The 116,418-nt window shown below is 38.2% G+C and overlaps 15 protein-coding genes across 21 annotated transcripts; 10 read left to right on the forward strand and 5 right to left on the reverse strand.

Annotated features, from left to right (window-relative positions):
- Positions 1 to 1,848: 1,848 nt before the first annotated feature.
- LOC109179987 (thylakoid membrane protein TERC, chloroplastic) lies at positions 1,849 to 6,180 on the reverse strand. Its single transcript, XM_019329462.1, has 14 exons — positions 5,833 to 6,180; positions 5,664 to 5,747; positions 4,919 to 5,031; positions 4,741 to 4,817; positions 4,438 to 4,525; positions 4,221 to 4,301; positions 4,048 to 4,104; positions 3,828 to 3,909; positions 3,672 to 3,721; positions 3,350 to 3,406; positions 3,183 to 3,261; positions 2,598 to 2,656; positions 2,234 to 2,291; positions 1,849 to 2,150 (listed from the first exon to the last, which is right to left on the reverse strand). Exons 1-14 carry the CDS (start codon positions 5,990 to 5,992, stop codon positions 2,059 to 2,061), a joined length of 1,137 nt encoding a protein of 378 aa, XP_019185007.1. The 5' UTR covers positions 5,993 to 6,180; the 3' UTR covers positions 1,849 to 2,058.
- A 3,144-nt stretch (positions 6,181 to 9,324) lies between these two features.
- On the forward strand, positions 9,325 to 12,764 carry LOC109179993 (protein MODIFIER OF SNC1 11). 2 transcript variants are annotated; one of them, XM_019329476.1, is made up of 6 exons: positions 9,325 to 9,799; positions 10,691 to 10,771; positions 10,866 to 10,991; positions 11,113 to 11,170; positions 11,253 to 11,311; positions 11,469 to 12,764. In XM_019329476.1, the coding sequence occupies exons 1-5, from the start codon at positions 9,507 to 9,509 to the stop codon at positions 11,286 to 11,288; spliced, it is 594 nt and encodes a 197-aa protein (XP_019185021.1). In that variant the 5' UTR covers positions 9,325 to 9,506; the 3' UTR covers positions 11,289 to 11,311; positions 11,469 to 12,764. The 2 variants fall into 2 exon arrangements, with proteins under 2 accessions (XP_019185021.1, XP_019185027.1); XM_019329482.1 differs by having other exon boundaries at positions 12,527 to 12,764.
- Positions 12,765 to 15,075: 2,311 nt separating this feature from the next.
- On the forward strand, positions 15,076 to 18,115 carry LOC109180007 (dirigent protein 17-like). Of its 2 annotated transcripts, none has more exons than XM_019329492.1 (2): positions 15,076 to 15,280; positions 17,359 to 18,115. In XM_019329492.1, exons 1-2 carry the CDS (start codon positions 15,235 to 15,237, stop codon positions 17,841 to 17,843), a joined length of 531 nt encoding a protein of 176 aa, XP_019185037.1. In that variant the 5' UTR covers positions 15,076 to 15,234; the 3' UTR covers positions 17,844 to 18,115. The 2 variants fall into 2 exon arrangements, with proteins under 2 accessions (XP_019185037.1, XP_019185044.1); XM_019329499.1 differs by having other exon boundaries at positions 15,080 to 15,280; positions 17,342 to 18,115.
- A 128-nt stretch (positions 18,116 to 18,243) lies between these two features.
- LOC109179947 (kinesin-like protein KIN-5D) lies at positions 18,244 to 24,698 on the reverse strand. Its single transcript, XM_019329428.1, has 22 exons — positions 24,264 to 24,698; positions 23,698 to 23,827; positions 23,451 to 23,609; positions 22,864 to 23,343; positions 22,687 to 22,784; positions 22,457 to 22,613; positions 22,302 to 22,371; positions 22,127 to 22,203; positions 21,991 to 22,044; positions 21,835 to 21,915; positions 21,638 to 21,749; positions 21,458 to 21,544; positions 21,191 to 21,366; positions 20,946 to 21,107; positions 20,756 to 20,863; positions 20,464 to 20,622; positions 20,290 to 20,373; positions 19,995 to 20,200; positions 19,811 to 19,912; positions 19,624 to 19,733; positions 19,396 to 19,547; positions 18,244 to 18,656 (listed from the first exon to the last, which is right to left on the reverse strand). The coding sequence occupies exons 1-22, from the start codon at positions 24,440 to 24,442 to the stop codon at positions 18,450 to 18,452; spliced, it is 3,150 nt and encodes a 1,049-aa protein (XP_019184973.1). The 5' UTR covers positions 24,443 to 24,698; the 3' UTR covers positions 18,244 to 18,449.
- Positions 24,699 to 30,312: 5,614 nt separating this feature from the next.
- LOC109179959 (pentatricopeptide repeat-containing protein At2g37320) lies at positions 30,313 to 34,286 on the forward strand. Of its 2 annotated transcripts, XM_019329442.1 has the most exons (3): positions 30,313 to 32,492; positions 33,322 to 33,458; positions 33,907 to 34,286. In XM_019329442.1, exon 1 carries the CDS (start codon positions 30,637 to 30,639, stop codon positions 32,110 to 32,112), a length of 1,476 nt encoding a protein of 491 aa, XP_019184987.1. In that variant the 5' UTR covers positions 30,313 to 30,636; the 3' UTR covers positions 32,113 to 32,492; positions 33,322 to 33,458; positions 33,907 to 34,286. The 2 variants fall into 2 exon arrangements, with proteins under 2 accessions (XP_019184987.1, XP_019184981.1); XM_019329436.1 differs by lacking the exon at positions 33,907 to 34,286 and having other exon boundaries at positions 33,322 to 33,851.
- A 17,419-nt stretch (positions 34,287 to 51,705) lies between these two features.
- LOC109180028 (ABC transporter G family member 20-like) lies at positions 51,706 to 54,307 on the forward strand. Its single transcript, XM_019329515.1, has one exon. The coding sequence runs from the start codon at positions 51,758 to 51,760 to the stop codon at positions 54,002 to 54,004; it is 2,247 nt and encodes a 748-aa protein (XP_019185060.1). The 5' UTR covers positions 51,706 to 51,757; the 3' UTR covers positions 54,005 to 54,307.
- A 3,363-nt stretch (positions 54,308 to 57,670) lies between these two features.
- LOC109180046 lies at positions 57,671 to 59,124 on the forward strand. Its single transcript, XM_019329539.1, has 4 exons — positions 57,671 to 58,114; positions 58,500 to 58,578; positions 58,650 to 58,737; positions 58,868 to 59,124. The coding sequence occupies exons 1-4, from the start codon at positions 57,686 to 57,688 to the stop codon at positions 58,956 to 58,958; spliced, it is 687 nt and encodes a 228-aa protein (XP_019185084.1). The 5' UTR covers positions 57,671 to 57,685; the 3' UTR covers positions 58,959 to 59,124.
- LOC109180037 lies at positions 58,978 to 61,889 on the reverse strand. The gene is made up of 4 exons (XM_019329526.1): positions 61,580 to 61,889; positions 61,238 to 61,413; positions 59,559 to 59,757; positions 58,978 to 59,413 (listed from the first exon to the last, which is right to left on the reverse strand). Exons 1-4 carry the CDS (start codon positions 61,659 to 61,661, stop codon positions 59,184 to 59,186), a joined length of 687 nt encoding a protein of 228 aa, XP_019185071.1. The 5' UTR covers positions 61,662 to 61,889; the 3' UTR covers positions 58,978 to 59,183.
- A 2,470-nt stretch (positions 61,890 to 64,359) lies between these two features.
- Positions 64,360 to 67,603, forward strand: LOC109180054. The gene is made up of 6 exons (XM_019329551.1): positions 64,360 to 64,627; positions 65,587 to 65,722; positions 66,519 to 66,606; positions 66,738 to 66,785; positions 66,951 to 67,066; positions 67,184 to 67,603. The coding sequence occupies exons 1-6, from the start codon at positions 64,429 to 64,431 to the stop codon at positions 67,317 to 67,319; spliced, it is 723 nt and encodes a 240-aa protein (XP_019185096.1). The 5' UTR covers positions 64,360 to 64,428; the 3' UTR covers positions 67,320 to 67,603.
- A 1,686-nt stretch (positions 67,604 to 69,289) lies between these two features.
- LOC109180062 (protein GPR107-like) lies at positions 69,290 to 71,026 on the reverse strand. The gene has a single exon (XM_019329562.1). The coding sequence runs from the start codon at positions 70,909 to 70,911 to the stop codon at positions 69,610 to 69,612; it is 1,302 nt and encodes a 433-aa protein (XP_019185107.1). The 5' UTR covers positions 70,912 to 71,026; the 3' UTR covers positions 69,290 to 69,609.
- A 3,101-nt stretch (positions 71,027 to 74,127) lies between these two features.
- Positions 74,128 to 76,368, forward strand: LOC109186196. The gene is made up of 3 exons (XM_019336130.1): positions 74,128 to 74,322; positions 74,425 to 74,512; positions 74,615 to 76,368. The coding sequence occupies exons 1-3, from the start codon at positions 74,128 to 74,130 to the stop codon at positions 76,366 to 76,368; spliced, it is 2,037 nt and encodes a 678-aa protein (XP_019191675.1).
- A 1,654-nt stretch (positions 76,369 to 78,022) lies between these two features.
- On the forward strand, positions 78,023 to 83,122 carry LOC109180070 (phosphatidate phosphatase PAH1-like). Of its 3 annotated transcripts, none has more exons than XM_019329580.1 (11): positions 78,023 to 78,333; positions 78,532 to 80,075; positions 80,180 to 80,778; positions 80,869 to 80,942; positions 81,055 to 81,139; positions 81,291 to 81,377; positions 81,586 to 81,658; positions 81,815 to 81,858; positions 81,936 to 82,064; positions 82,149 to 82,250; positions 82,805 to 83,122. In XM_019329580.1, the coding sequence occupies exons 2-11, from the start codon at positions 78,728 to 78,730 to the stop codon at positions 82,862 to 82,864; spliced, it is 2,601 nt and encodes an 866-aa protein (XP_019185125.1). In that variant the 5' UTR covers positions 78,023 to 78,333; positions 78,532 to 78,727; the 3' UTR covers positions 82,865 to 83,122. The 3 variants fall into 3 exon arrangements, with proteins under 3 accessions (XP_019185125.1, XP_019185134.1, XP_019185118.1); XM_019329589.1 differs by having other exon boundaries at positions 78,708 to 80,075; XM_019329573.1 differs by having other exon boundaries at positions 78,024 to 78,333; positions 78,540 to 80,075.
- A 4,667-nt stretch (positions 83,123 to 87,789) lies between these two features.
- On the forward strand, positions 87,790 to 95,721 carry LOC109180091. 2 transcript variants are annotated; one of them, XM_019329598.1, is made up of 19 exons: positions 87,790 to 88,101; positions 88,753 to 88,974; positions 89,859 to 89,954; positions 90,682 to 90,734; positions 90,937 to 91,033; positions 91,172 to 91,245; positions 91,429 to 91,543; positions 91,825 to 91,935; positions 92,318 to 92,394; positions 93,086 to 93,152; positions 93,324 to 93,389; positions 93,546 to 93,653; positions 93,743 to 93,873; positions 94,108 to 94,174; positions 94,268 to 94,323; positions 94,399 to 94,498; positions 94,651 to 94,721; positions 94,820 to 95,325; positions 95,416 to 95,721. In XM_019329598.1, exons 1-18 carry the CDS (start codon positions 87,964 to 87,966, stop codon positions 95,277 to 95,279), a joined length of 2,109 nt encoding a protein of 702 aa, XP_019185143.1. In that variant the 5' UTR covers positions 87,790 to 87,963; the 3' UTR covers positions 95,280 to 95,325; positions 95,416 to 95,721. The 2 variants fall into 2 exon arrangements, with proteins under 2 accessions (XP_019185143.1, XP_019185146.1); XM_019329601.1 differs by lacking the exons at positions 90,937 to 91,033; positions 91,172 to 91,245.
- Positions 95,722 to 100,156: 4,435 nt separating this feature from the next.
- LOC109180113 (probable membrane-associated kinase regulator 4) lies at positions 100,157 to 101,709 on the forward strand. Its single transcript, XM_019329602.1, has one exon. The coding sequence runs from the start codon at positions 100,379 to 100,381 to the stop codon at positions 101,507 to 101,509; it is 1,131 nt and encodes a 376-aa protein (XP_019185147.1). The 5' UTR covers positions 100,157 to 100,378; the 3' UTR covers positions 101,510 to 101,709.
- A 3,602-nt stretch (positions 101,710 to 105,311) lies between these two features.
- LOC109186986 (ankyrin repeat-containing protein ITN1-like) lies at positions 105,312 to 107,889 on the reverse strand. The gene is made up of 3 exons (XM_019337152.1): positions 107,219 to 107,889; positions 106,592 to 107,001; positions 105,312 to 106,394 (listed from the first exon to the last, which is right to left on the reverse strand). Exons 1-3 carry the CDS (start codon positions 107,775 to 107,777, stop codon positions 105,564 to 105,566), a joined length of 1,800 nt encoding a protein of 599 aa, XP_019192697.1. The 5' UTR covers positions 107,778 to 107,889; the 3' UTR covers positions 105,312 to 105,563.
- Between the last annotated feature and the right edge of the window lie 8,529 nt (positions 107,890 to 116,418).

Genomic DNA, 116,418 nt, shown 5'->3' on the forward strand with positions numbered 1-116,418 from the left:
CTCGCGTTGATCAATCTTCAGTGTTGCCGCCACTCTTTAAGGTTATCTGTTGTATCATACACTTCTTTCATTCTTTCCCACGCTTCATACCTCCTCTTTTTGGAAAAGGTTTCTTTGGCAAGCCAGAGAGTCAAGTCGTTTACCTGGCCGGTATCGCCGGTAGTCTGCTTTTACACTTGAGTGATAAGTTAACAATATGAAACGTAAATTTCTTGTTTTGAATACTACTTCTAGTGTTCAGAAGAAAGAAGGAATGGGGGAATGCCAAAAGAAAGCCCTATTACAGATCGACAAGCCAAAACGAGGAAAGGGAGTACCGATTGAAGAGTGAAAGTACCCCCTAAAGCCTTTTTTCTTTGTCAGATCAGAGCAAGAAAACTCCTGCAACAAAAGCGCAATGGTGAAGGACCAAGAATCCACCGATTCACTGAGTTACTTTTTCTTACCGCTGGGTCCCTATCTCTTAAAGCATATATATATATATATATATATATATATATATATATATATAGAGAGAGAGAGAGAGAGAGAGAGAGAGAAAGAGAGAATTCAAATGTGGTAATAGGCTTCAATTAAAATCTCAGACCTTTATCTAATCAAAATCAACTGCCCAGCTTGAACACAGATTAAAAATTTTTTTAAAAAAATGCGATAACAATTTGGTCTGTTTGCATTTAGCAGGTTAAATTTAGAGTGCGTGGTTTTCTTTCTTAAGGTGCATGATTTTTATGCTTAAGGTGCGTGGTTTTCATGTTGTGTGCTTAAAATACGTCAATTGTTGAAACTTAAGGTGCGTCGATTTAAAGTTTTAGATACGTAGTTTTTCTTCTTAAGGTGAGTGCACGTGATCTGTGTGTTGTGCATCAGCCTAATGACGCACCTTAATATGCCACTAGAGTACTAGACCACAAGGTCATTGGCTAACATGTTGCCTTCTTATCCTTACCCTGATCGGAAGTGTACAAATTATTACCTCGTATTTCTATTTGAAATTATTTTAGAAAACTGTCGATGACCGTCTTCCATGTAGAGATGGCAACGGGGCAAGGCGGGGGCGTGGAATAGGGTCCCCAGGGATCATTTTCTTTATTTTTATTATTATTATTTATTATTATTATTGAAACTGAAATTCTAGAAGTCTGAAATTCAAATGGTGTTTTGGCAGCGAGTGATTCAAAAATCAAAACTAATTATTAATTAATAAATATTATATATATATATATATATATATATAATTCCCCGTCCCCGTCCCCGGCGGGATGAGGAAATTATCCACATTTCCGCTTTCGTTTCCTGAAAAAATTTCCCTTAACCCGCTCCCGTAAAGGCGGAGATCAATTTTTTCCGTCGGAATCGGATTGAATTGTCATCCCTACTCCCATGTTAATAGTCAACTAGTGGTTTCCTCTCATGTTGTACAATTGCAGTTGTCCCTAAACACAACAAAGACAGACATGGTTATCTGGAGACAAATAAGATCCAAATTGGACCTTTTGAGATGAAGATGACCATTATTATCTCAAGACAGCCACGATTGTTTATAAAAGATCTTCCATTAGACATCCATGGCTTTTTTTTGGGTGCAGTCCAAAATTTCCCCTATCGAACACAGTAACTAATCCCCTCGCTGAATTGTAATCATCTCTATTGGGTGATACAATTGACCTGGAGATTTAAAATTGCTCCATACCTAAAGTCAAAGATCGAACCTTTGATTAAGGATGAATGAGTCTCTTGCACTCAACCACACTCCGGGTTATTAGACATCCATGGCTGTCATTTAATAATCAGCTAGTAATGTCATTTAATTCCATTTTTGGTCTGTCAAATAAAGTAACAATACAGAAATTAGTTATCAATTCAACTTTCAACATTGATACTATCTGACAAGTTTCCAATTCATCAATTATGATTATTGAACTATCAAATCACCACACAAGGTCACAAGTTGAAGAAAATGGGTATTTCACATTCTTGACAATAAAATTTGGCAAAAAAAAAAGGCAAAAGTGATGATGGGAGGCAGCCGCCTTTTGGATCGCCAGATGTAATGTACCTCTAGTCGGACTTCTTGGCAAGACTCAACAACACGCCAGCTCCAAGACAGGTAGCCACGACGGCAAGGGACACCTCGGTGGTGACGTGGAAGCCTGCGCAGGAGTTATGAAGACGAGGATTAGAATTCATATGCGCAAGAGAAATGACCGAGCGGGTTGCTTCTGCAGATACTCACCGAAGAAATCCAGGATCATCTTACACCCGATAAAGCCCAGAACAACAGCAATTGCAGGCTGTTCATATCAAAAACACGAGATTTTATTTTATCAAATATAACAATAGAATTGGTGACTTAACATTATCAGTAAGTAATAATGCAACTCCGTTATGTGTAACAAAACCACAAAGATGTAGCTCGATTGAGTAACCGAACCTTGTAAACAAGCCATTGACAAAGTTTATACTGTTCTAGTGTTCCCGTTCATATTATTTATATTGATAGTATGTTGTATACTCATCAAGTATATATCTAATAGAAGTGAGTGTATGACACACTCGTTCTGCAGAAAGTGTAAACCAGAAAAAGAATCAAATATCACCTGTAAATACTCCAACTCTGCCATACTCTCGGAAACGAGCGTGTATAATGACCGTAAACCTGCACAAGCAAGATTTCGTTTTATCAGAATACATTACAAATATCAACTTCTTGCTAGTTGAGCGGTGCTAAAAAAAAATTCAGTCCAGAATCGAGAAAAACACAGCAAGAGATGCTGCCACATCCAAGATTTCAATCAACTTTGGTAAAATAGTTAGCCTATCAGCCAATTTTGGCTTATTTGACCACTATTAGTTGTTTGACTTGGTTAAATAATTAATATGAGTGTTTGATTAATTAGCTTTTTGTAACAATTTTTTGCTCCAAAATGCTAAAATTCAAAAAGCTACTCAAAGTAGCTTGTTCGATTAGCTTTTTGAGAAAGTCATTTGTATGTAATCAGCTAACAACTAACAGCTAATTTACCAAACATTTTTCTACAATCAGCTAATATTATCAACTAGTTTAAACCTATTAACCAAATCAACTAACAGCTATCAGCTAGCCATCCAGTTATAATTGGATTCAGGTGTCACCAAAACCATTTTGAAATTTAAAATGGAAGAGGAATATAGAGCAACAGTACCTAAAATGGCGAAGATATTAGAACTGAAAACAATGAAAGGATCTCTTGTAACACCAAAAACGGCCGGTATAGAATCAACCTGAAAATAAGCATCAAAATCATCATTAACAAAAAAAAAAATCAAGGAATCTAGGAATTAAACCTTGCATAATATGGACAGCACGTACAGCGAATGCAATATCACTGAGTTCAATTACGGCTACTGTGAGGAGTAAAGGTGTAGCCTGCCCAAAATGTGTTACGCCTGTTAGAAATCAAGGAACAATTAATTCGAAACAAAATATCTTGTCTTCAAACTTCTTTAGTTTATTGTGTTGAACTGCAAATGGAGAAAACTTTGTTCTCCATTAAATAGTAGACGTTGAATAGCTTTTGATCAAAGTAGAAATGCGTTATTAACACGTAGTGATGTAGGTAATTGTTATTGAAGTATCATTCCCGAAACGAGAAAAAATATAAACCGGTAAAATAAATTAAAAGAAGACATACTTTCCGAATGCCATCCTGAACTGTTATGAATCTATTGCCATCATACTCGGCTGCAACCGGGAAAAAAAAAAAGTTAGATCTCATTTAAACTTCAATCTGGTGCATTGATGCAATATCATATCACGCAAGATTACAAGGATTAAGAGAGAACAATACAGGTTACAGGAATGAATCTCTGGCAAGTCTTTACTATGAAGTTGTCAGAAAGATCAGTATCTCCATCTTCTTGGGCAAACAGCTGTGATGAATTTTTTTTTTTTTTTTTAATTTAACATTAGCATGGCAAAGAATATTGACGAAGAATATGAAATATAGGCAAGTCAAGGAAAAAAATAGAGTACAAAGTTCGATACAAGAGCCGAGGAAGAAATGGCACCTTGAATGATGAGTAAAGGAGTAGCGCTGCCAATAGTAGGTTAACTGCCTCGAACCTCTAAAAGAACATCGGAATATTTATGAAAAACTAATCCAAGTTACATATTTTGATAATTGGTATGTGTATGTATAAATATTCTTCCCGTATGTATCAGTTGGGAATTAACTGGTAACCTGAAGAGTTGCTGTCCCGAGCAGTATGATAGACAATCGGAAGATTATTGCTCCAGCAATTCCATATGAAAGCACCCGATTCTATAATCCAATGCATGGTAGGTTTTAGCCGTGAACACAATCATAACAGATATCCAAAGAAAAAATAATTAGAATGAGAACAAAAATGTGGCAAGTAGCAAACTTTAGAAGGGACTAAAAATCTAAAATAGAATACCTGATACGCGAGGGGCACTTTAAAGTACTTGAATATCAAAACAAAGACGAACAAATTGTCCACCGACAAGCTCTGCTCTAGTATATACCTGACAATTTAAGCGAAAACAACAAAGGAGTGAAACTCAATATCGATTCCACTAAATATACCATCTCGAGACCAAGTAATAAAGAAAAATCCTCCATAGAATATCGGACAGAAATCACCTTAAAATTAGTTTTAGGCAATAACCTTGATTACACAACAATAAACTATACGATTTGTGGAATTGAAATGCGAGTAAGAAAACGTGCAACTTTTTACCCGGCAAAAAACTCAGATGCCTTTTCGATCCCATCCTTGAAACCCAAACCAACACCAAATGCTACTGCTGACAGCACCTAAAATAATGAAGGGCTATACTCCCCTTAATTAGAATGTTCAATATCATCAGAAATAAATTTGACAACTTGGCATAGCCATGATCAAGGAAAGTACTTACACATAGGGCAACAATCCTAACCGAAGATACGTAATTTTCAGACCTGTCAGTACTGCAAGAGCTATCAATATCGTTAATGCTCTTATGCGATTGAGTACGTGACTTCTCCTTCTCTGCACGACAGTTTTACCAGCCATATTACTTTATAACAGAAAACAAAACTGCAAACCATCAACTATCAACTCTTGTAATTTCTAAAGCACTCCAACAATATTCTAGTTTTTACTCATTCCATTTCATTCAACAATGACCTCAATTCTATTAAGTAATAACCCAAACTCTAGGGGCAGTCCCATCCAAGTTGGTCAGGCAATTGACTTTGGTAAACATAAGGTTACAAGTTCATCCTTATGAGCCTAATTCAAAGATAAATAAGAGTTGCTACAACAATTATATCTTTACAAATATGTACCCAAAAAATCTCCTTTTTTATTTCATACACACAGAAATACTACCTCCGTCCCATTCTACCTGTCTTACTTTCCTTTTTCATTTGTCCCAAAATAGTGTCATCTTTCCAAAATTGAACATAACTATCACTCTACATTTCTCAATTTACCCTTTTGACTTTTCAAATTTGGTAAGTACACTTGTACTTTATACAAATAACACCTGAGGGGCAAAATTGGAAAGTTAGTAACATTTGTTATGTTGTATTAAGAACAGTGTAAAAAGCAAATGAAGACATTCAATTAGGGATGGAGGGAGTAAGAAGTAAGAACAACTCAAAGGTCGAAATTCTTACCTGAAGTAGACGATTGTTCTCCTTGTTCGGTTTTTCTTGAACACACAATCGCAAAACTATGCCTTCGCCCAAAACTACACCCAGCTGAAGGATCAAACGCACAAATAAGCATTCTATCGAGCTCAAAAAACTGATCTTTTTCAGGGACAGAAAAAGTGTAAATCATTACCTGAACATGGTGGTGGAGAGTGAAGTGGAGCCAACCGAATCCGAACCCGTCTTGGGTTCGCATCAAACGGGTAGATTGGGGAATTCCTGAGGGAGGCATAGGTGAAGCCTGAAGGTGGAGCTTGGGTACTGCTATGGTGGACTATAGAAGCCAATTTCATGGCTTCAAACCTGAAGTATTCTCCTTTTTCGAACAAATAAAGAGTGAGTGCAAAGAATCAGAGTGCGTTGTTCTTCGAAATATCAGTCTATGAATATTGTTTGAAGATGAGCGGATGCGGCGTAGCCACAAACAATGGGGGAGGGTATGAGCATCAGTCCGAAAATCAAGAAACATTTCTCTTTCACTCTATCTCAAATATTTATAAATAAAAATAGAGAAAAGGGTCAAATTGACCAAAGGTCAATGAGGCTCCTAAATTTTTGAGTAAATACCTAAAATGATCCCTCGACTATAGCTAAATTTATAAATTGGTTCTTGACTTTTAATTTCAACCAATTAAGTCTTTAATTTTGTAATTTTAACACAATTTGGTCCTTTATCTATTTGACCATTTGTTGATTGCGCTTTTTTAGGATATATATGTCATTTCATAGTCCATCGTCGTTTTTTAAGGTTCCGGTTGCATTTCTAGACAGCACTGTTACATTTGAATCCACTGCCGGCGTTGCACTCTATGCCGGATAGATTATAGCTTTTGATAGATAGATCGCCGAAGTCCCTGGAGTGGCTCTTCGAGAAAGCCGCGACTCCAAGCGATGTAGGCAAGCTGAACCGGCTCGAGATCCCCAAGCAGCAAGCAGAGAAGCACTTCCCCCCTCCGAAACGGCGTTGTCACCTCCAAGAGCGTTCTCTAAGCTGAACCGACTCGTGATTCCCAAGTAGCAAGCGGAGAAGCACTTCCCTCTCCGAAACAACGATGTCACCTCCAAGAGCGTTCTCTTAAGCTTTGCACGTGAAACTACATATATATCCTCAAATATCGCGGTCAACAAACGGTCAAATAGATGGAGGACCAAATCGTGTCAAAATTGCAAAGTTAAGGACTTAATTGGTTGAAATTAAAAGTCGATGATCAATTTGTGAATTTAGCTATAGTCGAGGGACCATTTTGGGTATTTACTCTAAACTTTTCAAAAGTGTAATTAAATTCTTAAATATGTCAAATTAGATCAATGAAGCTCAAAAATCGACCTGTTATTACAAGTCATTTCAATTCCGGCGACGGATTCCGACCACTGGTGAAAAAATCCGACCGTCCAGCCGTCTTCCACTGGAGAAGACGACCCGACGGCCGCCTTCTCCAGTGGAGAAGACGACCAGATCTGGTCGTCTTCTCGATTGGAGAAGGCGGGGCCGTCCGATCGTCTTCTCCAGTGGAAGACGACCGAATTTTGTCGACGGTGACCGGATTTTTTTGCTTGTAGCCGGAATTCGTCGCCCGTCATCGGAATTGAAATGACATGTAATAACATGTCATTTACCGATTTTTGAATTTTATTGACCTAATTTGACATGTTTAAGGGTTTAATTGCACTTTTGTAAAGTTTAGGGACCTAATTGACCCTTAAGGTAAAGTTTAGGGGCCTATTTGATCATTTTCTCTTAAAAATATGAGTAAGGGTCAAATAGGCAATTGAACTGCACACGGTAATACAATTAGACCACTGAACCTAAAAAATCTACAATTGGGTCCCTAAACTAACCATCATATAATTTTCCCAATTTACAGGTTTATAACAATTCAACCCTAATTAAATTATTTAAAAAATTGAAAAATAATTATTAAAAAATAATAATAAGAAAAATAACTTCCCGCCGGAGACGAATAAACTTTCTTGTCTCCATGGCCGGAAGCGAAGAAGGTTTCTTCGTCTCGGGTAGGAAGTTTTTTTTTTTTTCTTTTTTTTTTAAAAAATTTGTTTTAAAACTTTTTTAAAAAAATTATTAAAAAAAATAATAATTTAATTACGATTCACTTGTTGGAAACCTGCCAATTGGATGAATTATATGAAATTCGTTAGTTTATGGACCCAATTATAGTTTTTTTTAGGTTAAATGACCTAATTGTATTATTATGTGCAGTTCGATGCCCTATTTGATCTGTATTCCTTAAAAATATTGTATAATTTACATGTGGTCAATCCGGTCTTGTGACTTTAACCGCAAAGGTATAACTTTTGTGTAATTAGATTATTGGACTTCAAACGTGTTCATTTGAACAACTAAACAAGTAAAATGTGTGCAATTAAAATATTAAACAAGCAAAGTATGTTTAATTTGAATATTTTTTTTTATTTCTTTCAATGCAATTTGAGTTTAAAAATTTTCAAATTTTCATTCCAACAAGCACAACTGAAGAATGATAACACATTACATCATAATACATATTATGTAAGTAATGTGACTAGATTCTATTCAAAAATTTGAAACAAATATTTCAATTGCACAAAATTTTAAGTTTAGTGATTTAGTTATACAAAAGCTATAAGGTCGATGATTCATTTGATACTTTTTTAGGGGCGGGGTTAGGTGTAGAAATTGCACTAGTACAAAAATGTTAATCTCCAACCCTTGTAGTCTTGTATAATGATCGCGTATGACGGAAAGCTTTGAGGTTGAATATAAGTATACATATATTTTTTACAAAATTTTTAAAATTAACACCATTATATTAATAAAGGAAAATGATCAAATAAACCATCACATTTTACACAAAAATACAATTAGGCGGCACATAAACTTTTGAAAGGTGTCGTCAAGCACACATACATGTCGTTTAGTGCACTAAAGCCCAACAAACATGTTGGTGACATGTAATAGCATATTGATAGGACTTCGGGGATGTTCTGACTATCTCCAAGAAAAAATTGACGACCATTGATCAATGAACAATCACTAGTTGTTTCCCTATTATTATTAATGACAATGACAATTGTCAACCACAACTAGTAGCGGTAAAAGACGACATGCATATTGATAACATGTTGGTTAATGAAAAAATTGTCTTATTTGACTTATTATAATAAGTTGACGTGCTTAATTACACTTTTAAAAAATTCATAGGTTTAACTGCACCTATGTACAAAGATCAAAGGTGTATTTGACCAGTCGCCTTCTCTCTGTAGAAGAAGACGACGCCAGCAGGCTACTTCTCCAATGGAGAAGATGACCGGTCTGGTCGTCTTCTCCGATTGAAAAGGTCACCGGAAGTTTTATTTATTTTTATTTTTATTTTTATTTTTAACGATGTTGATCAATGATTAGTGGTGGTCAACAACGGCCAACGTCGATAATGTTACTGGTAACATATTGACTACCAGTAAATCGAACTTATTTGACTCATTTTAATAAATTTAAGTATTTAATTACGTTTTTTTTAAATTTAAAGATCTATTGCACATTTAAGTAAAGTTCAAGGGTATATTCAATTCTTTAAAAAAAAATATATATTTACCAAATCACAATTGAGGGATAAAAATATATGAGTTTCCCAATACCTCAATATCTTAATCGGCTGGGCTAAAAGTACCAAAAACCAGAGGGTCAAGAGCTTACACAAGTCCGGAATCTTAAAGCGCTCTCACGTTTTGTCCGCGGAATTCTCACCCAACGATACCATTGCAGCAGCGCAATCATTCTTCAATCAGTCTACTGCTCCTTCCACCGCACACATGGCGACGACCACCGCAAAGAACACCGAAGTCCCCACGAAAACCCTATCTCAACCGTCAGATCCCAATCCGACGGCGGACGCCGAGGCTTCTCACCTCACAAACCCTAACCCTTCGACCTCACCATCAAAGGGCGAACACAAGGCGGCGGCCACCACCGCCACCACGACGGCGGTCAACAACGTAAGCAGCGACATTTCATTCGACGTTCAAAAGAAGATTAAGCGCGCGGAGAGGTTCGGAATGCCAGTGCAGCTGTCTGAAGAAGAAAAGCGGAATTCGAGAGCTGAAAGGTACGGGTATTTAGTTATTTACTATACTACGTTTTAGGGTTAGGGTTTCAGTTTCGTTTTCTTTTATTTAAAATTCGATTTTTACGTTTCTTTTGTCATCCCTAACAAACACCCCTGGAATTCATTATCGAGCACCGTTTAGGAAATACAGTGAAAAGAGCTTGTTTTCCTATTTCTTTCTTTAAGATGTTGCCAACCCTAAGCTGCTATGCAATTGAAATAGAAATATTTATAATAGTCTGCAATAAGTTCTATACCAGGTGTTTTCTTTGTCCCGAGGGCATTTTTGGTTCAAGTACATGGCTTTGTCAATCTTGTATGATCTTCCTTGCTTTGGGTTTGACTTTGATTTGATTGAAACTAGAATATGCAATGGGTATAAATTCTGAATGTTCATAGTGGTCATTAGGAACTGGAACAAGAGGTGCATGTTCTCCATTTGCTAAATTTCTCACCTCACATCCTTAATATTGTATGGCGTGTCAATGTTTAAGTCTCTTCTTGATTTGTTTATTATGTGAATTATTTTGAATAAATATGGATTAGTTAGATAATTTGGGAAGCTTGTCTTCTTAGGTTAAGACAATCTGCATCTTTACCAGGGTAGTTCTAGGGTATTGCCTCTTTGGCAGTCCAGTGGAGTAAGCTGATGTTGGGGAATACTTAGCTTCCTTGCATCTCTTGCTGTATTTCTTTCTCTGCAAATGGATAATTCAAAGAGCAATAGTATATTGTCCCTGTTACAACTATTTCTATTATGGTGTTGTTTTCCCTGTCCTTGAGATTGCTAGTCAGGTGATGGGCCAATGGCATTCCAAAAAATTTATGAAGTATAAATTGCTCCTCTTGGTTTTTGCTTCAGCCTTTCGTATTGAACCTGTCTTATTTCAGGTTTGGCACTGCATCCTCATTACCTGGATCAGATTCATCAAAGAAATCAGAGGAACTGAAGAGGAAGGCTAGGGCAGAGAGGTCACCTAATCTACCCATTTGGTCTATGATTGCATATGGCACTTGTATTCCTTGTGTGACTGTTTGTTTGTTGACTTTTCTATCATGTGTTTAGGTTTGGGCTTGCTCAAACTACCACTACTGATGAGGATGCAAAGAAGAAGGCAAGGCTTGCTAGGTTTGCACCACTGACAAAGGTTGATCCTGTGGAGGAAGATAAAAGGAAAGCAAGAGCTCTCAGGTTATACTTATACAAATGCAAAGTTTTCACTCCTTTAAACCACTGAACATAATTCAAACATTTTTTGCTAAATATTAGAGGAATCAGGGTATATTGAGTATATTCTTATGTAAATTTTCAGGTTTTCACAATCCGAGTCTGATACTCCATCTCAAGAGAACGGAAAAGGAAGCACTGAGGTGATTTTTTTTGTATGTTCTGCACATGTGCTGTTTAATTTGTATGATTTACTCTTTGCTGATTTTAAGTATTCAATCTCAGGAGGCCCCTGTTTTAGGCAATGTTGGAGGAACCTGAATTGTGTGAGGCCCTGTTCAAACGTAAGCTTTCCTCCAATTCCAAGATTTGGATGTACTGCTATGAACTTACTGTTATGGTTGCTTCTCTTTAGGCATCTATACTTGAGCTGAAAATTAATTGTCCTTACCTGGTTCTCTCCCCCATACTTCTTTTGGGGGATTTTCCTTTCTTTTTCAGGCTAGCACAGGTTATGAGACTGACATCTTGCAACTTCACCAGTAGTTTTAAGTACAACTAGGCGTTCATTTTGGTACTTATCCGTTTCGTAGAAAATTTTTCTTCAAGTACAGAAAACGACTCTTGCTATCCCCGATTACATACATGTGGTTAATTTTTGGTTTCCCCGGTGAGCCCTAGGACTGTTGGAAGCAACCCCCTTAGTATTGACCTATCTGAAATGGCCAGTAAACAATGTCAAAAATGCAAATTGCAGACTGAAAGTTTCATAGTTTAAGCATCTCTCATATAACTACTAACTTTCTTAAGTATTTTCTTTTTTCTTGATATTTATTTACTTAATGTTGGATGTCAAAAATCTGATTCAGAACCATCAAATCAATTCTAGACTTCTAGTGCACGCATAGCTTAACCAAATTTTGCAATATAGTGCCAAATGCCCGTATTCTGTTGATGTTGAATGTGACCAAGGTGTGACAGATGTTTAAAATGGTTTTCAACTAATATTATCTTCAACCTATTTCTTAGGTGTAAGATCATTGCAATCTTGAGGTTTCAGTTCATCAGAAAATATAAATCATAAGTATGTTTTTGTTGCATTTAGAGATCAATTAGGAACCTTCTAACTTCCAGTTGCATCCATAGATCTTTGTTTGTTTCAACATGCTCATAGACATTCTTGGCAATCTTAGGCTTTTTAGGAAAGGTAAGGCTAACATTTTTGGAGTTATGTGGTAAGTAATATCTATGGCAAGTCTTTACAATCATTTACCATGATAACAAGGCTATTCTGCATAAAGTTTAAAACACCATGATTATGTGCCCATGTTTACCTTAGTGTCAATTTCGTACTCTGCATTTGTGTCCCAATCTGATTTTTCTTTCTTAGAAGTAGATGAGGAAGCACAGCATGATGATGAAATAATCTATTGCAGATCTTTCATTACTTGTGTCTTGTGTGTGATGGATGATGATTTTGCTTGTTAGGGGTTTTACCGTCGAATTGTTTTCTAGTCTTTGGTATTCGAATTTGACATTGTGAGATGGCCATTTTGAAGGGGGTTTGATGCTAAGGAAGGTGTTTCTGACTGGTCCTACTGGGTGAACCATTTAGGGTGACTGCAGTGCAGGAATTATTATATCACATGTACTTGGAAGAAATTTATTTGTAATTTTTATTTTGGTTAAAATTTTAAAAACTTTTAGGTGAGTAGAATTTTCAATATGCTTTTTAGTTGTGGTTGTGAAGACAAATCTTTAAACTTAATGCACTCTTCAGTCTTCATTCACTTCCAATTTTGTTTCCTGCCTTATATTTGGTGCTATGTATATGTGCAATGGTATTCCATAACTACATCTCTGCTATTCTAGCTTCAATCTTGAAGATCCATAGCATTGCTTATTTCTTTTCAATGTTGGATTAAAATATTTTTTTCAATGAAAAATAGGAACTTCTAAATTTTAAAAACTACAAATAAAAAAAAAATGAAAATTGGTGCCTTTTGTCCTTCAATTATACTTGGTCGCATTTGTCCTTTAATTGTTTGTGGATGTTTTTTTTTTTTTTTTTTTTTTTGGTCTTTTGAGTTAACAAGTCATTTTTATAGATAATTGAGGAATAAAAAATGATTACATTATAATTGAGGGATAAAATGTGTTATATGATTTTATGTATATAGTTATTTTGTATATTTAAAAATTATATTGAAGATATTATTGAACACAAAAAATTAATTTTAAAAATATTAAAAAAATAAACAAAAAAGAAATAATTTTTTAGTAGATTTTGTTAAATTGTAGTATCTGTTCAATAATAGTTAATTTAATTAATAAATACTCCATAGTAAATAGACAGTTTAAATGCGATTGAGATTTGAGAGAGTATCTTTAGGCACAAAAATGGTTATTCTGCCAAAAAATAAAATAAAATAAAAATTAAAAACTTCCAGTAACAGGTCCTTTAAAAATGGTCACCTAAATAAACTATATACAAAGGAGCCAGATATCATTCTAATAATTTTTTTTTTTGTTTTTTTTTATCATTCTAATATTTTATGAATACACACGTACGTATCGGATACATTTTTAATAAGCACTCGGACTACGGGACTAGTGTAATTTATAATTTAATATTTTGTAATATTTACTACCATATTAGTATATAAAAATAAAAATTATATTAAAAATATTATTAAATATAAAAAAATATGAATTTATAAAATAAAATTTTAACGAAAATAAACAAAGAAAAAAATTGGTGCAACCTATCTATAAATAGTCTATAAATAGTAAATAATAATGAAAATAGAGTAAGAGTAGATTTTGGGATTACGATAAATTAATTTCTACATCGTTTTATCCTTCAACAATCATCAATAATACGGAGTATCACCTTAGAGCACAGAAGTTAGAAATGAGTGATCAAGTAGGTGAAACATGATTCTTATACCAAAAAAATTACATAAAGTTTTTTTCGTACGATTTATCTTTTATGTATAGTTTGAGTGGTTTACCTAGTGCTCATCAACAATAATAATTTGAAGCTCGCTCCATTTCCCCTTAAATTTTGAAGCTTGCTCCATTTCCCCTTAAATTTTGAAGTTCGCTTCAATTCAATATTTAAAATTATAAATAGTAAGCTCAATTACGTAATGTCTTTCTAGTACGATTTATCTCCTATGTGTAGTTTGAGTAGTTTAACTAGTGCTCAACACCAACAACAATAATAATTTGAAGCTCGCTCCAATTGGATTTTAGAAATTATAAATAGTAAGTTCAAACGGTGGGAACAACGCCTTGACAGCAGCAACTTGTCTCCGAACTGGCAAACTATCACAGCAGCATCCGGTCGCCGGCTCCTCAGTGGCTACCCAGTTTCGCTGCTACTTCGACGCGGGATACTTTGCATCAACGGCGTCGGCTACATACAGAGTGGTATTGCTCTCGCCCGATGGTTCGTTCGTGGCAGCGAATAACGGATCACTCCCTTTCTGTGTGGACGCTCTCACGGCGGAATCGTTAGCTTGTAAAGAAGTCCTCTCGTGGTTGTTGGATCGTGGAGTAGCATCGGTTGCACTATTCACTGATTGTTCGGTGCTTCACCACTTTATTACTATTACTTTTGCCAGGCCAAGGTCACATGTTGGGGTCGTGGTCGACGATTGTTTACGTTCTATGTCTTTACTTTCTTCATGTTCTTTGCTTCTAGTTTCTAGACATTTCAATTCAGTTGCTCATGCTTTAGTATCTAAAGCCTCTGCTTAGGCTACTTGAGACTCTGTCCCCCCTGACTTTATTTCAGCACTTCTGCATTAATACAAGCTCATTGCTTTTGCTTTCAAAAAAAAAAAAAAATAGTAAGTTTAAAAATTTGGGAAAAAAAAAAAGGACACAACGATTCAACTAATGACTTTCCTTTAACTATATAACTATTTCTAGTACGATTTATTTCTTATATGTAATTTGAGTAGTTTAATTAGTGCGCAACACCAACAACAATAATAATTTGAAGCTTGCTCCAATTGAGTTTTAGAAATAAATAGTAAGTTTAAAAATCAGAAGAAAAAAAAAAATTTCAAAAAGAAAAAGACACAACGATTCAACTCAGCGAATGACTTTCCTTTATCTACTATATTGACTACTGCGGTCGTTCAGGTAAGATTTTGATGCGCCTTTCTCGGTCTGACTCTCTGTCCGTATTCTTCTTCCATTTAGATTCTCAGGTGAAAACCCTAATGCTTTCTCCCGCCCCTCTGACTCGTGTTCTATGTTGTTGTGGTTGACGGCCTCCGCTCGCTTGACTCAACATCCAGGTACTCATCGCACTTGCATTCATACTAAATCTTCATGTTCCGGAATTTACTCAATTCGGTGGAGATGATCTTTGAGTGTTATGTTTGAGTTTCTGGATTTGATTTTATGTACCTTCCGTTATTCATATAGTTCCGCTTTTCCTTATTTTGTGCCTGTGGAAACTGTTCTGTTTGTGGAGATTTCATTTCTGTGCGGTTGAATTCTGTTATGGCACTGGTGCCCGCTAAAACTCACAACCATAGTAGATCATGTACTTCTTATCTGTATCCAGTTTGATGAATAATAAGATTGTATCTCTATAATTAGGGAAGGGATAGAGGTAATTCTAATACTCTAATAGTCTAATGTGGCAAATCAGGAATGCAAATATGCAATGCATCATCTTCTCAGTTTTTGCTAATCAGTAATTGTTTTAGTATAATCTCCGCAAGAAATGTATGCGAATAAGTCTTACCTTGAGTCTCGAATACTTTTTATGAGTGCATATAAAAGTGTTTCATGTTAACTAAAGAGTGATAGTTGTGCATAACAGCATAAGCCCTTCTTTGTGCTTGGTGACACTTGGATGTTCAGGCCTTAAAGGAAATATGTGTGGTGGGCTGGTGCATTCTCATGAGTTTTCCTTAATGACAGTACAAGGAGTGAATTACTTTTTTAAGGAGTGTTGTTGAAATCCAATACAAACTGCACATTAACTAGATTAAGTACTCGGTATCATTAAAAAAAAATAATAATAATAATTACTACTTACTGTCTTAAGATCATACTACTTGGGAATTGAAACCCTAGCTACATCTTAAGAAAAAAACAGATTGGTTTTGTAAAGTGAACTTGCTACATAATGTGCATTTATTTGTTGTACATGAGCAACTGATTGCGAATGTCTATAGCTCTTGCATTTATTTTACCACATGAGATTCATGTGGCTAAGAGCACCCCATTGAAGGGTTTTTTTTCCCCGGTTTTTTTTGAGGCAAACAGGCGGTCTAGAGAGAGAGAAAAAAAACAAAAAACAAAAAAACTCAAGGTGTCCTGCAAATATAAGTTTTTTCATGGTTTTAAGAATTTGAAAAAAGAAAAGAAAAGAAAAGAAAAATTCAAGAGCGTCTCGTCTGGGCAACAAAGCGTGCCCAGCTGCTGCGTCACCTCTGCTGCGCAAGTTTTTTATTTTGTTCTCCTTTCTCTCTCCACACATCCTGGCCTGACAAAAACTCAAAATGGGTTTTTACCATTGAGCTTGCTCTAATGTTATTGTAGGGGAGACATATATCAAAACTATATCCTAGCCTCTAACTAGACATCTGAAGGTGACTGCCACATTTGACAGATTCATCCTTGAGAAACTCCCATGTGGATAGTCATAGGGACTTCTGGGATACAGACACTTTATTGCCTTAGAATAGTAAAATTTTCCAAGCATCATACTTTCTAGCTTTTATTTGCTTGTGTGTTTGTTACTTTCTATAGAGGATGAACCATTATTAATGTCTCAATTTAATGTACTCGTGTGTGGATTGGTATTTTATCCTTTCTTGATTATGTTGTTTAAATTCGGTCGCGTGAAATTCTTAGGACATCTACTTTTATTTGGAGAAAATAATTACTCCTTTGTCCCATTTATATGACCTACATGTTACTTTTATTTGGAGAAAATAATTACTCCTTTGTCCCATTTATATGACCTACATGTTATTCGACTCAAATTATATATAAATGATTTTTTTGTGATCTTTAATTTAGTAGTAATTAATAAAATTATATATTGAAAATTATATTAAAAGTTCTATCAAACACAGAATGTTGAATTTCAAAATTATAAGAAATTGCTTAAGAAAATTAAAAAAAAAAAAAAAAAAAAAAAAAAAAAAAAAAAAAAAGAGTTGGACCAGTGAGTAGTGAATAGTACACATATAAAATGGGAGTATAGGACAAAGGGAGTAGTATTTTGTGTGGTGTTACTCAATTCCGTGTAAATATGATTCATAAGCCTCTTTTAATTGGTATGTTTTTTAATGCCGTGATCTAACACAATCATTTTTTTTGCATCTTCATTTATCCAGTGTTTAATGAGATTAAGTGAAAATGGATTATACAAGCCAAGAAATGGACTTGGACTCTTTCTCAACTGGGGTCTTTGAGTTACCTGGAGAGCCTGCTGTTGTTGTTAATGGATTGCCTCCCCTTCCTCCGAATGACGGAAACCTTGTCCCCTGCCCTGCAATAACTGATACGGAATTGCATAGAGATGAAGGTTTTGGACAATGGTTGGAAGGAAGAGAAGTTCGGAAGTTCTTTGGGGACCAGTTTTACATTGGCAAAGTTCTCAAATATGATGTGGAAACGCATTGGTATAAAGTGGTGTATGAAGATGGTGATTCTGAAGAACTTGATTGGCAGGAACTAAAAGAGATTCTTCTGCCCTTGGATATAGATATTCCGTTAAAGACACTGGCAATGAAGACCGCAAAGAGTACACAGAAACATGCTCAGAATTCTGGAAAAACTGATATTACATATACAGAAACGGGGCTTCTTGAAAGCGGTCAGATTAACCATTCTTAGTTGGTGCATTAATTGTAGAGTATGCGACTCTTGAAACATACTTACTACTTTTCAGTACAAATCAGGCATTTAGAATACTAAAACATCCTGCTGGTCATCGTCTTTTATTGCAACTCTTCTGTGCACCAAATGTACTCTTCCCGCCCCCCATACCCAATGTTTTATAAATACTGTTGACATCATTTACCAGCAGAATGTTTTGCTTAAAACTCATCTGTACATGCAATTTACTTGGATTAATGCCATATATGGTCACATTGATTTCTTGTGTACATTTTTCTGCAGCAAATTGAATTTTATGGCGTACATAATGCTAGATATCGACATTTGTTACTTTAGCTGAATATAGTGATGTTTTCAAAAGCCTACTCAGAGTCTCAGATAATAATGGGACCAGTCATCAAACATCACCTCTTTATATGCAAATTTAGTAAATGAAGATTTGTTTAACAAGGAAGATCCTAAATAAGCTTTTAATTAGTCTGCACAGATACCTTAGTTGATTTCTATATAGTAGATTGTGGGCAAGAACACAGGATCGCGACTGTGATTTACCCCTTTACAAGAACACAAGATGTGCCTTTGTGGACAAGGGCAAGCTTTACATTATAGAGAGAAAAATCCGGCATCCATCTGGGCTATTTTATGTGATTCTGATTTTATATTTACATCTCCATTAGCGTGGTCTCCAATTCCACCTTCCTGGAATGACTTCAGTAACTCCAATGAGGGAGTTCTCAGGTTCTCTATGAATTCTTTGCTTGGCAAGTTGAACTTTATCCTCCTTGGAGTTGAATCTAAAGTTTCACTCACCTGGTCATCATTAATGGAAGAAATGAACATTTGAAACTCTCATTTTTAGTCAATTAGAGGAAAAATTGCAAAGCAAAGAGAGAGAGAGAGAGATTTACACAGTGAAAATTACTGGGAGGAGGAAAGTTTTACTATGATCTAAAAGACAAGTAATGTTCTACCACATTCAACATGAATATTTATCTTTTATTTTATTTTTATTACTCATGTAGCCCAGCTTTGCCGGACTACATCCTGGATCCCATGAACCAACTCCCAAGGCCCATGAGGAGGTAAATCGAGCTTGCCCAACTTCAAAACCCAACACCAAACTGTATACTGCTGTGCACAAGGAATCCAACCCAACCCTAAAAAGGGGGTTAGAGTAAAGAGTAGGAGTAGATGTAATATTACTCTTTAGAAAATTCTTTAGATATTGTATAGTCAAATCACATGTATGGACCTCTTGCCCCCCAATTGAAGCCAAGAATGTGAGGCATACAACAGTCAGAACAACATTTTTATTCCAACAATATATCACAATTTGAAACTTTGTTAAGGATGTGCAAACTGCAATATATCACAATATATGGACCTTTTTTTTTTTTTGCTTTTCTATTTTTATGGGTGTTGTTGGGAGGGGGAGATCGAACTAAGCTCATCCTAAACTAATGTCTGTTTATTTATTGATTTTGAAATTCTTAATATCAGACAGAAAACAGCTAAACACTAGAATGCGGTTGTTTACGTTTTACAGTACCTTGTAATCATCTATCAAAACTCTTTCTGCATTACTGGCAATCTCAGAAATTTTGTGTGAATGAGTCATTTCCATTGCATTCATATCCTCAATGCATGGATCTACACATGTTTTGATCTTCTCACACTCTCCATGGTCCAGTTTCAACAAATCTGCAGTGAGTAATTTTATCAGAGGACACTAAATGTAGTCAGAAAAAAAAAATAGTAATCTAAAAATGGCAAATACATTCTGTAGAAGAAAGAAGATTCTTGTTAGCAAGATCAGTTTCCTCAAGTATGAATGAAACACAGGCAGAAACTCGAGCATGGACCTGTTCATTTCTTGCCATTTCACTCCTGAGGTAAAGAAAAAGGTAAGAATAAACTGATCTTAATAGAATTTTATGAGTTTCATTCCATAGTTAATAGCTTACTTAACAATGGAGTCAATGGAGTTGGTATTTCTAGTATGTTGGCAAATAAGAGATTCTTGAGCATTCCTCCATTGCTCTTCAACTGCATTTGAATTTTTAACACTGCATGTTTACCAAAAGAACTGCTAAATTCTTTCATGGTGGCAGCAATATCGGTGTTTGAAATATTAATCTAAAGATTTACCAGCATCTTAAGCTTTCTTCTAAGCCACCTTTCCAGGTTTCTAATATAGTGCTATCCTCTATACGATGAGCATGTGTTGCTTCAATGAAACTTGCCCATTCATCCTGAGTAGAACTAGTGCAATCTTGGATTTTTGAAAATTCCTGATTTAGATTGCTGGTTCTACTATTAGCAGACCTTTCAAGGGCATCGAGTTCTGTTTGAACCTAGTTAAACCAGAAAAGGAATAAGATTCCATACGAAAATACTTTATGGAGTAGAAGATATTGAAATCTTTTGAAAAGGGAGTGCATACAAGATGTTTCTTCCGGGAATTTGAACTTGCAAGGAGCAATGCCACTTGTTCTAATATATCCCTTTCTTCATTTGCAGCCATTTCCTATCATGGATCAGAAGAGAAAAGAAATTTAAAGAAAAAAGAAAAGAGAAAGAATTATGAGATAAGAGCTAAAGAATTTGAGGTAACTACCTCAAACTTCGTTCTGATGTCACAAATTTGCTGACTATTCTTTCTTTGTGATTCTTCCTCCATATGTGCCAAGTTGGAGGCAGACGTGTTTAAATTCTTGAAGAAACTCAAGAGAACTTCAGAAATTAAATTAGTGGCTTGGTATGTTCGTGATTGAATCTGTTAGTCATAAAAAGGCAAAAAAAAAAAAAAGAAAAAAAAAAAAAGAAAGAAAGCATGATGAGTTCCATTTTGAAATGCCAGAATATAGAATCTCGATTTTAATAAAGTTTCTTGCTCCATGCCACTGTACCAGTTGTTCCTGTTCTAGAAATGCCTTCATCTTTACTTCCAGACCATTAAGGTTGTGTTCTAGACCATTAAGTATTGAAACAATGTCTGAGGAAATCTTTCCAACAAGCTGCACTAAATACGGGATGAATGAAGTGGCAGGTTGGTGGAAAAACATAACAAATCTCACTTAAAACTGCTAAAAAACTCACATCCATAATTGAAGACGAATGCTTCGATACTTCTGATGTAAATTTTCCAAATGCCAGTTGACAATTTTTACAGTGTTCTTCTGCTATGTCAGCCAAATTTTGGACATCAAACATGTAAACTTCTTTTAGCTTCTGGAGCAGATTCTGAAAATCCTCAGTTGCCTACCCTTAGGTACAGATAAAGAATATGAGTTTCAATTGCTGAATGTTATTAAAACAACATAATTACAGGTTCTTTAACTAACCTTGGACTTTTCAGATAAAAATAATTTTGTGTTTTCTTGTACAGCTTTCAGTTGCTGTGCCTCTTGTGATACAGAAGCTGCTACATCTGTCTTTAAAAGTTCAAGCTGTTGTGCCAATTGATTCTGGAAGTTCTGGAGAAGAACTCGGTTTCTTTGCTCTCTAAGATTATTATTTTCTGTTGAGATGAAGTAAAAATTTAATAGAAACAATTGACATATAATTGGATGAAACTGCCAAATCTCAAGCTTTGAAACAAGAACACGAACCTATTTCCGAACATAATCTGGATACCTCTGATTCTGCATTCTCTAGCTCAGCTCGAAGCTCAATTGCTTTTTCAGTAAGTGCCTTCTCTAAATACAATGTTGAGAATCAAATTCAAAGATCTTCAGTTTAAACTACTCTTGTAAGAAAAAAGCAATTTACAGACACAATACTATACATACCAGATGTGATGAGATTAAATACCAAATACTGCTTCTGTCTAATGGTTTCTTTTGCTTGACTGTATTGAGCTTCTACTTCTGATAAGGATTGTTCAGTTTTCTTGAGTTCTGTCTGCCATTAGAAGCAAAAAATATGAGACCTTTTTCTCTTGGCTTCGGCCATTAGGGGAAATACCCCTTCGTAATTGCTCTTTTACCTTGGCCATTGCGAGTTTTTCACCTAAATCTGCTGTCAACTTTTGCTGGTTACTATATAAATCTTCAAGTTCTACAATTTTCTGTTTCAAATATTTCAGTTATTAACCAGGGCAGGAGACTGAGAAAAAGGTAAACTATACTTGGGCGATATTTACCTTGTTTTTTAGCTCAAGATCAAGTTCCATGAGTCTCAGTTTTTCAGCCATTGCCTACAAAAAGGAAGATAAAAGACTTCTTACCCTTTATGTTGATATGAGGGGAAATTTGTTTATCAATAGCTGGAATTAGCACCTTCTGAGCAGCCTCATCAGACTGGTATCGATCTCGGGGTATGTAAATTCCATTCTTCTCCCTTGTTGCTTGTAATTCTAAGAATTTATGAAGAAAAACATGAATACCATGATCTATATAATGAAACTTCTAGATGCATAAAAAAGTCTGATCACAAGGCTGAATGCATATAAACCTTGCTTTAGGCGATCCATCTCAACGCATAGATCTTTGATGAATGCAGATTTTACAATTTTCTGGTTAACCTGAAAATGGAACCAAACCATGAAGTCTTCAAGGAGACAACAGAAAGAAGAAGAAGAATCTCAGTTAACACATTGCTTTACAAACCTCTGGTCTGTTCTTAATGATTTTAGCGCGAAATGCATAGTCAAGAGTACTGAGAGTCTCATCCAAGCATTGAAGAGATGGAGAAACTGTGGCAATTATGCAGGTCTTTGTCTTTCCTCCCAATGAGTCCTTTAATAGCCTCGTCAATTTGCTATCCCTAAACTCCCACATATATCTTTTTTCTAAGCATACATTTTCAAAAGTTCCTTCAAAGTTAGCTTTATATTTACCTGTAGGGAACATGCCCAGAGTGATCAGCCAATGCATTGATGACTCGACCTAGTGTAAGTAAACTCTTGTTTATCTCACCAGCTTCCCTCGCTCTTCCCTGCAGAAGGGAAGATCTTGATTTTGAATGATGATGGCCTAGATTTGTAACATAAACACATAAATGAACAATGCAGTACCTCTTTGGCACCGGAGCGCAGAATGTTCTCTGATCCAGCAAGATCAACTAGGTTCAGTTTCCCACATTTGATCAGCTCCACCCCCTCTGATACACATTCCTTGATTTGCACCGTGATGGAGAATATGGAATGAGAGCGGTTGCTTTGTTTGTTTAGCAGAGTCTCTGCAGTATGCTTTTTCGAAGAACCCCTCTCGAGAATTCTGTATATTTCATCTGCACTCGACACTATCTCCTCTTGCAGGCCTCTGATGAAGACAGCACTCTTGCCATCTTCCATCAGTTTTACTGCCTTAAGCTGCTTCTCATCTGAGAATGATCTCGAATCCTCTTCTGGGGAGAGCAGATCTGTTATTTCCTCATTGTAAAGCTCTATGAATGTCACCTTCATCATATACTCAGCTTTTTCAGACTCCAAACTGTTGAAAATCTGCTCTACAGCTCTTGGAATCACCCCAGCATTCTTGTGAAATTCCCCATTCTGTCATCATTAAGAATGAAGAAAAAGGGACCAAAACTATTCTAAGCCACACAGAGCAACAATACTACGAAATAAAGAGAAAAACTGTGGATTTTTATAGTTATGACCTTCTCCTTCCCTCCTTCCCCTTCCATTGTATATGTTTTCCCAGTTCCGGTTTGGCCATACGCGAAGACAGTGCAGCTATATCCTTCAAGAGCATCATCGACAAGAGGCGCTACAGCTTGGTTGTACAAGTCCTTTTGTTGAGTTGATGGACCAAATACCTAAAATCACAGTGAAGATGCAAATACATATTTCCATTCTTGGCAAACAGAATGTGACAACTGACAAAGCATCACCAAAATACCAAACCTTATCAAAGACAAAAGTACGATTCGTCTGTTTAGCATTCATGTTTAGGATTGCAGACACCTCTTGTTTCTCCTCATCACATGATATCACTAGTGGAGCCTTTGCCCTCACCTCATCCTCACTTGGTGGTCTGAAACATAAAAACCAGATGACTTCATCTGAGCTGGTAGTAAAAAAAGGGCAGATTTTTCTTGACAGAAAGCATTCAAAATTTCAAGAAAATGTTAGAAACATGTACCATTTGACCTGGAGAATACACAGAAACAACAGTCTCAGCTAAAAGCACACCATACACACAAAAAAGGGATTTCCCTATACAAACTTGTAACCACAAGGTCATGAGTTCGAATTCGAGCCTTATTGTTTGAATTGATCAGCTATAAGCAACCTAGGCTGGTTTACCTCCTTGTGGTCCTTTGCTGGCTAGGCTCACAAGGCAGGGTTTACCCAGTGCACACCCTTGGGTAGTGGACGGGTTTCCCTCATCACCCCAAAAAAAAGGATTTTCTTCACAGACAGCATTAAGATTTCAAGAAAAAGTCAAAGAAGATGCATCAGTTCCCTACCTGCAACGCAACACCACTTTCACATTCACTGGTCTATCATCGCTTAACCGCGAATCTCTGGAAGGCTTTTCACCTGACCACAGTGTTGATCCTGTAGGGGACATCCATGGAAGACTCACACTCCCTCTCCTCAACCTCGAACTATCCATCAATGGCTGTTTCTCCCTCTCTGCACTCATGGAAAGAATAGGGGAAAAACAAGAGAAGCTGCAGAAACTGAAACCAGTTCACTAGCTCAGGCAATTCTGCAAACGCCTCTAGTGCATAGTAACTAAACACCAAACACTGAAACCAAAAAGGAAATGGAAAACTAAAGAATATGCATCCACTGTTTTTCTTTTTGACTTATTTGATCACAACAGGTGTTTTTTTGAATAATATATATGCGAAAGATTGAAACATACTGCACACAAAATCGCCGGCCAAGTCGGCTTTTTTGGAAATATTACGGCCAAGTCGGCTTTTTTGGAAATATTACGGCCAAGTCGGCTTTTTTTGGAAATTTTAGAAATATTAATATAATACTTGTCAAACACAGGAGATGATGATGAAACCTTCATGGGGGAAAAGACAGAGTTTCCATTGTGATGATATATTGATATCAACAAACAAATGGAGAAAAGTAAAGAAAATCCATGGCTGTTACAAGCCTTCATATGCTTAACAGCTAACGTAATTTTCCTTTGAGCGTTTAACTGCTTTTTCTTTAGTCATGAACCGTTAAGAAAATACTTACTTAATTGATGATCCCATTGACCAAGGACCGCGAATTAATCTCATTTTTCAATCTAATTCTAATCTAAGATAATAAGTGTTGAAAATTAAGAAAAAAATTGTTATGTCATTTCTATAATTACGGTGCTTTTTTGGAAATGTTGACTAAGGACCGCAAATGTTGTATTATTAAGCGTTTTTAAATGCATCGTCATAATTATAGAATTCTCATTACTCTTTTTTCATTTTTTCTTAATTTTTTAATCATTGATCATCTTATGTTAATGGATAATATTAGTTCGCATGTTTTCACTACAATTATTATATCGTGGACTCGAATCCATCATGCGCATTATAAACCATAATATATACCTTTAGTTAACAAATTATGTACCTTTAACTTATTTATATGTCTATAATTTGTTAACTAAAGTTACATAATATTAACTGCAAATACATAATCTCATTGTCTACCTTTGTACATTATAGATATATATAGTTGATGTGGATAAAATAACGGTGTATTGATACGTAAAGGTTACAGTAGAGTTACAAACAGGCCGATCGTATGTGATGACCGGGATCCTCTCTAATCTAGTCAGTAGCCTAATCCAAAAGTCCTCTACTCAGGCATTTAATGCAGTATTTATAAGGGACATGGGGAACAGCACCCGGTCCTCCGGCATGTCGGACACGTGGTGAGCATGCACCGGGCCTCGCAGGGGCAGGCATGCGACCGTACACGTGGCGCATTCCTACTGCCAACGGCAGGCCCCACCTTAACCGGCCATCCCTCCCGGTCACCGATCAGACGCCCCGCAAGGCCTTCGAGGTTCTCCGTGCCAAGGGGGCGATCGGTCAAACGGGCAGGAGTCGTGACTGGGCAAATAGACCTGGCTGGCCGGGCGATCCGTATGACCGGTGTATATTCCCCATCATATAGTCCCCCCCAGTTCGGAGCCCGACGACACCCGGCGGAGGGGTGCGGGCTGACTCTTCGCTCCACCGGTTTGCCTTGGTCGGATGGATCACACTGGGTAGGTAGAGGTAGGGACGCGCGTAGGATGTAGCCCGCTACGTGTCGCCTGTACACAGGTCTCGAGATCCGGGTCTGGCGCATTCCCGGAGCTTCCTTTTCCCGCCTTTTTTCGTTCCTATAAAAAGGGGCTTAGGGGCCCATTATAAACTTTTCGCTTCTTCAGCGGACTCCAGAGCTTCCCGGTTGTCTCAACTTTCACGCCAAGAACTTCAAGCGGGTGCCATCTGCAGACCCTTCAAACGCTGAGTTCTTCCTTCCTTTCTTTTACATTGAAGTACAGCTACTCCCCCACTTAGACATAGGCTACGACCTGAACCGGGCGCCCGTACTGAAACGCCACCCCCCTCATTTTCTCTTTAAGGGAGAGGATGTCTAGCTCGGATAGCCAGAATATATCCGGTCGGGACTACGCGGCCGGGGACGAGTCCGGTACGGCGACCAGCTCTTCGCGGGACACCACCAGCACGGGCGAGTTCATAGACCGCTACACCGCGCCCCGTTCTCCGCACGCAACTGTCGGCTAGGACCACCTGAGAGGGTTCGAGGAGCGGAGCGGTTTCATAGCGGAGCGTCCCGATGGCGACGGCGACGGGGTGAATCTAGCGAGGTTTAAGTATTGAGCCCTCCGAAGGTCGGGTCGTCTCGCCGGGGAAAGTCGCCCCGGGTGATCTTCAGCGATGCCTCGGGTTCGGGGAAATCTCCACGAACGATCTTCGGGGCCCTACGTCCCAATCTATCCCCCTCTTCTCGTGACCGGCTTGCCGAAAATCTCAGGGACCCGGCTCCACCACCTCCTTCCGCTCCGGTCGCTTCCGCTTCGGGGCGGAAACTGATTTTCTTAAACAGCAAGGTCGTCAGGCGTTAGATGAGTACCCTCAGCCGGGCTGAGGCGAAGGAAATCACTTCTCTCCTCGGCGGGAAAGTTGCCTTTAATACCGACAGGGCACTCGGGAACGTCGTCGATCGGACCACGGGGCAATGGCTTGGGCTTCATTTCGACTCCCTGAGGGCCCCGCTAACCTTCCCGTTCAGCCCATTTCTGCTCACGTTCTTAGAGCACTACGGGGTTCTCCCCGGGCAAATCACCCCGAACGCCCATCGTATCATTGCGTGCTTCCCACAAGTCTGCGCTCGGCACGGCCTCGACTGTACGTTGGAGCTGTTTGATTTCACATACTCCGTTCGGGCGTTGGCACCCCGGTATGGCTCCGGATTCCTACAGGCTCAATCACACGGCCATCTGTGCAAGATACTCCATATCCCGAACAACAACCGCGGGTGGAAAAAGAGGCTGTTCTCCATCAAGTATACCTGGGATCTGCCGGTTCCCCGGGAGTGGGCCAGCCACTACATAGAGCAGGTTACCCCGGACGAAACCCCCGAGCTCGTTGACGCCGTGACTAAGATCTCGTCCGAGTTCTACGATTACCACACCTACAAGACTCCCGAGGCCTTTGAGGCGGCCCGCTTCGAGCCCCCCCGGTACGACCTTACGGAAAAGTACGAGCCTCGGCGAATAGAGATCACCATTGCCCCGCCGCCTCCTCCCCCTTCAGATGGGCCCGGAGGTTTTGCATCTAGCCGCTAACACTTCTAACGCCCGGTCAGGGTCGACCGATCGACTAACCTTGTTCGCTTTCTTTTGCAGGCATGGGTTTTGACAAGGCTTTCATTGCCGCTCCGGCTTCCTCCACCGGGCCCCGGCCCAAGATTGCGCTCGGAGGCAAGAAGGGCGTTGCCGTCGGTCCCGCTTCGGCGGACTCGGCGGTCCCGACCGGCCTTCCCCTCGGCGTTACCTCGGCTCACCCTGTCGATTCGGAGCCAGATTTGCAGGTCGTCCGTACCAACACCCGGAAGGGGAAAGAGAGAGAGACGGACGTCGACGTGGAGGAGGTCCCCCTACTAAAGCGGAGCAAACGGGCGAGCCCTTCCGCTGAGACCCGGTAATCAACGTCCTGCTAAGCGGGGAGCATCCCGAGGCCAAGCTCAACTGGCTGATTGATATCATCCTGGCCGGAGATGACGGAAAGGGGCAAACGCTGAACGAGATCGGGGAACGGGGAGCCGCCGACGTCGTGCAGGTAACCGCCCTGTTTCGCCCTTCACCCTTTACACTCACCGTTACAAGATAAACTCACTGTCTTTACCAACGCAGGTGACGCGCACTTTGGTGAACTTATTCCGTCGGGCGAAGGCGACGGAGGATGCCAAGGCCCTCCAGAAGCCTGCCGATCGCCACGAAAAGGAGGCCAAGGAAGCGCGCCGGAAGCTGCGAACTGCCACTGATCGGCTGGCCAAGGCGGAGACCCGGGCAACTGAGGCCCAGAAACAGCTGGATAACCCAGAAGAACTTGCAGCTCGGGTATGCCGCGACCGGGCTGAGGGCGAGGCTTTCTTCCGCCACTTTCTGAAGAACCCGATCGGCGAGGAATTGGCCTGGACCCTGGCCAAATGGGCTTTTAGCGCCGGCCAATGCCGGGCCCAGCGGGAGGATCGGGATGCTCTAGCCTCATCGCTCGACGACGATGATTTGGCCCTGGTCTTGGGGGTTCTGCCCGCAGAAGTGGGTTCGATCCCCACAGACGGCGCCAAATGATGTGGATAAAAAACGGTGTATTGATACGTAAAGGTTACAGTAGAGTTACAAACAGGCCGATCGTATGTGATGACCGGGATCCTCTCTAATCTAGTCAGTAGCCTAATCCAAAAGTCCTCTACTCAGGCATTTAATGCAGTATTTATAAGGGACATGGGGAACAGCACCCGGTCCTCCGGCATGTCGGACACGTGGTGAGCATGCACCGGGCCTCGCAGGGGCAGGCATGCGACCGTACACGTGGCGCGTTCCTACTGCCAACGGCAAGCCCCACCTTAACCGGCCATCCCTCCCGGTCACCGATCAAACGCCCGCAAGGCCTTCGAGGTTCTCCGTGCCAAGGGGGCGATCGGTCAAACGGGCAGGAGTCGTGACCGAGCAAATAGACCGGGCTGGCCGGGCGATCCGTATGACCGGTGTATATTTCCCATCAATAGTCATATGTAATAATGTTTTTGTGCTTTGCAAACGGTATACAAAAGTGTAAATTTCAGTGTCTCTTACCGAAAATGAAAATGATTGGGTTATTTTGGTCATATAGCATTTTTTAAAAAATGTTTTCTGTGGTTTGCCAGAGACATACAAAAGTGAACAACTTTTTGTACCTCTTACTAAAAATAAAAATGGCAGGTGTATGTTAATCATGTTTAAAAAATAAAATAAAAATTGTTTTTTTTTTTCAAAATTGCTCCTTTTTTTAATTATTATTATTATTATTATTATTATTATTAGGCATGATCAACCGAGGCAAAAGTCACCAAAATTAATATATATCATTCAGAGATGATAATAAATATGATATTAAATATTAAATTTAAATTCAATTATAACAATGAGCACTTCATTTAAACAATTAAACATAATGAACATTTAGCACAATTATGATAAATATTGAATACACACTTGACTAACTAGGTACTACTCTCAACATCATAATTAGCATTTTAGTAAAACTTTATCAAGATTACAATTTGGAATGCTTATTCCCAAAGTGGTAGCACTTGTGCTTGGAACATGATGGCGATGGCAATGGCAATGGATTGATGTTTCTTAAAGATAGGTTACAACATTTGACCTATTTAGTCTTTAGAAGTTTTCCTTCAAAAAAAAAAAAAAGTCTTTAGAAGTTTATTTATTTTTAATGAAAATTTAATTTTGGACCAACTCAAAATGTCTATTTAGTTGCTAGCTGGTAAATACTAAATAGTTTTTAATAAAACAATAAAGTTCTCACTGTGGAAGTTGTCTATTAAATTTCTTGATTTGACTCCCTTTATGATTCTTTGTGACTTTTCCGACTAAGTCACAAAACAGACTTCACGCAGAACACATATTTAGGTATTTGTTACTGATTTTTCCATAAATCAAATTATTTTACATATTAATACACTTAATAATTAATTTTATCAAATATTTCGTGCAAACCCTTAATACAAAATTTATTTATTTATGTTTGTAAATGCAATTTCTTATTTCTAAAATAGTTCAAATTTAACAATTATTTTATTTCAGTTCTGAATCGTAATCAAAACCGTCCATACTATTTTGATTCGATTGTATCATGTCCGATTAGGTACGAATCAAACCGTACTTATCCCTACATATCATCAATAATTTGTTGATGAAAAGAGTAAATGAAATCCTTATTTTTAAGTGTAAAAATGTTCATTTAACACTAAAAGTAAAAAAATTGCCACTTTAACATAACTAAGGAGCAAAAGTGAATACATGGATAACGCAGAAGAAAAAAGTGCTAAAAGAAAAAGAGCTGGGAAACGCTTTACAGATTTCGTTTTCCATGCAATAGATATAATGGGCGATTAATTGTCGCCTTTATACTCCGGTGATTGATGCGGACTAATACATGATTAGCGCGTGCTTGATTATCGCCTTGTGCTCCGCCGCCTCCACCGCTTGACGCCTCCGCGGAATAGTTGTAGACTTGTAGCTTCGTATGGTACAGGGAAATGAGCTCGTAGACTTTGAATGACACGGTCGATGAATGAAAATACACTACGACATATATGAACAGGAAAAGGCTAATACACGCCATTTCCGAACGCGTATGCTCTGCAAATCAATCGCCATTTTCTTGCGGAGTTGACAAGTTTCTGCAGCCCAGAAGACTCGCCAGACGGCCTAAACCACCAAGGTTTCTGGATATTATCAAAGCTTCAAAGCCAAATGTCACTGGTAAACGGGGGGCCCATCTTCGCCTCATTGAGGAATTTCTTCAAACGGGTATCGGTCAGCTGGATTGGCACCGCTCCGGTGAAGAAAATTCAATTGCATTGCTGTCTAGACTTCACAGACAAGGGTTGAGAACTGACCCAAGTGTTCTATCAAATGCTTTGAGTTCATGTGCGTCTGAAAGAGCTGTTAGTGTAGGAATTCAAATTCACTGCTTGGTAATGGTAAATGGGTTTCTGTCGAATGTCTATGTCGGGAGTTCTTTGATAACACTGTACGCGAAATGTGGCGGGGCGGGGGATGCGTACAAGCTGTTTGAAGAAATGCCTATGAAGAACGTGGTGTCGTGGACTGCTGTGATCCATGGGTTTTCACTAGAGTTTCAGGTGGATGAATGTTTGCAGTTGTACAGGGAAATGAGGAACTCTGCATTGATGCCCAATGAATTTACGTTCACAAGCTTGCTTAGTTCATGCACAGGTAGTGGGTGCTTTGGTCAAGCTAGGAGTGTACATTGCCAAACAATTTGTATGGGTTTGGATTCTCATTTGCATGTTGCAAATGCACTTATTGCAATGTACTGTAAAGGTGGGGAGATTGAGGATGCTCATTATGTATTTCAAAAAATGAATGGTAAAGATTTGGTTTCATGGAACACTATGATTGCAGGTTATGCACATCATGGGCTTGCATCAAAAGCTATTGAACTTTTTGAACAAATGAAGGATCAGAAGGTGAAACCTGATTCCATTACTTTTCTTGGGATTTTATCTGCTTGCCGTCATGCAGGATTAGTCAAACACGGTTGGTTTTATTTCGATACAATGGCTTGTTATGATGTGAAGCCAGAGCTAGACCATTTTTCATGCATTGTAGATCTTCTTGGACGAGCAGGGAGGGTAGAAGAGGCTCGTAATTTGATCAAGGAGATGCCCGTGAAACCTAATGGTATAATATGGGGTTCACTGCTGATGTCTAGTAGGCTTCATGGGAAAGTGGAGGTGGGGATAGAGGCTGCAGAAAATAGACTCATGCTTGAACCATGGTGCACTGCTACACACTTGCAGTTGGCAAATCTATATGCAAGCATTGGCTTGTGGGATCAGGCTGCAAGAGTACGAAAAGCGATGAAAAATAAGGGGCTTAAGAGTGACCCAGGGTACAGTTGGATTGAGATAAGGAATGAGGTTCATTATTTTAAAGTAGAAGACAGATCACTTGCCCAATTGAATGAGATTGTTCCTATTATGGACCTTTTGGCTGATCAAATGAGAGATATTGGTGAAGAAGAAATAGATTGCTCACTTTGAGCTGCAGTGCCTGACATAATGGTACACTATGACATAGATAAGGCTGCGATGGATTACTCATCAAAGAATTGCACTGGACATATTTGCTTAATGTTAAGAGTCCACATTGACAATATAAGATAGAATATATGGTTTTATAAAGTCATGAGTTAGACTAGCTAATTGATTGGTTTCAATCTTTTAGTGTGATTTGGCCCTTTTAGGATATAACATAGTATCAGAGCCAGACAAAACTCTGATGTACACGCAAGGAAAGTGAAAGCGAGTATTAATCTAACATCTCACCCAGAGCCTAAAATAGAAGGCCCTTAATGTGGTGCACTTTTTTTGAAGTTTGGAGATGATTAACTTGGATGTACACAGACTGGGCACCAACTCTAGTAAGTTACATCACAAATTAAAGGCATAGTAATAGCTACTGGATCAAGATATTTTATTTCCATACATTCTTCTAATTTATGGGGTACGGTTAGGATTATTTTGCTCCTCCCTGTCTTTGACTATGATGTTCATAGGTACATTCATGTGTTAGTTGGGGAGTTTATAGGTTTATGACTTATGATTGTCATAACAGAAACCTAATAGAAATAAAATTTAAGATTACAGTTGTTTGTTTTCTTATTTTATGTTTTCTGGATTTCCCAACAACTATCTTGATAAGGTCAGCTTGGAGTTAAAATAATCAGGTCACAATGTCACATAGATTTTTCTGTTACAGTAAGTGGGCTTTCTATAAATTTTGATGATCAAAGGAACATCAATTGATGCTTGATTGCTTGAAATGATATGATTAGCAGTATTCTTCTTGTTAGAGAACATGGATTTCCACTGTTATAAGGAGACATAACAAAATCTGTTGTCACTAAAAGAGAAGAATCCCAGACAGTTTATAACCAAAAATGGAAGAAACCTGCTAATACCAGGTCCTTAACTCTCAAAACCTAGATCCCTAAAGCAAGGAGACATCAAGAACATGATTCCAGCTCATTGATTTCTTTATTATATTTCTTTTTTTTTTTTTTTTTTGAAAGAAATTTATTATATTTCTTGAAAGTGAAATTTCATGAACTGCCAATTGCATGTTAAATAATATCCAAGGTGGAAAACTGCAGATAAAATCAAATTCAAGTTTCATTCCAGTCTTTGGTGATTTTTACATGAATGTTATTTAACTTGTTATATTGGCTATTGTTTTCAAATGAGGCGCAGTGGTAGACTGGTAGGTGGTTTCTCACTTTCTGGTACTGTACTGTGAGTTGTTGCAGTCCAGAATGCAAAGAGCATGAAGCCCTAGACAAAATTGGAAATAGTCAATGGAGATTGGTTGAGTTCACCCAAAAAGCCAGGTTAGATTTCTACTACCAGCAATCTCCTAGTAAATACATTGTGCATCTGTGGCAACCCGAACTAAGTTGGTCAGGTTGTTAGCCTGGTAATCATAAGATTTCAAGTTCGACTTTCACTGGGAGCGACCTGTTTGTTTTCTTGGTTATGGGGAACTTAGGCTAGTTTTACCTCAGCTCCTTGTGGTCCTTTGTTGATCAGAGTCACAAGGCAGGATTTACCTAATGTACGCCATCAGGTAGCAGTTGCAGATTTTCCTCGTCACCCAAATACATTGTACATCTTCTTTAAAACTTACCACACCGGTGTACCATCCTTATTTTATACTGAAGTAGCATTTCTTCAACAAATCTCGAAGGGGTAGCCGAGGTGGGTAGAGTATGATTCTCGCACTTAAAGATTCTTGTCATATATGCTAGTGTAATTTATTTCTCTTGTGTGGTTTGCAAGATATTATTACAACAATGAATTTTACCCAATGCACACCCTCGGGTAATGGTTACGAGTTTTATTAGTCAATCAAAAAAAAAAAAAAAAAAAAAAAAAAAGAATTGAGAAGGAAGAATGGTAAGGTCCCAGTAGCTGAACATCCAATACCTAATGTGGCTTATAGTCCAAATGATGAAAGCATATGGTTGAAGAATAACTGAAGATTCCCATCCAGCCAGCCAACACAGACTGCAATTGGGAAATGGATTTCGTGAGGAGATGGAAGGCGTGTGCAGTAGAAATTAGGAATTTGTTGGCCACCACTCACCATATCACAACCATTTGGAAATTTGAATTGACATTTCCCATCATTATATTATATTAATTAACCTTCCTAATTACATCATTACCATGTTAAATTACTTTCTATATTATGCACCAAATTCTAAGCTTACGCTAACCATCTCGTCTTAGGTTGTAGCTCTTCTTAGGCTACTTGAAAAGTCTACTTATGTTACTTATGTGTAAGTAACATAATTAAGTAAATCAAAGAAAAGTCTAGTTATGTGTAATAAGTTGCGTTTAGGGTGATTAGACTCGTGATAGAAAGGGAAATATTAATTATATTTTTTAAAAATATATTTGGTTATTACGTGATATGTATTGATTGGACGAAAGAAAAAGAAGAAAAAGAATAGAGGGTGAAAAGGTGTGTCTCTCTTTCGAACGATTAATTAACACATTAAAATGTAAAGAGTAAAATAATTTTTAAAGAAATTGAGATATTGTTGTGTGCACTACATCATTAGACTCCAGCATAAAAAATAATGTTGATAGGAGTGATAAAGGGCAACCCAGTTTAGCTGTGACGCGAAATATTTTGTGTTGGAGTTGCTTCATGCCTGCCTGGGACTGAAGTTAAAGGCAATATAACATGACCTTAAGTTGTGTTATGATAGAAATGTTGTAGAGTCGAATTAAAGAGGATTTGTAGGTTAGTATTTAGAAGATTGAAGAGGAAATCAAGAGAATGCATCTTCATACGAGTATTTTAGGTGATGAGGGAAACCCGTAGCTATTATTCGATGATATGCACAAGGGAAACGTAACCCATATATACGAGTATTTTGAGTGTCTATCCAAGAGTTAATTGAACAAGATTGTGATTGTATGGTAACACATATCTATATAATAAATCTATACTAAAAGTCAATACTTATACTACTGTTTGATAACTTTTCACAATCACCTCGACTACTACTACGATCTCCATATATTTCAAACTCTATCTTAAAGCGGCCAAATCTTTACTTTTCACTAACCTTATGAGATTTGTTAAACCATAACAATACAGGTTTTCCTTTTCTTTCCTTACATCAAAATAAATAAACCATTTAATATAATCAAGATTGGACGTGCATAATCCAAGGGTGACCACTTCCCATAAATGATACGGAGTAGTATTGATTACTAGCATTTCTCAAAATGCCTTTCACTTCCATATTTGGCTAAAGCCATCAAAAGATGGAATACAAGAGCGATGAATACCCAATGGAGTTATTCAAGTGGCAAATAGTAAACTCTTTTTTGGGGAAGTATTTTGAAATAATTCGGGTTCAATTTCATAAGTAACAATTTTTCTTGAACCAACTCTTGTATCTTTTGGAGGGATGAATACAATATAATTTTATGTTATTTTTTATTATTTTATTTTATTTTTAATACGTCTTGAATGATTAGAGTAATGTTACACATGTTTTCAAAAAAAAAAAAAAAAAAAAAAAAAAAAGAGTAATGTTGCACATACTGACATACGCTCAATTTTTACCATATTTTTTTTATTCATTTCTTACGTGACAATATGACATGTTTTGATTCATTCAAAAAAAAAAAAAAAAAATTAGACCATAATTTTTACCCTTTTTTTCTATTAATAAAATAATAACACATAACGCAAGTTTTACTCTATATATAATATATCAATTCTTCTTAGAGATATGTGTCAAAAGAGTGAAAGACAAGCGTACTTATACTATACGAACATTTTATTATTAATTATTGGCACATGGACTTTAGGTGAGGCAGCCAATTATTTCGTTTTTTTTTTTTTTTTTTTTTTTTTTTTTTTTTTTTTTTTTTGGAAAGGAAATACGATGAAAAATGTACGTAAATAGGTAATACTACTTGGAAAAGCAATCAACTTGGTAAATTGAATAAGAAGAACATGGCTTAGCCCCAAAAAGGATGATCCGGCGGGTGAATCATGACTCACATACCTAAAAATCAAAAAATCTATTGTTGTCAATATTTTTTAATCAAATTCATCGCATAAAGTATTTCTAGTGTGGTTTACCTCATAGGAGTGGGACATGACTTATTAGTTAACCAAAAAAAAAAAATTATATTCACTTTTTAAATTTAATAATTTCATATTAAAAGTTTTAATTTTTATGCAATTATATCTAATTTTATTATCGAAATTGCGATGATTCCACCGATAGTCAATTAGGAAGTATTATTAAACATATTGTTAATTAATAGACAAGTTAACTATTCTTTGCATCCCTACTTTATGTGTCAGGTTCGGTTAAGGTTTCAGTCAAATACTATTAGACATTAAAAATTAAAATTTAAAATTATAAGAAAATATTAAAGATGGAATCATAGAATTAATTTAACCAATAAATACTAAACATAACACTTAAAATGGAACAAGAAAACAATTATTTTGGGTTGGATAATAACATTTGATAATGTTATTTTGTCTCACATGGGAGATGACATGTGCCGGAGGTAAACTGGCCAATTCGCTAAGTGGGTCGTGGGTGCAATAGCAACACCTCTCGGTATAGTACATGGATACTTATGTAGTTATGTAAATGTACCGGTTACATATAAATATGATATTTGTAACACTAAACGTAATATCATAATAATTATTAAAATAATTGCTTTGCTCTCTTGAACACATTGCCGACCCGTGTAAACCATGTATTCTTCTTCATATTATGTTTGTTATTGATTTCTTGATCTCATTTTCTCAACGGATAAAATTACACAAAAATATAAATTTGGTATGAAATAACTAAAATTTAAAAATGTTTATATAGTTCTAATTAACCAAAGGAGAAAAAAATACAAAAAAAAGAAGGATATAACACACTTTGAAAAGCATGCATTCAACTTAATTAAGTGAAAAGTAGAATAACATTGAGTGCAAGAAACTTAATTTTACCTAAAATAAAATAACATTATATATATGTGAATAAAATAATATGTTTAAAAAAAAATATTTTGCATTTGTTTTTTTGATAAAAAGCCATTCAATATTTTGCATTGTATTTGTTAATACTTAAGTAACTCAACGTAAGTAGTCATGATCCAGAAAAATCTCGTGTTAAAAAAATAAATTATTTTGCATTTGTTAATACTTAACTTAAAGTAAGTAGTCAAGAACCATTTTCACAATAGCTGAAAACCACATTCTGAATTTTATAAACAAAACCATTTTCACAAGAAAAATGGTAGAAGTGTGATGGTTGTTTCCTTCTTTTCTTTGCTGGCCTAGCTAGCCTGGTGCTCACCTAAATTTCCACTTCAAATCATATCTAAATATTATATAATTTGAAAAAGATTACTATATTAATTTACCCGATATTAATAGTATCAAGTACAATTATATATATTATTATTATTATACGAGTACTATCATCAGTATTGTAACTAATAGTATCAATTCATCACAATAAAATATATTGTACATTGTTGTACCCGATATGATACTAGCTATCATACCATAAAAAAAATGATATAATTTAATATATTATTGTTAAAGTGTGAATTAATACCAGTGTTAATTAATGTCCTTGCTAATGGCTCGTAGCTCTCTAACATTATCATTAACCACACCATGTCTCCATACAAAAATTTTAACCCAAATTTATTTTAGCGCATGTGCTACCCTTAATTACAATAGACTAATCCATTTGCTATTGGTTTCTCAACGGTACAATATATGTTTAGTCCCATACAAAATTCACTACATCGATCTCCGATGTATTCTATATATATCTCGTGACACTATATATATATATATATATATATATATATATATATATATATATATATATATATATATATATATGATGGGATAAGGACCCCGGCTCAAGAAATAGGGGCCCAAAGGAAATAGTTCAAGACAGGGGAGGTGGGCCAGCCTCTGAGAAGCCCCAAAAGCAATTGGGCCGAGTCCTGGAGTCGGCCCAAGCCCAGGCACGGGGCCGGGGCCGGAGCTGCTAAATAGAAGCCCAGTAGGAATTCAGGCCGAGACGAGGAGTCGACCGAGGCCCAGGACCCGGAGAAGATTCGGATCAAGGAGCCGTTGAGGGCATTGAAGAGGCTCGTTTAAAAGGGAGCCGTTAGGGCATTAAGAGCAGGACCCGGTCAGGCTGTTACAGACCGGGAAGAGCCGTTGGCCGACCGAGTAACGGCGCCCAACGGCCCCATCTCTTGATTAGTCTTAAAGTCGGCCATTATGAGCCTTTAAGTCGGTACAAGGGAAGCCCCTATAAAAGGGCTCCTCCACCATTGTAATAAGGATCGGAAAAAAAAAAGAGAGAACCCGGAGAGGGAATACAGAGCATTTTTAGCATCACGTTTCACCGCAATTGGGCTTTCTATTGAAAGGTGTATCCTCCAGCTGAAAGGTTGTGTTGGACCTCCTTGGGCCCGAAAACCCTAAAACCATCACTGGCACCGTCTGTGGGGATCGAACAAAGAGTCGTGTGCCCTCTGAGTAAAGCGAGTCCGAGAGATCGTTGAAAAGAGCCCTAGCCGCGAGAAATCGAAAGGCTTTACCATGACAGGAAGCCAAGAGCAGTTGAGTCAACACGATAATGGGCTAAGAGCTGACCTAAGAGATCAGTTGAATCAAAGAAACGCCCGAAGCCGGGAAAACGACGCGACACCACCGCCGACTCCGCGGATAGATCCACAACCAGCCGTGGTTCAGCTCACCCCGGATCAGCTACAAGCGATTGGACGCGCTTTCGCCGAGGCGAGCCGGGGAGTACGGGAGCAATCCGCTACTCGGATACCGCAACGAGACCCTCAACCGTCGCGAAGGCTAGACAATCGACAATCCGTCCGCCGGGCTGAGAGCCAACCGGCCCAGTCCGTTCATTCTCGGTTGGGTCTGGGTGTGGAACGACGGTCGGCGAGAGAACGGCTGGGACGAAGAGAACCCCTTCGCGCCCCGTTAGAAACTCACGGTCGACAAAGCGCGCGTGAGCGTAACCGCGCAAGGAAAGCCCGGACGGTGGCTCGCCGCTTAGAGCAGCCCGCCCACGACCATGATCAACCTGTCGAGTCAGAGGTCGGCAAGAGCACGGAATCGACAGGAAACCGCACCCAAGAGAGGGTCGAGGTGGCAAATTTAGTCCAGGAAGTACAAAATCTAAAAGAACAGATGGAAGGGAAAGCCAAGGCCCCTGGCCGAACGCTGCTGACCGCGTTACCCTTCTCGGCCGAGATCATGGCCTTCAAGATACCGGGCGACTTCAAGTTCCCGGAGCAAGCCACGTTCGACGGGTCGGGCGACCCGCGAGAACACCTACTGAGCTACCAAGCTAAGATGCAAGTTTTAGGGGTACGGGACCCGGTCATGTGCCGCGCCTTCTTACCCACGCTAAAGGGGCCCGCGCAGAGGTGGCTCGTGGCGCAACCCCCAGGGACGATTCACAATTTCGAGGAGCTGGCAGATCGCTTCATGAGCCACTATGCCGCCAACATCAAGCCACAGAAGGACCTGACGCACTTAGGCGACATCCACCAGGACGAGGGCGAGTCCTTAAAAACCTATTTAGCCCGCTGGCAAAAGGAGATCCAGTCGATAGAGGAAGTGGAGGACCAAACGGCGCTCACTTTCTTCATCGAGTCTTTGCGGTCCGGCCAGTTGTACCGAGACCTAAGGGACAACCGCCCGGCGACGTATGCGGAAGCTATCCAGATGGCCAATAAGAGAGCCAACACGGAGCAGGCCATGAAGCATAAACGACAACGCGAGGTCGGCGGGTCCGCCAGCGGGAAAAGGACGCGGGCCGAGACGAAGGATAGGCGTCCGGGTATGGCCCGGCGACCCGAAGTTAGACGACCGTACGACCGCACCGTCGTCCGCGCCTATCGACCGGTTCCGGAGCGGCCGGCCCACGAAATACAAGCGGTCGCCCCGCCTCCGCCTCCGCCTCCGCCGATCGGCGACCGTGTAGCGAGTGAGGATGCTGGTAAGACTTCTAAGTACTGTCGTTATCATAAATCTTACACTCACAGCACGGAAGAATGCTTCTATCTAAAGAAGGTCATGGAGGGGATTATCCAGCAAGGGACCCCGCCCCCTAATCAATGGAGGCGAAGGTCGGCCAGTCGAGGAGATGAGGGACTTGCCGCCGACGCAGAGAACAGCCGAGGTAAGCAGCCGGCTTCCGAAGAGGACGAAGCCCAATGGCGCCAGAAGCCGGTTATCCACATGATAGTCGGTGGACCAGAGGGCGGCGATTCGACAAACACCCGAAAAGCCTGGGCTCGGCAACTGTATGTCGGGACGGTTTACGGCCGCGAAGAGAGCTCCAAAAAGGTATGCCGAGAGCCCATCGTGTTCACCGATAGGGACCTGCCAGCCGGCGAGACCCCGCATCGAGATGCGTTGGTCATCGCTATGGACATCAATGGCGTAGTCGTTCGCCGAATCCTGGTTGACACCGGGAGTAGCGTCAACGTGCTATACCTGGAAACCTTCACCAAAATGGGGCTAACCCGAGAGCAGCTGAATCCTGTCCAAACCCCTCTCGCCGGCTTCACCGGGGACTCGGTGGAGGCGGAAGGGTCGATCACCCTTCCCGTGGAGATTGGCAGTTACCCGGATGTACAGAAGTTAAGCATGAAGTTTATCGTGGTAAATCTGGCCTGCTCACATAACGCCATACTCGGCCGTCTGGGTTTGGAGGACCTCTGGGCCCTTATCTCAATCGAACACCTGTGCTTAAAGTTTCGCACGCCGAACGGAATAGGAACGGTACGTTGCGATCGCAAGGTCGCCCGCGACTGTTATTTACAAGCATGTAGAGGGATGGGCAAATGCGAGGTGCAGGTCCACGAGATTACCGAGAGGCCCCCTAAGAAAACGGTGATACCACGCCCTGAGCCGGCCGTCGAGCTAGAAGAAGTTGAGATTGACCCCGCACAGACTAGCAGGCGGGTGAGAATTGGGGTCGGCCTTCCTGAGAAACTAAAGGGGAAAATCGTGAGAGTACTCCAGGAACATCGATTGGTCTTCGCCTGGGGCCCGGAGGATATGCCTGGCGTCGATCGGTCGGTTATATCACACCGACTCGCCGTGGATCCGGAGCACCGACCGGTCATGCAGAAGAAACGATACATGGCCAACGACCGAAGGGAATTTGTGAAGAAGGAAGTTAGCACGCTACTAGCGGCCGGGCACGTCCGCGAAGTTAAATACTCGGAGTGGTTGGCGAATGTGGTCCTCGTACCCAAGCCCCCGGCGTGGCGAATGTGCGTGGATTACACCGATCTTAATAAGGCTTGCTCGAAAGACCCGTTTCCCCTGCCTCGGATCGACCAGTTAGTCGACGAAACGGCCGGGTCGGCACTACTGAGTTTCATGGACGCCTTCAGAGGGTACCACCAAATATTTATGCACCCGGCGGATGAGGAGAAGACCGCCTTTCTAACACCGGACGGAGTTTACTGTTACCGAGTCATGCCCTTCGGACTTAAGAATGCCGGGGCTACGTACACCCGAATGGTTGCCCGGCTGTTCCAACACCTGCTGGGGAAATCGATGGCCGCGTACGTCGACGATATGCTCGTCAAGAGCCAAGAGGAGGACAAGCACGCGGAGGACCTGGCCGACTGCTTCAAGGTAATGATGAAATACAACCTTCGGCTGAACCCCAAAAAGTGCGCGTTCGCCGTCCAAGGTGGCAAATTCTTGGGCTACATGGTCACCAAATGAGGCATCGAGCCTAATCCGGAGAAAGTACAGGCCATCATCGACATGCAGCCTCCTACCACCGTCAAGGACCTACAGCGATTGACTAGTTGGTTGGCCGCCCTTAGCCGCTTCCTGAGCAAAGCGGCAGATAAGACCGTGCCTTTCTTTGAAGCTATGAAGAAGAAGGAGGGATTCGCTTGGACTGCCGAATGCCAACAATCGTTCGAGGAGTTGAAACAGTACCTTTCAACGCCCCCAGTGCTGTCTACCCCCCAGGTGGGCGAGCCCTTATTCTTGTACCTCGCCGCCTCGGCCAAAGCAGTGAGTTCGGTCTTGGTCCGAGAGGAGGACCGAGTCCAGCATCCAGTCTATTACGTAAGTCGCTCGCTGAAGGCCGCAGAGACGCGGTACACCGCCCTGGAAAAGATTGTGTATGCATTGGTAGTCACCGTACGCAAGTTGGCACCTTACTTCCAAGCCATACCATCCGAGTTCTGACAGACCAGCCGCTCGGAAGCGTGCTAAGGAACCCCTTGTCCTCCGGCCGACTTGTAAAATGGGCCGTAGAGTTGACTCAATACGGGATTGAGTACCAACCCCGGCCTTCCATTAAAGGTCAAGCCTTGGCCGACTTCCTGGTCGAATGTACAGCAAGTGAGGAAGAGAAGGAACGCGCCCCGGAGAGCTGCCCAGGCGAGTGGTGGGAAATGCACGCGGATGGAGCATCGAATCGACAGCACTGTGGAGGTGGTGTCATGCTCATCACTCCGGAAGGATTCCGGCTATATTACGCTCTGAGATACTTGTTCTCGACATCAAATAACGAGGACGAGTATGAAGCCGTATTAAACGGCCTCCGACTCGCCAAGGCCCTGGGAGTCGAGCGACTGCGAATTAAGACTGACTCTAGACTGGTAGTCGGACAGATCTCGGGTACGTGTGAAACTAAGAATGCAAGGATGGTACTATACAAAGAGCGTGCAGTCGAGATGTTAAAGGAGTTCGGAGCTTACGAGATAGAGTACATACCCCGAGCGGACAACATCGAAGCCGACATATTGTCCAAAATTTCCCTGGAAGGGGTACCGGACCACCTGGTAAAAATTTGCCAGAAGGAGGAGCTAAATCGGCCGAGTGTTGAAGAGACACCATTGGAAGTCCAGCAAGTAAATATCGAGGAATGGGATCGGGAGAAAAACCCCGAGATGTTTTGGATGGAAGACATCCGGCGATTCAAGGAGATGGGCGAATTACCAAGTGACCAAGGAGTCGCCGCTAGAGTTCGGCGAAGAGCCCCTTCCTTCCAGATCATCGACGGACAGTTATATAAAAAGTCGTTCGGAGGACCCTTACTAAAGTGCCTGCTTAGACCTGAGGCCGAGAAAATAATGGACGAAGCTCATAGAGGCATTTGTGCCGCGCACCAGGGCGCCCACACGCTCGCCCGGAAGTTAGTCGTTCAAGGGTATTACTGGCCGACCATGATGCGAGACTGTATCGAATGGATGTCCAAGTGCGGCGTTTGCCAGGCATTCGCCAGGAAAGACACCCGGCCGGCCACCTTCTATACACCGGTCACCACCGCCATCCCCTTCGCCAAGTGGGGAATAGACTTGTTAGGACCATTGCCCGTCGCCCCGGGAGGCCTGAAGTTTTGCGTCGTGGCTATCGACTACTTCACCAAATGGGTCGAGGCAGAGCCATTGGCTACCATCACCGAGTACCAATGTCGACGTTTTCTGTGGAAAAAGGTGATTTGTCGCTTCGACCTGCCCGAGCACATCGTCAGCGACAACGGGCGACAGTTTGACTGCCAGGCCTTCGCTGACTTCTGCCGCCGACACGATATCAAACATACCAAGGTATCGGTGGCGTACCCACAAGCCAATGGGCAGGTCGAGAACGTGAATCGAACGTTGGTCGATGGGATTCGAAAGAAGCTCGAAGACGTCCAAGGAAATTGGGCGGACGAGCTTGACCGAGTCCTATGGGCTTATCGCACTACCCAGCGGCGAGCGACGGGGGAGAGCCCGTTCTCGCTCGCATACGGCTTCGAGGCCAAGGTTCCAGTCGAGGTGGTCGAGCCCACCCACCGGGTTTGCACCTACTCGGATGCAGCGAACGAGGAGAATCTACGGATCGAGAAGAATTTCCTAGAGGAAAGGAGGGAAGCCGCGAGTGCACGGATGGTTGAGTATCAGCAGGCGGTGAAAAGATATCGCGACCGTGGGACTCGCCCGCGAACCTTCCAGGTTGGCGATCTCGTGTTACGCGATCGACAAGCCAGTCAGCCCACCGAAGGAGGCAAATTCGCAGTTAAGTGGGAGGGGTCATACCGTATTGCAGCGGTGGTCCAAGCCGGAACCTACAAGTTAGAGACTATGGAAGGCAAGCCCATAGATCGCATATGGAACGTCACTCATTTGAAAAGGTTCTATCAGTAGAAAAGGATAGGCCGTGTACTGGCTCGAGGATTCCAAAAAATCTAAATAAAAGGCATGGGTTGCAGCTAATCGTCCCAGGGACTCGACGAGTATTTAAAGAAACCACGGGGCACTGACCCTAAACGTTTCTGAGAAAGTAAAAGCCTAAGGGGTCACCTCGACTGAGGGACTCGGCAAGAAAGAGTTAGGAAACAAGGGCCCAGACCCTTAGTCGTTTCCGTGAAAAAGCCAAGAGGAGTCGCCTCGACTGAGGGACTCGACGAGTATTTAAAGAAACAACGGGGCACTGACCCTAAACGTTTCTGAGAAAGTAAAAGCCTAAGGGGTCGCCTCGACTGAAGGACTCGGCAAGAAAGAGTTAGGAAACAAGGGCCCAGACCCTTAGTCGTTTCCGTGAAAAAGCCAAGAGGAGTCGCCTCGACTGAGGGACTCGGCAAGTATTTAAAGAAACAACGGGGCACTGACCCTAAACGTTTCTGAGAAAGTAAAAGCCTATGGGGTCGCCTTGACTGAGGGACTCGGCAAGAAAGAGTTAGGAAACAAGGGCCCAGACCCTTAGTCGTTTCCGTGAAAAAGCCAAGAGGAGTCGCCTCGACTGAGGGACTCGGCGAGTATTTAAAGAAACAACGGGGCACTGACCCTAAACGTTTCTGAGAAAGTAAAAGCCTAAGGAGTCGCCTCGACTGAGGGACTCGGCAAGAAAGAGTTAGGAAACAAGGGCCCAGACCCTTAGTCGTTTCCGTGAAAAAGCCAAGAGGAGTCGCCTCGACTGAGGGACTCGGCGAGTATTTAAAGAAACAACAGGGCACGGACCCTAAAACGTTTCTGAGAAAGTAAAAGCCTAAGGAGTCGCCTCGACTGAGAGACTCGGCGAGAAAAAGTTAGGGAATAAGGGCCCAGACCCTTAGTCGTTTCCCTGAAGAAGCCCAGGGAGTCGCCTCGATTGAAGGACTCGGCAAGGGAGAATTAGGAGGTAAGGGAGAAAGGTTCGAGGCCTTAGAGATTTGTCAGTAGTAAGAGAATTCTAAAACAAAGCGCGAAAGAAGGGAGAACTTTTTTCATTAAAATAAGGCCGAAAAGGAGGCCAGCCTTTACAAAAAAAAAAAAAAAAAAAAAAAAAAAAAAAAAAAAAAAAAAAAAGAGAGAGGGGACTGTCTTAAGAAAGCCCTAAGCTACCGGGGATGGGGTGTCGACGTCGGCCCCTCCAACTTGCGCCCCTGCCGTTGGTCCAGCTGGGGGAACAGTAGAAGGGTCCTCCGCCTGAGGAGAGGACTCGGTAAGCTCTGGAGGCGTCTCCATGGGAAGAGTCGACGGATCGGCAGGCGCTGCCGGTCCTTCAGCGTCCAACACCGGCTTGAGGCCCCAGCCCTCGGGGGTGAACGAGGAGTCGCGAGCCAGCAACGTGGCGTGGATCTCTGTCTGCGCCTCGCGGAAACCAAGGCGGTAGTCGCGTTCGCCCAGATCCAGAAGGAAGTCGTCGCCTTCTGGGGTCGCCAGCCACTCCTTGGCCACCTCTTTCTTCTGGGCCTCCACCGCCGCTCTCACATCCGCCTCGAAGGCCGCCGACTTCTTGTAATCTTCGACGGAGGTCGCGGCGATTGTCGCCACCTTCTCCCTCTCCTCCTCCCATTGACGGGTAACCCTCAGCAGCTCGGAGTTGTGCACCTCCACCATCTTGAGGTGCTTCGCCTGCTCTTCCAGGAAAGCCTCCTCTGTTTGGCGCAGCTTGAGAACCGTGGACCGCATCTCGGTCCTAAAGTTCTGGAGCCGCCTGCCCATCTCCATCTGGAAGGTGAGGTTCTGCGCAGTAGTCGCGAGTCAGACAAGGAAAAAAAAGAACGGAGAATAGAAGCCGAGTCAGTGACACTTACGCAGTAAGATTGGCGAAGCGAGGCCTCGATGATGTACTCATCCCCCAGAGCATGCGTCGCCGCCACGTCCCGGGGCAGGAGGATGTTAGCGCACCATTTGCGGACGGAAGAGGTGCCCATCCAGATCTGGGCATCCTCCTCTACCTCGTGACACAACCGGATCCTTTTCGGAGCCGGCTCATCAGATGGAGTGGCCGGGCGCTTAGAGCTCGGGCTCTCTGTCTGGGGAGGAGGCGGCTGCCGAGTGGGCGACGCCACGGGCGATGGCGTGAGATCGACCACGTTGTGAGAGGGTGGAGGAGTCGGCCGACTCGCCGGCGACGGCTTAGAGGAAGAAGCAGCGGCGGCACCGGTGGAACGCTGCGTCAAGCGACGCCTCATCTTTTCAGCCCTGTCCGCCATCTCTGGGGTCGGTGCAACGACCTCGTCGGAGCTGGAGGAGTCAGAATCGTACGGACCTGCGAGAAAACCGCATAGTGGTGAGCGCTTCGGGTTAAAATAAATAATAGAGAAGTAAGAGCGAGTTGAGAATGGGGTAAAAAAGACGCTACCTATGGTGGCCGCGCCCTCCGACAGTAGGCCATGCTTGGCCACGGCCCGGACCCGGGACCAATACTTGACCGAGTACGGCCCCAGGCTCTTCAAGAACTCGCCGCCCTGGACAGCATCTTCCGTAAAGACGGCACGCCGAGAGCAAGGCTTGAAGAGAGTTGCCGGCCACAGGGTCGGAAAAGAGAAGGAAGAAGAACGGGGTCGGACGAAAAAATAAAGAGGTTTCCACTCTTTGATTGAGTCGGACAACCCCTCGAAAAGTTGCCGCCCCGGACGGGCGGCGACTTGAACAAAGCCCGGCGAGTGAGAGCCGACTTTGTTCACGGTAAAAAGGAACCGGAACAAGTCTAGATCCGGCTCGCACTGCCACCAATGGCAGAGGTTAATGAATCTGGTAAGAAGGCGGTGCGAATTGGGCACTAACTGGCCTGGGACCAGGTTATAGTGCCGGAAAAGAAGTGAAAGAAAGGGATGAGGAGGCACTCGGAAGCCGAATGCGACCGAATGCAGGTGAATGCCCACAAAACCCTCCGGCGGGTTATGGATGGGCCGACCCTCCGTCGCGACAACCAGGGCCGAAGGGCCAAGCAAAAAACGGGCCATATCAAGGTCCGCGGCCGTGGCATTCGACGGGAGACCGGACGGCCTGACTATCGAGTCGAATTTACCTCGCGGCCGTTCGACGCCGTCCGGCAGAGCCGCCACCGTGGTTAGCGGAGCTGGGCTCATCGGAGTGGCCGCCCCAGAAGAAGAAGGGGTTAAGAAAGAAGAAGAAGACACCGCCTGGAAGCCTGCCGGCATTTCCAGACGGCGGATAACAGAGGAAGAAGAAGAGGACGACGGCGAGGTCCCCGCCGGATTGTCAAAAGACTGCCGGCGAGTGGAAGAAGAATCAGAGGAGGAAGACATTACTTACAGATCTGAGTTGAGGCTGGGAAGACGATGAAAGAGCAAAGAAGCTTGAGGGGAAACTTGAAGAAGAAGAGTAGAGGAGAAGAGCCATTTAAAGGAAAGGGGAAGCCCGGGAAGCCGCCACGTGCCACCTTCTCATTGGAGGAAGTGGAGGTGACGGGATGTGAAGGGACGCCGCATTTAATGCCTCAAAAGGCGGGGCGACGGTTCAGGCCTAGGGTTAGCCTATAGACGGCGTCTGCCCTAAGCTAAGGTCGAACGTCAGTGACCCGGCCTGCTAAGCCGGAAGCCCGTAGTGGGCCATGGCCTCTGGGCCCACGAGTTGCAAGCTGGAAGCTTCTAGAACAACCCGGTCGAACCCGGCTCACCGAAGGATATCAACCGAATTTACGGAGAGGCTCCGGTCGTCAGGTCGACCAGTAGACTCGGCGACTCCCGCACCAGGAGGGTTTCGGCATAACGAGTCTAGGAATCGGTCCCACAGACCAGAGGTCGGGCAATCGGATAATAAGAAAATCCGGTGTCGGACAGGAAAAACACACAGTTTATTCAATTGGTACAAAGATTACAAGGCCCAGAACTCGGCCGATGCAAATTACAAGAGGAAAGGGGGTCAAGGCTTGGCTTCTTTCTCTGTCGACGGGCGAACAGTCGGAGGGCCCTCTAGGAAGTACTGAGGGCGGAATGGTAAAGGACTCGGCTCTGGCTCCGGCACCTCATCCAGATACACGGCCGGTTTCCCATCGTCAATCATTTGCAGAGGCCTCTCCAAAGCACTTGGCGACATGGCGATGCCGAAAAGCGGAGGAACCTCCCACACCTCTTCCTCCTCTGGTCCGGGATCTTTAACCGCAGGCTCCATCTCCGCGCTGACTGGCTCCGCAGACATCAGGTCCAGCATGTCCGGAGGCACGATTATTGGGTCAGAGGCTGAGTCGCCCACCAGGTGACCTCCATTGGCCCGCCGCTTCCGCTCCAACTTTTCCAGCCGAGCGTGCTCTTGGTTGCGGATGGACCAGCGGCGACCTCCTTCCTTGAAGCTCATAGTTATACGATTAAGAAAATGAAAGGAATTGCGATTCGCACAAACCATGGGGAGGCCTTATATAGCCCAAAGGGAACGGTTACCCAGGCGCTAATCACGGAAGAAATCGTAACTGACATTGCTAAAGCCGGATGGGACGGAAGGTGCGAATCTCTGTCAGAGGTTAGTTCCATCGAATCCGCTCGAGAAGCGGTAGATTCGCACGCCATGCAGAAAAGATTAGGTTCACCCGGGATCCGGGGAATCTCGCAGATGTCAGACTGGAAAAGTCTGACAGCGCGACCGACTCCTTGACCAGTCATCAGGAGAGATACACGACAAGACACAAGGCAAGGAGAAAATAGCGTCTCTTATTATTATTATTATAAAGGAGGAGGATACAAATGGCGAGGAGCTTATTACAATAGGGAATATGAAAATGCTCCTAAAAGGGATTCCTCCGAACTACGGCCGACTCGGGCACATGCGATCACTCGCCAGGTGAGGAGGAGTCGCCCCCAAAGAACTCCCCCGATAGTCCAGGTGGAGATGGGCAGAACGAGTCCCAGAAAGCTGGCATAAGTGGTGGCGCAATTGGCTCCCCGTCATCCGGATACACCTCCAGGTAGTGGGCGTAATCTTCATCATTCATTAGGCCCGTAACGGGTTCGTCCGGGCCGTCCAGAGGGATGGAGAAGGTCATTCTAAAGGTAAGTTGCTCCGGAACCGCCACCTCAACGAAGGACCCGTCTTGAGAAGTCACCCGAGCAGTGGTAGGAGTAACCGGATGGTGTGGAGATGGAGCGACCTCACGACGAGGAGGAGTCGGAGGTTGGGAAGCTGAAGGAGTAGCGCCGGCAGGAGACCTCTGAGAAGCTGGGCGAGGGGTCTTCCTTTTGTGTCCTCTTTCAGGCCGAGTCCGCTTGGAAGGCAGCGGACGCCAAGGAGACCCGAAGTCGATTTGTTTCCCTTTCAGAGGGGAACGACCCATGTTGGACTTGTGAAGGAAAAAGAGAAGGGAGGATGCCATTTATAGGTACCTAGTGTGGACAGACGAATCCAAACGGTCCCGCAAGATCTGGAGGGAACGGCCGAGAATCCGGAGAGAATGACTGAGGATCCGGACGTTACCGAGGGCTATTTAAGGCACGGATACAGTGATTGAAAGAGATGGACCGTTGCTACTTTTTCAAACCCAGGCTAGAGTGCCGGGTACGAAAAAGTGAGGGACTAGTTGATGGGGTAAGGACCCCGGCCCAAGAAATAGGGGCCCAAAGGAAATAGTTCAAGACAGGGGAGGTGGGCCAGCCTCTGAGAAGCCCCAAAAGCAATTGGGCCGAGTCCTGGAGTCGGCCCAAGCCCAGGCACGGGGCCGGAGCTGCTAAATAGAAGCCCAGTAGGAATTCAGGCCGAGACGAGGAGTCGACCGAGGCCCAGGACCCGGAGAAGATTCGGATCAAGGAGCCGTTGAGGGCATTGAAGAGGCTCGTTTAAAAGGGAGCCGTTAGGGCATTAAGAGCAGGACCCGGTCAGGCTGTTACAGACCGGGAAGAGCCGTTGGCCGACCGAGTAACGGCGCCCAACGGCCCCATCTCTTGATTAGTCTTAAAGTCGGCCATTATGAGCCTTTAAGTCGGTACAAGGGAAGCCCCTATAAAAGGGCTCCTCCACCATTGTAATAAGGATCGGAAAAAAAAAAGAGAGAACCCGGAGAGGGAATACAGAGCATTTTTAGCATCACGTTTCACCGCAATTGGGCCTTCTATTGAAAGGTGTATCCTCCAGCTGAAAGGTTGTGTTGGACCTCCTTGGGCCCGAAAACCCTAAAACCATCAAAATATATATATATATATATATATATATATATATATATATATATATGCATCACGTTTCACCGCAATTGGGCCTTCTATTGAAAGGTGTATCCTCCAGCTGAAAGGTTGTGTTGGACCTCCTTGGGCCCGAAAACCCTAAAACCATCAATATATATATATATATATATATATATATATATATATATATATATATATATATATACACACACACATAAATTTCTGTAATAATATTAGAAAAATGAAAATATAGATCAAATTAAAAAGAGTTAATTCTATTTTTTTTTATAGATTTATAGATGACAGTTCACTTTTAGTTCATTTTTATTAAAACATCATCATTTGATCCTGCTATTATTGTGGCCGGCATGACTGTTTTTAGTTCTCTATCAACAAAATCGTTCAAATATCGTTAAATGCAAAGACATTTCAATCTTTTTATATATATATAAAGTAGGTTGAACCCCTATAATTTTTATGTATTTTTTTAAATCGATAATTAAAGACTGAAATGCTCTTATATTTAACGATATTTAAACTGTTTTGTTTTTGTTGATAAAGGACCGAAAATGGTTATGTCACAATAATACGGAAAATTATATCGTGCACCAGCAATGCATTGTGCACCCTAAGAGTTTATGTGTATTATGTTAAAAGTTTTGTGTATTATGTATTATATTAAGAGTTTAGGTGTATTCTACTATACAATTATGTACATACTAAACATAGGATTTTTAGGGCGCACAATACTAATAATACTAAGACCAAAAGTAGTAGATGTTATAATTAAAAAAAAAAATTAAAAATAGATTGTTACCTATAAATTTAGGACGAAAAATAAAATTAATTCAAATTAAAAATGATGTGAAAACTTAGTTAATAGGGGGCCGGGGGATTGAGACACTTGACTAAGTAATATGGGAGTAGATCAGAGGAGTGACATATATTAGTGATGCATCTTGGCAGGGCGGAAGGCATCCAACTCTTCACCTACTGACCATTCTTTACATCTTTCAAACCTCATCTCCACACGAAACTAACCATATCTCCCTCTACAAATCACAAAATCTACTTTAATTTGCAAGAAACAACTCCCACTCCCATCCCAAAAATATAATAATGTTAATCCATACTTAGCCTTCCCTAATCTCCATCTCCCCATTTCAATTCTCTCAGTTTTGCAGTGCAGTAGTACGTGTAGTACCGTTGCTGTGTTTAACGTTGGTGCCATGTCTCAAGCTTCTTCCAGAGATGATATGTCGACGGCGAGTAGTGATCTTCCGTTTCTGGGGCCTCGCCAGGCTATGGAGCTTCAAGAACTCACCCGGAGGCCGAGGCATAGCGTCTCCATGACGCTCGGTGAGCTTCTGCACCGCGTCGGAGACTCCGCCGGGGAAAAACTTAACAACGGCGTCGGCGGCGCCAATGATCATCGTGTTCTCCAACTCTATGATCCCGTGCCGTATCCTAGCTCGTTTCCGTTTGTTCTGTCGTTCCACAATCTGTCGTACAGCGTGAAGGTCCGGCGAAAGATGGGGGTTCCGGCGTGGCTGGGGAGGAGGACGGCGGCGCCGTCTCAGGTGGAGAATGACGTGAAGGTGTTGCTGGACGACATCTCCGGGGAAGCTAGGGAGGGGGAGATCATGGCGGTTTTAGGCGCCAGCGGCTCCGGGAAATCGACGCTGATCGACGCGCTGGCTAACAGAATTGCGCGGGAAAGCTTGGGAGGGACGGTGAAGATGAACGGAGAGGTTTTAGAATCCAAGCTGCTGAAAGTGATATCGGCGTATGTTATGCAAGACGATCTTCTGTTCCCGATGTTAACAGTGGAGGAGACGCTGATGTTCTCCGCCGAGTTCCGCCTCCCTCGCAGCCTCTCCCGTTCCCGGAAGAAGGCCCGAGTCCAAGCCCTAATCGAACAGCTCGGCCTCCAAACCGCCGCGAAAACCGTCATCGGCGACGAGGGCCACCGCGGCGTCTCCGGCGGGGAGCGCCGCCGCGTCTCCATCGGAATCGACATCATCCACGACCCTATCGTCCTCTTCCTCGACGAGCCAACCTCCGGCCTCGACTCCACCAGCGCATTCATGGTGGTCAAAGTTCTCCAGAGAATCGCGCAGAGCGGCAGCATTGTAATCATGTCCGTCCATCAGCCCAGCTACAGAATCCTCAACCTTCTCGACCGTCTGATCTTCCTCTCCAAAGGCCAAACGGTTTTCAGCGGCTCCCCTTCCAGTCTCCCCAGATTCTTCCAGGAATTCGGGAATCCAATCCCGGAGAACGAAAACCGCTGCGAATTCGCCCTGGATTTCATCCGAGAACTCGAGCAATCCCCGGAAGGAACTAAGAATCTAGTGGATTTCAACAAATCCTGGCAGAGAAAATTCTCCCCTTCCTCAACCTCCAACCGTAACAATGTCTTCCCAAATCCAAAACCCTCCCTCAAGGACGCCATTAGCGCGAGCATTTCGAGGGGGAAATTAGTGTCCGGAGCTACAAACATAAACTCAACTCTTTCACCTTCCGTCCCCAAATTCGCCAACCCGTTCTGGGTGGAAATGGTGGTGATTGGGAAAAGATCCATGGTGAATTCCCTGAGAATGCCGGAGCTATTCGCGATGCGATTCGGAGCAGTTGTTGTAACAGGAATCATTCTCGCGACGATCTTCTGGAAATTGGACGATTCTCCGAAAGGAATTCAGGAGCGATTAGGGTTCTTCGCCTTCGCCATGTCCACAACCTTCTACACCTGCGCAGAAGCCATCCCTGTTTTCCTGCAAGAGCGATACATTTTCATGAGGGAAACAGCTTACAACGCCTACCGTCGTTCCTCCTATGTTCTCTCCCACTCCATTATCTCCCTCCCATCGTTAGCGTTCCTCTCCCTCGCCTTCGCCGTCACCACATACTGGGCGGTAGGGCTCGCCGGCGGTTTCTCCGGCTTCCTCTTCTTCCTCCTCTTCGTCTTCGCCTCTTTCTGGGCGGGTTCCTCCTTCGTCACATTCCTCTCCGGGATCATCTACAATGTCATGATCGCCTACACGCTCGTCGTCGCCATTCTCGCCTACTTCGTCCTCTTCAGCGGCTTCTTCATCAACAGGGATCGAATCCCGCCCTACTGGATCTGGTTCCACTATGCTTCTCTGGTGAAATATCCTTTCCAGGGAGTTCTGCAGAACGAGTTCGACTATCCAGACAAGTGTTTCGTGAAGGGGATCCAGATTTTCGACGGGTCGCCATTGAAGGCCGTCCCTGAAGCTATGAAACTTAAGCTGCTGCAGAACATGAGCAAGACGCTGGGAATCAACATCACGAGCTCGACTTGCTTGACCACAGGGCCTGATATCTTGAAGCAGACTGGCGTTACTGATATAAACAAATGGAATTGCCTTTGGATCACCATTGCCCTAGGGTTCTTCTTCAGGTTGCTGTTCTATTTTGCTTTGTTGATTGGGAGCAAGAACAAGAGGAGGTGAATTGAATTGAATTGAAGCGTGTCATCAATGGCAGAAATCTCATCTAATCAAACATTTCTTGGAACAAAAATTTGGGAATTATATATATTTTCTGCTTCTTTTTTCAAACTTCATTTCCCTTCTTCTTCTTCATCTTCTTCTTCTTGTGTTTGTTTGGAGATGGTTGTATGGTAGTTCAATTCATGGGGTTTCTAAACATAGTTACAAAGTAGATGTACCAATTATTGGTAAAACAGCTTAAGATGTAGTCCTAATAACAGTAATTATTTTCAGGTAATGCAAATTTGTTTGGTTTTATTCTCACTTGATAATTTAGTAATTTAAATATAGAATTTGGTTTGAACAACTCGAGACTTTTAGTTAAGTTGAAAGAGACTCACGTCATCTCATCCACACTTACAAGGGTTAGCAGTGTCTCAAATTGAAAACTCAAAAAGTTAGTGGTGTTTCCAACCTAAAAAAACTTGTCCATTTTTATAATTTTGCCTTAGTATAATTTATGGACTTCATCTATTTGTTTGAGATTTTTCTGAGGTGCCAATTGACATTGACGTCGATAGTATGCGGCATAACAATGTATGTTATACGTAGTATCTAAGTGTACATATGTTATTGGCACCTACCAATATTCAGTATAACAAAAAAGTAATCCGTAACATATTTTATTATATCATGTATTAGCGATATTGGTGTTGATAGATACTGTAAAAATTTCATAATTTTAGAGTAGACTTACTATAATAAAAGAGTTAATACCCAAAATCGTCCTCGACTATAGTGGTTTTTCTCAATTTCGTCCTAAACGACTTTGGTGACCTAATATCGTCCCAGACTTTTGTGTTTCGCTCAATTTAGTCCCAGACTTTTGTGTTTTTGCTCAATTTAGTCCCTCATTTGTTATTCTGTCCATTTGGTGTTAAATAAATAGACAATTCAGTAATTTTAATATTGGCATATCTTTACTCATAGACATGTGAACTGCGAAATTTTTTTTTTTAACGAATTACTTCCAAAATTACTCCTAAAACTGCGAATATAAAATTTAATTTGCAGGTCCGGGAGTAATTCTGGGTGTAATTCGTACAAGAAAGAGGAATTTCGCACTTCACAAGTTGAAAGTAAAGAGATATCAATATTGACATTACTGAATTGTCTCTTTATTTAACACCAATTTGACTGAATAACAAATGGAGGACTAAATTGAGCGAAACACAAAAGTCTGAGACGATATTAGGTCACCAAAGTCGTTTAGGACGAAATTGAGAAAAATCACTATAGTCGAGGACGATTTTGCGTATTAACTCTATAATAAAAATAGTGACTATAACCTCTGGCATATACCATAAATATATCATTGTTCGTGTTTACAAACATTAACACAATTCACTATTTATCAAACAAAACCTTAATTGTTTGACCAATTAGTTATTTACCGAATAAACCATTATTTGTATACATATACTCCATTATAAATTATTCTAGTTTCATTGACAAGTTTAATTAATGCAAAAAAAAAAAAAAAAAAAAAACTGTGTATTCGTTGGGCATAACATTTTTTTTTTAACAAAAACCATAACCAGATTTCATTAATAGATACCAGGATTGTTACATAGAGAAATGGATACAAAACGAGGAATATAGTCAAAATACTCCACACAACCCTCTTCTACACAATAAAGAGCTCTCTTGGCTAAACAATGAGACACCATAACATGAGATCACATTTTCATTGAAGTGTTAAGACTTTATAAACATGTCGATAGAACATGACATCTTTGGATAACATTTCTAAGACTCTTTGTTAAACAAAATATGTACAAATTTATCAAATATTTGAATGATAATAATTTTTTTTTGATAATAATTAATTAAACTAAAAACTACTAAATTTTGAGTTGTTATACCATGGACTAGGGTCCACCTTGCAAGGTGGACCATGGTCCTAAACGACGTATAAATGTTACTATAATTTTAGTATTGAAATTGTGAACTTCTAGAATATAAGTTGTGTTTCTAAGTCAAAACACATAACAATTGTAGAAGAAAATTTGTGAATACAATACAGGGTGATCAAATCCTAATCTATTAATATTGTGTGACTGTGGTATTCGAAAGGAACTTGTGAATACAAAACAAGGTAATCAAGTTAGTAATATACAAATTGGAAATTTGTAAAAGATAAATTGTAAACATTTGGATCGCAAATTATGCCATGGAATCGTGTTCACCGAGAATGGTGAACACAAGGCAAAACGACGTCGTTTTTAGGCAAAAAAAAATAATAATAAAAAATAAATAAAAAAATCGCGGATATGGAGTTAACGGTGCGCGTTTGATCAAATTATGAATTTTCTGTTATGAGATTATGAATTTTCATAAAATTCATAATCTCATAACAGAAAATTCATAATCGCATAACAGAAAATTCATAATCGCATAACAGAAAATTCATAATCTCACAACAGAAAATTCATAATCTCATAACAGAAAATTCATAATCTTATAACAGAAAATCATAATCTCATGGTTCCAAAGTGAATGTATAGGCATGGTTCCAAAGTGAATGTGCAGGCATGGATTCATAATTTATGAATGTCCGTGATTTCGGACAGGAATATGTAGGCATGGTTCCAAAGTGAATGTGCAGGCATGAATTCATAATTTATGAATGTCCGAAATTATGAATGTAATGAAAATTCATAATCTCATAACAGAAAATTTATAATCGCATAACAGAAAATTCATAATCTCATAACAGAAAATTCATAATTTCATAACAGAAAATTCATAATCTTATAACAGAAAATTCATAATCTCATGGTTCCAAAGTGAATGTGTAGGCATGGTTCTAAAGTGAATGACATGGATTCATAATTTATGAATGTCCGTGATTTCGGACGGGAATGTGTAGGCATAGTTCCAAAGTGAATGTGCAGGCATGAATTCATAATTTATGAATGTCCGGAATCTTTGTTCACCTCAAATTAAAGTGAAACCGCAAAATGTGAAAATAAAGAAGAAAAGTCACGCAATTAATTAATTAAAAAAAAAAAGATAACGGTGTACTAACACCGTTGGAACATGGTGAACACGGTTTCATGGCATAACGTCCCAATTGTGAACATTTGGACCTGGTTCCACCTGGAATAATTTGGGCAAATTATGCTGTGCATCCGTATGCACCATGCATGGTGCATACGGATGCAAAAACGACGTCGTTTTAATAAAACGCGCGTCTCCCCTTAAAAAAAAAAAAATCAGGTTCGATTCCCAGCAACAACAGATGAACTATATTTCCATAATCGATGAACTATATTTCCATAATCGATGAACTATATTTCCATAATCTAATCTATGAACTAAAAATTCCAGAATGAATGAACTAAAATTCCATAATCTATAAACTAAAATTTCAGAATCGATGAACTACAATTCCATAATCGATGAACTATAATTCCATAATCAATGAACTATAATTCCATAATCTATGAACTAAAATTCCAGAATGAATGAACAATATAATGTTGTTGCTGGGAATCGAACCTGAATTTTTTTTAAAAGGGAGACGCGCGTTTTTTAATAAAACGACGTCGTTTTGGCATCCGTATGCACCATGCATGGTGCATACGGATGCACAGCATAACGATTGAATAATTTGCAGTAAAACACACAGTCATCATAATGGGCCTATGGCAATTGAGGCCCAACAGCATTTTAGCCCATCTAGATGGCCCAAACATTCCGAGGCGCGAAAGCAAAGTCCGCGCCCGAAACATCCCAATCCAATCCAATCCACCTTCGTCAGTATTTCAAATGTCGTTCTTGTTAGCAGCGGTGGCTCCGCCGTGTTTCGCCGTAATTCAGTCCGCAGCGAGCCAGCCACGGCGGGGACGGAACTCGAAGAACGGTCAAAAGAGCAAACAGAACTTAAAAACGACCAAGGCTTCGACCGCCGCCACCTCAACGACAAAAAATCCATCTGGCTTTGACGGAAAGGGGAAAAATCCTCTGTGGCAATGCGTACAGAATTGTGGAGCGTGCTGTAAACTTGATAAAGGCCCCGACTTTCCTTCCCCTGAAGAAGTTTTCGATGACCCTTCCGACATTCAGGTCTCTTTTTTATCCCTATATTGAGTATATTCTCTCTAAGTGTCTTGTGCACCTCTTGGGATTGTTTCTGATACCAAATTGTGTTAATCTTAACTAAAACCTAAAGTAAAAGGTCTAAATTGATAGTTGGATTGGATATTTATGTTTATATATATTATATATGCATAGCCTTATTCTATTTATAAAGTTTTTCAAACCGGGTTTAACTTAAACTGTCGAATCTCGAAGCTATATTGACTCGATTGCCTCGATATATATACACATATGTTTGGGGCATAGTCATGGATTTAGGATATAGTATGGTGAAGTCGGAAGAAATAGACATTTGTATGTATCTGTATGTATGTATATGCAATGCAATGAAAATGAATTTTGGTGATTTCAGTTGTACAAGAGCTTGGTGGGTTCAGATGGTTGGTGCATACACTATGAGAAGAGCACAAGAAAGTGTTCTATATATGCTGGTGAGTGTTTTTGCTTACAGTTTGAATTCCATTTTCCCATTTTGTTATGTGTTGAGATTTTGTTGTTGTAGAGCGACCGTATTTTTGTCGAGTAGAGCCAGAAATTTTTGAGACACTCTATGGAATTGAGAAGAAAAAGTTCAACAAGGAAGCTTGCAGGTCTTGCATAAACACTACATTCTTTTCTGCTATAGTATAAACATTTTTGAAGTTTTTTTACATGTGGAATACCATTGTTAGTACTAGATAAGGCTTGGGTTTTTGTTAACTGGACAGTGTTTTATTGCAGCTGCTGCATAGACACTATCAAAGCAGTGTATGGATCAAGTTCAACAGAACTGGATACTTTCAATCAAGCAATATGGAACACGACAGTATAGCGAAATTTGAGTTTTGTTAGGACAAAAAGAACTTATTTGTGTGAATATAATCAGCATTGTATGTTTCTCTGTACACAACAATAGTTCTATAGTGCTACACATGTAGAGCCTTGCATCACTAACTTTAGCAATACAGATGAAAATGATCATTTGCATATGAGATATATACCCTACCATCACTCCAAAATAATGATGATGATGATTATGATAGAAGTGTACCAGTATCTATATCACATGGGTGAGAGGACCAATGCCTAATTCATCATGAATGTCATCCCCCTCTTCAAATAGTCTCAGGAACCGTGCTTGCTCTTGCTGTCTTCTCCTTTTTTGCCAATACTTGTATGCAGTTAGCCCTCCAACAATCAAAACAGCTGAGACCAAAGCTGATATTAGCAGTACTAGAGTCCAGTTCATTCCCTTTTTCTCATTTCCGTAATCAGAGTGAATCGGTGCTACAAAAATACAAGACAGAAAGGTGAGGATAGGCTGAGAGAAGGAGCACACAGATTCTTATAGGCATAAGATTAAGGTTTCAATCAGGCAAAATGTTTATGCTAACCAAAAAGCAGTATTAGCAGAGAGAGGAGAAACACTCACCACCTACAAGAGGGACACACTCTAGACACAAAAATGTTGCATTGAACTCCTTCTCCTTGAAATGGGTGTATTTGCCATCAGCACTTGTAAATTCGGAAACACAAAATTCCCACTCATCAAATGTATCGTCTAATTTTATCGTGTCCGCCTCATAAAACCCACATCGTTTGCATTTCTTATTTAAAAGTTCTGTCAGAGGCTGAAACATAAACCCAATTCCAATACTATTATTATTCCAGAAGGATACTATATAATTATGATGGGAAAACATACACACACAATATAAATATATATGTATGTATGCATGCATGTAGGTTTACAAAATATGAAACTTCAATGAGAAACCAAGCCTGTAATAATATATATATATATATATATATATATATATATATATATATATATATATATATATATATATATTCAGGTTTGGATGGATGGATGAATTGGGAATCAACTTTCTTGCCCATTCCATGTGCAAAACAATTGCATCTATACATTGTCATGAAAGTAATTCAGCTTCATAGTAGTAACCTAGAGACAATGTAGAATAACCAATTTCTGGAAGTGAAAAGACACTTGAACATAGCTGTCATCCAGGGACAGAAGTAGTGAACCAACAGCATCAGCTAATATTGGATTGCTTTTTAGCACTCAAGGCTTGTGTCACTCAGCAGGGGTTTAAAGGGTGCTCAATTCACATATGGCTTTAATATGCCTCCAGGAGAAAGAACCAAAGAATGAGTCATAGAACCTCAGCTTTAGTGGTCTAACAATTACCCTTTAGCACTAGCATATGTAATGTTCAGTCAAATTAGAAAATGTGTAGTTCAACAATTGGTTAACAGTTCACTGATCCTACCTTCTTCTTCTTCTTCCTCCTCTTCTTTTTTTTTTTTTTTTTGGTTATTGGTGGTTTGCAGAAAAAAATCACCTTCAAACTGGATTTAGCCTGAGTGCAACTACACTACTAACAACACTAGTAAATAATGTAACAAAAACTAAAAACAATATGAGAAATGAAAAGACGTTTCCCCTATTTCCAAATATGACTAAAACTTAAGGTCTTCATGAACAACCAGATTAATTCCAGCCCACCTCCATCTATACCTCCCTGCTCCCCATCCCCAAAACAAGGCATATGTAAATTCAATCTGCCACACAAAAATGAAATCAAAGCAAGGCAGTCACAGATGATAGGTAATATCGTCTTATACATTAGCAATGTAAAGAGAAATTAGGGGATTTAGTTTAGGCCTAGACAAAAAAATCTTAATAAAGCAGAATAGTACATAACTTCCTATGTGGCAGGCTTACATGCTACAACCTACAGTATATGACAAAAGTTACGTAGCCTACCTCTGAACTGAGGTTCACCTAGCAAAAAACTACAGCTCCCCTTTGCCTTTGAAGGTAGGAATGACTTGTCAAGGCTAGTTTAATAAATTTTATTAATACTAATTTATAATTACCTCAAGAAAAGGAAAACTAACTTGACTTCTTTTATGAAGTTTTATTAACATGGTTAATAACATTCTTTCCCTAGTGATGCAAAAGCATAACACCTCATTTCAAGTCACAATCTACTACTACAGACTACAGTAAGCTATGAGCTCGTTCACAGTCAGTAGAAAGAAAACTAATAATTATTATTATTATATAAACAATAACTCATCACGCACCTGCCAAGATTCTTCACCTGTGAAGTTATACAAATAGCCTTTTTGCTTCACATCAGGCAAAACTGTCATGTTTTCCTCATTACACCGAAAGTAAACAGTCGGTTTGAATCCGAACAACTCATGAGTCGCGAATATTTCAATTGAATCAAGCGTAACTACCGCTGATGTCATCAGTTCTGCGAAACATTTAAAAACAGAGTTCAATTAACCGAGGCTTCTCCTTTTACAGACGCAAAATTAATCAACCAATCGATAAACCGAGACTGAGATTCAGAAAATGAATCTGATCAGGAACAAAGTCAGGCAAATAATCGAAAAACATGTAATTTTAAATAAAATTACCTGGCATCCAGATAAGAAGAATCGAACTATACAAGAGGAAAATGATAGGAAGCCTGAATCGTATTCGACGGCGGATTGTCATGAACCTTTATTCTTTCCTTGTAGCTGTGGATGATCGAGCTAAATCGACCAGATGCGATTTAGGATGGGCGGATATAAGCACGTCCTCTGCTTGAACGGAGACGGCGGTGGTGAAGGACGTCGCGAAAGGTTGCGTTAAAGGACGGAGGAGAAGTTCGCGCGGTTGCTCGATGGTTCTTGGCGTCGGCCGTTTAACTATAATTTATCAATTTGCTTTATGAATATATCAGTTGCAACAAATTCCCTGCCCACTCCTTGGGTTTTCTTTTCTTTTTCATTTTTTTTGGGTCCCAATTTACATTAATAACTATAGTCTACGATTAAATTTGGAATTGTCAGGAAAGATAAATGACATCGGTGAAATTAACTCTTTATCAATTTAAATATTCTTAATATATTACAATAATTCCATTACATGCATCGCACGGGTGAAAATACTAGTTTACATTAAAAATTATTCCGTATTTTTTAATATTACTGGCCATATTACAAGGGAAAATCAACGATTTGGCCCCTCAATTATTAGCGAAATATCAATGTAGTCTCTTAATCGCGTAATAATCGATTTGGTCCCTCGAAATAACTATTTTTAGTTGATTTAGCCCCTCCGGCCGTAGTCCGTCAATAATCCGGCGATAGCTCCGATTTGTCCTGGACAATTTAGTCTTTTCACACCATCTCACCTCAAAAATATGGCATTCGAGTGTTATCATGGGCTTTGGAGCCTTCGTCCGGCCTCCCCGAGGTCATCGCCATCAACATCGCAGCGATCGGACGGCTTTGGAGCAATTTCGTGATCGCGGTCCAGATTCGTCTATGGCGACGCCGGCGGTAGCCCCTTTCAACCCCCTGGAGTTGTCGTAGAGCCTCAGCGGAGTGATCTTCATAGTCGATTTGAAGAACGACTACCGGTTGCGAAGTCGGGTGGTCCGAGTCGCCCTTCGTCTATGGAGGATTCTCCGGCAGTTGAGGTGTTGCATGGGCAATAGAAGGAGGGGGACAATCCGTGGGATATGTTACGATCACAATTCACCAACCAATTTGATGATTGCCGGCTTCTGGAGCTCCTGGGCAGTTACGAAATCGGTTAAGGCTTCAGCCGGTGGTGGGAGTGTCGATGGGGCCGGCGCTCCTCGCCCTACTGGTCAGGACACAGTTCGACAACCTGTCGTGGCTGATGGTGGAGTTCGGACAGCGATCGCGACTGGAAACCTCGGCGTTATGTCGCGATCACCTGTCGATCAGACTGGGGTGGCTCAGGTCGACTCTTTTTTTCGGCGTTGGGAAACCTTGGCGGTCTGCTTACTGGAAACGGTCATCTCAGTGCCATGGTCTGGGGCGGTGTTGCATCTGAGACTCTCAATCTCAACGGTAATCATATTTTGCTGAAAGTTTATTTTGCTTAGTTTGTCGTCTTTTTCTATTGTGTAGTAAGCTCTATGCCTTTTATGATCAATGAGGAACAAAATCGTAGCAACAAGTTTTAGGAAGGGCAAGATAACATGTAATCTAATTAGGTTTTTTCTTCTTTGTACAGAGGATACTTTGTGGGCTGGAATTCCTGGGGATTATACTGATCTAGGTGCTCTAAAAGCACTGGCTGAGGTTATAAAACTTGTTGATGATGGACAATATGCACAGGTTACTGAACCCAGCAGATCCGACGGGCTCAAAAGCATTATTTTTCCGACGATGAGCTCTTTCTAATGAGCAGACGAGATGTAGCTCCCTCTGACGAGCTCGAGCTTCTCCAACGAACCAGCACGTGACGGACCAACGTACCCAGCAGATCCGACGGGCTAAGCGGCAGATTTCGTGATAGATGGACTTGGCTCCATTTTTCGTCCAACGAGCGTTTTCCGGTGAAGCTTGGTCAGGGAGGATGAAGAAGATGGTCTGAAAAGACTAAATTGCCTAGGGAAAATCGGAGCTATCGCCGGATTATTGACGGACTACGGCCGGAGGGGCTAAATCAACTAAAAACAGTTATTTCGAGGGACCAAATCGATGATTATGCGATTAAGGGACTACATTGATATTTCGTTAACAATTGAGAGACCAAATCGTTGATTTTCCCATATTACAATGTAGAACTCTATTAGAATGTAGCATATTAGTATCGGTTTTCAACCTATTGACCTCCTATTTTGGAGAGTCATATATCAAAATAGTAGTCTACGTGGACAACTAAATTAATCACGGGAATGAAATTTGAGAACATTGACCCGGGATCAAATCTCACAAGCTACAAGAATGAAGTTTGGGAATAATGACTAGGGATCGAGTCTCACCAACAGCATAAAGATTTAGCTTATGTGTTGATAGTGACGTAATAAGTAAAGGAGTGTGGGGGTTTCTTGGAATTGGAGATTCAATTGGAACAATGATATGAAAATAGTAGGGATAAACATATATCAATGCAATATTTCCTTTTTGGTCAGACTAGGAGGCACGTTTAAATCCGTATCATATTGATTCGCATCAGACCGGTTCAATTAAGGGATAAAGTAATAACAAGATTGATTTTTTCATCAAGCTGGTTTGAACAATGCAATATTTCAATTTATGTAGTGCAGCAGCCCACTTATGTTGGGCCACACTGTTACAAAGCTTGGGTTTATTTTCTAATACTTTTATTTAAAATTTCAGATCGAATCAAAGCGGCGCCGTTTTGATGATGATTAGGTTAGTGAAGTGAGAACTGCCATTACCGTCTTCCTGGATCCAGAGTGGCTAAAAAAACTTTTCTCCATTCTCCCATTTCCAAGATGACGAGCCTCCTCAGAAACGCTGCGAAGTCGAGCCGTTCGATCCAAGCATGTTTGGGAAATCAAGGGCTATCCACGCTCCTCCGCGACACTTCCAGACGGTTCACAACGGAAGCAGAGGCTCCGCGGCCACCGCCACCACGGCAGCCGCAGCGAGGAAACTTTCCTCCCAGACCGATTCCAGATTTCGAACCAAATGGTCATCTCAAATCTATCGTTTTCTAACTCTTTCAATTTTTATTTTTATTTTTTTAATTCTTCAACGTGATTGGTGATATGAGGTGGGGTTTAGGGTTTTTGCATATTTTCAACAGTACTTGCATAAATTGTGGAAGTTACTGTTTTAATGTTATTGTTTATCCTACTTGTCATATATGAAGCAGCTTGTGTATGCATTGGACTTCCTGAAAATTTTAAACTTTCTTGAGTGAATGGAGTTGCCTGCTGCCCATGAACTGTCTAAAATTTATAATTTTTTAAACTAAATTTATTGCAAATTTTCTGCTCACTAAATGTTATATTGTGCTTCTATGGAGTTTGGAGCAATATAATTCCTAGTAGTATATCAATTTTAATGGACTTTCATGTTCACTTCACTTTGAAGTGAATGTTCAACTTATTCCAAAATGAAAATACCATTCAATTGAAATGAATGTGTATAGAGACAAAAACAAAGTTGTGTAGAATTGGAAATCAACCATAATTGGAACTAGGGAGTACGTAATAATTTACATCTTCTCACTTAGGTTTTAACATTTCGAATGTAAATTTTAGACAGACTTTGATACCTAATGCTAAATTTGGTGGGAAGAAAAGCTGGTTCCTAATCCTTTTTTCCCATGCCTTATTTTCTTAATTTCTTTCACTTTCTTTGGAAATGGGTGGTTGATTTACTTTATAATGCATAGTGGATATTAGGTTGAGGGTGAACTGTGAAAGTTGTGGTGGCAATCAGATTTTATACTATTTGCTAATTGCTTTAAAGAAATCTAATCCATACAACCTTAAATTTTTAAAACCCAAATGATGTAATTTACAAGGAAAGGGTCACATTGATCTTTGACTTCTGATATAAATCCTCTACTTTGTCCACTTTTTATATGACGGATGCAGAGTATAATTACATATATGTGTCTAAATCTCTCTCTCTGTCTCTAGGTAAAGTGTATGGGAGGATAAATTCAGTTGGAAGGTTTACAACTAAGAGTGACATTATAGCTATGATTGGAGACTCTAATCTGACTTTGGAAGATATCAAGTTTGATTACAACATAACCTTCAATGGAAATGCAGCGTAATTTCTTAATGCACTTTCCCTCTTTAAATATTTCAGTGTGCCATTCTTTAGAGATTATACATTCTTTGATTCATTGGTAGGAAAGTTTCTAGTAAGCCACTATTATATTTTGCTGTTTCATGATGTAAGAAAAATTTTCAGAGAAAGGTTTAAGGAGATGGTGTTAGACTGTTAGACAGAAGTAGGCTATCTGTGGTGATGCAGTGTTCCAGAATTGTTGGGAGTCTGAAAGATGGGAAGGAGAAGGTCTCATGATTGCTTATTGCTTGCCTTTTTGTTGATAGTGCCAACCTCCATTTACACTGCCTTCCCAATGGCTTTTTCCCTACATTCTTTTATGCTCCTCTCTTGTGCAACATTCCTGGGCTGTCTGTTACTGTATTTTCCTCCTTTGTCCTTTAGAGAATAGTGGACTTTGACCTAAAGACTTGGATTAACTGTGGAGAACATGACCAAGTAATCACCCCCAGCTCAATTGGTAGGGCATGCTTTTGACATCTCGAGGTTCCGGGTTTGACTCTCCTTAGGCCCCTTCATTTATTTTTCCTTGAGCCTATTAGTAAAATGGGGTTTTACTTTTACCACCGAACATAAGGAGTCATAGCTTGTTAATTTGGAAACTCCATCTCCAAGTGCTTTATTTAATCATCATTTCATGATGGATTGTGTGTTACCAACATACTTTCTTGGTTTACAAATTTGGACATGATAGAATCAGGGCTTCATGCTGTAAAGTTCTTGGATTCACTTCAGAGGGTTTTTGTTAACATTTGCATTTGATTCATGTGAACAGGGTAATCCAATTCCCTTCTCAAACGGATTATTCAGCTGCAGTCAGAGCAGTAACTCCAAAGACCACACGGCAAGGTGGACTGTCTAAGGTATTTTCTTATGCATTTGCTGATATGTAACTTTTATTTTTTCTCTTTAAATTGGCTTTCATTGGGAGGTAGCAGGTAAGATTTCATTTTTCATTGAAGAACTTTACAGTTTCCAATTACTTTGGTGATAGGTTGATCGTATACAATGGGAGAATCTAAAATCATATGACGGAAAATCAGTAAGGGAAATTTATTATCCCGCCAATGTTTAATGCCTTTTGTCTTAGTTTGTTTTTATTTAAGAAGTTGAAATCTCATGCAGTGATACTGCCTTTATCACGCCTAGTGTTTTTGGCTGGGTAATGACAACCATATTTTTTGTCTCTGTTTTACCCTCTTTTCAGATTTTACTGCAAGGGATCCCTCGCAATGCACAAATGGATGATGTGGAACGCTTTCTTTCTGGATGCCAGTATGATTTATCTTCCATCTCAATGTTTTTCCGCACACTGCAACCAAGGTAGAGTACTCTGGAAGCGTAGACATACTGCTCCCTCTTTCCCCTTTTTCTCATTTATTCATGTGCCCTTTCTGAAATGGATCATTTTTGGTTGCGGTGGCGGGGTTGGTATTGCAGATTTATAGAAAATCAGGAGGCAATTAGGATGGCTGTTGTGAACTTCCCATCACGAGCTTCAGCTTCACATGCTTTTATCACCAAGAACAGAGGCTTCTGTCTCAATAGCCAAATTGGCATTCGAATTCTGCATTAGCAGCTCCCCTTTTATAAGCTCCTTTACATCATTTATAATGTTTCAGAGGGAAAATACCGTTTTCATCTTGGTGTAGTTTGATCCCTTTTAGAATGTTGAAATAACCTTTTGAGAGATGGGGTTAGGGACTTGGTGGTGCTGATTTTTTGTTATAATTCACGTCTCTTTCTACTGCAAAGAGACACTATTTGGTTTAGGGTGCTTTAACCATGAAGTTCAGAAAATGGTTCTATTTGCTAGTTATTGAAACTCATCTACCCTTAAAATACTCAAATTGTGCCAAATGATTTTTTTTTCGAAGAATAATTGAAGCTTTTAGATCACTTACCACTTTAATCGGAATTGTTATACCATGGATCAGGGTTTATATTGTATTATTATGAATTGTGATACAAAATTATGTTCATTCAATTAACACATAACTTGATAATTGCTAACACATAATATGTTAGTTACATGTACAAAATGTGTTTATTATATATACAGAATCTGACTTAATAATTGTTAACATGTAATATGATAGTTATATGTACATAATGTGTCAACTAGGATTTACAATGCAAATTTTATTGATTGTGGACTATGGTATGAGCTTTGTTTTAGTTTAACTTTTTACAAATATTAAATCTATTATAATAATACTTATCATTTTAATTATATTTTATACACAATAGGATCATTTTATATATTATTACAAAGGGGGATACCCATACAAACTACGCCTACACTAAGGTTTGAAACCTAAACCTCCCACATAGAGGAACAATTCGATACCAGTGGATCATAAGCCATTTGGTACAATAGGATCATTATTACCACATTAAAGTATTATTTTAATTTTACTATAAATTTTAATTTTATTTGACAGTATACATGAAAAAAGTATTGGTGTGATTAAAGTAGTTGGATCATCCTAATATCACCGATATTATTCTAACTAAAATGTAAAATTTTAATTTCACAGTTTTCTTAAATACATACACCTTTAAAAATGCGTTTTATGCTAGCATTAAAACTTTTTCATTTTTCATCACCACTTTTTAAAGAACTTTAAAAAAAAAAATCACTAGAATATAAATCCCATTTTTTAAAAAAGACATTCTTTACATTCATTGCATAAACATTAACTTGGCCGTATGGAGAACCAAACGCACATAGAAGAAGATAAAGAACCTGCAATGCTTCTCAAAACATTATTGTGAACTGTAAAGACAACCAAAGGCACACAGAACAACTGTCTGACCACATTAGCAGTGCAAATAAATAAGATTGGCAAAGATCTTGTAACATTTGAGTTGATAAGCAATGGACAACCTAAGTTGGTTTACCGCTAAGGTCCCACTTGGGTAATGGACAACCTAAGCTAGTTTACCGCTAAGGTCCCGTTAGGGCAACCTAAGCTAAAGCTGATTTACCGCTAAGGTCCTACTCAGGTAATGGGCAACCGAAGCTGGTTTACAGCTAAGGTTCCACTTGGATAATGGGCAACCTAAGCTAGTTTACCACTTAGATCCCGTTAGGGCAACCTAAGCTAAAGCTGATTTACCGCTAAGGTCCTACTCAGGTAATGGACAACCTAAGCTGGTTTACCGCTAAGGTTCCACTTGGATAGTAAGTGCGAGTTTTCTTCGTCACCCCCAAAAAAAAAAGTAAACTTTTTGTAAGGACAACTATAAAACATGCAAAACAGATGTGGTTGGCATCATGCAGTCAAGAACAAGAACACAGAAACATAAAATGGAAGATGGGAAGTTAGCAAAGTAAAAACACAGCCATTAACCAATTTCAATGGAGGACAGTAGTCTTTGAAAATCTCAGTAACCACAAGAGACAGGGAGTGGTTTACCATCATGCAAAACTCCAAAGGAATGGACATTTCACTCTTCAACTACTTCCATAACCCAAAACAATAATCCTTTTAAACCTATCCAAAAGTACACAGCACAAAAGACAGAAGAAAAGCTAGTCAAGAGAGTCAAGACAAGGCACTACCATTTCATAACAGTGAGGTTTTCCATAACCAATTTGAGTACATGAGAATAATGTCATAGTTTGAAAACTGGGTGTTGTTCCTTACTTAACTTCACAGCTATTATAATCAGAAAAAAAGATAGGCAATAAGGGTAAAAAAAAAAAAAAAACAAAACAGATGGTAAAATAGACAATTGGAATTCAAGTATTCAACACAGCAAATCTAGCTACCACCACCTCACAGTCACAGAGCAACTCACAATTGCAGGGTTGAGAGCCACACAAGTGTAAAATGAGATTAGCCATGGCTATTCCAACTTCAAAGCTCGAATTCCTCATCGCGAAGAGCCAGCTCTGCAGCCTCTTCCTCGTCGTCATCAAGAGCAAAGTACTGATTCTTTTCGACCGGCATAAACATGTAAAACATTGTTAAGTAGAACGCGAGATTCGCAATCTCCTCTGCAGCATTCGCCACCCACTGGTACTTGTAAGCAGCAATGGTCCTCAGGGCAAACACCACAATCCTAGTGAAATACAGGTACCCAATCACCACAATATAGAACTGCCTGAAAAGAGTCAATTTCGCTAAGTTCCTGGCAGCCTTCCCATCAGTCTTTGATGTTTCCCTCAGACCCCGAATCGACCATACAATCGGGAAGATAATTGCACAGCAGCACACAATATCTACAATCAAGAACACCTGGTTCCATGTAACCCAGTCCTTGATGAAAGGCCCGGTTTCCCCAATCACCACAGAGGCCACATTGGCCAAAACCTGCAGGGGAATCACTATCATCAACACCTTCTTCTCCCTCTCCTGCAAGAACGGCTTCAGGAACGACCACCCGGTTCCGATCAAGATGATAACCGTGAAGAGCAAGACCACGCGAATGAACTGGAAAATGTAGAACAACACATCCCATCCGTGAGCCGTTCCGCTCACCTTCACGTAATGCTTGTCCTCCGCGGCGCAGAGTAAGTTCAAGGCCTTCATGATGAGTAAACCCGCCATTAAGAGATGGATCCGGTGGACTGAAGTCTTGTTGGTGTAGCAGATGTACACCCAGAAAGCGAGAAATCCGAAGTAAACTAGGGAGAAAAAGAAGTAGAGAGTAGGGATCTGAGTGAGACCCGCGGAGAGATAGTCCTTGACCTGACCGTCGAGGTTGTAGAGCTCGGTACGGACCTCCATGGAGACCTTAGATTCCGGCGCGCAGTTCGCGAAGAAGAGAGAGTACTCATTGGGAGCCGTGATAGGGTAAGAGCGGTTGAAAGAGGAATTCGGCGGCGGGGATAGGTCACGGAAGGTGAAGAGTAGGTTTATATACTTTGAATCGAGCACGCAGAACTGCGGGTTCTGCTGGAGCTCCAGCAGGACCTGGATGAGCGACTCCTGCGAGAGGAGGAAGAAGCCGAGGTGAGACGGCTCCGGCGCGGCGAGCGTGGAGAACACGGCCACCGACGAGACGGCTATGGAGGCGTGACCCGTGTGCGTGAACCCGAACCGCTCGAACAGAATCATCGCCCGGGAATCTGAAGTGATCTTCAGGGTTTTGATCTCGGCGGCGGCGAGGTAGACAATGGAGAGGGAGAGGAGGAGGATCAAGGGTAGTTTCGTCATTCTCGCAGGCGGAGATCGGCGGCGAAGCCTGCAAGCCGACGGCGATGAGGAAAAGAAAAGCAAATGCTGAAATGCGTTTGGGAAGCAGAGACGGGGAGATAAAGAAGGGAGAAACAGCGTGGAGATTACTTTAGACTTGGGCGAGCTTAGATCTGAGGGTATAATTGGTATTTCACACCCCACTAATTCAGATCTAAAACTATTTTCTTTTTTAGACCCAAAATTACTCAAAGGGAAAATGAAAGAAAATCGTAGGGGATGAACGAGCGACAAATAGAAATTATTTTAAGAATATTTGTCTTTTAAAATTAATTACCCAAATAAATGAATAAAGCTAATAGAAAGTAATATTCTTTGTTATTTCAGCTCTAGGCCTTCAGATTCAAAGTCTCATTCAATTTAATTCTATAATAATGACATTTTACCTTTATAATTAAGATATTTTTTAATTAAAAATCGGTACCCTCTTAATTTATGTTTTACCTGTATGAACAGCTCAATTGGTCACAAGGATACAATTTGAAAACAATAATTCGAGATCGAGTCTCACCAGCGGCAGTGTATGAGCAACCTCTCAAAGTGAGGGATGTTCCGTGTGCATGGTAAGCAAAAATCTAGCCTTTGTGTTCAGCTGAGTTACCATAATTTACATCAATTATATGCTCTGTCGGACCGGGACGTGGGGGCCCATAGTGATAACATTTTTTATTTATTTATAGGTTGATCACAAAATGAGCTTTTTTTTTTTAATACTATTAACTCTATTACAAGGTAGTATCTACTCTATACTTTCTCAAACTGTTAAAGGCCAAATAGTTAATATCCCACCACCAGGACTTTCTCAAACTGTTGAAGACTTGTGACATTCTCTTAAAAGGAGTCACATAGGTGTCATCTGAGCACAAGGTGCTTGACAAGTTTAAAAAGTAATTTAGTAATCAAATAATTTTTTAAATGTGAAATAGGTTATTGAAATTTATAATTTTTGTGTAATAGGGGGAAAAAAAAGATTTTGGTTATTAAACTTAAAATGCTTGCAATTGAACCATCAAACAAACAAAATAATTGGGATAAACTTTTCCTCCAATATAAGTCATCCTTATTACTTATATGATATGTACTAACATCACATTTGATTCACAAAATAGATTAATACTAAAATAGCATTCATATCCCCTTAAAATTTATTTTATGAACCAAACGTGTTGTAAGAGTTTTCTTTTCCTCCACCATGCTAATTGGAATGAAGAATTAAAATATTTTTAAGTGAATTTGCATCGGAATAAATAAAAAATGTCCCAACTATATATATTTTACTTATTTGATAGTTCAATTGTATATATTTTAAGTTAATTAATCTAACTGTACATAAATTATAAGCTTAATGACTTATTTTAATCTTTTTATTAAATTTCTTTTTGAATAATATCACATATAATGGTATTTTAACCCCATCACAAAACTAGGGAATAAAGAATGTGAAACGAGATATAAGGCCTCTAGTACTCTTTTTGTTTCTATAATCGAATTCTTTAATCGATAGTGGTAGATTACATATTTAGGAGTTAATATTTAAAATGGTCCTCGACTATAATTATTATTTTTTAATTTCGTCTTAAATGACTTTTGGTGATCTAATATAGTTTCAGAATTTGTGTTTTTGCTTAATTTAATCATTCGTTTGTTATTCTGTTCATTTAATGTTAAATAGAATGACAATTCAGTAATTTTAATACTGACATGTATTTATTCCTAAACGTGCAAAGTGTAAAATACACATTTCTTTTACAAATTACTTCCAAACCTGCGAATATAAAATTTGAACGAGAGTTAAACTGAGAGCCTGTTGCCATATCAAGTGTGTGAACCAACAGGTTCGATGATCTCTTAATTAAACGATAAACTAAATAATCAAAACTAGCCATAATATAAGCACAAGAGTTGGTAATGTAGCCCGTGTAGGATCTGATACTCTGTGTTAGTGTTGTGATGGCACTAGCACAATCTGACCCAAGTTTCAATGTGATGGTTCCGCAATGTCTCAGTCACAAGAGGGCTTCCCTGCACGCCATTACTTCAATCATGTGAGGATTTAAGGATTAAGATGCCCGTATGGATAGCTCAACTGGTTATAGAGGTGAAAGTTTGGAAGAATGATTAGTGATCGAGTATCACTAGCGGCAGTGTGGGAGGTTCCTTGTACACAAATTCTGTAGTTCATGTTCAATTGAGTCACCATGATTTACATCCTCCCAAATGAAGGGATTGGGGTTCAACCTTTTGAAAAAATGTGAGGATATAAGGTACCGTAACAGGGTGTTTGGTTAGAGAGATTTTAAATTCCCTTCCCACTTAATTTCCACATAATTCCAAAGACCATTAAATTCCGTAGTTTGGTTGGAGGGAATTGCAATTCCATGGAATTGCAATTCCATGGAATTGCAATTCCCCCATTTTCATGGAATTAAAATCCCATGTCCCTCCCTGGTATTTTAATTCCTGGGAAAAAAAGATAGTGATGAGTCAAAATTACCCCTTCCCTTTTTAACCTAAAATTAATGTCTAACAACAATAATGGACATTTTTGACTTTATACTACTTATTCCCCTTCAATTCCCATGTATACCAAACATTGGAATTGAAATTCTCAGTAATTCTATTCCTGTCAACCAAACACTGGAATTTAAATTCTCACTTTATTCCCAGTAATTAAACTTCCATAGAATTACAATTCATTTCCCACATAATTCTCCCTCTCCAACCAAATGCCCTGTAAATGTTTCCATTTATGGCTGCCTTCTTAAAATAATTTCATCCCTTTTATATGCCGTTAGGAAAGTTAAATAGTCGTTGCTAGTCTCAGCATTGTGAGACATGTCTTTCACATCCTCCACAAAATAATGTTGACCACGTCCCAAAATTCCATCGATAGGAATATTTGGTCAGCTCAATACCCCATCAAATGGCCATTAGCGAGAAATATAAAATATAAAATAAAGAGTTAATACCGCAAAGGGTAATATGACTATTGAATTAGTATTTCTTTTAATATTCGATTTTTAATTTGACTAAAATATGTACATTGATTTTCATTTTTTACCACATGTAATTTTTCGTTAAAATTTATATTAAACGGGTGTTAAATTTAGGGATATTATCATCAAATTAATTAGAGATAATGGTCAAATAGGCACTTCAACTATCAAGCTGGAAGTAATGGGTTTTGATGGAAGGTGGATTAAGCTGATAATGACATGTGTTACCACTGTATCATACACTGTGATGGTCAATGGCGTGAGTGGAGGCCAGGTGCAACCAACAAGGGGTCTCAGACAGGGAGATCCACTTTCACCTTTCTTATTTATTATTTGTGCTGAAGGTTTATCCATGCTTTTGCAGAAAGAGCAGGCAGTAGGATCTATTCACGGTTGTAGAGTGGCTAGGGGAGCCCCCCCAATATCACACCTATTTTTTGCTGATGATAGTTTATTATTTTTTAAAGCAAATGTCCAGGAAGCTATGGTGGTTAAGCGGTGTTTGGAGAGGTATGGGGAATTATCTGGTCAGTTGGTAAACTATAGTAAATCTAATATATGCTATAGTAAGAATACTGCGGAACAGATGAAATAAGAGGTGGCCGAATGTTTGGGCGTGGAACAAGCAAGGAACTTTGAAAAATATCTGGGGTTACCCTCTTTTATAGGGAGAAATAAAAGGGCTGTTTTCTCTTATATAGAAGAAAAAATCAGACAAAGAGTTTTCTCGTGGAACAAGAAATTGTTATCACAGGCTGGCAAAGAGGTGCTTTTGAAAAGTGTGGCTCAGTCTATGCCCACATTTTCAATGAGTGTTTTTTTGCTCCCTGAATCAGTTTGCGAGTCGGTACAAAGGGCCATGAATAGGTATTGGTGGGGGAAAGGGCCAGACAGAGGAATCCACTGGAAAGCATGGAACAAATTGTGTATTCCTAAAAAGTTTGGTGGATTGGGGTTTAAAGATCTGAGGAATTTTAATCTGGCAATGTTGGGTAAACAGGCATGGCGTTTCTTAACAAATCCAGGATCTCTGCCAGCACGAATATATAAAGCAAGATATTTCCCTAAAACTTCTTTTGTTGATGCAACGATGGGAAATAATCCCAGTTTTTGTTGGCGAAGTATTATGGCTGCTCATGATTTTGTTGTTGCCCACGTCTGCAGGAGAATTGGAAATGGCCAGGAGACTTTGATATGGGGTCATCCGTGGTTGCAGGATAATCCTAGTCCACTGGTTCAAACAGTAATGCCTGAACCATTAAGAGATGCAGTTGTTGCAGGTTTAATAGATCAGCAAACAAAAACATGGGACCCTCATATTTTAACAGATTTATTTGAGCCTGAGGATGTGGATCGTATTTTGAGAATACCTGTGAGCCCAGACTATAAAGACACATGGTATTGGCATAATGATGCGAATGGTTGTTACACTGTAAAAGATGCTTATAGGCGTCTAATGGGAGAATTTAATCACACCTTGGGAGAATTTGATAGATGGATTACATTGTGGAAGTTGAAAGTCCCCCCTAAGTGGAAAACTTTTTTATGGAGAGCAGTGTGTGATATACTCCCAACCACAACAAATTTGATTATAAAGAGGGTAGATGTGAACCCAACATGCATGTTGTGTGGTCTTACAAATGAGAATGTTATGCACTCATTAGTTTTATGTGATTATTCTAGAGCCGTGTGGAATATTTCGGGATTGCCTATTATGAATATTTCTTCAACATCTTTCCCGAACTGGCTTATGACTGTTATGGATATGCTCACAGGAGAACAGGTCAGACGTGTTGTGGGGGTCCTCTATTTTTTATGGATGGCCAGAAACGAGGCGGTCTGGCAACATGCGGTACGGAGGCCGGAGGTGGTGTGGCGCCGTGCAGCTGCGGGGGAGGCGAGCTACACGGCACTTCATTCTCGTCCAGAAGCGGCACCGGCCGGCGAGGTGCAGACAGTGGCAGCCGGGCGGACGACGTGCTACGTCGACGCCGGATACGATCCGGGGACGGGAGATGCAACCTATGGGGCGGTCTTACTCGATCCGAATGGTTTGTTCAAAGCAGCGGCAAACGGAAAACTCCCGGGGTGTTTAACTCCTCTTATGGCAGAAGCACTAGCATGCAAGGAAGCCTTGTCCTGGCTTAAAGACCGAAACGAGAACGAGGTCGATATTCTTACAGATTGTCTTGTCTTCAGGAATGCGGTTCATGCAGTAACTACACCGAACTTATCTTATGTTGGAATTGTGATTGAGCAGTGCAGGATAGCTATTAATAGTTTCGTTTTTTGTTCGCTTAGTTTTATTCCAAGAACTCTAAATTTACATGCGCATACTCTTGCTAGATTAGCCCATGATCAGGATCATTCTATGTACTGGGATTTAATCCCTCCTGACTCTATCATTCAATTTTTGAATTAATATACTGGTACGCCATATTTCAAAAAAAAAAAAAAAAGGCACTTCAACTATCAGTCAAATTACAATTAACCCCATAAACTAACAAAAACTCCAATTAGACCCTTCATCTCTTCACTTGTATGTAATTAAGCCCGTAACTTTTTAAATTTGTGCAATTAACTTAACTTGCAGGTAAACACAGAGTAAAAAAATAGAATGATCAATATAATAATATACAAACTATATATATATATATATATATATATATATATATATATATATATATATATATATGGATTCCCTTGCAGCTGTGTGGTTGCTAAAGTGCGTGGTTTTCCTTCTTAAGGTGCATGGTTTGTGTGTTTAAGCTGCATCAGTGTTGAAACTTAAGGTGCGTCAACCTAAAACTTAAGGTACATGATTTTTCTTCTTAAGATGCGTTATTTTCCTTTTTAAGGTACGTGATTTGTATGCTTAAGGTGTGTCAGTTGTGTGAAACTTAAGGTGCGTCATTTTGTGTGCTTAAGGTGCGTGGTTTGTGTACTTAAGGTGCATCAGCCTAAAGCTTTAGGTGCGCGTGATTTGTGTTCTTAAGGTGCTTTGTTTGTATGCTTAAGTTGCATAGTTTGCGTACTTAATGTGCGTTAACCACACAACCACATGGGAAGCTATACTTGCACCTGAACCTAATACTTACTATCTCATGCTAAAAAAAAGGGCTTGTTAGTAACTTTGCCCACAAATATTGCACAATGGAGTCCTGAAATGGGCGAAGGAACATGGTTCTTATACTATAGTGTCACATGTTTAATTTTTGCCTAATCTAGTTCATCACATATAATATTCTTAATGTGATATACTTTTTTTGTGTGATTTGCAAATTATTACACGTAAATAATGTTTACTCAGTGCACATCTTCAAGAAATGATTATAAATTTTTACAGTTACAAAATAAATAAATAAATAAATAAATAAATAAAAACATGACACAAAGGATAGTTAATTAAAACTGCATCCATACTCATTGAATATTTTGGTTTTGAATTACTTCATCGGTCTCATTTTATCTGTTATACTTACTATTTATTGATCAAATAAATTATATCTTATTTGTTTATTTTATTTATTATTTTTTACTTATTTTTAAATTTAATTTTTTTGTTTTATACTCCGATAGTATTTTAGTGTAATTTCTAAATATATAAATTTTATTATACTAATACTAAACTTAATATTTTAGAAAATGAAATTAAAAATAACTTCAAGCATCGTTAACTGAATGAGATACACATAAATCAATTTGACAAAATTTATTGCAATTTGTGCATAAAATAGTTGGAATGTAATATACAATCAAGCTCGTGGAAAAACTATACAAAAATAAAAGAATAAAAAAAAAAATAGTATAGTCGTTAGGTCACATGCGATAAAGATCAAAGTACAACTGGGAAGCTTCATCTCCTTCAAACGTTCAACTCCATTACGGCGACCTCGCCTTGCAATTCCCAAAAACCCCCTCCAACCATTCTGCTACTGCGATCCAAAATTGTAATTCCGGTAAAAACAGAGGGCTTTTCAAGGAAACCCAATTCCAGGGAAAATGCGAATTTTTTTTTTTTTTTTTTGAATGCAGGGAAAATGCGAATTTAATTACAAAGGAATTTTTGATTCTTTGTCCCAAAACATTTCACTTCAATCCATTTTTTTCCCCATTAATTTTCAAGAAAAGTACTTCACTGCGTTACCGTTCGCATAAGAAACATCGCCAATATATCCCAAATTCCCAACCCCTTCTAGAGAGAGAAAGTAGAGAGATAGCCTCATAACAGTGGCGGAATCTCCCTATATATATACAAGGGAGAGAGAGAGAGAGAGAGAGAAAGAGAAAGAGAGAATTCTCAGAGTAGAAAGATTTTCGGTTGTGATATTGTGGCGTGAGGGGTGCATCGAATCGATCCGCCGGCCATTGTAGCTTACAGAACTTGGTATCAACCCTTAAGCCTTTATTAATTATATTTTTTGGTATTTTAAAAGATTCTTGGATTGTTATTCATTTTTGTGGAATTAATGCTACCTTGGGTTCTTCGTATCTTTGAGCATCTTGATGTAAAGTTGCATGCTTTGGGGTTTGTTTACTTAATTTACTGCTGCATTTATTTGTGTTTGTTACTTGTTGTGTGCAGATAATCAGATATCTTCCTTGAGAAGAACTTGGGGAGATTTCAAATTGGGTGTTTAGGGAATAAATTGGTTTAGATTAGATTCTGGGAGGTTCTATAATTGATAAAGATTGCATTGGTGACTGGGTTGTGGGGTATTATTCACCATTTTGGGGACTGATTTATTGTGTGTGTGTTAGTTTCTTGCTTGGTGGAGCAGATGAATGTAGTGGGAAAAGTTGGGAGCATTATAACTGCAGGTGTGTACTCTGTTGCCACCCCATTTCATCCTTTTGGTGGGGCTGTTGACATTATTTCTGTCAAACAGCAGGATGGGAGTTTCAGGAGCACGCCTTGGTATGTTCGGTTTGGGAAATTTCAAGGCGTTCTTAAAGGGGCAGAGAAGGAGGTTAGGATAGAAGTTAATGGCGTCGAGGCTGATTTTCACATGTATCTGGACAATTCTGGGGAAGCCTATTTTATCAGGGAAGTTGACAGTGATAAGGAGAATGAGGGAAATGAATTCTTGAAGGATACCGATAGTTTTGATGGTTCGAGAGAGGGCAGTAGTATTGATAATGCTAATGGCGGAGAAAGTAGTCCGGGGGTGCATTCTAGACCCGAGCCTAATGATGACGAGTCAGAGATGCAAGATGAGCGTCTCGCTTTTGGGGTAGATCGATTTGATAGGACAGAGTCTGGCAGGAGATTTTATGAGCTTGATGATGTGGATTCTTCTCTTGACGGTTCGATTGACTTATCAGGGTACGAATCCAGTCTCTATGAGAATTTAGAAACTGTGGAGCAAGTGTTGGAATCTCAAAATTCTGGCTCGGAAGTTGTTTTAGTAAGCGTGGATGGCCACATATTGACAGCACCAATCTCGTCTTCTGAAAGGAATACAGAGAATGTAGAGTTGGCTACACCTCAGTTTCATCTTGGCCCAGGTGAAGAAACCGACTTTTGTGAAACTAATACCGAAATTAACACTGCAAAAGTTAAATGGGGTACTGATAATTTGAGCAGTACGGGAATATCTACACAGAGAGTTCCTTCCACTGATAATTTGAGCAGCTCAAACAGTGAGCACGGTCCTGCAGATCACTTGTTAGAAGTTAGCAAAGAAACATCGTATGTAGAGGCTCAGGATCAAGAGCTTCTTAGGAATGAGAGTGGGGAGAGCACACCATCAGGCATCAAGAAAGGCGATATCTTTGCAAGCTGTTTGGAACTTCCAGAACTCGCCTTGCAGGTTGAAAATGATTCCAAGCTATCAGACATAGCGTCTCCAAGGAGCCCTTTAGCAATCAATGGAACTGAAAATGGGTCATCTGAAAAATTCGAGAATAATGGGCTACCTTCTAGTTGTGATATTTCTTGCAGTTCTCCTTTGTCAGATGTGCAGGTTGAAGCCAAAACCCTTGATAATAGTGATTCTGACAGGGCACATGTACGTTTTGTTTGTAATGGTGAAGCCTCGGAGAAACAGATTGAGGGAACACCAGATGCAAAAGAATTAGAAAGTAGCCAGGCAAGATCAGATGAGTGCACTCAGTGTAAAAGCACAAGTATGATCAGTCCCTTGATTATGTTTATACTTTTTCACTCACATTTATTCGACTTTTGGTGATCTTCTTAATGCATATTCTTCTATGTCTAATTGTATATGCAGGATTAGAGATTGCTCTCTGTGGGCACCTTCTTCATCCTGGAATGGGTTCGGGTGCTGCTGCAGAAGTCTTCAATGCAAATCGAATATCTGAGATGGAATTTAAAAATTCTGCAAAATCAATAATCAAGAATGAAAATTTGGTTGCTAGAATTCAGGGGAAATACTTGTCATGGGAAAAAGCTGCTTCAATCATACTCGGGATGGCTGCTTATGACTTGGAATTACCTATTGAATACACTGATGTAATTCCTGTTGAGCACGGGGGAACTCCAAAATCACGGGTAGATGATTCTGGGATCGAGAGGTCTGCTTCTGGACGGCGCTGGAGGCTCTGGCCAATTCCATTTAGAAGGGTTAAGACACTCGAGCATACTAGCAGTAATGTGTCAAACGAGGATGTTTTTCTTGATTCCGAAAGTAGCTTGCAGAACCAGGCTGCAGATCCAAGTCCAACAGCCCGAGGAGGCAAACTATCTCCTCGGAAACAACTTGTGAGAACTAATGTTCCAACCTCTGAACAGATTGACTCTTTAAACCTAAAGGATGGGCAAAATATGGTGGTCTTCATTTTCTCTACCAGGGTTCTAGGAGTACAGAAGGTATGTGAGGTTTCACGTGCTTGATATTTGTTACATTGTGTACTCCATCCAACTGGATTCTTTACGTGGCTAGTTGGGTTTCTGAAATAGGTTGAAGCTCATATATACTTGTGGAAGTGGAATGCAAGAATCGTGATTTCTGATGTTGATGGTACCATTACCAAGTAAGCCCAATTGGATTTCTTTCTATAATCAGCAAATTATGCTATTTTCTAAGAGGACTTTGTATGTAAAAATGTGATGAAATGGCTTATAAGCGGCAACCAAAATGTGTAGGTCTGATGTTCTTGGGCAGTTCATGCCTTTGGTCGGGAAGGATTGGACGCATTCTGGAATTGCTAGACTTTTCTCAGCAATTAAGGTATTTTTCGCTTCTTTTCGGTGATCACTTGTTAATGATTGACACCATTCACATAAGAAACATTTTTACGTCCTACTTTTACTCTTCCTCGATGACAAAGTATTGTAAATGGATGCATTTCTCTGAGAAAATAGTACCTGGAAAACTGCAGGAAAATGGGTATCAGCTACTTTTTCTTAGTGCACGAGCAATTGTCCAAGCATATCTGACCAAAAGTTTCCTGTTCAATTTAAAACAGGTATGTCATCATCTGAAATGTGCCACTTTTTCCCCTTTTTAAGTGAAAAAAAAGGGTTACTGAAACGTTTAACGAACCACTTTTTCCCCTTTTTCTTATTTTAAAGATGTGTGTGGATCTGTTCTCCGTTTTTGCCTCTTTGGTTGTTCTGTGTGTAAACATTATGAAAAAAATTATGCTGACTGGGAAACATTTTGAATGCTTGTAGGACGGGAAAACCTTGCCCATTGGGCCAGTTGTTATTTCACCCGATGGTCTATTTCCTTCATTGTACAGAGAAGGTAACAGATACTCTATCGAGTTTTTGATTTTTTTTGTTTGTTTTTTTTTGTTTTTTGTTTTTTTTGTTTTTTTGTTTTTTTTTTAATTTCAACGGTAATATTTGGGTGTGTGTGATTCTTTTATGCTACAACTTAACATACTAAATTCTGTCGCAGTGATAAGAAGAGCTCCTCATGAATTCAAGATTGCCTGTTTAGAGGTCGGTATTTAGACTTGGACAACTCTTCTTTGATTCTTTAAACGTTTGGGCCATTCTGATACTAAAAATATTTGCAGGATATCAAAGCTCTTTTCCCTCCAGATTACAACCCGTTTTATGCAGGTTTTGGAAATAGAGACACCGATGAACTTAGCTATAGAAAAATTGGAATTCCAAAGGGCAAGATCTTCATAATTAACCCAAAGGTAGTGTACTTTCTTCAGCACGCTGTTAACTCTTTTCTGGGTTTTTCTTTCATTTTTACTAACAGAGTTCAACGAATTTTACAGGGTGAGGTAGCTATTAGTCATCACCGAATCGACGTCAAATCATACACTTCGTTACATACTTTGGTAAACGACATGTTTCCCCCAACATCGATGGTTGAACAGGTAAGGGATTCCATATCCGCGGACTTTCAGACATTTCTATTACCATTCTCCCCAATCATTATTGTGTGGACAATACTATCAAATAATGTATATTCAGTACACAAATAATGTACTTTTAGTATATTAAAAATGTACATTGTATTCAGGAAAAGTACATTATTTGAGTACTGAATGTAAATGTACATTCAGTACACGAGTAATGTACTTTTAGTATATTAAATATGTACTTTTTGTTATGGTCCACATAATAATTTGCCCATTACCCCACATAACTGTGAGTAAACACAATCATTTCCTAATGCTTCTGAAAGTTGCAGAATATTTTGCGCCTAAAATTATATATAGTCCTGTCTGGTAAAGTTACACACAATATATTCCAAACACGTCGAAATTTGATCCTTTAATCTTATAATCTCTCGATAATCTTGTTGTATAAGCTTTTTTACCAGACGAGCCGGCTTTTTGATTCTTGAACTTACTGTTTTGAGTCCTTGGATGCGTTTTCTACTCCCCACCGCCTTTGTAACAACCGTGTGCAAATGTTGATTTTGCAGGAAGATTACAACTCGTGGAACTACTGGAAAATGCCACTGCCAGAACTCGGTAGCTTGTAGAGATTTGGTTGGTAGGAAGAAGAAGGTATTTGAAGTTTTGACAGAGATAGCTTCAGCAGTGCAGGATGCCACTCACCATTATTGATGCACTTCTAGTCTAGTCTAGTATAGTATATAATGCCCAGTTTTGTGACCATAAAGGATATTCATATTGTCTCCCAAAAACAGGCTTATGTTGTTCCTTCTATGAATACAAGTCATCAATAAGTCAAATAATGCAATGTCTACAACTTTATATGTAGTCATGTGTTTCAACAACTAAAGCCACTTAGTACTTTGATTTACGGGAAAGCTCATAATCACACTTTTATGATTTATTGGAAAGTTGGTAATCGACAAATATAATTGAGGAATTTTTAAACAAATACTATAAAATAAATGAAAAATTAGAGATAAATTAAATCATAAAATATAGGTTGCTAAAAAAAAAATCATAAAATATAATTAAATATTTCATCTGTCCCATTTTGCATTTTGTAAGGTATATTCTTGGGTAAGTCATTTTAGATATTAATTGCAACATTTAAGTTTAGTTGAATTTATGGACTTTTGAAGTATTTCGGAGTATTTAGTCACAAAAACTTAGATGATAAATACTAGTTATGATTGATTCTTGTAAAACTAGCTGGAACGTAATTGAGTGAAAATAATTAAGTTAAATCTAAATTAATTGTAACTAATAAAGAGATATAGAGAATATGCAACAAAGGTAAAATGATATAGGAAGGTCTAATGCTTATTGGAAGCTAAACTAAGGTAAAAATGTACTTTAGTCCATTGTGAAATGAAGAATTGCTTGAAATTGTGCTAAAGTGTGTCATTTCCTTGTTCTATCCAAATGTACTAATATGCAAGATTCACTATTCCTATTGCTTACAAGCAAATGAGCAATGCTAGCTCAATAACAACATAAAGTTGTTCATTCTAACCCAAACACAAGTTAATCTTATAAAGTGTGTCTACTTTTTGTGTTATGAAGTATATTTAATTTTGCTTGTTTTCGGCTTAGGCCACCTGTAAGCATCAGCGGTGAAGTGATAAAATAGTCTGACCCGTGCGATACCCGTAAAGACAAATCAAACCCGGTTACATTTTCCCACTTAAAGTGGGGATGGTAGTACCATGTAGTTATTGGTGGGATCAATAACCTAGTCCACATTGCCGATGATAGTATTCATCCAGTATGTTGATAGTTACCTACTTATTAAATGTATATGGACGGTAGTACAAATTACTACGTAGGTATCATCGGTGAAGTGATACCCTGACCCACCTATGCCGATTATGAAAATCAAGTCCGATTTTTGTTACCCACTAAAAAGTGGGGATGGTGGTATAGACAACCTCGTAAATACTTTTGCGATCAGTAACCTAGTCCATCTTACCGATAGTGGTAAAGACTCGTCAAGTCCGTTGATAGTTGCATACTTACTAAAAGTAATAATCTCAGATAAGCAGAGCGCCTTCGTACTGAGAAGATTGATCACGGATAACATTATGGTGGCATTTGAAATGCAACACTATCTGAAAAGGAAATTTCAATGCCGGGAAGGATTTGCTGCTCTGAAGCTTGACATGAGCAAGGCCTACGACAGGGTGGAGTGGCCACTTTTAAGGGCTATTATGCTTAAACTGGGCTTTGACGAACGCTGGGTGAACCTAGTGATGATATGTGTGACTACTACAAGTTTTGTCGTCCTAAACCAAGGAGAGGAAATCGGCCCCATCACTCCATAGCGGGGTCTTAGGCGAGGGGACCCTCTTTCCCCATATCTGTTTCTTCTTATTGCAGAGGGCCTTAGTGCCATGCTCACGAGCTGTGAAAACGAAGGAAGGATCCATGGAATTAAGGTAGCAAGAACTGCCCCTTCAATCACTCACTTACTTTTTGCTGATGACAGCTACGTTTTCTTTAAGGCTAATCAGGTTGAGGCAAACATTGTGAATGATCTTCTCTCTCTTTATGGCAGTGCTTCTGGTCAATATGTGAACTTTGCAAAATCATCTATCTGCTTCAGTGCTAATGTGGGGGAGGGTATTAGGGACACTGTGAGCAACATTCTGGGTGTGAGTAGGTTGGGGGGAGCTGGAAACTATTTGGTGCTGCCTATGAAGGTGGGTAGGAATAGGAGGGAGGTACTGAGCTTTGTTAAGGAGAAGATAATAGCCCGTATTCATAGTTGGCACCACAAATTTTTATCTAGAGCGGGGAGGGCTGTTTTGTTAAAAAGTGTCATCCAGGCCATTCCATCCTATGCAATGGGTGTTTTCCTCTTGCCTGTGAGTCTGTGTAGAGAGATTGAGAATATCATGAACTCATTCTGGTGGGGGGGGGTGGGGGGGGGGTAGGAGTGAGAATAAGGGCATACATTGGCATTCTTGGGAAAAACTCTGTTATCCAAAGAAGTGGGGAGGGCTAGGCTTTAGAAATCTTAGGGACTTCAATTTAGCTATGTTGTCGAAACAATCTTGGAGACTGTTAAACAACCAAAACTCCTTAGCCGCGAGAATTTTTAAAGCAAGATATTATCCTGAATCATCATTCTTGGAGGCTAAAGCTGGCCAAAATCCATCATTCATTTGGTCTAGTTTGATTCAAACTCAAGACATCATCAGAAAGCATAGCAGATGGCGTGTGGGCAGTGGAGCACAAATCAGTATCTGGAAAGACAATTGGCTCCCCGACAAATCCAACCCCAAAGTAACTTCTTTTCCCTACCCTCTTATGGAAAATGCTAAAGTGGCAGATCTTATGTTGACCGAAGAGAACAGATGGGATGAGGATACTATCAGGATTATATTTTCTCCCAGGGATGCCAATTTAATCATGAGTATCCCTCTTGCAAAGCAGCAGTGTCACGACAGATCCATATGGTCAGCAGACGACGACGGGTGCTTTTCGGTGAAGAGTTGTTATAAGGCAATACGAGGAGAACTGCAAGATGCGGAAGCGCAACCTTGGGCAGCAGTTTGGCAGTTGAAGATCCCACCAAAAACCAAGGTATTCCTTTGGCAGGCATGCACAAATAGCCTACCCACGAAGGATCTCTTACGAAGAAAAAGAGTGGATTGCCATGCTATCTGCCCTCTCTGCAACAGCTCAGATGAGTCCATCTATCACCTTCTTGTGGACTGTATTTATGCTAAAGCATGCTGGAGACATTCATGCCTGCATATTAGTGATGCCAGGGAACTCTCCTTCTCGGCCTGGATCAACCATAACATGGCCAGGATGAATAAAGATTATCTCTGCTTACTTGCAATTATTTGTTGGGAACTCTGGCGCCATAGGAATGATAAGGTGTGGAACAACTCAACAATCCCTCGTGAAGAGCAGCTTGTTAGATGTGCTAAGGGTTTTCTGAGCGAGTGGACTGAAGCTAAGAGTTTACAACTCGCTCCACAACATGGCCATTCCGATACAATACAGAAGTGGACAAAACCGCAACCGGGCTTACTTAAGATGAATGTGGATGCCGCGATAAATATCCAGGAAGCAGCTATGGGCCTTGGCAGTGTGATTAGAGATGAGGAAGGCAATTTCATTGCAGCAAGGGGGGAACAGTGGAAGGGTATCTTTACTCCTAGGGAAGCCGAAGCAATTGCGATCCGGGAAGCTTTAAGCTGGCTAAAGGTCCACAACATGGACAATGTTCAAGTAGAATCGGACTCTCTGCAAGTTGTTCAAAGTCTTAACTCAAAAGCCGGAGTGTCCTCTTTTCATCTCATTGTTGAAGATATTAAACACCTCTTAAAGGACTTCTGTAATGTGTTTATTTCATTTGCTAGAAGATCAGCGAACCAGACGGCCCATGTCCTTGCTAGGCAGTCTAGTTCTGTGCCTGATTGCTCGGAGTGGTTCTACAACCCTCCTTCTATCATTTGTAATGTGTTGGTTTCTGATTTAAGTTAATGAATGTTTCTTTGTTTGCAAAAAAAAACTAAAAGTAATAATCTCAGTACTTGTGATTACTTTTACCGGGCCTGGATCCCAGATCGTCGATGGTGATCTTCCTTGGTAGTTTTACGGCCACTTAGGCCAGCCAACCTGGTTACTTTGGCTTCTTTTATTTGCATTGCTTTATGCTTATTTGTATTTTGTCCCACCTTTATTATGGTTGGTGACTCCTATTTTTGTGGACTTTCCTCTTGGGCCGAAATATCGTATTTTTTTGGGTTAATAGTATAATTTATCATTACCCAAAAACATATTTAATTTAATGAAGGAGGCAATGCAAATAGGAGCGTTATGCTGTGCAACCGTGTGCATCATGCGGTTACAAAAACGACGTCGTTTTGACGTCTGACTTAAAAAAAAAAATCAGTTTTGATTGCCGTTAACGGCGTTATGTTGTGCATAATTTGAACTATATAGTTCATTCATTCTGGATATATAGTTCATACATTTTAGATATATAGTTCACTAATTCTGGATATATAGTTCAAATTATGCACAACATAACGCCGTTAACAACAATCAAAACTATTTTGAACTAATTATGGATATATAGTTCAAATTATGCACAACATAACGCCGTTAACAACAATCAAAACGATTTTTTTTAAGTCGAACGCATCGTTTTTAATCAAAACGACGCTGTTTTTGTAACCGTGTACACTCATGCATGGTTCACACGGTTGCACGGCCTAATTTGCAATGCTAATATGACTTATGAGGCGGCCACAATCAGTTACGGAGTATTTAAATAAATAAATAAAAATATAATTACTGTTTTTAGTACTAAAAGTAGGATGGAAAAATAGGACTCCATATTTTTCAAATTTATACTTTAAAATTAAAAATAAATAAATAAATAAATAAATAAATTACGGAGTGCTGTAAATGGTAACAGCTATGGAGTAAAAGGTTAAAAATGAGGAAGGAAAAGGAAATTCGCGGTATAAAATGGTGATTGGCGCACGAAACCAAAGGCGCCAAACTCGCACCGCCATTGCTAAGTCGCTTTCCGGCCTCTTGTTCTCACCGTCTTTCTCCAATATTTCCGTTATGCAAAAAAAAATTTCCAATTTTCAGTTTGATCCGATGCGTAATTTCGACTCTTCGAGGCAACTACGTAGACTGAGAAGCTTGATCGGCGATGTCATGGCTACGATCGGCGGTGAACAAAGCTGTAGAAGTCGGCGGCAAGAGGAAAATCACTCGCAACCTCCGCAGCGCCGTCCAGACTGCCGGTTACGCCGTTGTCGACGGTGCCAAAGTAGTTCATGATCGATCTGTAAAATTTTCTCTCTCTCCCGCGTGTTTCTATGTGTGCGCTTTTGTAGCCGGCGCAAAAAATTACAGTTTGAAATAACAGTATTAGTAATTGAGCTTTGTTTAATTCTGAAAGGTCATTCATGTACTCTTACAGGCCGATGATTCAGATGTTTGGTATTAGGAATTGTACGAATTACATTTTATTAATTGATTGATGGCGATTTGTAGGAACTAGAAAGTAGAAACCCCCTGATTTTGCTATAAAATTTAAAAATATATATGTTCTCAAGTACTGGGGATGAGCTTGTCCCGCTGTCCAAGGATTCCAGTCAAGGGCGCGACTACCTAATTTGAAGCCTGGAATTACCTTTAAGACAGTTTTCAGCTTACGTGAATCGACTGTAAAAAACACTTACAGATTCTAGATATGAGTGAATATCCAAGTCATATAGAACATTGCTCGAAACTAAACTTGTTTTGGTAAAAACTCAAGGCTAATAAACAGAGGCCACTTTGAATGCCAAGTAGTACATTATTCTTCATTTCCACTGTAGGATGATATTGAATTAATGTGATTAGTAATGATGCTTATCTTTCTCCTTGTCATGTCTTCAGTTTATTTCTCCTCATGTTCTCTATTGAGCCTTTACTATATGCTTTTCAATTTTAGGGTCCTGGAAACTTCAAGAGTTTTAAGCATGCTTTGAAAAGATTAGAAGAACAGTCAGTTTCATGTAGAGGCATAGAGAGACTTCAGCAACTTCGTAGGTGGTTAGTGGCTCTAAAAGAGATCGAGAGACTAAAAGAAGCTAGAGTGGAACAAGAGAAAAACAATGACCCGCCGGAAGATATTTCTATTGCGAAGAAGGATCTTCCTAGAGAGCCTACTATGGTAAGTAAGTCATCTTGTACTAATCTGCTATATTGCTTTTTCCTACTTTCATTGCTACGGAGAAGCTCTCGTCACAGAATAAATGTGAAGTCTAATATGCTCACAAATGGTGCTAGCCATGATAATTTGACAGTGTAGTGCATATACTTTGTTGTTGTGCAGTTATTTGGGATTGTCTTTTAAATTTATGAAATGAAAGGTCAGGCAGTTCGATAAAAATGCTGTTTCTGTTCCACTTATTACACTGCCCACTCCCTTTTTTTTTTGGATGCTACTGACTCTATTACAATGTAGTATCTGTTCATATACTTTCTCAACCTACTGAAACACAAAAAGCCAATAACGCTTCCACTGAGGCTCGAACTCACAACCTTCCAAATGGAAGTCCAACCCGGGTACCATTAGACCACATAGTCTTGGTACACTGCCCACTCCCTAATTGCCTCCAGTTATATCTTCTTACACTTAATTATAATGGGAATGCAAAATAATAGAGATTGTGACTTCAATGAATAAAATGCAAATAACTGGTTTGAAATATGTACACAGGTTTTGCGTATGATATTTGCACATCTCAATGTTCAACTCAACTCTTAAATGCACCTTATAATGCCTATTTCTCTGTTCTATTCTTAGGCATAATAATGCCTGAAAGTAATCTGTTCCTTCTATCTGTACAGTAAAAAAATATTTACAGCCATCCCTTTTGGATGGCTTGATGGTTTGACGTTAATTATTCTTTGTATGCTTGACAGAGCCTTAGTTGTACCTCCGAGGACAGTTGATAAACTGCCATTTCTTTTTTTCTTTCTTTTGGTAATTAGCATTATTCTCTTATTTACTTAAGTAAGCTCATCTTTATCCTCTTAATATTCAATTGACAGGTTTTATATTATGATCCTGATCTTGGTGGGGAACCAATGAATTTCAAAGATGTCTTTCTTCGCAGTCAAGCTCTAGAAGGCATCGTCTTGTCTGTGGTGAGCTGAACAGATTTCAGTGCTTTACCAGTTTGATCATCTGTTAACCTCTTCTCTAATTGGCATCAGTGGCCCTTTACCATCTTGGAATTCTCTGTTGAAAGTTTAATTGACCAAATTTGGAGTGAAATGAGAAGTGCTTTGTTTCATTGATTTATTCTATTCCAAATTCTTGAATGTGTAAGTATTATCAGAGCTATTAGCTCTATAAATGCTTCGGGGCTTGTGAGAGGATGATGGAAGAGATGAGAGTCCAAATTCACCTTGTTTGATCAGTTTGAACATCTGTTAACCTCTTCTCTAATTGGCATCAGTGGCCCTTTACCATATTGGAATTCTCTGTTGAAAGTTTAATTGATCAAATTTGGAGTGAAATGAAAAGTGTTTTGTTTCATTGATTTATTCTATTCCAATTTCTTGAATGTTTAAGTATTATCAGAGCTATTAGCTCTATAAATGCTTTGGGGCTTGTGAGAGGATGATGGAAGAGATGAGATTTCAAATTCATTATTTGTTTGATACATTCATGAAAATTGAAAAGATGGAAATAAATAATCCAGAAACAGATTTTATCTTCATTTCTCATTGTATGCTTTGTAGTCACTTTATTTATTTAGGCATAGTATTTGGCTTGGACATTTGCCAATTCTTTTATTCCTTTGAACTCCACATATATGGTTTATCTTATTCAAGGGTAACTGGTGGTTAAATGTTCTGTTTGTCTTAGATTCTTGAAGCACCAGATGAAGAAGAAGTGTCATTACTTACAGAGATCTTTGGGTAACTCTTCATTGTTCATCTCTTTTGCTTCAAATGCCCTCTTTTTGGATTTAAGGGTCCTGTCTGAAGGATTATGACCTATTGATTATTGTATAGCAGAGTTACTTTGCAAAATATTTTATGTTCATACTAATGGAAAATAATATGCATGGAATAAATATCATTGTTTCTCAGTTCTTTGTTCTTTTTCTTGGATGTATAGACTTTGTCTTACAGGTGGGAAAGAAGTTTGTGATGCAACAATAGCCAGCATAGAAGCTTTGGCTAAAGCTTTCTCAAGCTATAATGATGAACTGCTGGTAATGGAATAAAAAACCATGTTCTGGCATACGTAATGATGACATTTCACTTAGGACCTTCATACTATGTGGGTAATTTCATTGTCCTAAAGATATAAGGAAGTCATGTAATTTTCTCTGTCCTTTCCATTATTCCAGGCAAAGAAGGAAGATCTGCTTCTTTTTGCACAAAGTGCAATTGCTGGGTTGAAAGTAAATGCTGACATAGCAAGGTTGCTAGGCATAATCTTGCTATTTTGTGATTTAGGTGCTATGAAATATGTAATATTTGGGGAGTAAATGCACTGTACTAAACACCTTTTAGCATGGGTAGTTATCCATTTTTCTTGCCTTTGGCACTGATGCAAAACTGCAATCGTAATTTTTATCTTAACTGTTTCATGGTCTGCGCTCAGAATAGATTCTGAAGTCTCCAACATACAGCAGGACCTAAACAAAATGGAATGCTGGCCACCTTCAGTGGAAGTTGATAAAAGATCATCTGAATTGTCTACAGCTACAATAACAGAGGCATGTTATATATACCTGGGATTATTATGCTTTATCATAAACTTCTACCATCCAAATAAGAAGTGAATCAGTGATATAAAAGAACTGCTTAGCATTGTGAAGGCACGTAACTGACCTGGTTTTAAAATTTCTCATGGTATTGAGACTTGAAGATATACTGTGTTAAGTATTAGTAAAGTAGGACCTCTTTATAAAGTTATTTCCTTTGAGTATGATACTTGAAACTTTTTAAATCATCATGAAATTTTAAAGCTTGTCTAAACTTGATCTTTTTATGGCAGGCTTTGAAAGATGAACTTTCCCAGTTACAATTATGTTCCAAATTGGAGTCACTTTTGTCAAAGGAGAAGATTATGCTTAACAGGAACTCACTAGAAAACCATTTTCAAAAGGTTTGCATCTAAGTGATGAATTACTTTTCCTTGGAAAGAATGTTCTGCAAAAATCTACTGTAGTAATTATAACTTGAACTAATTCATGTTTTACTCCCTTGCATGGCATTCCACTCTTTGTACCCAACTATCAATTTGACAAATTTGGTCCCCTGGATAGAAATGGTACTTTGTTAGGGTTTCATTATTAACTATAACAGAAATGCCATTTTTGGGTCAATTTCTTATAGTTGATGGGACTAATACTAGAATAAAAATTGGACACTAATGATCCCCTAAGTTTCAAAGATAGAAATGGTCCTCCAACTACTGAAATTTTGACAAAGATAGTTCTCTCTCACACTGTTTAAACTCTCTACCAATATTTTTGGTCAACATGTAGGTTGACAAGTTAAAGGTTTTGTCAGCATCTCTTTCATGCTCTGCTTCAAGAGCTGAAGAACACATTTCTGAGAGCAGGTTTGCTGCTATGCTTCTTTCATCTTTCTCTGACTAACCTTTTTATGCTTGAGTTCTTTTAGCAAATATATTTCGTCTCACTAATTTAGTGACCCTAATTCCCTAAATAGGGGAATTGCAAAAACAAGAAGTTAAAAGTGGACAGAGTTCTAACCAAGGTGTGATTGAATATGTGATTGAAGAGTGTATGGATTATACTAGAATCTTTCATGGAAATGACAATGAAACATTTCTATATAAAATTTGGTTTTACTGAAGTTTCTGCTACTCTGGATTGCTCTTAACCATTACAATTTGATGCAAGAAACTATGCACTCTCCTGTTAATGACTGAAGAGGAAAACCTATACAAAGGGTGTGAAATGATGCACTCCTGGAATTGTAATTCTGCAAGTGGCATTCAGGTTTCATGGCTCGCTAAATTTAATATTTTGGAGGATCACTTGGGTTTCATGGGAAAAACGTCCAGTCTGGTTAAAAAAAAACACAATCAGCATTCAAAGTTTTATGTAGTCAGCACAAATTCTCAAATTACTGAAAGCATCGTGTGGCAATTTGCAAGATACATTTAATTTCTTTCTATATTTCTTGGTTTTTGTAATAGAGTTGTTTGCCTGCTTCCCAGGAAGTAATTTATAGAACAAAATATTTAATGCTATTCTCTCAACTTCTAATGCATTTTCTTGGACCAGAGTTCAGAAAGATGGAGCTGTTAGCTTCCGTATCTCAAAAGGGAATGAATTCTCCCAACTTGAAAAGGTGACATTCCTTAGTTGAGTCATGCCCCCTCTGTTGACAGATACCCTAGTAAATGCTTGCAATTGTTTTCCTTAACAATTGGTTTCCAATTTGCCTCTGGTTTATGGGAATTTTTGCTTGCTTTATTTGAAGTTGAATTTTAGGCTCCTTAACTACAATTGCCTTTTTTAGGAACTGACATTTGAAATTGATGAACTTGGGAAGCAAAAAGACCAACTTGAAGCTGAGTTGAAAAGGGTACTTATTCTTTCTCTCACTGTCCTAGAGAAAATGCATTACTGATTAATTTAAATTTTCAACAATATATGATCTTTACATAGTTAATGAGACATTAAATAAGTAAAATAAGAGTTAGTGTTAGCTAGACTTGTTTCGTCTAATAAATGCCTGTAGGTCAATACAGCATTGATTTCTGCCCATGTCCATCTTCGCAATGCCAAGGAAGAAAGAGATCAATTTAATGAAGCTAGCAACGAAATTCTTCAGCACTTCCAATTGAAGGTATGATATCTTATAATATGTACTAGTTTGATATGCAATTTGAATCTAATTCTAAGTTGTACCATTTTCATTTATGTTGATAAATTTAGGAGGATGAGCTGTCTAGATCTGTTGCGTCATACAGAGCTGAGGCAGATGTTTGTGATGCATTTATTTACTTTTTAGAAGACACCCGGGGTTTTGAATCGTCATACATTAATCAAAAACAGAAGCATGTGAAGTATGGAGCTCTCCTGAATGTTTCTCTAGCTATTTGTTTTGATTCTTCATTCTTCTTTCCGCTGTAGATTTGACAGTGTCAACCTGCTCGTTGCTTAGTTCTATTAAGTATTAATAAATAGATGGACGGCTCCATTAAAATTAAGAACAAGGAAAACCTGCTATACCTTTAAAATTGCATATGTATATTCTTGAATCATGCAAAATTTAACCATATCTTTGGATGTTGTTTAAGTGAGGAATTGGAGAGATGCGAAGGCTATTTTGTGGAGTTGGTGATTCGTGTCTTATCTGCATACAAGGTATTTGATTGTTTATATTGAAACTTAACTGTTTTTGCTTTCAATATCTATCTAATATGACTTGTATAGCTACATTCCTTTTTAATTTATCAGGATGAGCTGGGGCCTTCTGTTTTGAACCTCAAGAAACTGGCGGAGGACTTAAGAGGGTATTGTTCATCAGTCATCACTGCTTTGAAACATTTCCTTTGAGGAGAACTATGTTTCTAAGTTTGGACTACCAGGTCGGAGATCCCAGCTGCTGCTCCAAATGGTGGGGAGAAGAAGAGTGCAGTTGATGCAAGACGGCGTCTAGAGGAGGAATACCTCAAGGCAGAAACCAAGGTATTATAATCTTTTGTGTAGTTTTTATTGTTTCATCATCATATCATGTATTGATGCATATATATATGATTCTCAAGCAACCAGAAAACTGTGACTTTATGATGCATGTAATCTTCTTTTAATCCTTCATTCTTCTTTCTTGAACATTGCAGTTAATAACCGCATTCAGTGTGGTGGAAAGCATTAAAAAACAGTTCTATGCTCAAGTTGAAGGAATTTCAAGGTAATATATATGATCCATCCATCCTGCAGTTGTGTATACTTGGAAGTTAGAGACAATATATATTTGAAAGATGAGTGTGATCTTTTTCCTTCCAACAGGAAAGATGACGAAAATGTAAGAGAATTATTTGATAATCTTTCCAAGATTAAAGAAGAACTGGAATCCATGCAAAGACCATCTCTGGAAGTTGAAACTTCAAATAGAAGGGGGGCAGATAAATCATCATCAAAAGTAGCGCCAGAAAGTACCCAGTCTTTGAATCCCATCAGCCCCGGATCAATTCACCAAACTGAAAGACAAAAATCAGTGAGAGAGAATCTGAGAAGAAGCCTATCGATGGCCATCCGTCAGGCAAATGACTCAGTAAGCTTCTCACGAGATGACAGCAGCTTCACGTCCCATAAACCCCTCAGAACAAAGAATACGGATCCCGCCGCTGAACTTTCCAAGTTGAAGATGGAGTTGGAACTCGAGAACAGTAGCAAAGACCATCCTTTCGACGAAATTGACGACTGGGAATCCGATGTAATCGTGAAAAACACAGAATACGGTGAATGATTCTTCATTATTTACCATTTTACCCATCTTCCTGTTTTTACTCCAGGTTAGTCCCCTTTACTTCAAAACTCTCTATTATTTATTTTCTTAAATTTTGAATTTGAATATTGCACACAAAAATCTTCCAATGCAGCAGAAGATTTCAACAGCTGAGGGACACACTTGAATTGCCGACATGTCCCATCCTTGTATGCCTTGTTATATTATAAATCCAACCTTTTGAGTTTTGATGATTAACAGTTCTGGAGCACGGAGGAAAAACAAAGGTTATTAAGGTCTTTTTCATCCTGACATTTGAATTCTATTTTTATTAATTTACTCGAATTCCTTGACCGTGTTGGATTTGGATTTTGGAGGGAGTGCTGTTTTTTTTTTTTAGTAAAAAAAAAAAAAAGTACAGTTGTCGGTATTAGGATGCATAATAATAGTATGTAATTTTGTAGCGGGGGGGCCCAGTAGAGAAGAAAGGTGGGGTCATGTCAGAATGCGTGTCCACTTTGAAGTTTTTGTCAGATGAGGTCATGTGAGTAACCTGATGCGGAGTGGCCTCTTCCTGTAAACTACGAGTCCTCTGATTAAACCAATCCCCCATCACAATTTATGTATCTTATGATTTTTCTTTTACTTTTTCAACTCTGTTTCACATGTACACAACTGTAATTTTCTGTCTTTCTTATTTATTTCATCATCTGTCTTATTATTTTTCAACAAAACTTACTTTTTGTTATTCAACAAAACTTACTAATTTGTTTGATTCAGTATTTATTAGGGAGAAATATAAAGCTCGCTTCTTAAGTTCATTATTTCACGGGAAATTTAACTTTACTTTTTTTGTTTTTTTTTTTCTTTTGGAAATTAACTTTACTCTTTTTAAACAACCAAATGTAAATTCTATCAGAGATAATTGCATTTTTAATTTGTGGTACAATTAAATCTTGATTTTTGTCTCTAATTGTTCTTTGCATGTATATATGATAATTAAGTTTAAATTATGCGTTTTTTTGTTTAAAAATTTTAGATAACCATATAATATTTTCATATTCAATCTCTATGTTATGGTTAGGTCTGAATTTTTGTCTCTAATTATTCTTTACATGTATATACGATATTTAAGTTTCAAATTATGTGTTTTTTTTGTCTATAAACTTTAGATAACCATATAATATCAGAGACAATTGCACTTATGTTATGTGTTTTGTCTACAAAGTACAAACTTAAAAAATCATTAATTAATGGACAATAACAAAAAATGCATAGATTGCTTCATACTCAAAAATCAAAAAGTATGGACATAGATTGGAACATAACATTTTTTAAAAATCTAAGTATCATATATATGCATATTAAACAACTAATGGCAAAAATCACAATTCAAGAATGAAAAGCTTTAAATTTTTTGATTTTTTATTTCATAATATTGCAAAGGAAACATGTACTACGTATTTAGTATTGATGAAGGAATGGTTTTGATTTTGGCAAAAAGTAATAAGAAGGGTGTAGGTGAATGAAATGTAAGATAGTATAGGTCTCCATAGGACCATAAATTTTCCACATCTCTCTCGAGGTAACCAATTCAAAGGATAGAAACAAAGGTCTCGATCTTGGGAAGAGAAAGACCCTTTCATATTTCAATATTATATGCTGTTGCAAGACACAGGAAGAGAGGTGTTCAAAAGAAAATGGTTTTGCCTCCCTATGGTAGCAATGAGTGGTAGGGTCAAATAAACTTTCAAAGTTTGTCATCTCAAAAACAGTAACTTTTTAAAAAAAAAAAAACAAAAACAAATTCCCTTCAGTCTGTTACATTTTAAGTGTCAAGTTCAATTAACAATATTTAATTAGTATTAAAGTATAAAATCTATATATTTAAAATTACATCAAAAGTACTATTAAAACAACAAAAAAAATTTTATAAGAAAATATTAGAAAATAAGTAAAGAAAGAACAGTCGGTTTGACTAATGAATAAAAGAAAGGTAAAATTAGACCAATGAAATATTAAATATCTTTTTACTTTTTACCCTTTTTTTTTTTTAGCCTCTTAGTAGGTGATAACTTTTATTCATTTTTCATATTAAGATTATAATATGGAGTTAATTTCATTTTTGGTCCTAGATTTATAGGTGACAATTCATTTTTGGTCTTTTTTTATCAGAATATCCCTTTTTGGTCATAATATTATTGTAATATAATCAATTTTGATCATTTATCAAAGAAATCGTTGAAAATTTTGTTAAACATAAGGACATTTCGCTCTTCAATTATGAATTTTTTCAAAAAAACAAACATAAAAAATATAACGGGTCAATGCACTTTGTATTAAAAAGATCAAAATGTCTTAGATCAAAATGTCTTCAATAAGATCAAAATGTCTTAGATCAAAAAGATCAAAATGTCTTCAATAAATTTCAATGATTTTGTTGATAGAACCAAGGTTGAATCTAGGATTTTCTTCAATAAATTTTGTTTTAAAATTGGTCATGTCACAATAATATTAGAACAAAAAAAAATACTTTAATAAAAGAAAAGATATTAAAAATGAACTGTCACTAATAAATTTAGGATAAAAAATAGAATTAACTCCAAGGTTGAATCATTATAATATGTAACATGAGTTTTATCGTGTTAGTACACTTATCAAGGTTGAATCATTATCAAGGTTGAATTATGGTTTTGACCAGGTCAACGAGAAGATCCATAATAGTGTAACGGAATTCAATTTTTGATTTTTTTGTGATGGTGCAAAAAACCAAGTATGGAGGGATGGGCAGTTTTTATTTTTATTTTTTATTTTTTAATTTTATGTTCCAGAATACAGAACTGCATACCTTGTGGGTTTTGCAGGATTGTGCTATTATTTTAAAAGAAAAATAATAATTATCTTTTTAAAATAGTAAAATTCTTGTTATACGTATTAATTTTATTTAAAAATAAAAAATATAATTTATTTTTAATTAATTAATCAGAGTATGTCATGTCAACAAATAGTAAAAATATAGAATAAGAAGGAAATATGCATAGTAATAACACGATTTTGTTATATAATTATTTTGTAAAACAAATAGTTATATAAAACAAAATTTGAATTTATTAGCAACATTTTTAACATTAAAAATCATCAATAAATATTTTGCTTGCCATTGGGCATGGGTGAAATTCTAATTCACTCCAACCAAGCATGCTATTAAGGTTTCATTTTTTTTTTCTTTAGCATTTCCCTCTATGAATTTTAAATATTTTGGCAAATTCTCATGAACAAATTTTTATTTTAACAATAAAAGTTGTTATTGTTATTTTACCCCAATTAACATGAAGTAGTGAATATTATAAAATAAAGTTCAAAAAATGTAGTATGATTCATTCTCACTTTAGTAATTTTTTTGGATGACGAGAGAAACCCGCAACCATTATCTAAGAGTGTATACTTAGTAAACCCTGGTTATGTGTAATAGCTCGCAAACCACACAAAACAAACAAATCATTGTAAGAAAATTTTGTGAGTCAGACTTGAGTGAGATGTCATTTTAGTAATTCTTTCCCAATGTAACATGACTCATTCTTTTTTTTTTCTCCAACCCATATAACTCTTTACTTTTTGTCCTTCATTTACAATAAAAATTAAGAATCACAATATCCGTGTGTAAATCAATACTCTTTTGATTTTATACACAATCAATCAAAACATGTCTGTCAAAATCATTATTAGTAAAACTGAGTTTTTCTCTAAAACATCTTTCACAACTTTGCAAGCACAACAAACATTCATATTTACCTTTTTAATTCTTTTTTTTTTTTTTTTCATTTCTATGTATTTTCTCTTTGCTCAACACTTCTCCTTAGAGATTAGTGAATGAGATAAATCGTTAAATGTATTTGTCTTACAAACCCCAAAATGCTTGTACGTGTCCATGACAGAGCCAAATTCACACTTTTTTTTTTTAATCCCATATATCATATGACAGCTAGCAAAATTGTTTTTTTTTTTTTTCAATTTTTACTTTCTTATGGATATATTATCACGATATAAATAATTTGTTACATATTTGATATTTTATTTCAAATTTACAAGTAGATGGCATGGATGATAAATTTGAGATTGTGGCATTTGTTAAAAAAAAAAAAAAATACATTATTAGATCAAAGTTTAAAATAAACGATTGAACACGCGTAGTATTGTTCCATTGGTTGCTTGGGAATCATCCAACAGTTAAAATCCAAAGAAGAGACGAAAAGAGTGTTGAATGACAACTTTTTTGAATCATTTTTGTTGTTGTGATGAGTGGATATTTACACATTCAATCCATTTCAAATTGAAATTTAGGGTTGGGGCATTTTGGTGGGAGATACTCTTGAACTAAAAAAAATATTTCGCTAATGTTCAAAATCTCTACTAGTAACGTAATTTATTAGAAGTGTACTTTTAAAAAAATGCCGGTGTATATTCATATAATGTTTTTTTTTTTTCCCACTATCTGATGGTGTGCATGGTGTAAATACTGTTCTTGTATAATAGTTAAAAATCACATAAAAGAGATTATTGCACTAGGAAGATCTTGTGTGACGGACTCAACCAAGAAGAGTTTAATAAGAATTGAACTCGTGACGTTCAAATACGATAATCATGCTTCACCCATTTAACCATCTTTCGGGGCTATTTTCTCAATTTCTTGCCTAATAATTTTGCATGAGGAGAAGCAAAAGGCATTGAATTATTTAAAAATGTTTACTTTCACTCTAAAACTATACAAGCTTCATACTTGTTTAAAGGTAATTTAAAAAATAAAAATAAAAATAAAAATTGGGTGTTTGTGCATACCTTTTTTAATTAAAAAATACAATTGAATGCCACCAAATAGTTAGAAAATTTATTGGGTGATTTTCCCATTTTTTGCATAGTAGTTTTGCATGAGAAGGCAGCCAAGAATTTTCCAATAAAAGAAATTCCTTAGAATTTATTTGTAAGCTTTTTCTGACTTGGCACCATCTCTACTTTAAAGGATGCTTTGCTGCTCTCCCCCCCTTCACTACCAACAAGCTCACAACTCCCAATAAGCATCTCAGCAACTCCCACACACACACCCCCCTCTGCTGCCCAGAAAAATGGCCAAAAACAGTACAAGTGATCCTCCATTAAAGCACCACAATGTTGCAGAAGAAGAAGAAGAAGAAGAGGACTACATTGACATGGAAGTGAACTCTTCTTCTTCCCCACAAATCAGAGAGTTTGAGTTCCAAATGGGTTCCATTTGTGTGGAGAAAGAGTCCTCCACTTCCCCTGCTGATGAGCTTTTCTACAGAGGGAAGCTCCTCCCTCTCCACCTCCCACCCAGGCTGCAGATGGTCCAGAAGCTCATCCAGACCACCCCCACCACCATTGAAGAAGAAGAAGAAGAAAGCTTCTGTGGGATGCCCTTTATCAGCACTGCAACTAGCTCCACTGCACCTTCTACAGATACCAGTACTCCAATGGAGTCATGCAACATTTCCCCATCTGAGTCTTGCAGGGTGAGCTGTGAGCTCAACCCTGATGACTGCTACTTTGAATGGTCCAATGAGTTTAGCACTTTCATCAATAGCCACCACCCAAAGAAGTCTTGGGCCAAGAAGCTTAAACTGGTTAAGCAGTCTCTGATAAGCCAGAAGCTGAAGGCCTCCAAGGCTTATCTCAAGGGGCTGTTCAGCAAGTCTGGTTGTTCAGATGAGTCCAGCTGCTGTAACCATCCTGAATCTGATCAACAAGGTTTGAATAATGCTCAGGATTTCTCCAGCAACAAGTACATGAAAGTGGGCATGAGACCCTCATTGCCATACATTGGGAAATGCCCACATCCCACCATAGCCAGTGTGATCAAGAGTGGTGAGAGAGATGGGGGGGTTGAGGACACTCTGAGCAATCCCAGGAGGTCATTCTCAGCAGCAATCAAAAGGCATTCCCCCACAAAGTGTCTGTCTTCCTCTTCATCCTTTTCATCTGGTACTTCCTCTTCTTCCTCCTCTTCATCCATTGCATTCATCTCTAATGGCTGCTATGAGCTCAACTTCCTCAAGAGAAGCAGCAGTGACACCTCAGAGATTGAGGGCTCCATCCAGGCAGCAATTGCTCATTGCAAGAAGTCTCAAGACCTCTCCAGTTCAAGAAAACCATTGCCTGAAAATGCGGCTTGTTCACTGTCTGCTCCAAAGATTGTAGCCTGTGAAGTTCAAGGAAGACAAGGTGCCTGTAGCATCTAATTCTAAAATTTTCTCCTTCCCTTTTTCTTCTTCTTCTTCTTCTTCTTCCCTGTGATGACTGAGAGAATGAAGGAAACCATGTTCTTCTTAAATCTAAGAGGAAATAAATCTAAAAGTTCATTCATTTGTTAAGTTCACAAAATGTATGTAATGAAATTCTGTCCATCAAGTCATTTGAATGAATGTGTATAATCATAGAATCTAAAAAGGTATTTTTACTGTTGAAAAAGCAGCCTGATAATCTGATATGATCTTTTTTTTTTTTTTTTTTTTTTCCAATTCATTAAGACATAATACAACAAGAGGAAAAGGTGAACCAATTTCTTCTCAAGGAAGAAAAAAGGGTGTCAAATAGTGGCTTCCGAAATTCTTTGGGGGTAACCTAACCAAGTTGGTTAAACTATTGACTTCGTAACCACAACGTTATAAAGTTCAGCTCCTAGTGTGAGTCGCTTCTTAGTTTGAGCCGGTCAACTAGGATTCCCGTGTACACCATCAGGTAGTGACTGCGAATTTCCCTCGTCGCTCAAAAATAAAAAGAAAAAGGGTGTCAACAAGATCAAGGAAAAATGAAGCCTTCCACAAATCTTGATGATGGCCAACTTTTCAGCAGTGCATTTTCTTTTCTTTTCTTTTCTTTTTCTAGCATTATTGTTATCTCAACCTTTCTACTTGAAAGAGTAGTGTAAAATACCAAACTTTGTGCTCAATGGCTTTTGTATACACAGCAGCTCTCAAAACAATTTCTTTCCCACCGCACAGTGCATACTTTTCACAACTTATCCATCATTCATCTCTGCTGGGGAATACTGCACTGGGAAATGAATATAAAAGTGAGGAATCTGTGCAACTTTACAAAAGAAAAAGTGAAAGCTGTTAGAGCTTTCTGCACCAATTAAAGTTGGCCTATGGGTTAAACAAAGACAATTAAGTACTGGAAGCTCTGCAGAGACTGAGAGGAACAAATGCATTCCCACCCCAGAAAGAAATGCAACAAAGGGTCACCTTTATGTATTGTCAGAGGCCTTTTTAAGTTGTTATCTTCATCTCATAAATTGCCAACAAAATTCAATTTGGTTTTGCAAAACCCAGAAGATTTAACATGAAGGTTAGCCTTGAATAGGGGACAACACTAACCAAGTGACTGTTGACTTGGTAACCATAAAGTTACGAGTTCGACCTCAGCAGGAGTAGCCTATTGGCCTTCTTGTTTGAGTGGATCAGTTATGAGCAACCTAGGCTGGTTTACCTATCCTTTGCCCGTTAGGATGATAAGGTGAGGTTTACCCATGCACACCATCCTCGAGTAGTGGCTACGGGTTTCCCTCGTCACTCACTCAAAGGTTAGCCTTGAATTCAGATATACTGTGCTGGTTTTAGCAAATAACATTCACCCTCACCTCCCCCAAACAGATTTCAGAGCAAGAAGAGGACTTAAAGGAAAACACATAACAGGACAGAAATAGAAATTTAAGGCCAAAAATCAAAGGTTGTAGTTAGCCTACATTAAGGGATCTGGATGTACACCTGTCATGTGCAGACAAAGAAACCTTATTAGAAGGGTGCATCTGTATTCTCATTGTTGATATTGACAAAACAATCATTCTAAGTAAACATGTCATCCTGATTACTGACAGGGATTAAGAAATGTCACTAGCAGCAATGGGTGTTACTGAACTCTTACAATCAGTTATCTACTAGTCAAATATGAAAACTGCTTTCATGGTTCTAGGAATTCCACTTACTAAGCTTTTAACAATTGGATGGAAGAACAATTGTCTTCTGATCTGAGGATGTTTCATTAAAACCACTTTCCAAGTGGCTGATCCACAGATTATAATAGGTCAAGTTATGAAAATGTCTTAACCCTGCAAGTTGCAATATCCTTAAATCCACAAGGGTCCCAAGCTACTGAAGAGTCGTTTTTTATTTACTGTCTTTTCTCTTAGATTACACCACATCAAGACTCATTAGTAGTAATCAGTATATGCTTCACATTTTCAAAGTTGATTGACAAAACATGGCAAACGATGAGGAAAACACGTAAGAGATGCCTAATAGCACATTTCTTGATAAAAGGTCTAAACATCTACAACAAAACTGTCCATATATCTATTGGTGAAGTGATCATTGCTCACACGTTAACTGATAAGTCACGGGTTAAATATTGCATAAAGCTCATATATATCCCCTGGTCTTCAGATGCTTCATGATACAAGAGTTTTGTGCACTGGGTCTTTCTTTTTTTTTTTTTTTTTTTTTTTTTAGAGATTTAGAATGTGTTTGTTCTGTTATTTCAAATGGTTCTTCTATTTACTGATTTTCCGAACTTTTTTTTTCTGGTTGTTGAACATGCTACTACAAGTCCTAATGGTGACATATCCTAACAGGAGCTTTGCAAGAATAAAGATGCATGTACTTCTACACCGAAAAGGATGTGTGCAGCAATACTAGGACCAGTTTACTAGTGGAGCATGTGGTCAAACAAAGAACATATTATTAGAGTGAGCAAGGTTGGACCAAACATTTGTTTGCAAACTAAACTTGTCATCTTGTAGCAATGCATTGTAACATCAGCTGCAGTAACGGACATATAACGCAAATTCCTGATTCTCTTAAAAACAATTAAGAATTCTTCTCAGAAACCTACAAAAAAGGACACTAATTCTACAGTATTGCTATCAGCACATGAACTAGTGTCCAAATTGCTTCAATTTCTTTTCCCCTGACAGTGAGCAAGAATTGTGTGATTTGACTGCACAAATTAAAATTCAAGTTTCTTTCTAATTGTTGGTTTTAGCATGAACCATAAATACTCTTTAAAATAAACAAATAGGATTTGCAGAAACTGATAAACACTAATTGAATTTCCATGTTTGCTCTGATGAAGGTTGATGCCAATCACATATAACTCTCATTATATTGCATACTCACTGCCCTAAGAAACAGAAACTGGAAGAGAAGATAAGGAAGAAAGGATAGGATATGAGACAACGTACAGTAATCCCGTGGTTGAGATTGCAGGCCATGTGAGAGATGAGCTTTGCGGATTTGTTTGGGTACACTTGGCTCTTCTGCTCATTCCATTTTCAACAAAGCTAGAGACATAAAAGTTGGTCAACTTCATACACAAGGGATTGAAACCAAAGCCTGAAAAATGAATCCAATTGGATTACTCGACTAGATTGATTCAATGTATATGGCACAAAATTATTGTCTTTATAAGACAAAGACAAAGGCTGTGATCTATCATAATCTGATAACATTCAGATAATCACTAGCACTTAATTATGGAGAGTTGAATGCAGAGTATGATACAGAATGCTGCAGTTTAAGAATGTCGTTTTGCAAGGTGTCCAGACAATCTGAAGGGTGTCTGCAAATAGATAGTTTTCTAGTCAAAGCATGCCTGAAAACAAGTTTCATAAGCCACGTATATGGATAGGGGAGTACGTGTGGTAGACCCACACATGTGCACCATGAATAGAGAAGATGAGAGCATTTTCTGAGACTTGATGTGACTGTAATTTGGGCACTTGTCTGAGACTAAAAGTTAAAGAACCTTCAGTCCAATCATGGTACATTTATCAGTGCCCTCAAGAATCAATATTACATGAGTGTGAAATGATGTGAGGGATACACAGCAAATGCTAAATGAGTTCAAAGGGGATTCTAGTATGAAGTGATAGTGTAATACCCTGCATGCCAAAGTGCAACATCAGAACCACAAGTTGCAACTTGCAAGAACAGGCATTGAAAATGAAACCATAAAAACTTGAAATCTGCAGGGAAGCTTTCTATCTGAAAAGAAGGAAAACTCAGCAACTTGGCATTCATACAAAACGCCCGAACATACACTATGTGTGTATGCCCTTGTATACAAAAATAGGTCAGTTTGAAGGGATTTGTCCATATACAACAGTGCTTAATTGCAACTCCAATATTTACAACGGAGACTTCCTAGGATCTTTTTGCAGCCCTTGTATCTTCAAAGGGCCTCACGAGAAAGAAAAAATAAAACAACAAGGACAGCAGCCCAAGTTAAGGGAAGTCATCAGATTGCATATATTGAGTTGACTTCCGAATCAGAAAAATCTGAGTTACGCAATGAATTGTTCCCAGAACTCCTTGAATACTTCTCTCTTTTCCTTACTTTCCTTATCATTTTATATTTCACCACGTAGTAAGTCATGGCACCTAGAACACCGGCCATAATGATTCCTCCAATAGCTGTAACTAGAATTGCAGCAGACCTGTTACGTTTTCCAACAACTATGTATGCAGATGAAACAAACGCAAGTGTGGTGCAAACAGAGGCCAACCACATCAATTTATTGATCACCTCAACAACCCTTCTTTCAGATTTTACTTCTCGCCTGACCACTGTGATTTGTACAACCACGACAGCCAAGGATGTGAAGAGTGCAACAGCGTTAGAGATGAAAAAAATCTTAAAAGCTGCGGTGCCTGCCATAATTGCCTTTCCGTCTTCATCATCCCCTCCAGGAACTGTAAAAATAGCTGAAAAGGCAACTGTAGCAAACAGCACAGCGACAACAGTGACTGAATTAGTAGCATTGTTGATTCCTTCTCTATGGAGCTTCCTAAGCTCCTTGGCAATACCATTCATGTTCTGGTTAGTCTCCCGAGCTTGTTCAAGCTGTGTGCGTACACCTTTCTTAATTTCTGTGACAGTTTCCCTAAGCTCATCACGTGGCTGTTTCAGTTCATTTCCTCTAATAGCACCAATACGGGCCAAGCTTTCCTTTATCTCTGCAATTTCTTCAGAGAGAGGAAGCCCTTCAGCTATGTCAAGTGCTGTTTTATTGTCTCTTGTCATTGCGTTAACATTTGTATCACGGAGCTGCAATAGCTCATTCACTATCTGCAATATATAAAAGCTTAAGTGGGACTATTTTATCTTGAAATTATTGTCATGAATGATGAAAATTTACCATTAACTGGACTTTAAAAATAAATAAATAAAGGAACCATTAATTAAAACCAATTGCATGCAGTACATATTTTCCACAGCTAAAGGAGAAAGGTAGGAATACAAGAGGTGCAGCAATAGTGAAGTACCTCAACCCTCTTTTTCCTTGTGGCAACATGTAGAGCATTATTACCATACTTGTCGGGAAGCATAACAGCCGCTGCATCTTTTTGCAGAAGAAACCTTACCACTCTACAGCTAGTGCCTTTTACAGCCATGTGCAGTGCAGTTTGTCCTTTCTTATCAGTTCTTCGTATAAGCTGTGGATCCTTTTGAAGCAACGCTTTAACAACATCTATATGCCCCTGGCGTGCAGCAAAATGTAATGCGTTCTTTCCATTGGATTTGGTGATCTCTAACAAACAAGAATTCGTTTTGAGTAATTCCTCAACCACTGCTACATGCCCTCTTGTGGCTGCAGATATAAGAGGAGTTACATTTGATTGGCCAATCGTCATGCTTAGTCCCGGATCATGATCCAACAGCAACTTTACAATATCTACACAGATCACAAATGGCATCAAGCATAAAACTAAAGCAGGACTTGATGAGAAACCTACAATCATCTAAACCGTGGAAGATCAAAATCCAATCATATAAATAATTTAAGGCATTAACATTTGCAACCACAGTAATCATCTTAACACTAGTTGCACATCTGGAAGATGCATACAATCTCTGAAAAGAAATGCACAACATATATCCAATGTTATTACCTTGATGACCTTGATTGGCAGCAATGTGCAATGGATCGAAACCTGACCTATTCTTAGTAGTAATCCCCTCTTGGGTGGTGTACGGAAGCAACTCCTTCACCACATCAATGTAGCCCCTCTCGGCGGCGGTGAACAGGGCGGTCTCCCCCAACTCGTTCACCTCATTCACCATCGCTGATCTAATCTCCGCCACCTCCGCGTCAAACTCAGCTCCGCTCATCGTCTTGAGCATCTGCGCGTCAATCTCCTCCAGGATCAACATCACTGACGCCACATCCCCGCGCTGAGCCGCTAGATGCAGTTCCGTGTCATTGTGCCGGCCGGTCACCTGTTTCACGTACTTCTTCTTCCCGGGACTGGACATCAATAGAGCCTTCCCGGAATTCGAAAGCGATAATAGAGACTTAGCAGAGTTCGACCCCACCAGCGACTTATTGGAATTCGAAACCACCAATGCCGGCGTTCGCGGCGACGGTGATGGAGACGGCGAGGAAGGCTCGTGAGAAGGATTTCTTATATTTGGGCTAGATTTGCACCTCAGCCCCATCTCCAGATCCATCTCCTCTGATCACCAATTTTTACTACTTTTCTTATTTACAAATACAAAATCGAAAACGTTAACAAACGCAAAGCATATAGATACATTCGTAACAAAAACACACATATACACATTCTCCTGCAATGGAATCCATTACTGAAACGAGATTTTCTTATGAATTCGTAATAATTACGTGCGGATCCGTGTGCATAGGTGATCTAATAATGTATAGGAATTCATTTAGGGCTTGCAAAATTAGGTGAGAGTGGGAAGAAGGGAGAAATATTGTGAATGGCGGTGGTGTAGGCGGCTGCGACGACGGCGGTGGTGGAGTAAAAGTGGTGGTGCGAGGGAAATTAGAATGCCCAGCATGATGACGCCGCCGGGGCTATCACTCTTAACGACCTTAGAGGGGCAGCACTTTTTCTCCCGCCAGCAGTTAGTTATGTTGACTCCTTAGTTTAGTTAGTTATTGAGCTGTCAATTCTGCCGTGCCTTTTATTTGACGGTTTTTCATATTTTTTTTTAAATCATTTTTATAAATCCATCCTATAAATTTTAAAACGTTTCAATAAAATATTCATTTTGTAATTATGAGAGCATCCTCAAAAATCTAAGATTTTGTACAATTTTTTAAAATTCAAGTAGGAAAGAGTAAGGAAAAAAAAACAACAAATAAGAAAAAGAAAAAGGCAAATAATGAGGGTGGTCGCAAGCGCTTGTAGTACACGCACCCGTTAGGCGATGTTGGTACGCGCTGTAAATTTTTTGTTTTTTGTTTTTTTTTTTTTTTTGTTTTTGTTTTTGTTTTTGTTTCAGTTCGTGGACCCCATGCCATTTCAGGGGACAAAAGCCTAACACTCTTACAACAAATCAAACCTTCTATTTTCAACACACTCGCTCTTCCACCTTAGATCAAACCTACTCAAAAACATGCTCTAAGGCTATCTTTATCCCAGCAATTTCTTTCACTTTCTAAAATGGGTCTCACTTCCACATCATCAAATTTACAAATTATCTACTATTTGTTCTACATCCCTGCAATATTCTCTCACTTTCTAAAATGGTCCCACTTTTATATTATATTATAAATATAATAATATAAGTTAAAAAAGAAAAATAAAACAACAACTTTTGTCAGCAAAAGTGACAAAAGCTGCCGCCTTGCAGCTTTGAAACAATTAGCAAGCACTTTCTAAGTTAGAAAGTGCTTGTTAACTTGCTTTCCTACGTGGCAAGTTATATAATAAAAGAATAATATTTTTCTTAGTCACCTCACCTAGCAAGTGGTTCACTTGCTGGGTTGAGGTTAGCCTAAGTATTGACATAGGTATCCACATCGACTTATATTGTTTAAAGTAGATTTCTAGCCTGCTATAAAGTGATTTTGGTATGAATTTGGGCTGAAATAACTAATTAAATAGGTCAAGTTCACAAAATTAGAGTTCAATTCAGCTAAAGTTTGTCTAATAGAGAGGTTATTATTATCTAATGGAGAAGTTATTATAGTTCAATTGAGTTAAAGTTTATCTAATAAAAAGCTCACATTTAAAAGAGACACAAAAGTAAACTACAAACTATTTGCCTCTTCTTATTATTATCTTTATTGACTGCAAATTTTTCAAAAATTAAACTACACTTGTTGGGGCCTCTAGAGAGAAGCCACCATTAAAAAAATTAATGCATGTCACTTAATGCAATAAACACACGGTATTCTTTAGTAAAAGGCGAAAGAATAGTTCGCTATGTGTTTAATGCGTGACTCGGCGATGTTATGGAGGGTTATCATTCCCTTTTTATACTACTTCACAAATCACACTCAATACCATCCTCTATCCCTCACCGATGTGCGATGCAGGCGTTTAACAATCCCAAAACATAAATATCTGGCCCGGATTTAAAGCCCACGGGAGTTCAGCCCGTTTAGTTACTAGCTTCCTGTATCTTAAATTTGGGAAGTTTAGCTGTTTAGGCAATTAATGAAATTAATGAATTTGAGGATAATAGATTGTATTAGCAGGTAAATATGGTCCACAGTGTATTGTGTGAACTATAACAAAAAATATATTTTTATATATTAAAATACATTATTTATGTATTGAATGTATATTATATAAAATAATGTATTTTCAACATTTAAATAATGTACTTTCTTGAATACAATATATATTTTTAATATATTAAAGTATATTATTTGTGTACTAAATGCACATTATTTGATAGTATGGTCCACATCATTAAACTTTCATTCACCCGTGGCCAAATACCACAGCCCAATAGACCGATATGGTCACATGGCCCCATCAACAATCAACAATTATATAAAAACCAATGATAATAAAGTTCCACAAAATGTGTTTATGTAATTAATTGTCATGTTAGTTGGTACTCGTATATTGTACATCTACAAATCCTTTTCAATCTTATCCATTCTTTTTCCATTTAATTTGTTAATGGTGTTTTTTTTTTTTTAATGCTATTGACTCTATTATATTGTAGTATCTGTTTAAATCTATTGAAGCACAAAAAGTCAATAATGCTTTCACCGATGCTTGATCACATGACCTCTCATATGAGAGTGGTCACTACATGCTATATGAACACAAAGTGTTTGGTAATTTGTTAATGATGTTAAGTAACACAATCTATATATATATATATATATATATATATATATATATATATATATATATATATATATATATATATATATATATATATATATATAAAAGTAAAATCCTCCTAACAAATTTTCCCCTCAAAACTTTTGTAGTAAAACTTATTTGGTAAGTCTATATATCTATATATCTATATATATCTATATATCTATATATCTATATATCTATATCTATATATCTATATATCTATATCTATATATATATATATATATATATATATATATATATATATATATATAAAAGTAAACTCCTTAACAAATTTTTCCCCCAAAACTTTTGTAGTAAAACTTATTTGGTAAGTAAATGTCAAATGGAAAATAAATAAATAAATAAATCTATAATCTATAATATAATTAAAAACAAAATTCTATTTACTTGATTTCCCGCTCAAACAATAGTAAATAGTAAAGGTAAATTAAAAAATGAACAGAAATATTTCACAATAATTCTCTACATCATCATCAATTAAAAATGGAACAAAAATTAGGTAAATTGAAAAATAAATGAATATTAATAATTGACTGAAAATTAAAAATGAAAAAAGAAACAGAAATTAGGTTAATTGGAAAAGGAAATGAATATTAATAATTGACTGAAAAAATAAAAAAATGATCCATAATTGACTAAAATTGAAATGAAAATTGTCAGATTATTGCATTTTAATTTTTCACAATAATATTACATAGTAGAATAAATCAAATCACAATTATATCATAAATCTTTCATAATTTTAAGCAATGGAATAGAAATTAAAAATGGAACGGAAATATTTCAATAATAATATTCTACATCATCAAGTAAAAGTAAATAAAAAATGAAAAGAAAATATTTCAATAATAATATTCTACACCATCAATAGTAAAGACATATTTTAAACAACAGTAAAAGTAAACTAAAAATGGAACGGAAATATTTCAATAAAAATATTCTACATCATCAATTAAAAATGGTTTGGATAGGTAAAAATATCACTGCATCTGATATTCTAATTGACTAATTGACTGAGAATAAAAAAGAATAATTGTCTAAAAATGAATCTGATATTACTAATTGACTGAAATTATAAAAGGAAATTAATATTAATAATTGACTACAAATAAAAAATGATCCATAATTGAAATGAAAAAATAAATTGACAGTTCATTGCATTTTAATTAAAAAATGGAACAGAAATTAAAAATTGGACGGAAATATTTCAATAATAATATTCTACATCATCAATAGTAAATGCATATTTTAAACAATAGTAAAAGTAAATTAAAAATACAAAGAAAATATTTCATTAAAAATATTCTACATCATCAATTAAAACTGGAACAGAAATTAGGTAAAAATATCAATGCATCTAATATCAATAGTATGTAAATACAATTTGTGATATTATGTTTTTTTAAATGGCAAACTTGCTATATATCTAGACAAAAAAATATATTTTCCATACAAATAAATTAGGATATCAATTCATTTTTATAACTGAGTTGCTAGAGAACGAGCACATTTGACTAATTTATAAAAGTACTGAACAATGATAAATAAAATCTCCAAAGTTACAGCACCGCATGCGTACATCTACATATTAGCTACTAATTTGAGCAATTAATAACATAAAAACACATAAATGATCCAAACCATACTTTAAATTGCACTATATAATATTTGATGTTCTAATTTAAATAATTATATATCGATCCAAATATTCTTAATATATTACAACAAATCCATTCCGTGCATCGCACGGGCGCAAATACTAGTAAATAATAATAATAATAATAATAATAATAATAATAATAATAATAATAATAATAATAATAATAATAATAATAATAATATAATAATAATAATAATAATAATAATAATAATAATAATAATAATGTTATTACCTTAAATAAATAAATTATTATACTTTCCCTTAAATAAATAAATTATTATACTTTTCTTTTGAAATAGTATTTTCTACCTATAAATACAATGGCTTCTTCAATCAAAGAATCTCAGACTCATCTCTCTGCTTTCTTTTTGTATGAATTTTCTACATTTTTCTAACTATATTCTCACGTACTTCAATATGTTTTGCAGATTATATCATCTGGTATGAGTTTGAAGATACTTAAGGAGGCTCTGCTTCAACAAAAGGAAATTGAGGAGGAAGAGCATTTGTAACAGAACCTTATTGGTTTAGTTTTTATGGAAGATTGTAGAGATGCGATCGAGGATGATAAAGACTATAATTTTGATAATTTTGTAAGATTTTCTGAAACTTAGAGTTAGTATGTTGACTTCGAGATTTGTACATGCCATTCAAGTTTCTATGTTTTTTTTTTTACCAAGCAGAGTTCATTTTACAGCATTTTTATAATTAATATATATATATATATATATATATATATATATATCACAACTTGAGTAGAGTGTTTGTTTAACCTATTAAAAATCTCGCTATATTTGATTTTTTCTAAATTTTTGTAAAACACAAAAATAATGATTATTTAAAAAGTAGAAATAAATAACAAATACAATTCCAGATTTTGTGTTACTCCATTCACATATTAGTATAAATAAATAAAAAAAAGTAATAAAATAAAATACAAAGGAAATATAAATTTTTAACCAAAAATTTAATTAGAGAAACCTCCCAAAAAAATTCACGTTGTACTGAACCCAAATAAAAAAATACTGGCAATGGCACAATCATACGGATCAAAGGGAACAATGGAAGACCTAGAAATCCAGACATCATTGATGTACCGAACGGTGATGAGAGACTCAGAAATAGGAATATCATTATGAATGAAAACGGAGATTTTCTTGACACCCGAATTTAGTTTAAGGAGAAGTTTACTCTTGAGTACAAATGTCTCCTCAATAGATTTTGTATGGACATATAGAGTGTATTTATACACCATGGATGAGTTCAAAATAGCACAATATTAAAATTATAAAATGGTAAGAGATCTCAAAAAAAGGTAAAACTTTCAAATTTTCAGTTAATACAAAAAATGTTATAATCGCCGAATATATATATATATATATATATATATATATATATATATATATATATATATATATTTAACTTTAGACAAAAATTAAAAACGAAATCATAAACAATTTTAATAATTGACTATGTCATTTCTATGTTTCTTGAAAAATGATGGGCATAAACTGGCTGACTCATCGTGAAATATAGTAATTAATGAATTACCATTAAAATTAGTATAGTAATGAAAGAATTGTCATTTGTATGTTGACATTTTCCCCCGTTTATTACCATTCAAATATTTGATACCAAAAATTATACTATATAAACACAAAATATGCATGTATGGTAAATATGCAATTTATATATATATGCCCTTAAGTTTTGGGGATAAACTTGGTTAGGAGGATTTTACTTTTAATCATATATAGATATAGATTATTCTCATAATTTTTCTTTCCTTCTTTTGTGTTATTATTATGGTGATTTTATGGTAATGTATTTAAATATTGGAAGAAAACAAATGTTATAATTAATGAAATTATTGTGGTAATTACCACAATATTTGGTAATTATAATTAATATAATTAATGAAATTGAGAAATATATGATTTCTTCTGTAGACATATTTGTGACAATTTCATTAAATTATAATTAATAAAATATGAAATATAATTAAAGAAATGAAATTATAAAATTAACAAAACATGAATATTTATAATTTTTTAAAATATACATACATATACTCTTTACATTTCTAAATATAATCTTTTAAGTATAAATCTATCAATATAAATTATAATTAATGAAATTATATTATAGGACTTTCCTATATACATATTAATAAATATTATGTGTATATACAAAGTATTATACAATCATATAAGAATATGCGTCCGATTAGAATATTTATTTATTCATACAAAATTTAGAATTTACATTTTTTATTGATTTCTAAGTACAATTCTCTTAGTTTTTATTATTCATATTTTTAAATTTTATATATAGATATGAAATACAATTTGGAATAAATCAACTTAATTATATGAATTTTTTCTATAAATTTATCTAAATATGTACATGATTAGAGAATATATTAACTATACAAAATTTAATTTTTTTAAAAAAATTTGATACTTGACTAAATATATAAAAGTCCAACTATATTATTATATTGTACATTTTAACATCTTTTTATTTTTTCTATTTTTATTTTAAATTCATAATAACAAAAATAAAATTCTGTGCAATGCATGGATAAAACACTATATTTAAAAAATACAATTTGATAAATATCATAAATTAATTAGTAAAATATCATTTATGTTTATAATAATTAAATAAAAAATAAATAATTCAACTATGTGAATCAATAATAATAATAATAATAATAATAATTGGTAATAATAATAATAATAATAATTGGTACTATTATTGTTCAATATAATATTTAAAAAAAAACTTATTTTAATTGGTAATGTATATTCTATATTAATCTATATTTATATTCTATATTAATTAATAAAAACAAATCATCCTTTACAAGTTCCCGCCTAAACAATTAATAATTATATGAAAAATGAAAAAGAATGGAAGGAAGCCATACCCCCAAACAATTAATAATAATATTGTAAAGAAAATTAATAATAATATGGATGTATGGAAAATAATGGAAGGAAATATTATTCATGTGAATGTTTTCTACACTCTGAAAAATGAAAAAGAATCAATAAGCAGTATAAGGAAAATAATCATTAAGATATTTTACTATTAATATTTTACGGAAGATTTTGCATAAAAAATAGAAAACGAATTGGTTATTACTAATTTAGTCTTATTTTACTATTAATCTTTATGAAAAATTCTGCGTAAAAAAATGTAGTAGAATCGGTTATTAATAATTTAGCTTAATTTTACTATATTAATCTTTAAGAAAAATTCTGCATAAAAAATGTAATAGAATCGGTTATTAATAATTTAGCTTTATTTTACTATTAATCTTTAAGGAAGATTTTGTTAAAAAATAAAATAGAATTAATTATTAATAATTTAAATTAAAATTAAAGTACATATATTTTCCTATCCATAATACAATTTTACTTACTGTTTTACAAAATCTTCAAATAATAATTGATAATATTATTGTTCAATTATAATAAAAACTTTAATTTTAATTGGTAATCTATATTCTATATTAATTAATAAAAACAATATCCTCATTTACAAGTTCCCGCATAAACAATTAATAATAATATGAAAAAATATAAATGAATGGAAGGAAGCCGTACGCCAAAATAATATAGAATAATATTGGGAAGGAAATTAATAATAATATGGAAAAATAGAAATGAATGGAAGAAAATGTTAGCCATGTGAATTTTTTCTACACTCTGAAAAATGGAAAAGAATCAATAAGCAGTATAAAAAAAAAAAAAAAAAAGAATCATTAAGATACTATTAATCTTTTAGGAAAGATTTTGCATAAAAAATTGAATAGAATTGGTTATTAATAATTTAGCCTTATTTTACTATTAATCTTTAAAAAAAAATTCTGCGTAAAAAAATGTAGTAGAATCGGTTATTAATAAGTTAGCTTTATTTTACTATTAATCTTTAATGAAGATTTTGCTTTAAAAAATGAAATAGAATCAATTTATCTATATCTATATATAATTAAAAACAAAATCATCCTAATTAAAAACAAAATCATCCTATATAATTGCAAAGTAGACACAGTTCAAAAATTGTTCATAATTATGAATATATAGTTCTATAATTTGAATATATAGTTCTATAATTATAAACATAGTGTTGTGAACATTATTATAAACATATAGTTATGTAATTATGAATATAGAGATTTAATAATTGTGAATATGAAATTCAAAAATTATGAATATATATATATATCCAAACAAAACGATATACAAACATTTATTATTATTATTATTATTATTATTATTATTATTATTATTATAATAATAATAATAATAATAATAATAATAATAAT

The sequence above is a fragment of the Ipomoea nil genome, unplaced genomic scaffold (genome assembly GCF_001879475.1).
Source record: "Ipomoea nil cultivar Tokyo-kokei standard unplaced genomic scaffold, Asagao_1.1 scaffold0188, whole genome shotgun sequence".
Lineage (NCBI taxonomy): Eukaryota > Viridiplantae > Streptophyta > Magnoliopsida > Solanales > Convolvulaceae > Ipomoea > Ipomoea nil.

What these genes read in the sequence shown, in the direction of transcription:
- LOC109180091 (XM_019329598.1), top strand. Translation starts at nt 87,964, where the DNA reads ATGTCATGGCTACGATCGGCGGTGAACAAAGCTGTAGAAGTCGGCGGC. An exon ending in GTAAATGCTGACATAGCAAG is followed by an intron (nt 91,246 to 91,428) that starts GTTGCTAGGCAT and finishes GTCTGCGCTCAG; the next exon opens with AATAGATTCTGAAGTCTCCA. An exon ending in TTGAAGCTGAGTTGAAAAGG is followed by an intron (nt 93,390 to 93,545) that starts GTACTTATTCTT and finishes AAATGCCTGTAG; the next exon opens with GTCAATACAGCATTGATTTC.
- LOC109180007 (XM_019329492.1), top strand. Translation starts at nt 15,235, where the DNA reads ATGTTGTTGTGGTTGACGGCCTCCGCTCGCTTGACTCAACATCCAG. An exon ending in TCGCTTGACTCAACATCCAG is followed by an intron (nt 15,281 to 17,358) that starts GTACTCATCGCA and finishes AATGAGATTAAG; the next exon opens with TGAAAATGGATTATACAAGC.
- LOC109180113 (XM_019329602.1), top strand. Translation starts at nt 100,379, where the DNA reads ATGGCCAAAAACAGTACAAGTGATCCTCCATTAAAGCACCACAATGTT.
- LOC109180037 (XM_019329526.1), bottom strand. Translation starts at nt 61,661, where the DNA reads ATGACAATCCGCCGTCGAATACGATTCAGGCTTCCTATCATTTTCCTC. An exon ending in TCTTCTTATCTGGATGCCAG is followed by an intron (nt 61,414 to 61,579) that starts GTAATTTTATTT and finishes AATGTTTCGCAG; the next exon opens with AACTGATGACATCAGCGGTA. An exon ending in CAGGTGAAGAATCTTGGCAG is followed by an intron (nt 59,758 to 61,237) that starts GTGCGTGATGAG and finishes TTTATGTTTCAG; the next exon opens with CCTCTGACAGAACTTTTAAA.
- LOC109186196 (XM_019336130.1), top strand. Translation starts at nt 74,128, where the DNA reads ATGGGTTTTGATGGAAGGTGGATTAAGCTGATAATGACATGTGTTACC. An exon ending in TTTTGCAGAAAGAGCAGGCA is followed by an intron (nt 74,323 to 74,424) that starts GTAGGATCTATT and finishes GCAAATGTCCAG; the next exon opens with GAAGCTATGGTGGTTAAGCG. An exon ending in TAAATCTAATATATGCTATA is followed by an intron (nt 74,513 to 74,614) that starts GTAAGAATACTG and finishes CCTCTTTTATAG; the next exon opens with GGAGAAATAAAAGGGCTGTT.
- LOC109180028 (XM_019329515.1), top strand. Translation starts at nt 51,758, where the DNA reads ATGTCTCAAGCTTCTTCCAGAGATGATATGTCGACGGCGAGTAGTGAT.
- LOC109179987 (XM_019329462.1), bottom strand. Translation starts at nt 5,992, where the DNA reads ATGAAATTGGCTTCTATAGTCCACCATAGCAGTACCCAAGCTCCACCT. An exon ending in TCAGTGATATTGCATTCGCT is followed by an intron (nt 3,262 to 3,349) that starts GTACGTGCTGTC and finishes GCTTATTTTCAG; the next exon opens with GTTGATTCTATACCGGCCGT. An exon ending in GATGATCCTGGATTTCTTCG is followed by an intron (nt 2,151 to 2,233) that starts GTGAGTATCTGC and finishes ACTCCTGCGCAG; the next exon opens with GCTTCCACGTCACCACCGAG.
- LOC109179993 (XM_019329476.1), top strand. Translation starts at nt 9,507, where the DNA reads ATGGCGACGACCACCGCAAAGAACACCGAAGTCCCCACGAAAACCCTA. An exon ending in CGGAATTCGAGAGCTGAAAG is followed by an intron (nt 9,800 to 10,690) that starts GTACGGGTATTT and finishes GTCTTATTTCAG; the next exon opens with GTTTGGCACTGCATCCTCAT. An exon ending in AGGAAGGCTAGGGCAGAGAG is followed by an intron (nt 10,772 to 10,865) that starts GTCACCTAATCT and finishes TCATGTGTTTAG; the next exon opens with GTTTGGGCTTGCTCAAACTA.
- LOC109179947 (XM_019329428.1), bottom strand. Translation starts at nt 24,442, where the DNA reads ATGAGTGCAGAGAGGGAGAAACAGCCATTGATGGATAGTTCGAGGTTG. An exon ending in AAAGTGGTGTTGCGTTGCAG is followed by an intron (nt 23,828 to 24,263) that starts GTAGGGAACTGA and finishes TTTATGTTTCAG; the next exon opens with ACCACCAAGTGAGGATGAGG. An exon ending in TCTTCTTTCTTCTACAGAAT is followed by an intron (nt 19,548 to 19,623) that starts GTATTTGCCATT and finishes TACTCACTGCAG; the next exon opens with ATTTGTTGAAACTGGACCAT.
- LOC109180046 (XM_019329539.1), top strand. Translation starts at nt 57,686, where the DNA reads ATGGGCCTATGGCAATTGAGGCCCAACAGCATTTTAGCCCATCTAGAT. An exon ending in AAAGTGTTCTATATATGCTG is followed by an intron (nt 58,579 to 58,649) that starts GTGAGTGTTTTT and finishes TTGTTGTTGTAG; the next exon opens with AGCGACCGTATTTTTGTCGA. An exon ending in TTCAACAAGGAAGCTTGCAG is followed by an intron (nt 58,738 to 58,867) that starts GTCTTGCATAAA and finishes GTTTTATTGCAG; the next exon opens with CTGCTGCATAGACACTATCA.
- LOC109180062 (XM_019329562.1), bottom strand. Translation starts at nt 70,911, where the DNA reads ATGACGAAACTACCCTTGATCCTCCTCCTCTCCCTCTCCATTGTCTAC.
- LOC109179959 (XM_019329442.1), top strand. Translation starts at nt 30,637, where the DNA reads ATGAACAGGAAAAGGCTAATACACGCCATTTCCGAACGCGTATGCTCT.
- LOC109186986 (XM_019337152.1), bottom strand. Translation starts at nt 107,777, where the DNA reads ATGGATCTGGAGATGGGGCTGAGGTGCAAATCTAGCCCAAATATAAGA. An exon ending in TGCCAATCAAGGTCATCAAG is followed by an intron (nt 107,002 to 107,218) that starts GTAATAACATTG and finishes TGATCTGTGTAG; the next exon opens with ATATTGTAAAGTTGCTGTTG. An exon ending in CAAGGAAAAAGAGGGTTGAG is followed by an intron (nt 106,395 to 106,591) that starts GTACTTCACTAT and finishes TATATATTGCAG; the next exon opens with ATAGTGAATGAGCTATTGCA.
- LOC109180054 (XM_019329551.1), top strand. Translation starts at nt 64,429, where the DNA reads ATGACGAGCCTCCTCAGAAACGCTGCGAAGTCGAGCCGTTCGATCCAA. An exon ending in TCCAGATTTCGAACCAAATG is followed by an intron (nt 64,628 to 65,586) that starts GTCATCTCAAAT and finishes CTCTGTCTCTAG; the next exon opens with GTAAAGTGTATGGGAGGATA. An exon ending in TTCCGCACACTGCAACCAAG is followed by an intron (nt 67,067 to 67,183) that starts GTAGAGTACTCT and finishes TTGGTATTGCAG; the next exon opens with ATTTATAGAAAATCAGGAGG.
- LOC109180070 (XM_019329580.1), top strand. Translation starts at nt 78,728, where the DNA reads ATGAATGTAGTGGGAAAAGTTGGGAGCATTATAACTGCAGGTGTGTAC. An exon ending in GGGTTCTAGGAGTACAGAAG is followed by an intron (nt 80,779 to 80,868) that starts GTATGTGAGGTT and finishes TTTCTGAAATAG; the next exon opens with GTTGAAGCTCATATATACTT. An exon ending in TCAAGATTGCCTGTTTAGAG is followed by an intron (nt 81,859 to 81,935) that starts GTCGGTATTTAG and finishes AAATATTTGCAG; the next exon opens with GATATCAAAGCTCTTTTCCC.